This window comes from Falco biarmicus, chromosome 5 (genome assembly GCF_023638135.1).
Source record: "Falco biarmicus isolate bFalBia1 chromosome 5, bFalBia1.pri, whole genome shotgun sequence".
Lineage (NCBI taxonomy): Eukaryota > Metazoa > Chordata > Aves > Falconiformes > Falconidae > Falco > Falco biarmicus.
In genome coordinates, this window is record NC_079292.1 from 54918692 (window position 1) to 55040587 (window position 121896).

The 121896-nt window shown below is 45.3% G+C and overlaps 1 protein-coding gene across 1 annotated transcript; it reads right to left on the reverse strand.

Moving 5' to 3' along the window:
• Positions 1-16828: 16828 nt before the first annotated feature.
• Positions 16829-103174, reverse strand: LOC130150702 (glutamate receptor ionotropic, NMDA 2B-like). The gene is made up of 3 exons (XM_056341896.1): positions 103060-103174; positions 66667-67095; positions 16829-17431 (listed from the first exon to the last, which is right to left on the reverse strand). Exons 2-3 carry the CDS (start codon positions 67075-67077, stop codon positions 16829-16831), a joined length of 1014 nt encoding a protein of 337 aa, XP_056197871.1. The 5' UTR covers positions 67078-67095; positions 103060-103174.
• Between the last annotated feature and the right edge of the window lie 18722 nt (positions 103175-121896).

Genomic DNA, 121896 nt, shown 5'->3' on the forward strand with positions numbered 1-121896 from the left:
AGCAAAAGTGGTCCATTCATTTCCAAAACCAGGCTAGAGGAAAGAAACTATTTCACCGACATTAAGAAAAAAATAGTGATCTTTTTAAAAAGCTCCAGCAAGTTCTCTGCTTTCAAGGGACTTGAATTTTGAAATTCAGGTTTCAAAGGGAAGAAAAGGTTCCTTTCATGTTTGTGCTGATTTTTTGTCGTACTTGTGAAAACCTAGACAGGTCACAAGCCTCTGGAAAAACTGCAATTTACACTTCTTCAACAGAGACTTAATAGACCTTTAAAAAAAACCCTCTTTCTAAAATCCTCTCCTCACTGGGCCTTCTGTAGTTTACAGAACTTTCTCTATGCATGAGCTCAAGGAAAGCCTATCTCTGAACTGGGGAAGCAAGAGGAGGAGGACTGCACCTCTTCGGTTTGCATCTCCCGTGATCCTGCCTGCTCCCTGCACACAGGGATTGCTGGAAAAGGAGGCTGACTAACTCCAAAGCAGTGGGAAAGAGCCAGGAAGGTGATCAGGATACACTGACTTGCAACACTGGGAGAAGTATGGGACTGAAACGTTACATGGGGGAGGAAAACTGGGACATGCAACACCTGGACCATTTGGGCAAAGAGATGGGGACTTCTCGGAGCTGAGGGTAGGGGACGACAGATGGGGCAAGGAGCCAGAACATGAGATAAGTGGAAATGGATAGAAACAAGGGCTACAGAGTACAGAAGTGGAAGCTGGATTTTTCTAGATCCAGGGTCCAGAGCTTAGATGAGACATCCGTAAGGCAGATCCTAGCTTTGCTAGGTAAGAACCAGACTGGAACTAGGAGCCAGAAGGAGAGAAAAGACAAGGCAAGCTGGAGGGGACAAGACAAAAGAGGTCAGTGGTAGAGAGAAAAGCTGAAAAGTTCATGACCACTAAAACATGCACATTGGCAAGGTCTGGGCTTACTCATTACACAAAGTGAAGCACTGCAAAATGGGGAAACATCAGCATTACAGTTGTTCAGGCAACCTGAATGCAGCCTGTTTTGCATAACCACTACAAATCAGTCCTGAATGATATAATCAACAACAATTTTTCTTGTAGAACCCCTGTTTCATTCAGTGCATCAGATGGATTAAACTGGGAATCAAACTCAGCTGTTTGGAAAGTGGGCAGTAATCGGGGGGTAAAGAATGGCTGGGATAAACAAGACAATCATATGGCTAAGCCAACTGAAAGCTGTACAGCAAGGCTGGATTTGTCCCTACCTCTGCACATGGGTTGTGGTGATGCCAGTAGAATAGCATAGCATAGCATAGCATAGCGTATTTCAGTTGGAAGTAACCTACAATGACAATTTTGTGCAACTGCCTGACCTATTCAGGGCTGATCAAAAGCCTCTTAAACACTGACAGGTTTGGGACGTCAACCACCTCTCTAGGAAGCATGTTCCAGTGTTTGACCACCCTCCCAGTGAAGAAATGCTTCTTAATGCCCAGTCTAAACCTCCCTGGCTCAGCTTTGAACCATTCCTATGCATCCTACCACTGGATACCAGGGAGAAGAGGTCAGTAAAATTCTTTTAAAGCAGATTTTTTGCAAGCAGTCATTAAATCTGTGCACCTTATTTTCTGGATGCTTGACAAAAGCTGGACAAACCCTCTGGCTCTTTTTTTGGTCTGGTGGCAATTTCAAACAAAAATAAGTACTGTGTTGAGAGCCCAATTTTGGCAAATCAGTAAGTATATAGAGTCTTGACTTTGTGGAAACAAAACACAGTTCAGCCTGCCCTCTTCTGAATCTGAACATTTTCAAATATTTTTTCAAATAAAAGACACATATTGAAATTATAAACTAATTTGAATAAGAAATTAAATGTTTAATCTAAAATATATTGAAAGAAATAATTCAAATTAAAATTAGAAAAGGAAAACAGTTTGGAGACTGTTTTGTTTTTCTCCTGGGTTCAAGTTGATTTCCGCAAAGCAAACAATTAAACAGGGTACAAACAAACAGCCCATATAACTTGCATGTCACCAATTCCATTTCTACATTAATAAAAAATCACTGAAAAATGGTTCTCAGTCCTAGTCAAGATTTGGCAGGGGGCAATTTAAGGAACTTCTGAGTTGAAGCCAAAGAGAAATTTGCTTTGAACACAGAAAGCATTCTGTAATGATCAGTGCTTTGAATAACAAGATTCTAGGTGTCTCAGATGGGCCATGAAAAATTAATAGACATTTTTGACCTTAATCTTGCTGCATCTCAGTTCTCCACTATACAATGGATTTACATAAAGCAGCTTGTATCCTCTCATCTCACAGGAGTAGGATGAAAATCCATGAACTTCATGATGCACTGCGATACTGTCCTAACGGGTGCCACAGATAGCACCTTGAGACAAAGAATCGTCACTTCTCAGCAGCCTGTGAAAGCAGTCACAATGCAAAGCTTAAAGATACACATTAAACAAAGCAAAGAAACAAAATACTGAATCACTGCTCAGTTAGGAAATGTCATCCATCCTGCATACCGAAGCAGGCAGGGGTCCTGTCCTGAAAGATAGCATGCAGTCTTGAAACCACTGCTCTATAATGCAGAGACACAAGAGTGCCGTATTAAAATTGCAGACTTAATTCTGGCAACTTCTTCTGTTTGAAGTGCTTGCCTTTGCAACCTAAATAATATTCGTCTGACACAGTTGTGTGTATGTAATATATGAAAGGCTCTTGGCTCAGGGGCCTTGGACTTCACAGAACATTGCAGCAGTCCCCCTGAGTTTTCCTCCCCAGTTATTTTGCTTCCAGCTCATACCGGTTTAGCAGCACTGTATTAGAGCCTGTCTTTTCCTGTCTTCCTCCTTTACCATGTGCCCTTCCTCAGACCTGCTTTCTCACCTCCAGCCACCCACCCAGCCAACTCCCCTACATTGACTTTCATTGCTGCATTGTTAATTATTTGCTTGGGCAATGATGATTATAGAACTCCAAGCACAGACAGAGGTCTTGCTATGTTAGATATACAGCAGCAAATACAATAGTTAGAGGTTTCCTAATTTCAGGGCAGAATTGCAATAGTGCTGCCTTTCTGCAGCCTTCCCGGACCTGGTCCATGCTGCAGAGGTGCCTGCCTCCATCGCTCCTTTGCAACCTTCCACCTCATCACTGTGCTGGTGGGAGGCAAAAAGAAATCCTTGACTCATCACACCTGTCTATAATTGCAGTTCTTATGCTCCTTCTGGCCCCAGATTCCTTAACATTTTCACTGTTATATAGCTTCTGTGCTCTTATAATCTTTATCCATATCTCTTTATGTGAACAGAAGCTGAACTTCTCTGCTGAAGAAGACAAAAACTCTGTAAACTTCTGTTGGGTAAAACCCCCTTCAGAGAACTTCTGGTATGGTTTTGTTCATCCTGCAAGATGTGCCCAAAGCCTTATGTAAAGACTATGCAGGCAATGTGTTTGCATCAGGTGAAACAAAACGCACCATATTAGGGTGAGAGGAAGGGCTGATGTTTAAAAAAATTCTATGCAGAGGGAAAAATAATTTGGAAATTGCTAAAAAGGAACTACTTAAAACCCCCAACATTTAGGCCTTTTTTATTTTGAACTTCTTTTTCTATTAGGAATATGTTTCAGAAGTTGAAAATATCAAAACAATAGAAAAAGACCAATCCAGTCCAAAGCGTGGATAATCCTCCCTGGCATCATGATACCAGTTAGTGCAAGATTCCTCCTCCACTGGCATCCCTTGTCCTGTCCTGTTGTAAATTAACTGTCCTCCTCCATTTTCTTATTCCCTCTCTCTCTCCCTCTGCCCTGGCTCTCCCTGGTGAACAGTGAGTGCAAGAAGCATTCCTGGGCTAGAAATTAACATATTAATGAAGAAAGAGCCTTGAAGAAGGGTTGAGAGATGGGGAGAAAACAGAGAGACAAGGCAGGCAGAACAAAATAACAAAGGGAAGATATAACGAAGAAGGGACACAGAGCCAAAGCACAAAGGGAGAAAAAAAACCCTCCCTTCTCAGGAACTTGTGCTACTTCAAACACTTCCATGGGAGGAAAAGATGAAAGAGAAGAAAGAAAGGGGGTGGGGAAAATGGAGTGGTTCTTCTGTTTTAAACCAAGATTTAATAATTCTATAGAAAAGAATCACTTATTGCAGGAAGGATGAAAAAGATGGAGGATGAGAGCAAGGGAAGGACACAGGGGACATGACAAGAACAGTGGGTAGATGCCTGGCTGTTTGCAGATCACCATGAACATGGAGGTATGGATATGTCAGTGCAATTTTAGGGTTTTGCCTACGGGTTATTGCCTCCCCTGCAACCCTCCTGTTCTCTCCTTCCTCAAAGTACTCCCGCGAGCCTGCCCCAAAATTATGTCAAAGCAGGAGAAAATGTCAATTAGCAAAGACTACTGTTGATCTGGCAAGCTCACAAGAGTCCCACTCCCAACCCCTCTCAGCACTGTCTCAGGCAAACAGTGGGAAACCCATTAGGATCAGTGGGTTGAGGAGGAAGTAAAAAAATTGTTAGTTCAAACATCTATGTACTTGTTCAATCTTCTGTTCCTTTATTTGACTGCCCACCATTTACGTCCTTGGTTAGATGCACTGCAGAAGAACATATTCTGAAGACTGCAGAAGAATATATCCTAAATTTACACTTGCACCCACTGGCCAAAATAAGCCCATCACTCCCATGTCTACTAACAAGACCAAAGATTCCTGGTCTGAAGAAGAAACATAAAGAAACAGCATCTTTAGTGGTGAAATACACAGCAGACATTGCAAAACTAAGAGCCATAAGGACTTGACTAGGAAAATGAGCTTTTTGCCATAGGTCTACATCTATGAAGGTGCAAGTTGTTACCAGAGGGCTACTCCTGTACAACAGACCTCCCTTAGTTTATCACCATCTTTCACAGTCCCACCATCATGTGCTACCAGAAAAGAACTTGTTCAACAGCACCCTGCTGGTACCAAACTGGCCCCCTGGCACCTCACCAGAGCACTGCTGTACCGACAGCACCCGCAACACCTTGAATGCTGAGGGCTCATGGTCTTCTGCAGCACCCTGCTGGAGGTGTAACAATTAAGTAAATAGCCACAGGCACAACAGCATTTGTCTCCTTGAAGAACCCCACATCTCCTTTCTTCTGTAATGGTGAGGGAAGTGGACTGAGGACTGTTTCTCACTCAGCCATCTCCAAATGAGACCTCTAGGTGCTACCACACAGCTTTCTTTTCCGAGTCATAAAAAAACTTCCAGCATGAGCCTCTGTCACAAATGTGACAAATTTATATGGCTGCTTTCCCTTGACTTCTTAGACGACAACAGAAGGCTGTGGGAATTCACTGGTGTAGGAGTCCCTGCTGCCCAGCTTCAGCAAAATGGCCACAACCAAGGTCACAGCAACCATGCAGCTTTCCAGCTTTCAGCACTGCTGTTCTGACCTGTGACAACCGAAAAGGTAAGCTATGAACCACATGGAGAAATAAAGGTCAGTGCCACCCAAGGCCCTCCCACTTGGGGAACTGGCTGTGTGCCGAGCTCAGCAGTAGCCTGCATGCCTTTCACAGCGACTGCTGTAAAATCAAGCCCAGTGATGCTTTTTATTTCCCCAAGTGCTCCTCCTTCTGCACCGCATCCCCATGCTCCTTCGCTGCCTTTCTGTCAGTGCCGTTCTCTGGGGACCTGTTTTCACACTGCCAACTGACGGCTGTGACAAAAGTTTCAAAGCTGCCACAGCTGAGCACCAAGAGCAGGACCCCTTCTCCAGGCTTCATGAAGATCCAGAAGTGGGTGGCAAAAAAAGAAGCAACCAGCAACAGCACAAACCAGCCTGATCCCCAATGGAAAGTGGTGGATGCTTCTTACCTGAGCAGGTCTCCACTCCCCTGTGGCTAATTCTACCCCTCTGTACTGGCCTACATGTTATGTCCAGCGCCACCCACTATTGGGAGTGCCATGCTCTTCTCATTTGGCTTCTTTGCTCTGCCAAACTTTCTTGTTAAGCAATTTCATGGAACTATAATAAACTATTCCAAATCAATTTCACACCATTGCTAAGCTTGTGCCTTCATCAATTCAAACCTGAGCTTTCCATGAAAAATTGCTTGGAGAAAAAAATGCAAATCAGTAAATGGAGCAAACTTCTCACTCCAGCCAGTCAAACTGGGGCCTCTTCTAGAACTAGCATCTTTCCAGAGCCACCAGAGAAACTGTGACTTGGCACCATCTCCAAGGTACTTGTTTGATCTGACCAGTAGTCTCACACTGGCAAAAAACAAGACCTCCTCCTCCTCGTCACAACTACATTAAAACCAAAATAGATCTGCAAGTAGAGCTCTCCCAGTATCTCAACTACATGCCTGCAAGGAAAGAGAAGGAAAAGGAAACTGAGATGAGGAGAGCAGAACATGCAGAACCCTGAAAGATCGGTCCTGCTATACCTCCTGGATCTCACCAAGTCAAATGCTGAAAAGCCCAACATCCCACACTCCCTCCCAGAACAGCTATTTGACATGAATACAAATACATACTAGCCATACTGAAGAGCAACTGCTAGATGTTCAGATTTATTCAGAGGCTGCAAGCATCTGTACTTTGCACCTCAAAGTCTTCACAGTCCCTTGGTGATGCTGAAGAGCATTTTGTCATGGCCTAAGTTCCAGCTTTTCTAAGATCTCACCATGCCACACATCACCACTCAGATGCAGAAGGGCAGTGTCAGCATCTTGGAAAGCATTTCTTGCAGCAGTCTGTGTTTGAGGTACCTCATGTCACTCATAGGGCTTAATCTGCCAATAATGCATTATTTTAAAGGGGAAGAAAGCTATGAAAAACATCCTTTTAGGGGGACCATCTTTTATTGATGTCCTATTACCCGTGTGGCTGCAACCTCCCAGAGCTTCATTGTAATTAACCCTTTTGTTCCCCATCCAGTTCTGGTTTTCACTTGTCTATACCCAGTGGCGGGTATACAGCAGTCTTGTTGGACGTCTTCCCCTGCCCAGGGCTGAGTTTCCAGGGGAAATAAGCACATAATGAGTGTAAAATCTAGATACATCTGCCCAAAACATGTCATGGTCTTGTGATGAAAGAGGTCTCAGAAAGCAGGTGTCATCTGCTGGTGAAGTCTGCATGCTGGAAAAGCTGCCAACCTCCCTCCTGAAATTACTTCTGGAACTGCTGGCTGCCTGCTTCACACAAGCACATGAGAGGCATGTGTGGCACTGCCACTAATCTCTTGTGCTTGTTAAACAGCCCCAATGTCTTGGCAAAAATCCACCTCTAGCAATTTCATTCTGCCAGCTGAAATTCCTTGTGCAGCTCCAGTGAGGTGTGGCATTCATCTCTGCTTCGTACTATGTGCTGTTAAACAGTTGCTCTATTTCACCCCAGAGATGGCTGAATTTTACCGGTGAATTAAGCCATCCTTTTTTACTTTGTAAAGTGCTTTGGAATTACAGATAAAAGATACTACAGCCTGTCATAAATAAATGTAAGATGCTGACACTGCTACTGGAGGTAGCCATCTTGCTGAAAAATGATTTCATTTGTGACACTAATAATACAGGGAAGAACGCTGGGCAAGACACTGAAAACTCATTTCCATCTCGTTTTAATACAGCTTCAAACACCAGAAAAAAAGTCAGTGTCGAGTCAGCATTTGTGCGTTTTTAACCACTGTCAGGCCACAAAAATTCACAGGTTTTCAGTCGAGTGTGGCAGCTCTCTTTCACCCTGACCATACCAGCAGTGGGTGAATTCTTCATTCGATTACCTGCTGTCTCTCCAGATCCTTCACAAAGACCAACCGTAAGTTCACAAAATCTGTTTTTCAAGTATTTCTCACGGTGGGTTACTGCAGAGGGGAGCTCTAATCACTTTGCAGTCTTTACTCAATCAAGACAGGTGTGGAGACCTGTTTATACTGTGATACAGCAAGCTCGGAAATCTCTCCACAGGGGTGGAAAGGAGCTTTCTTTGTAAGAAGACAGCTGGCAGCATTGAGTCTGATTGATTATTTCGAGTGTGTGATGGTTACATTTTAATATTCATTTTATATTAAGGTGCTTGCAGGCTCGAGTAGGGACATTTTTGTTACCTAAATCAGAAGAGAATACACTGCAGGAATGATAGAGCAGGTAGTGGACTGGACAAGATGACAGCTCTCTGCCATTTCTATTTTCCTTGTTATTATTTCACTCACATTTAAGCATTTTAAACACCACATTTCTAAATTATCTATCATTCAAATACTTCAAGAAATATAGTGCCCAGTGAATATACAATAAAAATTTAAAAAGACACTAAAGTAACAGATACCACCTTCAAATGTTCGTATTCAGTTCAAAAATTCTCTAACCTTAACAAAGTAAGCATCCCTTGTCTAACACTGTAAACCAATTTTTGAAGTTTGAAGTGAAGCTAGCTTTGAGTTGTTTGACCACACCAACAGAAACCCCCCTGCTGGATAATTATTTGAAAGCAGAACAAATGCATTCATTTCACACTCTCATAACTCAAAATTGGATGAACAGGATTTTTTGCTCAGGTTTTTCCAAAATGTTCACCTTTGCTCTGAGAATGAAAATAAAGTTTGCAACATGAAACAAAATGTACTTTAAAAATCATAGTTATTTAAAAATAGGCCAGTGGAGAGGTCTGTGAGCTGCAGAGGGAGGTCTGGATTCTGCACAGGTAACAGGTTTTCAAAGCCGCAGTACGGTTTGGTCCCTTTGAGGTAAGTATTCAGCTGCCCCACAGATATGCAGATCCACATTTTCCCAAAATTTGAATGCAAGACTTGAGTACACTCTTAAAGCAATGACTTTGAGGGAATTTCATTAGCAGCATCTAATCAGGAGTGCTCTAAGCAAAGCACTTAACCATGAGCTTAGCCTGAAATGTGCACCACAGCCTCTTAGACGAAGCATATATGGAAAAGACCACTGAATGGCAGGTGCCTCTGGAGGGAAACAGACCAGCGTTTGGCAGGGCTCAGATTCATCACACGTGGGTGTAGAACAGAAAATGGAAAAGAACATCCTATCAAAAGTTAAACTACAGAAACGGCATTAAGACTGCAGAACGTAACAAAAAAGCCTCATGCTGGATGCACCAGGGTTAATGCCTCGACTCTTTGCCAAGAAAGGCCATCTGATCGTTTGGGCTTTTTTTTTTTTTTCTTTTTATTCATGAATTTCTGTCAACGGTGAAGGCTGCCGCGGTCCCCCCGCCCCCCCGGGAGGGAGCCACTAGGCGGCGAGCTGGGCTGGTGTCTTGTCAAACCGCATCGTGAACCTGAATTGCATCAAAGAGAAGAGAAAGCTGCTCCAGAGTAGCACAGGGAGCCATAGCAACGCAGCATTCCTATTTTTAAAAACTTGAAAGATAGTAAGAACGTTAAGTCTGAGGGGAGGGGGAAAAAAAAAACAAACCAAACCACATTTCTATCAGGGAAAAAAAAAAAAAATAAAGCACGTGTTCCTTACAGGCTCTAGTGATCAAATCTTATATGGCTAACCATTGATTAGCAGGTGTGCAAGTCACAAAGTATCTACAGCCCCATCAAGCCAGTCCCTGAAGGAAAGAAGCTATTTCTCACCTTCCCTCTGCTGATCTGTTAAAGCAAGTTTTGAAATTCCACAGGGCACCTTAAAACCCACAGGACCCCAACTGTATTTTGTGATCAGGGAAAGATGCCGCTGTAGCCAATGCTAAACTGTAGCCAGAGCTGGGTTTGCAATTTCACACTGCTTCCTTCAGCTCCACCACAGAAGGAGGATTTTGATTCGCTTTTCATGAAGAGTGGAGTGAGCCTGAATGCACAAGTTAAAGCATATTGTCACCAGCAATTGAAGTTGCCACAGTATTAGCACTAATTGGACTTGGCGGTGGAGCAGGAGGTGTCTCAGAGGGCTGGAAGCAGAACATGGACATTTTCCCATCTGGAAACTGATGGTGCATACCAAAATTCATTCCCAGCTGGTATATTTTGGAGGCCTTTATGAAAGGGTCTGTCCTCTAATCAGAAGATAACCCTTGCCAAAAATCCATCCTTCACTTGAACCCTCCCATCCTATTTTAATTGCAAAGAGGATGAAAAATGCAGCTGTCCACACAGAGCAGTGCCTCCTCTCCCCCTCTGACAAAGCCCTGCTCTGCAGCACCAAGGCATCCCATGGCACCTGCTGAGGAACCAAGACTTTTGCTGTCCCCCTATATATGCTCCCTTTGAGAAGCCAGGGGTCTGCAGTATCCTACCAGCGTGCTGAGCTGGTTTGCTGTTAGACCTTCACCTGCAAGACAGCGGTGCCTCCCGCTGCCCAAGCAGCACTGCTTAAGGGCTGGGCAAAGTAAGGAGGACAGCCAGGCACAGACAACGCCCTTTTGCATTAGGCACCCTTAGCAGCCCACCTGTATGGGGGAGGTTTGGGTCCAGAGCATGTTACAAAGCCGCTTTCAGCGTCCCCTTCCAGGACAGAGAAAAAAGAAGTGAGAGGAAGCCAACACTGGCCCTGAGATGTGGTGGCACACGGATAAATGCTGCCCCCCACCCCACCCCCCTCCCCATCCCCCTCCTGAGCCGTTGGTGTGACTAATCAGTAGTCCAGGGTAAGGAACCCAGCACCTTTCACCAGCAGTGAACCACCAGACAGTGAACAATGTGTGCAGGGCAAATGAAATGCAACAAGAGATGCAAGGCACACAGGTAAAAAAAAAGAAAGCAATGGCTGTATGCAAGCAGCAGAGTTAGGTGATGTACAGCAAGGGGTGCAGGAAGGCAGAGGGACCCCGACAAAGGCAGGAGGTGTGGGCCAGCCCTGACCTCCAGCTGCTGCTGGAGCGGTGACAGGAACAAGCAGATTTCAGCAGCAGGCATCTCTAATCCATCAGCAGCGCTCATGCCACGTGCTGCCAGCTAGCACCAGCCTGACAGTGGCTGGACACACCGATCAGTGGGAACATAACGAGCCGCTAACAAGACACCAGCTTAAAGCTCCAAAAGGTCAAAACTTACATATGCTCCCTTACCCTCCAAGTATCTGAAAAGGGCAATCTCTGCATCCGTGGGAACATGCCACTTACACCTTCTCCCCCCTCCTCCCTGGAGTTAAGAAGCAAGTCCCAGCACTGCACCTTCCTCGGCTGGAGCAGCGCTGGATTTAAGTGTTGGCGTAGGGCTTTCCAGCCAGCTGCCAAGCAGATAGATGCAGCCCCACTGAAGCCAGTGAGACCTCAGTGCTGACCAATGCTCCTGTCTCTTAGCACAAGATTAACTCAACCGTTGTATGAATGGAGAAAGGGCAACAGAAATGGTCCTTTCTCTGTTCCTGCTCTCAAATCCCTCGCTGCCCTGTGTGAAGGTGTGTGGCTCACTTGGCTAGGAGACAACACCGAGTGATTCCATGGCAGTACCTGGAAATGACACATGCCTGTGTCCAACATGGCAGACGATAGCTGCCATGACTGGAGATGAGAGGGAAGGAGGGTGGGTTGGGAGAGGCCCAGGAAACAAGCAAAGGTGCTGCCTGGGCACTGTCCTTGGCACTGACCTGGGGAACGAAGGTTCAGGATGCTATGGGCACAACACCCTGAAGGGGTACTGCACCTTCCCAGGGATACACATAGCACCTATGGTCTTGAACCTCAAGGGGACTGATATATTTGTACAATCCTATTGCAAGTACTTTCTATGCTCACTGACTCACTGTTCAGCCATCTAAGCCCCAGTAATTCCTAGTTCTCACTAGGGGAATGTAGCCATGTGAGAACAGAGCTTGCCCTGGGTGTTCCAGGGAAAATAGTCTCCAACCATTCATCAAGGGCTCTTTTGCATTTCTCAACTGGTTGGCAAGGAGAGCTCCAGATGAAAGTTAGTATTTCCCCCTAAGTGGAAGTATCATGTCCAAACAATGCACCAAGCTAGCTTGCCAGCTGTTTTCATATTTGAGGAATCTGAGGCACAGAATCAAGCCTACCTTTGTTCCCCTCTTAAAGTATTTATTTGTAAAGGCAGTATAATTCCACATTTGTATTTTCACTCCAAAGCAAATGCTTCACTGCACTTTTTATTAAAATGAAATCTGGTGTGTGCAGCCTGGTGTTAAATGAGAGACTATTAAAGACAATCAGTGGAGAACTCATTAGTAACCCTACAACAACAAACTAGTAGTTATGGCCCAGCATTCACAAGCAGCCATGACAACCAGTAGGAAGAACCCAGGTCCCATTGAAGGCTATAATAAAAACACAACTTATGTAGCCCAACGACTGTGAATATCTATGCAGAACAGCTGAGCTTCTATTCCTCAAATATGTGCCAGAAATCATATCCTTTTCTCATGACTCATACCTGAATTCCACTCCCAAGAATGCTCCTGTCATTTAGTTATTTCTTCCCATTTCTAAAATGTAATGAGAAGCACCAATCCCAAATTCAAGGAAATCTGTTCCATCAATTAAAATAATGAAATAAGCAGGAGGCTGTCTATAAACACATCCACCTCTGCCCACTCACTCCTTAGCAGTCATGGTGAAGGGAGAATAAATGAGCTTTGCAGAATGCCTAGAAGGTTAGCAACTCTCCTTGGAAGGGCCAAGAGAGAACTCCACATTTGAGCATCTCTCCAGAGGAAAACCCTGTTAGAAACTCCTTCCCAACCTTTGTAATCTCATCCAGTACAAGAGAGCAGAGCACACAGTGGTTTCCTGGGTGTCCAGCAGAAGACCAGCCATAGAGATAACTATAAACTTGGTAGACTGAAATACTCAAACCAGATTTCTTTCTGTGACAAAGAACGAATAAATTAGCAGGTGCTTATTACAAACCAAACAAAGAATGAAAGAGTGTAATAGAACTGGAAAACAGCATTTGGATATTTGGATCTAAGCCTATTATCAGCATAAATTGAGATAAATCCCTCACTACAGAAAAACTTCCTCAAGAATCATTCAAAAGGAAAACTAACAATTTTTTTCTTAAGGTATCATTTTTCTACTAGTTAGTGGAGTTAGCTCACCAGTGGGCTCATTTTTTGGACAGAATCTGCAATGTTCAATGGTAGTGAACTTCTGCAGTTCCAGTCTAATACAAAGGAGAAGCGGTTTCAAGACAGACAAGAAACTGTTGCTATGAGACCATTATTAATAAAAGAAGATGCAGAACAAACACCTACATTGGCAAGAAATGGCATTTAGATAACAGTCCATCTTGTTTCTCTTTATGCTTGCAGCATACTTCAAACAAAACTTTGTTTGGACAAGCTCTTGCAAAAACGAACAACTGTCAATATAAGAAGGGGGAAAGACATGGAGAAACTGAGCTTTCTTTCTAAATCTGAGCAAAATTCAGTTCATTTCCTCCTTACTCTGTTATACGCCCAGATCAACCACCAAGACCACGCTGAGCAAGACCATTTTATTTTAGCTGCATTCAGAACTACTGCACTTTCAGAAAGGGGGGCGGGGGGGGGGGGGCGGGGGGGAAGTAAGAAATGATCAGAGTTCAAAGGCAGATCTCGGGAAATGACTAATTCACAGTCTTAGTGTATAATGTGCCCCAGCTGAACTAAATTATCACATTTTTTTAGTTTGATGTGTCACTCTCCAAAGAATAAAATGGGAAAATTCCTTTATCACACTGCCTCCCAGCTATGGGTTTGAAGCAAATTGGACCACTTTGGATTAGCTTCAAGAGTTTCTGAAACACCAGCTACATGGTGATGTATTTATCTGAGGTCACATACACATTGCAATCTCCCCAGACATCAAGCCCACGTACATACATTTCTCTATTCTGTGTAGGCATGCACAGTGGGAACTGTAAGTTGCAGGTGGCTGAATATAGTATTGCTGGGTCCAGGGCAAGACTAAAATTAAGTTTTCCAGAACCTTCAGTCCAGTCCAAAGTGAGCCAGACCACATCTCAGACATGCAGATATTGTTGCTGCCTGGTGCACACTGCACAAGTGCTACAGGATCTTAGGTGGAAGGGGTTACGGAAGGTATGAAGCAGCCAGGTCTGTAGAATCTGTAATACCCCAGACAGACAAAGCACTTCAGGAGAGATGTAAAGACCTCAGATAGACAAAATATATCAGGAGAGGTTTAAAGCTTAGCACAGAATAAATTCTAACAAATTTAATGGGACTTGAAGGTACAAACACAGATTACAGCCATTAATCTCTGTGGGCTTTTGTTCAGTGAAGTGAACTCGTATCTCCACATCTGCTTCTTTCCACATCTTGTCCCTCTCCTCTACCTTTCCTCCTGCCCAGAGGTCCATGCCCAGGCCATGAGGCTGAGCTTGAAGCTATCACATTTCTATTGAACCTCTGGATTTGTTAAAGCAATGGCTTATTTTGGACACTACTAGCATTTAGACATCGAAAGATGCCTGAAATTAATTTCACTTGAACAGAAAACTAAGCACCCAACTCACTGAAGTCAAACTCTTTAACCACCTCACTTGGAAGCACAGAGAGGATGGAAACATTTGCAGGGGGCAGAACCCTCAGACTGGCAGAGCACAGGCCAGCACCGTGTGAGGCAAAGCAAATATTTGCACTGTGATCACAGAAGCAAACACGGTGTAATTATTTCTGAGCTAGCTCAGGTGCCTGCAGCAATTTAGGCAGTGGCAGAACAGAGCTTGGCATGGACTAATTGACTCAGCTTCTCAGCGAGAGTGATACCAGTACCCAAACTAAGCTGGGTATATCTACATGTATCTGCAGTCACTCCTGTGAATGTGGTGCCCAAAGCAGACAAGGGAGAAAGAACAGCATGATTTGGACCATGAAGGCAAGAAGAAAGCTAGTATCTTCAAAAATGACAGGAACTGATTTCATGTGGGGTGCCCAGGCTCCAGGGCATATCTATACTGCACAACAGTACTGTCATATGAAGATAGTCAAGACTCAAGAGTCTCTGAGCTGGTGAATTCTATGCAATGCAAAGAAGTGCTATGCAGAGAGATTATGTTGGGTATTCAAAGCAGTGTAGCTATAAGGGTATGATGTTATGCACCGGCTAATATAATGTCAACAGAACTAATTAGCAGAAGGTCTCTGCAGAGCAGAGGACAATGTTTTGTTTTCTTGAAAACTGCTGAAAAGACACAATACAGTTCCCCCCCAAAATCCCTATTCATTTGGAAAGGTAGAACAATAGCCTGCCTTGATGTTACTTCTGATGACTTTGTACATATTAAATATATTTCCCTGCTATCTCATTTCAGGGATCATTCAAAAAAGCAGCACAAAATACCTCTTACCCCTAATCCTAGCTGGGAGGGAAACTGACAAAAGCTTTGGGCACCTTTGCTGGTCTCCAAGCCTTGCAAACAGCAAAAAGCCAGTATAGGGAAGAAGCAAAGGCAGTAAGACCTGGTAATATTCCAATGGAACACAGAGACAAACAACAAATAGTAGATAACATTATGGATAATACAATGGGCCAAAGAATAGACATTTCTTTCAGTCCCCAACTTTCAGGCAAAACAAAATCTGCTTTCTTGTCCACCAGTCCCTCTATCTGCCTAGTACAGTTGACAGTGAGGGGTCACAGCATGCAAACCAATCCATCACATTTACACTGTTCCATGATTCATTGTGACAAATGAACAAAGATGTAGAGCTCTGTGTGGCCACCCCTCCTGATAGCCACTGCCTGGATTCCCCTTGTCCTACCACAAAGGTACCAACCTGCCCAAGGACTTCATATGTGAAACACTGGAGAATGACAGCTGAGCAGGTCAGGGGGCATCTGGCTAATTGCAGATCCCATGTATAATTATCTGGGTTGCTTAGCGACACACTAAAACTCCAGCTGGGACAAAAAGCAAGATCTAGTAATGAGTGCTGTTCTAGAGGTTGTTCCACCACAGGCTTCCTCTATGACCTTAAACAGGCATCTTAGCACAGTTTCTTAAGAAAATCTAAATCTGGATCAAAAGAAGATACTTATTCAGGTATTCAGATAGGGTTTTCCATATTTTTAAATGCCTTTTTCCATCTAGAAATACTTGCTGTTCTGATGGAGGTGCCTAGGCTCTCTGCATAATGTGCACAAGACAGAATAGGACCCAAAAGACCCAGCAGACAATGGCTAATAAGGTGCCAATGAGCAGGGTGATAGCACAAGTCTTTCTGTTTGAGGTAAATTCTATCCTTAAGACACCCAAATGCTTTAAAGGATTTGAGCATAAAGCAGGAGCTAAGCAGCGTTGTTGACTCTTAACTTTTTTTTTTTTTTGCAGCTCTCATTGTCCACGTCTCTCTGCACTTTCTTCTCTCCTTTATTTCAGGGCTCATGGACAGCAGGACACTTAGTCCTCCGATAACAGGTGCCATGAAACTATTCCAGGCAGGTTATACATCCATCACCTATAAAGGGCACCTGTTTGCATACTGCTGATGCCTGAAACAGAACCTGGTGCCTTCTAGATTTCGATACAAACACCACCACTGCCTGCAGCAAGAACCCACCTGGGAGTTACAGACCTATTCGTGCGAAGACACTCCAAGTGAAGTTCGGTGCTGTTATAAAAGCAAAAATTTGTGCATTGAGAGGCACACTCAGATTTTTGCCCTGTGCCTTCATTATTCCTTTTTCTTATGCTGGCTTGTCCCCTGTGTTGTGTGGAGGCTTTCTAAAGCAGTGGCAGTACTAACATTCATGACGCACAACACAGGTCTCACCATCAGCACACCTCCCCTTGTCCAGGTTCTGGACAGCACTGCCCACTGCCCCAAAGCACCACGTGCCCTAGCAGAATTATTCTGGTCTCAGAGGTCCTCTCTGACCCCCTCTTTTGTAAGGCTGGTCCACTCCCTTCCCTTACCTGTTGAGCATGTTGGACTGGTAAATCCTTTTCTCCTGGGTGTTGTAACAGCTGCTCTTGGGCTCAGGGATGAAGCTGTGTTCAGACAGCATATCAGAAGCAGCCGTGGTGATTATGGCTATTCCATCCCTCACTCTGGCAGGAAGACCATAGTCCCATTCATCATATGAGACAGAGATGAGCCCAGTGGGGAACTCGGATGGCACTGTGTCTGTATCCCCTGCCACCAGGCTGGGCACGATCCACGTGTAACCATAGCCTGTCAGACCCACAGAGTTGGCCACCTCAAAAATGTAGGTGGCCTCTTCCTTTGTGCAGTAGAGGAGGATAACAGGGCTTTGGAGCTTCTTGAGCTGGTTCTGGATCTTTGAGTCCCCATCGTCCAGGGACATGTCCAACAGGAGGACCTCCTCCAGTTCCCAACCCACAAAGCTGTGCTCAATGGTACTGCGGATCTTGTTCACAAAGTCCTGGTAACCAGGGAAGTAAGTAGTGACAATGGAGAAGATGTACCAGTCATATTCTTCCATGATGTTGAGCATGACAGAGGCTTGCTGTTCTATTGATGGGCCAAACTGGAAAAACATGGATGACTCATCCTAGAATAAAAAGTCAAAGAGAAGAAGAGAGAGAAAAAGAAAACAAGAATAGGTCAAAGGAAATAAACAGCATTTCTAGTCAACCCATTGAGCATGGAGCGGGAGGCACACAGTCAGAACCTTACTCCATGTCTTGGCCAAAGGTTAAGGATTTTTAACTTTTAAAAATTTAAAATTTAAGTGAAGCATGTGAGAAGAAAGTAAAAGCCTTCTTATGACCAGCTGTCCTTACTTAAATTTTAAAGGCAGGTTGCTGAAATTACTTAAAATTTTCAAGTGTCAGGCATGATTCTAACAGACAGGGGAACAAGTGGTACACAAGTGGGGACACAGAAAAAGAATAGGTACAAAATATTCCATGGCTGCAGAAATTAAGAGCTTTAATCCTGGGATTATCATAACCTTATATGTAGTATAAACAGGATACACAACAGCTTTGATATTGACTTAGTTTGGGACAGTCACTCTAGTTTGAGTATCCACACTGAAGTACTAGAGCAGGCAAAACCATTAGACACAAATAACTATGAGAACCTCCACTGCAAGTTCCTTTCAAATCAAGCAGTAGCAGAGTGCTACAACTGTGAAGCCTCAGTCTCAGACATACTAAAATAATATGTCTTATGACATACTAAAATGGAAAAACTAAAATTCTAAACTATTATGGGTTTTGTTTATACCATGCTTTAGAGAAATGTCAGCTCAATATGTCTCTTGGTGTTGCTTCCATATCCTTCTACCATACCAAATTCATCTTCACAGAATCAGAACTTGCACTGTTTTATAACCTCCAAGACTCCAAGGGAGTTTTGTATGGATCTCAGTTCTCCAATGGTGTAGTGCAAGCCTTTTTCATCCTGGGATTTCATAAGATACCAGGCTTTCAATTTGTGACAGAACCAGTAAAATCCAAATCCCTGCTTTTGCCCAATTCAGGATGCAAAGGAGTGGAAAAAGCATTTGCCAATATGCTCTCTTATGATCTTATATATTTTAAAATCAACTGCAAACTCCCACTGACTTGTAGAGCAGGATTAGACCGCAAACAAACAAAAAGCAGAATTAAATTATATCTCTCTGCAGAGATTCCTATTACAATAAGAAAGTTTTCCAAATCCAGTCCACTTTTAGGAATAAGATGGCAGTTCCACCTTGTTTCAACAAGCCAGAAGAACTGAACCAGAGATACAAAAGGAGGTAGCCAGGAGTTTTGGACCTGGGGAAATTTATTGTGCAAATACCTTAAGACACTACCTCAGGATACTCACATTTAGAACAGCTTTCTACCAAATTCACTCTCCTACAGCCTGGCAGGTAAAGCTGTTTTTCAGCAAGGATGCTAGTTAATCATCTATCCATCCATCCCTTCCTTAGTCATGGTTTTGATTACTTGTAGCCGTTTTCTCTATTGGCAAAATATGCCATAGCTCAGCAACTCCAGAAAAAAAAAAGCTCTGATACTGCATCCAGCCTTAAGCTGTTTGTTTGTCTTTTCTGAAGTCCCTATGGGTCACATCCTATACAAAAGAGTCCCTCCTCCCAGATCCCCATGCCTCTCCTGTGAGGTTTGGTGATTAAACTCTGTTCACTTCCTCCACACAGCTCACCACCCACTTGTGAAAGTACTCTTAGGGCTGCTCTTTGCTCACTGGAAAACTAAAGGTACACAAAAAGAAAGAGGAGAAGAAGGCAGCAACAAATTGGAGGCAAGTTAAAAAAACAGGAGCAGCAACTGAGCCTCTCAGTCTGTGGAAAACAGCTCATACTTTCTATCACTAAAATATCACTTTCACTCCCTTCTCCCAGAACTGTGGGAAAAGAACTTACTCCTCCAATAAAAAGATATTTTTTGTCTTTGAAGTTTATGGAGAAAATCATTAAAGACAGAGGAAAGATTAAACTATTGTCACAGCATTTGCCAGAGTTTGAAGAAAGCCTGAACAAGCATCTCCAATACCCTTCATTGCACTGTGCCTTTGAAAGCCACCTTATAGCAAACTGAATGCTGGAGCGCAGACTCAGCCTTAGTGTGACATGAGAAGGCAAAACAGCTACACTGATGACTAGTATTTCTTTTTATATTAATTTCAACAAAAGCTTTTCTATACTTTCACATAAGAAGATCTGAACTGACTGCAAATTTCCACAGTTTCTAGCAGAGTCTAAGATCTGAAGACTTGGCTATTACAGAAACATTTGACACACAGCATCTTGAAGACTTGTCTAAAAAAATACTGGGTCCTTTCCTCAGTGAGAAATAGGGGATGTGAGATGGTAAACCCATTAGTATTTCAAGACTGCATACACATACACAGAGAAGTTAGCAGGCCTGATAGCAAGGTACAGGAGGTACTGCCCTCCCAGTGATTTTAAACGGGGTCAGATGGTCCAGCTAAAGTGCCCACTGACAGTTCATTCCACACAAGTGCGCAGCTCAACTGTTGAAGGGAATTCAGCCCCAAAGACTCAGGGACAAAATTCAGAGCTCCTCACTAACCAGAGTGTATCAGAACATCAAAAATCAATACACCAAATAGCTTTATCATAACCCAGCTAAACAATTCCTCTCCTCTGAGAAATGTAAGCACTGATCCTTAAATCAAACAGCACAGACCACTTGGCTGTGCACGTAATAATTGCTCTTGAGCAACTGCTTGCATTTTTATTACAGAAGCAGCACGAAGAGGCAACTTCCATTCAAAATGAGAGCATTAAGCAGGTGCAAAAGCCAGTCCAGCTCTTGGCTTGCCAGGCTGTCTCTTGGCACTTGATCACCCCAATACCTGGGCTAGCCAAATGTTCTTCATTCTCTAACCGACTCAGCACTCAGGAAAGAGAGAAGTGATGGAGGAAGGACAGACAATAGCACAAAAGAATATGTCCCCCTCATAACAAATCAGGAGAATTGCTTATAGAACTGGATGGGAATCTCAGTGAGTGCCTTTTGGGAAATAAAAAGCAAAATAAGAAAACTGCCTGAGAGCCACAATTTCCTTCCTGTCCTTATTTTTGACCACACCTGATGGAATATCAGGGAAAAAAAGAGAAGGAGCTGAACTGAGAGAGACCCACAGGCTATCAGATAGAGCAGGAATTTGACCTCACTGTGGTGTTACAGTGATAGCTTTTAAATTTGGAGATAGATCTAAAGGGGTGGGTGGGTGGATGGGTGTTACCATTTTTATATACATATAACCCCATAGAATCATTATTGATTTATTACAATCTAAAACCAAAAATTAAAATTTTACCTCTCCAGACATCAGAAGTTTGTACAGAACACTACAAGTTCCTGTTTTTCTCCTGCAGAAACTTCACCCCTCTCTACATCCTTTTTTTTACTTTGTAACAGCCAAAATATGGTTTAACATTGCCACTGGGAGACAAATTTAAGTTTGGGATAGGGATAGGTTGAATTCAGAGCAGAAGTCCCTTACACTGCACATCATCCGGGTGAAATACAATCCCCTAGCTACAGGAAAAAGCTTGTCTTTCTCCTACAGCTCTTTCACCTGCAAGCTCAGCCTTCCCATACCTAACTGCTGCAAGAGACAGCAAGATGCTGCAGAGTGTCCCTTACCCAGTCTGAAAAGAGTAGAAGCTCCATTACAGGATCTCAATGCCTCCAGAGATCCTAGTACTCCCCCACCATCACCCTGCAAGGTCAAGGATCTGTAGTTTGCAGAGCTGAGCTGGAGGTGGAGCTGATCAATTGACACAGCACCACTCCCCAGCTGACAGATGGCTTCCCACAGAAAATCTGCTCTGCATTTACTGCTGCTGGGACAAGTATTGCCTCCTCCTCCTGCACGTTTAACCCCTCAGCTAAGGAGGCTGGATTGCACATGGTGAAGGCACAAAAGCACTCACCATGAAGCCTCCCCTTGGAGATTGGTGGCTGGTGAGTTTCTACATGGATGGAAGAGAGTTTGTGGAGGTGGCACAAGATTTAGAGAGCAACCAAGTATTATTGCCACTACTTCTAAGTTGCCCAGTGCCTCCTGTCCTTCAAGGGCAGGCTCATGCAGATATTGCACAAAGAGAAGGCCCAACCCACACCTTGGCCAAGATGCAGGCCCTTAGCAAGGCTGCAGGTGACTCTCCAAGGAGCCCTCCTGCAGCTGCACCATTTGAAACCAATCACTGCCATTTAATGAACCATTTACCTCAGATGTGGCAGGAGAGGTCCCTGGAGTGCTTTTCTCACAAGTTCCTTCCTAACAGCCTCTCTGGATTCCCTAGGCGAGCAAAAGTAATTACCCTTACAAACAACATCTTACTATCCAGAGCAAAACTGCTTCTCGGCATGGGACAGACTAGAGAGGAATGCAAGATCCTCAAAAACAGTTGCTCTGGGCCAGTCATCTTGAGGAACTAGAGAGCCTTCAACTAAGCCATAGTATAACTGCTGACTTGGGGAGTGAGGAGATCAGCATGCTGCATTTCCTCCATACAGCCTATTTGAATGCAACCTGGTTCTGTGCACCATAGTCTGGTGGCTGGGTCAAGAACAGATTTTTGCTACTGTAGGCAAGTTCCTTTAGCTCCAGTCCAAGTGGAGACCCCACAAGGGCCAGGTACGTCAGGTTATGGACAAGGAATTTAAGTCAAGAGCACATAATTGTTTTGTCAATTTGGAGAAATAAACCATGTTTTTGCAAAACACCCTAGGCTGCTATCTCCACATAGGTGCAGGAGAAACACAATCTGTGCTGGTCTGGGAGTAGCCCCTTTTTATTGTGCTTTTGGGAACATCAGTATATCTAACATCATTTGCTGCTTCATTAAGCTTCCTGTGCAGCCATAATTTAACTGGGGTCTGCCCTTCCCTTGCTTTCCAGTTTGCAAAGGGAATCCTAAAATATCCTAAGAACTCAGGCCACTATTACTTTCCAAAGCCCTCTTGTCATTTTCCTGATTTAGAAGAAAAGCTGTTGGTGTGTCTTTAGTACAGTCCTAATTTGCAAAATTCCTCTATAACTTGCAGATAAATCACATAGGGCTGCCTCTTGTTTAGACTTTGGCCCTGCCTACCATGCATTTTGTGGGGGCTAACAGAGGTGAGCAAGCACCAAATAACTTCTGGGAAAACACAGACCTTCATTTCCCTACCTATGTATTTCTTTTCTTCAAAATTGAGACTCTGCTGTGTACCCATTTGTCACAGTCCTGGTGGGAAACCTGATTCACTGGGAGTTTTATTGTTCATGATGGAAAATGCTGCAACAGTTCAAAGTCTTATAATTAAATTTTCTGTATCCATGAGTCCCGTTTTTTACGACAGATCTGACAGGAAATCAGGATCTTTATTGCTTAAGTGTTCATTTACTCCTGTTTACTCTTACCACAAATGCATTGCTGCCTCAGGCTAGCCTGCAGTCAGGATCTTCTGCCTGTTTGTTTTTTCTCCCCGCATTTCATTTTTTTATTTAGTTTTCAACAACTCAATACAATAAAACTTTGTTTTTAATATTGCATGATGTATCATCCAGTGTGAGTCCTTTCCTTGAGTGCTTGCAGTAGGGACTATGAGAACACAGTGATACTACAGCCCTAGCAAAATGTCCTCATGGTGGGACTAGCATCTAGAACAGCATCTCTGCATCTGTCACACATATACATGCACACATTTCCACAAATGCATATTCACAGCAAAACCTACTCAAAGTAAGGTTGGAGCACGTTGGACTGCGTCATTTCTTAATGGCTCTGCCTAATTGATACTATTTAGTAGGGTTTCAAAACTTTCCTGTCTTACTGGAACAGGTTCCCTGGGTTATTACTGATTTTGGCTTGCAGAGCAGATGGAACAGATGACCACTGCAACCCTTTCCCAGAGCTCTGATTCACTGATGAGTGGATCATTCTTGGTGAAAATCCTCTGAGCGGCCCTGGGAACGTGCTGTCGGTGGGAAGTTCAAACTCATTAGATGCAGAAATGTGGCTTATATAACTATATCATTTATAAGTTCCCTCCCTCATTCTCATGACTACTGAACACACTGGCCTTATTTGACAGAAGGATACACAGCTCAGAGATGATCACAGAGTCACAGAATTGTTTAGGTTGGAAAAGAACTTTAAGATGATGGTTACAGAGAAGTGATTACAGAAACTCGTGGATGAGTGAAAGGCAGAGGCCCAGTTCAGTGTATCCACTGATGGAAAGGCAGGCAGGACATAACTGTGATAAATTAGTGGAGGCCTTTAAGAGCCCTCTCTTACAGGAGAGAGCATTGCTGTTCTTCTGGCCCCTGCTAGGCAGAGCATGCAAGTGGCCAACAAAGAAGGCCTTTGGCAATTAGGAGAATAGCTGTTGACTCTCTGGTCTTCTCTGGAAGCCATGATCCTTGTTGGCTACAGAGAATAATTGCAATAACGAATCTAGAGTTGCTAGTGTAGCTCAGTTTTGTTACCCTGGTAAACAGCAACAAATGTACCAAGATTCACATGTATATTAGTCACATTAATTATACACATAAGTATCATCATATACACAGAGTCCAGTCATGGCTTGGACATTACTGCCTCTGTAGCAGTGGAAACATCTGCTGCAGAGCCCTATCCCAGGGGCAACTGTGTAAGTGTTCCAGCACCAAGGAGTTCTTGAGACCTGCAATAGAAAGGTCTCTGATTAAAGATGACTCAAGGGCTGAAAACAGCTAAGTGATTTCCACTTTCCACATAAAGGTCTATAGAAATCATTCGTTCATAACATTTTGTAACAGAGGAAACACAAGATACCTTAGATTCTATGATCTTGCTCTTGGGATTTTTTCATTCCATATCACATGCAGTTAATAAAAAAGATGAGAGTCAAACATACCAGGGCCATTATGTGATGTATACAACTCACAGAAAAACCTCAAAAGTTGTTTGGCTAAGGAGAGGGTGCACCATTTGTGAATTTTATACAAAATTACTAGCCAAAGCAGGCTAGCATATGATGGTATGCCATATCAGCTTCTCAGAGCACCACATATGGATGCCAATGCGTTTCCATGGAAAAAAATGGCAGGTAACAAGCTGCCAGTATAAACAGTTTTCACACTAGGCTTGTTGCATTTCCATTTTCACCTCTGTATGTGGGTGTTCCCTTGTTTGATGAGCTTGGATGGATGGATTGAACCACTGGTCACTCTGGGTACACGAGGTGCCATGCTGGCAATCTGGACAGCCCAGGCCTAGCTCCCCTGTCCCAGCTCAGACAAGCCCTCTAGGCTGGCTTAATATCCTGACATTGCCAGTCCCAAAACAGTTAGAGGAAAGTCAGGCTGCCCCATTACTCATCCATCCAATTACATCATGGTGTTTGCCTGGGGCTTCTTTTCTGGCTGTCTTACCCTCCAGACTAAGGACTGAATTTTGACTGTAAGCTGAGTGGGATGTCATTGGTATAGCCATATTAATCAATAGCAGCAATAAAACTATCCAGCGCTCTTAAAAAAGTCCAGTCACAGTATTTGGCAAGATGTCACTGAATAAATCTCTCAACTGTCCAGGGTAAAATACTATTTCTTTTTATCATTTCTAAATGAACTGCTCCTCCATTTCATCAAGTATGCCTTTGGTCTCTTATTATGAGCAAACCTAATTATGAGCTGAGCCTCCAAAGGTTCAAAGAATCTATTTAGATAAGCCCTGGAAGTTCAGCATTGCATCCAATGTCCTCTGAGCCCCTCAGGAGCTGAAGATCTCCTCCCACTGTGGCCCAGCTGTGGACAGGTCAGAGTATGTATGTGAAGGCCTCTACCTCATGAAGTATTGATACCACTTTCTCTCAAACTCTGCATTGCTTATTTAAGCATTAACCTTCTGCAGGCAAGGCTGTTAGTTGCTCTACATCGTAAGACATGGCACCTGCAGTCCTGGTGATGCCAAGGTCTACTCAGCCTGTATGGACACAGTGCGGCTGGCTGTGCCTATGCTCTGAGCTGGCCAGACCACAGCTGAAGCAAAGTAGTCGTTTTAAGATACTATTGTGCCAGGACTTAATCTTTTCTTAGATGCTGGTCTTATTAACCAGTTTAAGTAATTTTCAGCGCATTGACATAGCTTACATACCCTTTGGATCACAGCTAGCTTCCTTCAGAGTGCAAGCGAGCAAGCAGATGAAAGCAAAGCCTGTGCAGATGCCCTCCACTTTCCTTAAGGCAAGGAGCAATAAAAGGCTTCAGCCTCATCCATTCTGTCTGGCAGTAAATAGGCAATTCTCTTCCTCAAAAGAAAAAAAACTAAAAAAAGCAAAAACCCCACTTACAATGGGAGAGGTCTTGAGCAAGGGGACAAAACCAAGAGCTGAGAACTGACTAGACTGCACAGACCCCAGATTTCCTGCTGCCCCGTACCCGGCTGCCTCTCCTCTAAAACGGTTATAACTGAAGCTCGGCGGGGGGCGGCAGGAAGGGAAAAAAAGGTCCGGCCACCGCCGCTGTGGGCCCAGTTCAGCAGCGGTGTTCCCTGGCAACATGTGCACATACAGCAGCCCTGGCCGTAAGCTCCCCGCGCCCGCCGCGGGGCAGGGCCCGCCGCGCTCCCCGCCGCGCTGCGCTCCCCGGCCCGGCCCGGCGCGGCCGCGGGGCTCGGCAGGCGGGGGCCGGCCGGCACTCCCCGCGCACCAGCGGGGGCTGCAGGTGTGCTTGGGAAGAGGCGGGGGGCAGCCAGGCCATCTGCCTGGGCCTGTTGTGCCAAGTAACTAGGGGCAGGCTAGAGTAAAGTCAAGATTTCCCCTCATCCTGCCCGGCCAGGCCTGCTTCTCTAGGGCTGGTTCCTGGCTGCCTCTGTGGCCTGGCGCTGCTTTCCTCTGTGGGGTGAGAGGAAGGTGTGGACCGTTTGTGCTGCTGTCTCTGCTTCTGGCCGTTCATGCACCACTCTTACCTGGGGATTCAGTCCCACAAATACAGCCAGGTTTATTCGGTTAGCCCAGGCCACTGGCTTCCTGTTATGAGGCTGCCCCAAAGCTCATAAAGAAGTGAGCCCACCTTTCCTCCTCCTGAGCCTGGGAGCAAACATTCTGCCATTTCATACTCACAGCTTTCTGAGACCATGAGGATCCACACTACCCTGCGCTGCACCCTCTAAAAGAGAACCTACCACTCTGGAAAGGAGGTGCTGCTTGCTCAGGGTACACCTCCTCCCTGCCCCTAGCTCTCCCAGACCCGACTCCCCCCAGCTCAATCCAACCTGTATTTTACAGCATGGGCTGGGACAGCAGCAATGTCGAATCCTCACTGTGTACCAGGCAAGAAGGCAGCTCTGCATGTTGCATTTTTAAAAGGGATTTTACCACCTTCTTTATGTACCAGAATAGTATAAAATAGCCCAGACATAAAATGAAGAAACAGTACCCTGGTCGATTTGTGTTTGGACACACTGCTGGCAAGCAGCTGCCACATTAGCTCATAATGTGTGTGTCTCCACCAGGCAACAGCAGGCACAGAAACCATGAACTGGCCCTAAAGCATCCATGCATTAGCACTGTGTGGAAACTCCAGCTCGTGTCCAGTAGAGCTGCTGTGTCAGGAAAGCTCACTACTTCAAATCCTACCTGTACTGTCCAGGAGACACTCCTTCTGGTTTCAGATCTAATTGGAGCTCTCTAAGCCTGAGGAGAAGAACCAGAGATGGATTCCTGAACCATTGGACCTAAACTCTGGATTCAGCCCCTGCTTTGGAAAACAATTGTATGACCAAAGTGTGTTACAAGAGTCCTTGACTGGAACAAGCAATAAGGATTTCAATATGCACCCTTGTTTGTCATGCTTGAAAACCTGGTCCCCATCAGAGCTGGCTTTGGTCATAGCTAGTTACCTTTTGTGCTCCAGGATGGATAAAAGCATGGCAGCACCTACCTTCTCTCTACGCAGCTCTCCTTCCTAAACAAACAGTGAGCAGTGCCTCTGTTGGGAAGCTGCTGTCATGCCTGTCTTGCTCATCTAATTGATTCACAAAGTTTTAAATGATTATTGATTCTCCTCTTCCCCACAGTGGAGACTTTGAGACCAATAAAGCACATGGAGTTATTTACACAGATATTAGAAAGGAAAGAAGCTCCCTCCACAAACGTTCTTCTTGAGCTCCCATCTATTAAGTCTTAAAAACTCAATAGGAGATTTCCTACAGCTTTACAGACAAAAACACTCGCAAATATATGAAGTTCCCTGCACACACACATGCCCATCCATTGGCAGGATGTTCTGCCAAATCCACACCTGCTGAATTATTGCTCCCTATTATTTTGTATTGGGATTATAGCTCTTTAGTTCCTTTTTTTTGCCCTGCTGATTAACAGCCATTTGCCGTATCCCTTGCTGCTATGAGACTGAGGCAGAAATTGTGGCAAACTTCCTATTTAAGGAAAAGCCATTCCTGAACTTCAATGAATTGGAAATTGTTCTTGGTAAAAGACTGGACCATAGGAGACTTGCAGAGCTAAAGCTTGCAATCTTCCCTACAGTTCTTGAAATACTTCACATTCATGGTTGCTACAGTGACTGGTGCTGTAAGGACCATTATATCCATCTCCATGATCTAAGCACATGAACATTTACACTCCTCAGGGTTTGATGAAGAGGATTTGGGAGACGAAATCAGTCCATCTGACTTTGCAATAAGGATGCTATGAGTTTCAGTTCTGTACTTCTTTTTGCCTGGGCGATGAAAGTCAACAGGCTCATTTCTAGTCAGCTTAACTCTGTGCCAGAGCACACATAATTGAATTCACTTATTTTTCTATACTTACCTGCACATTAATGGAAGGTGCCATCTATATATTCAATATGCCCTTGACATAACTTAAAAGCAGCAGCATAATAAATAAGATGCTCTTTTTGTACTTGAATTCAAATTTTTCTATCTATATTAGGCTTCGTACTTTTTTAAACAAAACCTGAGGCTGGGACTGAACTGCCATATCTTTTTCAAGATAACACACATACATGAGGCATTAAGGTTTCTATCGAGGATCAGCACAGCAGAGAAAGGAATTGATGGAGCAGCAGAAGAATTCACCTCTGCTGACCATTAATAATAAGAGTAACAAAAGCATCTATGAGAATAAAAACCACAGTGAGGTGTGTAAGGTATAGAAATAGCTCTTCGACTGACTCAAAGGCAAAGCCAAAGTATCTTGTTTTCCTGCATCTCCCATTGTCTGTCCTTTTTCTTAACCACACACTCCAGCACAACAGGGGAGTGGGAGGTAGATGGAAGCATCAGCAGGAGCTACAGCAAGCTGGGGAGAAACGAGCTATTCAGTCTGAACATTGCATAGCCAGGACCCATGACACAAGATGAACAAACAACCATATGAGAGGGGAAAGAAAAAGCCACGTTCAACACTGCACCCCTGCAAGGAAAGAGCCGTTGGCTGTGATGTTTTGTCTTTTCCTTCCACTTTGTATCACTCTGTCTCATTATTTTCTGTCTTCCTGCACATAGATGCCTCCAGGTTCTTCAGTGCATGCAGGTGTGTGTATATATATATATACACATGGGCACATGTATGTGGGCTACTCTACATGCAGGATGGCTCAAAATAGGCAAATTGCCTCATGTCCAATATGCCAGTTCCATTCTAACTCAAGTTGTCAGCACCTAAAGTAGATTAGCATCTGACGATGATCCCTATGAAATGAGGTGATGGTGCTGTCCAGCCTTACTGAATATTAGTGTCTACATCACCACACATGCATTCAGAGCTAATTAAGCCTCTGGTTAGTGCTCTCGGAGAGAAGCCAAGGATTACACAGCCTGCTTCACTACACAGCCCTGGTCACAGCCCAGAGGAAGAGAGCTTGCATGCGTTCAAATTGTGGGTGAAAGCACTGGAGACATAGTTTTAATAGATTTTATTCTTCCTGACAAAGTACAGTCCTTCAGGACTCATCTTTCATGGAGGCAAGCAGTCATCTAATCAATATACACCAAGAGGATCTGGGTTAAAAAAAAACACAAACCAAAATTGTCTTTCTTTTAGGCAGGTCAGAAGAAGCAATACTTGTAGAAAGGGAATAGCCACAGAAAGGTTTTTTTCAAGGTGCAGCTAAGGAGAACTAGAGGCTGAGGCAAAAGTCATCGCTCTGGTCATCTAAGCTTCACAATACTTTCTTCTGACAGTAAGAAGTGCCTTTTCTCCTTTTTATGCAAAATTGCTGAATATCTGCCTCCTGAGAAGTACTGGGCTGAAAAAACTTTCCTTCAAGTCTGGTGGCTAGTGCAAGAAGCTTGACCTTTTCTTTATGTCAATGGATGCAGGATGTGTACATTCCCACACTATGCATCCATCTGCACTGCGTAGGAGCCTGCAGCAGTAGCTGTGCACCCTTCATCTCAGAGGATGTTCTTCTCTGTGCTAAGAGTAGAAGAAACAGAGGTTAAGAACTATGTGTGTTCATTAGCTTGGTATCAGTGCTCTTCAAGGCATGCAGCCTTGCAGAGTGGACATGCTTACTGAATGAAGCACACTGCCTGGAAGGTACCAACCCAGTGCTCTGCAGCTCATTTGGTGTCCAGCTGCTCTTGTTATGTTACCCAGTAATTTCTAAGGACTGATAGTAGACAGCTTTCTCCTTTTACTCATCAGGTTAATCCCACTAACTTTAAAGTCACACCATAGTCTTTAGGTGGAAGTGAGAATGTGGTCAGGTTCCTTGTGCATTCAGCAGTAGGCTATGGACACAACCTCTCTATTAATCAGTGGAAAACATGGCCTTTACAGATATCCCTCACTAGTCTTCCTTCCCATGGAATATCTCTTTATAATGGAGCTCTAGGATATCCAAGGAAGGAAAATTATGCAGTATTTTCACATATCTGCACGTTTTACAATGTACGTACTTCATACATACATAAAGGGCTGAGGGATCCTAAATCTCCTTTTTACAGGGAGCTTTCTGAGGGCCATGAGCTCCCCTTCAGATGTCTGCTGTGGGGAATTTTGCACAGCTCATTGATAATTTCTGAATTTCATTGCTATGCAACAAGTAAATTGTTGGGTCCCCAGATTTTCATTGTACTCCATAAGCACCAGCATGTCTGTTTCAGCAGAGATTAATCATACAAGCCCTCCCGGCCTTGGACTCAAACCTTCTCAGGGCTCCTCTAAACAGGGCAGTTTACTTCCTTATACAAGGTCAATTGTGTGTCTTGGACTTCGACAAAGGAAGCCCTCAGTCCTCTGGGCACACCAACAGCAACATTTTAACAGTGCACAGTAATGCTGCCCAGCAGTTTACAGTCTAAACTGAAGATGAACAGCATTTCAGACAGAAACGGCAGGAGGACTTTAAGCAGGCTGGTCATAATCCCTCCTGCTGGGAAGTGGACAGTAGACATAAACTGGTCTCATTCCTGGTGAGTCTTGGTAGGGGATTTTTCAGGACTGAAGTGGGCAACAGCTTCCATCCTACAGCTTGCACCAGACCTCCTCTGCAGAGTTTAACAGCATCTTGCAGTCTTTATGGACTCAAAAGGGAGATTACTGCCTCTTGAAGTGCCAAGAGCTTTTTGCTACAGTTTCTAGGTTTTCCTGAAGTGCTCCCCTCCAGGTACTGAATGAGCTAGGTATTAAAACTGAAAAGATTTTCATTTAGCAAATTTTTCTTCTCAGCTGATGCACTCAGTGCAGAGGGAATACTACAGAGATGTCTTTGTGCACCCGTATCTGCATAAGCTTGTTTTAAGCACAAGGTATATTTGCTTCAGCTTCCCAACAACAGCCTCATTACATCTCCAGGCCTCTCAAAACCATGCCTGGATTGTGTAACGCCACAGCCCATCAGAGATGCCAGAGCTCACCTGGACAACCTAGTAAGCCCACAAGGCGCAAAAACACCTTGCAGCATAATTAGTTTGGATCCCTGAAGCTGAAGAGTGGTTCCGGTACGGTCCCTGAGCTAAATCTGTGATGACACGATTGTACCACTTCTGGAGTGAGCCTGCTGGGTGCTACCTAAGGGTCTACACATCATGCAACGCAGTTATGACCTCCTCAAGACTCACTCCCTTCTGGCAGTGCCTAGGCACCCCAATATCTCAGGGTGCTTCCCATCACAGCTGCCACGAGAGACTTACTCATGCTGCCCGTTCTTTGGGATCCCTTTGTCCCAACTGCCTCAGCAGAGGTTGTTCTCTGCTCCCCAGGGCCGAGGGAACACCTTAAACCTTTTCTTTCAGGCCCACCTTGGACCCTTCTCCTGCACCCCCCAGCCCCACAGGGTCCCTCTGCATGTGCTACCCTCCCACCCACTGGGCACAGGGTGGCCACGACCGTGCTGGGACTGGGGGAGCAGGAGGTGAGGCCAAAAGGACAGCAGACGGTGGCTTCACGTCCACATACACGCGCATCCCGATTAAGGATCCAGCTTTGTTTCCATGGCAACGTGCAGAGCCGCAGCAGCACCACGGTCCCTTCCCGTGCAGCAGTGGCGACCGACTGTGTTCTGCACCGCTAAATCCTCCTGCTGCTCCCAGTGTCTGTCGGCAGTGACCCCTGATGTGCTTTACAAAGCCCAGCAGATTAGGGCTCACAGATTTCCCACTTGTGATGTGCTGCGCAGAAACAGGCAAATAAGGATGCACCAACTAATAGCAGTAACAGAAATAACACCACCCATCACAGTCGAGCTGTAAACTCCTTATAACAGCATTACAGAGAAGTGACTTTTCTTTCCTGGAAGCTGGCAATGATGATCAATGGAGTGCAGTTCACGATTTAAAAGGTGGCATTTTTTTCTTACGTGCTGGTCGCTCCTTAGCACACAGCCAAGCAGCCAGCACTCCCCTGGATCTACTGCCAAATGCTGCTTGCAACCAAAGCCAACTCCACCTTTTGGGACAGGTTGTCCCACGCAGTCCACCTTCCCATGGGACAGTACTAATACTCCTTCCAAACAAGGATGAGCCTGGGCTGTTCAGCCGCTCTGTTCAGCCCCCACAGTAGGGAGGTGAAACACAAGAAGACAGCCAAGACACTAGTTCTGGGAGGTCGTACCCTTCTCAGCCCCTTTCAAGGGAGAGGCGTGCTAGACATGGCCACATGGTTTCCTCAGGCCTTCTGCAGTCAGAAAATCTACTTGCCAGTTAGGAACTGAATCACAAGGAAGACTGAAGTGCTCATGATTTCTTGGCCATTTCTACTACATGTCTTAAGGGTTGTCTGCTGAGGAACAATTGGGAAAATTAATCCAAATTAACTAAAGTTGTGAGTTTAGCATGAATTCATTAAATCACATTAGCCTTGAATGGACACAGTTCTTCCAAATTAAAGCAACCCTTAGAAGAAAATTGAACTAAACTGAATTAAGGTCCTTTTAATTCTGAAGAACAGAGTGCCTACATGGGGTTTGATGTAATTAAGGAACAGCAGTCTGAAAGTGATGTCCCAGCCCTGGTCTCCCAGAAAACCTCTCCATATTAGTCTTCTCAGGAACCTATCATGCTCTCACTGAAGAGAGGTTAGGTTTCTTGCTTTCCATGTGGGTTTGGAAGCTGGGGCAGAACCTCACTGTACCAATGACTTTCTGCTGAAGCCCGTTCCTGGCCTAGTTGCTTTTTACCTTGAAGAGCTCTCCTATTGCTAGGGTATTTTCCCCTCACTCTTGTTTTAATGGAGGGCAGCCTTTCACATTCTCTCAGCCTGCATTTTGCCAAGTTAAATAAGCTACACTGTCTTAGTCTCCTCTTGTAAAATGTGTTCTCCCCTCTCTCTACCAGCCAGATACTTTTCTGACTCCATTTTGCTTTAATTAGCATAACTGGAACTATACACAGAATTGTACACAGAGGAAATTACAGTAGAGCCTTCTACAATGGTACTGATACTTCCCTGCCTTGGCAGGGAATATCCTGCCTGGCACCTAGGAACATAATTGCCTTTTATGCTGATGTCTCATATCAAAGGCTCAGTCATCACATCAGTAAATAATACTCCCACTTTTTCTCTTTTCCATTTGCTTTTAACTGATAATCGTATTGTTTTTAGGATCGATTAGTAGGAGTAACAAAGAACAAAGAATCTTCCCATACAAGCCAGCAGACTGTGCAAAGTCACTCAGACCAGCTAAAAGAAATAGAAATAAGTTAGTGCTGCACTCCCCAAACAATTCCTGCTGCTCAAGTCCTTCAGATTTAGTGTGGGTTCTATGATACGACTCCAAACCAGGTGCTGTTGACTTGTCTATGGACTTCACACTGGTTCAATACACCCTCTTTCTGTACTGCAGTGCTCAAGACTGTCCAGTTGTTTCTGCTTGTTCCCTACTCTACTCTGTGTTGATCACACTACTCACAAGTGTGCACAAATGTCCTCATGAACATGATCCCTCACACTCCTACACCATATACCAGAGCCAGACATTTGGAAACATTTACAGTTCTGTCATCTAAAAAGTTTCAGATTAGCCACACTACATCTCATTTCTGATGTGGGAGGAGGGAGTGAGGTAGACAGGTTAGAAATTAATCACTAGTGGAAGCGAGACAATTGGGTTTCCCATTCAGACAAGCACTACCCATTGCAGGACACAAGTATATTTGCAGCGAATGTCACATGAATACAGCCAGTTTTAAAAAAAGAAAAAAAAGTCTTCATACAATATGTATCCAAACTGGGGACTATATTACTATATGAAATCATTGTAGTGAACAGCAGAAGAAGGCGAAGAGGTAAATTATTAGGTTCTGATTCAACATACTATTATTGCCATTCAAGATGCCATTTACTGAGGACCAGGGTACTTCACTGTAAAATTAGACTTTGTCCTGGTAATTTAGACCCTTTAAAAATTTTAATTCACATTTTTAATGCAAAATCACTTAGACTTTGTCTGCTGTCAATGCACCCGTATAGAGTTCTATCGCCTATTAATGTACGGAAATGTACAAAAACTTGCAGAAGTGTACATCTTCCGTGTTCATATGCAAGTATTCAAGCCAGAAGTTCTTGTGTGCTCATTCAACAAAGGAATAGAAACAATACCAAATAGATCTCTCTGACCAACCATAATTAAGTAATGCAGCCTGTATCAATCCATAGAGTAAATATTTTCCAAGAAGTTCACTGAATAAATTCAAATAAATTTGAGGAAATTATGATCCGCACAATTGATATTCCATGAGTAGAAAAGGAAGCTAAATTCACTGAATAAATTATGTGTTGTGAATTAGTCCCCCAGCTCTAGCAATTACTATGGCTAGATTATAAAAATGGATAATTTAGCATCAATAGTACTATTTTTTGTTCTGGGTACTTGGATAATAATACTTAGGTTTTCTACAGCACTGCTCAAAATAAATTAAATGACAGTCCCTTTTTTTCTTTTTACAGAGGAGGAAAATAAAGTAGAGAAACAACCGTCTTGGTGTCAGTGTGTACCAAACTTCCTGGTATGTACCAGCTCAGCAGACCAGAGGAAACACAACCCATGTCCCTGAACAGCCAGCTAGATCCTCCCTCCAACAGCAGCACAAGACCTAGTTAGGGCACAATCCCTCATGCACAGCCCTCATCCCTCTCTATGAGGAGATGGCTGAATTCCGGATGCAGGAAGAGTAGGGATCCTATTAGCCTAAAGTAACAGGCAACAGTTATGTTTGAAAGTGTCTCACCACATTTAATGGCCTAGTGAGCACTAAATTTGCCCTTTTAGAACAGGTCCTTTGGGAAAATCCATTATTAATTGTGATGTCTTCTGTAGTGTCACTGAACTATGATGTTCAGCAAACCATACACCAGTCTGAGGGGTAAATGACATATTTGGAGAGCTAGAAATAAGGTTGAAATCAGCCTGTTACCACAAAATGATTTTGGAAGTAATCTGCAGAATCTCTGCCTAGATCCCCACCGGTCTCTGTGAAACACCTCCTTCAGCATGACATGAACAACCGCTACTCTGTTGCAGGAAGGCAAAGGGTGGAGGAGGTCTTGAGCTGCCCACTGCCTCCCAGGGGAGCTTTCCTGGAGCAGGGGTAAGAGATGCCCAAACCAGGGGAGATGGGAGGGCTGGCTATGGGGCAGCCTTCCTTTATGCTGTGCCTGAGATGGCAACTAAGAAAATAATTTTGTGCTGCAAAAATCATCAGTTTGGCACCTTGCACCAGCCTCAGAGCTATTCTGGTTAAAAGAAACAGGGCAATTTCCTGATTGTTTCACTAAAAAGAAAATCCTGAGCCCTCCCAGCCCTGATGTAAAGCCATGGGTTAGCGCTTGTCCATTCCTCCCTTCCCCAGGTGCTGTGATGCTGCCACACGCGAGATTAACAAGGAGGTTATATTTAAACTTCCAAGAGGAGCTGCTGTGCGATTATGGGTCTATTTAAAATCCTCCGGGCAGCTGCAGTACATAATAACAAGTCAGCGGGAGGGAGAGAGAGAGGGGAAGGGGGGGGGGGGGGGGGGGAATGTCAGGAACATCTCGGATTGTCTCCAAAAAATTGATTGCCAGAAGAAGGCAGGGGGTGCAGTGAAGTTAAAAATGCTCCCCGCAGGGAGTGAAAGGGAGAGGGGGGATGTGCAAGAATGGTGCCAGCACCGGAGGAGTGCACTGATGGTGGCAGGGGGATTGGAGAGGCCAGCATGGAAAGCTGCCAGACCTGAAACCTCACTGCCTCGGGCAAGGACGTCATCCCTTAAACCCACTCCGCTTTCTCCGGAGGGTTCTGTCACACGCCACTGGGTGCCTGTCCAGGCTTCCTCAGATCACAGACATTTGAATGAGTAAATAGCTATTATTAGACTGTCCTCTCCAGCCTGCCCACACACACACACCTTACCCTTAGGCCAGTACAAAACTACCCCCAAGAAAACACCCTCCCAGGGCTTTACCCAGTCCTAAGCTTCATTATATCCCTTGGGAATCTGTTCTGCTGTCTAAATTGCAACTAAAGAAGGGTTTCCTCATGAGATCAGAGCAGGGACCCAGCTATTCCTGCCTCACCATAAATCACATTTTATGGGGTTTTTGCCAACCCTTTCACCAGCTGCCTCAACCATCTTTTGTCATCAGGGAACAGACAAGATGGGCTGAGGACCCCTAGGTGCTCATCAACAAATGTTCTCAGCTCACCATGACATTAGAGTTCAGCGACATCATGTCTAGCAAAGTCCTGTGGGCAGAACTGGGGCAGGTGAGGCAATAGCAGCAGTGGCTGGGCAGATGGACAAGAGCCAGGTCCCAGTGCTGCAGGAGGCTGTGCTGGTGCTACCAGCCCTGAGCTGAGCTGAGGAAAGGGGCTCCCAGAACTCCACATCACTGAAGGATGAAGGCTAATTCATTCTTAATCGCAGGAGTGAGACCTTTCAGCCACTGGTGTGTTTTAGTTAAGTCCCACCTGATCAACCACAGACTCCCATCTAATGATTTCCCTTTGGTGGTATCTTAGCCTCCCACCTGCCTGCCCTCTCCTAACCAGTCAAATTTCCATGCCCTTTCAAAGACTCCCTGCAATCCAGCCAAGATGACTGCATTTCAGTGCTGACTGGAGCCTTTGCAATGCAGTCTATAAAACACTTTGGGAGCTTTCCAGAGGAAAGATGCGCGAGAAACATCAGTCATAGCCATCCACACACTTTCTCTGATTCCGTCCTTTGTGACCCTTTCCTAGCCTTCTTTCTTTCCCATCCTTCCATCCCTACACAACCATTTTCAGTACTGAAGCATGGTGCTACCAGGCATGGAAGGAGTGTCTCTCCAGAATGAGATTTGCCTCAATTTCCATCAGCGACAGAGGAGAAAAAAAATGTCCAAATTAAGCTGCTTGATTACTGAAATTAATCTTGTCACTTAGCATCTCTGTTCCACAAAACAGGGCCTTTGATTATCCTCCTTGTTTCAGAATATTACAAGCAGACGTTTATTAAGCAGAAGGCAATTCCTCCACAAGGGGAGAGGGGCAGCTGATTCCCAAGGGAAGGCTGCTCTCAGGATAAGAGATGGCCCCAGCTTCACCGGCATCCCTGGCAAATGAGGGGGTGCTGCTCTGACAACAGAACCAGTGGTCCCCAAGGATTCTCCAAGATCCTCCCCCCAGCATATGATTAAGGACCATCCTGTGGTTACTGTCATAGGCCTGGTATTTATAAGGCTGACAGCTCTTGTAGCAAGTAATCACTTATTATTACCATCATCCTGACATCCCTGAAAGGTTGTGAGGTGCTATGTCCCCCCTACTGGCTCTTTCTGAGCTCTAAGGAAATGCAGCTGCGTGGGGAGCACTCCCCAGTGCGACCAGCAGAGCAGTGGACCTGCACGTAGGACCTTCTGCACCTGCACTTCTTTCTCCACTTCCTCTCTGGCTCCGTGCAGCACCACAAACTGCACGGCTGTGACTTTGCATGCCCGTGCATCACAGGTGGCTATGTGCTTTTCCACTCCATAGGCCACATGCCCAGAAACCAGTGCCTCACTGTAGGTATGCACTACTATCTCTGACCCCATGTGGTGTGCCATACTTGCTGGGATGGCTGAAGGGAGAGCTTAAAGAGGGTGGTGGGATGCCTCAGGGATGCTCTTACAGCACCCAGGGAATTTCAGGGCCTACCGGGAAGGTGATGCTATCCAGGAGCTCTGGAGCCCAAAACTGCCACTGCTGGTACAGAAGTGGGGTGAGAAAGGGTAGAAGCATCCCAGGCAAATCACTGGCAAATTTTAAGTAGGCTAAATTGATTGCTGGCTTTCAAACTACACTGGTCAAAGTCAGCCAGCACTGAAAGGTTGTAGCATCAAAGATCAACCTTTATGCTGTCTTCCTTTTTGTTCCTATGCAAGGGATGTTTTTCGTCCTGCAGGCCTAATGCTCCCAATATTGCTACTGAAATTACTGTGTTCCAGTCTCTGTGCTCTGCTGCATCACAGTGCCAGTGCTCCATCCTGCAGGAGAAATACAGATCAGAGGGAACATGATGGTGAGACCTTTATAAGCTTTAAATACAATTTTCACAGGTTGTTGATCTGGAAGCTGAAAAAAGTAGTTTTCAAACCACTTTCATGAGGGGACCTCGAATTACTTTCCAAACATTAACTAAGCAAGTTTCACAGTAGCCCAAATGCTCCAAGTACTTGCTTGCACTGACTGGTGAAGTCAAACTTGCCCAGCCTATGGCGAAGTATCATTATCATCTCTGTTCTACAGATGGGGAAACTGAGGCCCAGGGAATCCAAGTGATTCAGAGAACGTCGTAAAGATGAACCATGAGCAAAAGATAGGTTTTCTAGCTTTGGGTCTTCCTTAGCCTTCTGCATCCCCACTCTTTGCAATACAACCACTCAGCTTCCAAACTGCATTCAGCAGCCCACATAGAATATCAAAGATCTTAGAGCTAGTCAAACTTGTCTGAACCTCCAAAACTGTTCTGAGGGGCCTAGATGGAGGTGCAGATACAGGTGTATAACAAACTCTAATTTTAGCTGATTTGGGCTTGTTCATCCTTTCCTCCCCTAGGGTGGCAGGCAGGGCATACCAGCTGAATGAGAAACCGTGCTCTGACGAGGCATCTACAGGTTTGGTGTGGTTTTGTTTGTGGGTTTGCTGTTTCTTGGGTACCAAGGCTGCATGAAGCATTGAAATTCCACCCCGAGCAGCAGTGAGCAGCAGAACCTGGTTTCCATAGCACTGCCATGGAAACCGTGCTCTGTGAATCTGTGCCTTCAGGCCCCTCTGCAGCTGAAATATCTCTCTGCTCCTCCCCAGCACCCACCTCCACACTACAAGCCCCCAGACCTCCTTGTATGTCTGGGATGATTAAAGGGTGCAGTACATAGGAAAAGCAGGACCCTGTTTGGCTCCTCCCTGGATAATAATGTGTAAAAGTGTCCTTTGAAGAAAAATACTAATAGCATTCTTCCTTCCCCCTCTTCCATACATAAAAGTAGAAAAACCCACATTTAAAATTCCTCAACTTGAAATTGCACAAGTAAAATTTCATCTGGTGATATATTAAGATGCCAATGCAATATTCTCATGCAATGGGTTCATCTTCCTTTGTCTACCTGGAACACCAGCTTCCAAAAGTGAAGGATTTAATTAACTCTTAGAATGTGGAATAGGCTCCGCTTAATCTTCTCCTGTGGTTTTGTGGGGGTTTTTTGCTTCCCATCCCACGGCTTATGCTAAGAAAACTCATGACAAGGGCTCCATAAAATGGAGGAAGAAGTCAGACAACAAGTGCATTCAAGGTATACCTGAAGTGCACACTACAATGCACATGGAGCTGACATTTTAGCATCTCAAAGAGATACAGCCTATGAGCATTAGCAAGCCATCTCCATCAGCTTGAAGACCACAGGTCCACCTGACATCTTGATAGGTCAGTCCATAACAGCCTTTGTCATCATGAGGAGTTTGAATTGTAGTGCTTAGACCTTTTACCCCAGGAAGAGGGCAGGAAAATGAAGGTCTAAATTTCAGACAGCACCAGAGAAGCAAGTGAGAGTCAAGACCTAACTGACAGGGAGCAAAGAGCAAAAGCTTCTTCTTATGACTCTCCACCACAGGTCTTGAGGGAAGAACCGTATCCAGAGTGAGAGAGAAACCTAGTCTCTCTGCTTTACCCACACCCTTGTCTCTGGTACACTTCTGGAAAATGATATTGTGTTGCCAGAATAGGCCAGAAAATTTTGTTCCAAGTGGGCTGGAAATCACCCACAGCCAATGATCCAGAGATGGCACTTTCATCTGACATGCACGGAGTAAAGTGAGCCCCTGAACGGGAGAAGGACCGGTTCTGACTGGCTTAGGTCAGAGTCCATCAAGGTCACAGACCCTCACATATTCCTTTCCCAAGTAAGTGTCAGAATAACAGCAATCAACAAATATCAACATAATACCAAATTTTGCATATTTATAACCTGTCCACTACCTACTCAAGCAAGCACATTGTGCTACTCTTTGAGGTGACCTGTGCTGTCATGTGAACCAGCTCTCCTCCACTTGCAGAACAGTGTTGAGTCTATCAGTTGCGTCGTGACCAGGGCCACATCTCTCACCTGCTGTGACTGTAACTCATCTGCAGCGTTGCTGAGCAAAATGACTGATTCGTTGCATTCCCTTACAGAGTGTGAAGAAGATCACCTCTCTTCCATTATATGTGTCCACCTGACCTGACAGTCTCCTACAAAAATATTTTCCTGTGTCACCAGGCCCACCCTTAGCTTTTCTTTTCCAGTATGTATGTGCATAATATCATTTCAAGAAGAAAGGAAGCTTCTCAGACCCCAAATGTTTTGAGCTTTTTGGTTTGCCTTACTAAGTTAGTTCCTTCATATAACTAACTACAAATCCCAAGTCACTTTGACCCCACTTCTGGACTCCCGTTTTCTGTTAAACAAAAAGCCTGCAGGAGACAACTCTCACTCCACTGATGCCATGCTGTGATTTAAAAGAGCTTAATACAGATCAAACTGTAACTCCTGTCCTTGCCACTCTGTTCTTTATTATTTTAATGAGGTTTTCAACCCATCTGTTAAATCATGGGTGAAGAAAACTAGCAGTTACATGTCAAAATCCACGCAAACTACTTAAAATTTATGCCTACCAAACTGGCCTGTAGTCAGATGTTACTAAGTCAGGTGTACCGTGTCTGGAAAAACAAATTTGGTATGCATGATCACCTACTTAGCCAGAGTGTCTTCTAATAAGGTTAACTCGAGAAAGTGAGAGTAATAGCTTAGGACAAGTACATACTGATTTTTTTTGTCTTTCTATTGTTTTGTTTGTGGTTTTTTTCCAGGCAGCAAGAAAAGACCAGTAGCTACTTTGCTGTAAGGGGCCAGTTTTCCTTGTACCACTAACTCCTTCACTTGAGATGGCCTACATTTTTGGTATATGTGTGAAAAGCTTTGACAGCCTCTTCAATATCACTGCTCTTCTGAGCTCAGGATAAAAACCTCTTTGGCCCCTCTCAAGTTCCTTTTAAATCCCTAAATTACCTTCATATAATCTTCAGTCTCTCATCTCATATTCACTGGAAATCTTGCACAGAAGTGCTGTCAAGACCAGGGCTGCTGAAACTAAATGAGACACTGGTATTTCTTACAAAGATTGTGGTACTTTTTCCTTGTCTGTGGGGCAGTATTGATGATACTGTGATCTACCTGCATTAACAAATCTTCAGAGTATGTCATTTACACTACACTGGTACTGGATCCTCAAAAAGCTTCTCAAATCATCTGGTAATTGCTTTATGGTGTTCTAATGCAGCTCAGAATCTCCACTATCTGAATGTTCATGCCTTCAATATCAGAATTCCTCCCCTCACAGTAGCAGAAATGGATCTATTTTTAAAAACTTATTTACTTTTTTAGATCCTTTGCATCCAGCTTTACACACTTCACTTCATCACCTGATGATTTCCAGAGGAGTAAAATCTTTGATTTACTCTAATCTCCACTTATGACCAAAAAGGAATTTTCTAGGGTCATGAATCATGGGATGACTTGGATCATACCACTGTACCCTGTAGCCAGACAGCTTCCGTCACCCCAGGAAAACATCCTTAAATGGTACCTTGAGGAGACCTCAGCTTAGCTGATTTTGAACCCGACAATTCATTACGAATCATTCCTTCTCAAGTTTGTTGGGCTTTTAGCCATATTTTTTATTCAACCACTTCCCTGCAACAGACCAACTCACCCCCATACATTCTGAATTTCCCTACTTTATCTCTTCCTTCCATTAGTTTTTCTTTCAAGGCTAATGCCATTTTTTCTGGCATCAGACTAAATATACTCCCATGCAACTTCAAGAAGTATCCCACTTGCTTTGATGCTGACAACAAAATCATCTGCTATTGCAAAACTGTCCTTTGCAGCTACAAAGAGCTGCCTGGTTTTAATGATGATGTTGGCATCTTCTTTAACTATATTGGGAATGCATTTGCAAAATAAAGCACAGCACTGCAGTTCTTACACCCTTTTCTCAAATGTCGGCACTGTGTTGGTTATTGCTGTTTGCTGCAACATCAGTAGTTCCCTGTGTCATTTTTGGTTGATGCTGACTTTGAAGCAGGAAGGTGGCCAGACCACTTTTTGCAGATTTCTCCTTTTGCAGCATATCAGATTCCTTACCAAACCCAGACTTGCTCTGGAATCAGTGATTCCTCCCCTTGGGAAATTCAGAGTACTCTTCCAGGGTTTACCATAGCAAGCTTTGTGCTCATGTTCTCTTTCTGGCGACCCTTGATGAGTTTTGCCCCCTCCTACCAGCATCCAGTCTTTTATCAGGGACTGGGTTAACCTCTAAGAATTGCCAGATGGTATCTTCATCCTTTCTGCTTTCACAAGCCCTCTCAAGTTTCTTGCCTTCTTTTTAATACTCTGGTTCAAAACCATAGGTTGAGTTTGCAGTGACTGCAGGTTCACTTCATTTACATGCTCCCATTTCAAATGAAACCTTATTTGGCTGAAATCCCCTGAGAAAAGCCCATGCTCCCAGCTACTCATGCTTTTCATTTTGTTTGTAGGTTTAGGGTCAGCTACCATACAAGTGTTCCCATGCATCACCTGCATTTCCAGAGAGATTCAGCTCTGGCAAGGCTTTTGTCTGCTCTGTTCTCTACTCAGCATGTTTTCTTAGCTCATTTTACTCCTGATGCCATGTGCTTTCCAGCAGTCACTCAGCGCCAAGGAGCCAGCTTCATTCAGCATCCATTCACAGGCTGCTCCACAGGGGTAAGGAGAACATCCCTGTAACACAACAGCTGGCTACAGCTGGCTCCTGCCAAAGCATTTTAAAGTTGCATGTCCTCACAAGCCCTGGAAAACGTGTCCTCTGTGCAAGGGCTTGCTCAGACAGCTCAGAAACATCTAGTTAAAAGCCATAAAAATTAAGCACACATTACAAATCAGCATTACTCTTATGTGTGAGATTTGCCCATACATGGCCTGTTTTAAAACACATTTCTGGTGATGGCCAAGACCTTCTTGGAAAGGCCTTGTGATTACTCCATTTTCCAAAGTCTTCTGGTCATGCAGAAACACAAGCAGATGCTATTGGTGAGCAACTGGCCATCCTTGTTACAAACTTTGGAAGCAGATTCAGTGACCCATGCACAGCTGCAGAGTGGACTCACTTTAACAGGCATCTCTGGCTCAGTTATTTTATCAGCCATGCCACTCACAGAGCTGTTATTTCTGCACTCCCATAATCCCTGAGTATTATCCATAGTAATGTAGTTTAGGCTGACATTGCTTTGCAGAATGACCAAGAAGATCTGCAAAGGTCACCCTGCTCACAGATACACAATGCGTCAAATTGCAGATAAGTCCAATTGCAGAAGGTAAAATTATAAGCACCCCAGACAATCACCATACAGAGTTCAAGCAGAGCACCTCTCCTACCCACCATGCTACTCATCAGGACTTGGAAAGAAGCACACAGACATATATGGGAAAAGGATATAACTCTTTCATAGGTGTGGTTTAGATATCCAGGCCCAGAGAGCAGCATGTCGTAGCAAAGTCAGAAAGCATCCTTTTTTTTATCTAGACTCTCCTGGACATGTATTTGCAGGCACAAGTATACAGACATGACATCTTGGACACACACAAGCTCCCACTGAATGCAGCAGAATAGTATGTTATACGTCAGCACTGAACACTGAGTGCAGCCCCTCCCTGACATACCACGAGCATGTCCTCAGAATGGAAATCTCTTGCTTCTCTGCCTGTTCTGCCCCTTTGTCCTGTCTGCCTTCTCCAGATCTCCAACAGCTTCAGCTTAATGTTTTCTCATTGCCTGTAGCAAACACAGCCTCCTTCTCCCCAATATTGCTTCACAGACTGTATCATCCTGCATTTACAGATCCCTACTGCCACCTCTCCTCCCCTCCCCCGACAAGCCCCACAGACCACCACTAGCCCTCAGAAGAAAGGATACAGGTCCTCAGCAAGGGACGTTGAAATTGATTCAGATGAGCCCCAGACCAAAGGGGGAACTTCCAACAGAGAAAGAAACACCAGGGGAATCATACATACTAATTTCCTGCCACTCCACCCTCCATGCTTTCTGTAGGTAGCGAGCTCTTCTGCTTTGTCCCATCTTACCCTATACCCTACAGGATTGGGAAGCATCGGGGGGGGGGGGAGGGGGGGGCGGCGGGGGGAAGGAGGGGGTGGAGTGAGGCCAGGAAGGCTGCAGGCTACCAGGATCGAGAGAGTTTTGATGGTGATGGACCCTGTGTGTTTGGGGGTTTTGCTGATGAGAAAGGCACCAGAGCAACTTAAGGGGCATTCTTAAGTTTTTGTCTGAAGGGGCACATGTGGGTAATTGCACTGCATTTCTTGAGCTGGCAGGAAAACAGAATTGGTAGTTTGTAGCCAGAGGGCAAAAAGTTCTCCCATCATCATGTGCAAAAAGTCAAATATTTGGCATAATTTACAAGAGAAAAACCTGACAAACTCCTTTTTAGGACATCACAAAAAAAAAAGATTATTAGGTTTTGTAGACTGTTGCCTACTCAGCTGTTAGGTGAGGGATCTGGAATAGCCACACAGCCTCTCTGCAGACCGACCAACCTGCCTCATTTCCATCCACAGCTGTGACAGGCTTGACACATTCCCAGGGGACATTTCAATACTGTGGAATCAACGTTTTCCAGCAGAAAATTGTCCCATTGGAAAACCTTTCAGGCAGTTCTACTATACATTTAGACACATTTCATATATACCAGTATTCTGAACATATATTCACACACTATATACATTCTGTCATCTTCAGATACTTTAAGTGCCCATCCCCAAAGAAAGAACAAAGTAGAACATGCCCCTTAAAAGGCCAATCACAACTCAAATGACAAATGATTAGCATGAGCTTTTGAAAGAGGAACTCATAAGTGGTCTCTAATTTTCATTCTTTCCCAGCATCTCCATCCAAAGGCTCTGGTTCCTTCCTCAGTTTTGGTTAGCAGCATTTAGCTGCTTTGGGCTCTGGTCCCACTGCTGACTGCATAGCAGTTTCTGCCGTGCCTGTGAAGAGCCTCAGTGGAGTTCATAAAGGTCTGCTGAGGAGCTGGAGACATATGCATTATATCAGCACTCAGAATCCAAGTGTGCCATCCCTTTACACTTTCAGCTGTACAGAAGTGTGTGATTATTGCACACACGTACTGGATTGCAGTCTCAGCTTCATCATTTTTTGAAAGCTCTCCTCATCCCCACAAGCTCCCTCCTGTGGGACTCCATGGCTGGGAAAATTAAAATTTTGTTTCCTTCAAATGCTACGTCTCTGTTTTTCCTAGAGGCGGCTACAATTCTTTCTCTGTGATCTGAAATTGCAGCACTAATTATATTTCCTATTTTGTTCACTGTAGTTGACTGTTTTGGCAGTCATCCTGTAGCAGTAATCCACACATAAAGAATCATCTTGCATTTTTCAATTCAATTTAAAGGGAATTGTTTCTCAAGGAAAGCAAGGGGTTGAAAATGTTCCCCTCTGGCACAAACTTGAAGTACTTGGGTATTGCATGCAAAAAATTTACCTACTTGTCCTATTCATCATTGCATTTCACAAGCACTGGTTTAAATCTTTTTGCGCATCTAGGGAGGCCTGAGAGTTTCTTCATGTTGTGTTTCCCTTAGTCCTCCCTCAGTTCTCCCAGCCACTCAGAGTGAGAACATTAGTTCGTTCTTTCCAGGTGATGCTCAGAGCACCAAGTGCTCCTGTTTTGTTCCTGTTTTTTTCTGGGGGTATTTGTTTGTTCTAGACCAGGAGAAAGGATGCAATAGAAATTAAGGCAGAGGTGCAGCAGAAGGCAAGGGAATAATTATTCATTCTTGCCATTAGCTCATTCTCTTGGACTGATTTACACAAGATGCACCAAAGTTTTGCTTCTGATTATTTTTGCTGAAATACCCAGGAGCCTTTAATAATGGCATTTACATGTATAATGTAGCATTATTAATGTTAAACAAAGCTTTTGAAATCCCCTCCATTCTGCAAGCCCCATACCCTTTCAGAACAAATTATTTTCACAGTAACCTCTCCCAGATACAAAACCACACCACGACTATTTTGTTAAGTCCAGATACATTTTCCTGTTCCCCATTCATTTTCAATCTTACTATTCTCTAAGTCATGAACATACAAGAGCAGAACAACAATTAAGATGCTGGGGCCAGAAACAGCTAAGGTCAGGGCAGAAATAAAACAAGGTGACTAGAAATTCAGCCTTCAAATCCTGCACATTCCAACTGCTGAAGCTATCTCTGCATTCCAGACAGGGCAAGCACCTGAAATAATAGCATCACAAGAAAGAAAAGTTTCAGAGTATCTCAGGTACAACTAGAAGAAAGTGTGAAAAGCTTAGGAAGCAGAACTAGTGTTTGGGAAGCATCCCACCTCCACATCCCAGCACATCTGAGTTTTCAGCCATCTTTCCAGCTTGCACCACCAAAACCTGCTCATCACCTGAGGAAGCTTCAGATACATCTGTTGCAATTATAGGAAGTCTTAGGAGTTTTGTTCTGGTTTTTCCAATTGCTGTCTTAATTGGCTTTTCCCTCTCCCAGGCATGCAATGATTCAGGCATCAGTTGTTTCTACATCTCCCCCTGTGACCCAGCCGCTGCTCTGCTCAGCAAACCAAGCTCTCTCCAAGCCATGCCCCACACCCTGCTCTCTGCTAGCGGGGCCCTACTCAAACATCCCTGTGCAGCTGGGCTGGCAGTGCTGGCATGCCACAGACAGGAGGCTGACAGTAACATCAGCTATTCAGCACGTCACAGCTTCCCAGGGATACAGGATCTGCTCCTGGGTCAGAGCGTGCTAAACACCTACCTGCTCAGCATCACAGCTCAAAAGCTTGCAGTGTGCTTGCTAGAGGAATGCAGCAAAGGGACAAGAACCTAATAGATCAATGCCAATATAAACTGAGAGCTCAGGGGAAAAAAAGGAGTCACAAAGAGTTTTTGTACCATAAAGGCAGTTCTAGAAAGTTTTTGCACCTCAGACTCACAGATCACTTCTGCAGCATCTTAATGCCACTTCATGGCATCACAGAAATGCTGGCAGGACAGGGTCTTGAAGGATCCCCTCGGAATGAGACCATCACCAACACTAAATCTAATCAGCTGTGGCTGACCCTGGGGCCCTCATTCCAGCACTGCACTACCCTCATACTGGAAAATTTTCTTCTAAAGTCCAAAGAGCTACCATGGCCTCTCATTACACTGTCTGACACTACCAAGAACAGTTTGGCTCCATCAGCTTAGTAACTGCCTTTCAAACAGTGATGGGCACTTACACCTCTTACCCAAATCTCAGAGGGCAGAGCCAAAACGATCCCTTGGGACAGCACAGGGTATGTTGTATCCGTGTCAGGGCCAGCTCAGTTAGACGCTGCAAGTAATACCTATGGTACACAGATTTTCCTTGTTTCCACTGAAGAGTGTCTGTTGAATTCCTTCCCCAAAGGGATGCAGAAAAGGCAAAAAAGGTATGAGGCTGGATGACACAACTGGAAAGGTCTTCCTGAGAACCAACTAAATAAATTGCAGTTCTCCTGCAGAAAAGTGACATCTGGGGGGAGTATGGTGAAGACTTCTAAGACTTTTGTTCCGGTAAAAGTATGAGGGGTTATCAAAAGAATGCCAGGTGGCAAATTTCCAACAAAGAAGAACTAATTCAACCCATAAGCCTTTAAATGGTGAAACTCCTTGTCTTTTGGATGCTAAAAATGTGTATAGGTTTGCAAATGCCAAGAATTTGCACATGGGTAAGTGTATGGAAGAAAAACCCCATCCAGTGGTACTAAATACAAAGATACACTGACTAGCTTATAAAGCCCTGAACCATAACTCACAGGGTGCTTGAAGAATATTTGGAGGAAGTATCAGCAACTGATCCTCTTTCAGTTGCTGTTGGATGCAGAACACTGGGCTAAATCAGCTTTTGATCTAAACCAGTTCACACATTGCAAAAAAGTTTCTAAATTAACATTTACTGGACAGCTTTAAGTCTACTGGGACAGTATAGCAAAGTCCCTACCACCATGGGTCAAACCAATTTACAAGTCCACCCACCTCTTTTTATTTAAACAGTGCATCATTAAACAGAATCAAGACTTTTGTCTTCCTGAAGAAAAGGAGTGTGCCTGATCACCCAGTCAGTCCAGCAGGACATTACTGATGTCCCACGGCAGCCAAAAGTGCAGAGCACCTGGGATTGAGCCCAAGGACTTCAGCCATGGCATATCACTCTGCTGTGCTCTTCACTTCACAGCCAACTGCCCCCAGCTCCAGAGCATCTTTTATGAAAAACAGCAATGCCAGGACAGAACAGGCTTTGAGGCCAATCATCTTCTCAAGCAAAATTTACACTTTCATCTCCACTCCAAACATTCACAATACATTATTTTTGCCCTCCCCTGATTTTCTGCCTTCTGCTATACATGAAAGTCCCAAAGTATACCACAAGGCTAAAAACTGGTCTTGGGGTAGTAGCCCGTTTGTCCAGGGGAAGAACGAGCAAGGAAACTTCATCACATCACCTTTTCATTTCTGCCCTGATGTGTAGAAAACACTGGACCATACTGCTCTGCCATGCATCGCCTCACACTGTCATGATGACACTCCTCTGGGACAGCAGATCTGCTCCCAGCCACCGACATTACTCAGCCACCCAGACCTGCCCACTATGGGCATGTCTCCATTTCTGTGAATTTTCTACTGCTTTCTATGCCAAGTCCTTTCTCTTCCTGCTCCCTTGGGTCAGAGGCATAGCCCAGGGAAGACAGTTTGGCTGGGGGCATCCCTGTGTCATACTAATCCCAGCTGCCACAGAGGCCCTGGGAGTCTGACAACAGACAGAATAAACCGAGGTGGGTCTGACTCACGCCAAATCCCAAGCCAGCAAGGGGAATATACAGGTGCAAAAGTGGTATATAGCCACTTGTCTGCTTCAGCACGCTGACACGTACCAGGCACAGCTCAGTGTATCCAGGGGACAAGGCCCAGCAGCACAACACCCCAAAGAGACAGATGACTCTTATGGTCTCACTGCAGGTGCCCGCTCCATAGAGGATGGGACCTTGGGGAACCAAGGCTGTCGGACAGATTTGTGCATGACAGCTCATTTATGTTCACCCCAGGTTTATTCCACTACCTTTTCTGGTTCTAAGATATATTTTAAGCTAAGCAGCTCTCACCCCAGCACCCAGCTCCAGACAGCCCCAGCAGCACCCAGGCAGAGATGAGGCAGTGGTGTACGGAGCAGGGTATAAACACGCCATGGTCACACACTGCTGTTGCCCGCTAACCTCACCACCTTTACACCTCTCCTAGCCCTTCCTACCCTGATCCTGCAGCAGGTTCATTGAGGAGCATAAAGTTGGTCCTTGCAGAGGCGGCACACGCCAAGCTGGCACGGGCTTCAGAGGAATTAATTCAGACGGGCAAAGTCTGATCCCTTTCAGGGAGCGAGTGAGAGAGGAGGCAGCACTCAGCACTTCAGACATCAAGGGAGAGTAAGAGAAAAAGAGATGAGAAAAAGCCTCGCATAGAAAAGGCAGCAGGAAAAATGTCCTAATTTGGAGAGACAGGCCTCATTGCCATGGCAACCCAGAATCGCCCCAGAGCGGCCAGATCTGACTGTGTATGTGGTGTTAAACGATTCAACCATTAAGGGAAAATACTAAGGGGAAAATAATAATGGGGCTGTGGAAGGGAAAGTATTTGGCAACAAAGAGTTCCTCTGGGGGTACTTGGGCAACCAAAGTGAACCTTTTGAGTCTTAAGTTGTATTTCCTTCCCCGCCCACCCCCCCCACCCCCACCCCCCCATCTTTAGGTGCAGACACATTTTTGTGCATTTGCTTCGTTTCTGGAGAATGAGTCACTCCTCATATGCTGTACTGCCTTCCCTCTCCTGCCTCACCAGCAGTGGGGCCAGATCCTGCCTCTTGGGCAACAGGGGGAGAAAAGGAGAAAAGGCAACTAGAGCCCCCATTCCTTTCTTTAAAGCCCCCTACAAAAACCTCCCAGGACAAGGCAGAAACTGGGAATGCATGGCAAACCACATGGTGACAGCGCAGGGTGGCAGCACATGTCACCAAGGAGGTGGCAACATAATACAGGGTGACAGTAGCCACCAGCAGCTCCAGCCTCTGGTGCATGGGCCTTGAGAAGGCACATACAGGATGTCTGCAAGAGAGCTGAGGGCTGCTGAGCACATCTGGCCATGGGGTAAGTGAGAGAAGTGGCAGGAGAGATACACTCACTGGAAGTTACACAATGCACATATTGCAGGCTGAGAGAGTAAGATGCATCCCTCCAGTCGTTAATTAATTATCTGATTTCACCCTGAGACCTTTCTGCCTACTTCGGTCTACGAATTACTCTGAACATCATGTCAAACCTCCTCTTCCCACACCCTCTTCTCCTTCCACTCTCACTCTTAGGGTACCCTAATTCCTTCCTCCACACTGCTGCCTCTTGTCGAACACCCACATTCAACAGGCCACCTCATCCTTTTCTTACCCTGGCACAGTTCTGCCACCTTTTCTCAGCCCCAAGGAGAAGTCCCACCCATTCTGCAGGGGCTACCCCTCAAAGGATGCAAACACATGGAGGCAGACCAGTATGAAGAATAATAAGGCCACTTAAGTGGCAAGGAAGGAATATCAGAATATGACTTTATCCTCTGGAGGTTCCCTCCTTGTTACTGAAGGAACAAATTCCAGGGGATGAGTTCCCAGAGGACCATGCCCTACAGATTCCTAAGTGCAGATGTAGATTGATTGTCACAACATGATCTTTGCCCCCTCATGTCTAACCTACTCATGTCAGCTCATTTCCCTGTCCAATTTATTCATCAAATGGCAGCAAAACATTTGGCCAAAAGGATTCCTTGATTGCAGGGATGCATGCAGTGTGGAGGAAGACAGGACATGCTTCTGCACGGGCATGTTTACAGAGACACAGCCATACATCTTCCACATGCTGTTGCCCGTTCCCATACAAAAACACTTCTCCCTGGCCACAGAAACCCAAATATGCCAAGCAAGAAAATCCTTTTCCTAGTATTGCAGTCTAGGCTAGACCAGGAGAGGGAGAAATGGAAAAACTAAGCTTACTTCTCTACTACCAAACAAAAAAGCCATCAATGTATGATTCAAGAGATTTGTGTATTTTATAGCAGCAGCATGGCAGGAGCTGCTGGCTGGCTACTGGCACTCTGGAGGCACAAAATGCTTCCCCTCAGCTTGCACTGTATATTACTGAGTATCATTACAGGCACATCTCAAGACATAGAGCAACACACTGCTTGGACCAGTACAGTAACAGGTGAGCAACACTGTCAGATAGAAATGTGGCCCTAAGCGCAGCAGGAGACAAATACCACTCTCAGCCTCCTTTTCTCCTCCTGGTGGTCAGTATCACAGCATGTTTTTGCCAGCCTATTTTGCCTCTGGCAAGAAAGCTGTCAGCCACAGCTTCAGTTTGTAAAAATTAAGCAGATGAAATCTAAAATCCGCATGTGCACGTAAAATCTTCCAAGGGAGCTCAAGCAAGGGCAGAGGGATCAGACAGAAAGAATGGCTGGGACAAGCCCTGGTGAAGATGAGCCCTGTGGCCTCACGCCAGGACATGGAGACAGCGAAGGTTAACGGCAGCATGGCTCATTGCGGGAGAATGGACCATGGGCACAAGGAATGGTGCAGCCCAGTGAGGTCTCCAGCCATTCCCTAAATGAAACTGTTCCACCATCTGCAAGCAAACACACTTTGGTATTAAACATTTTGTATGAAGGCCTAATTAATGGAGCACAAAATGACTTATTAAATCTAAATTAAGGAACCAAATGACTAGCAAAATAATCTGCATGTCTGGCCAGGTAATGACTGCATCAAATACTTGGATGTGCCCAAAGCCCAGCAAAACTCACCTGGCAGATTCCAAATAAGCAAAAGTTTACCAAAAGATAATCAGAGACTTAAAACAAAAGAGAGGTAGGCCACATGACTTTGGGGAGTCTGTCACATGACCAAAAACAGCAGAAAGAGAAGGCTGGCTCGTTCATCCTCTGTCCAGTTCCTCCCTACCTCCTTCCACCTCAGCAGTGCTGTCTCCGGCAGGCATGCGTGTACTCCAAAACTTTGTCAGTCACATCATAAATTATTTTTGTGCTCAAACTGCAACTGCAGGAGATTAGCCCATAGAACCAAGGAGAATTTGCTGCTCAGAGACATGTCGAAAGTTTGCTGTGCACTTCCCTACCCTGCATTAATTTAATAACACCTCTCAGATTTTCACATCTCTCCTCTTCCTAGGGGTTCAGCCCTTTCAGCACACCCCCTCCTCTAGAACAATGGATATTTCATTATTTTCACCTTCAGGGTGGCTCCCTCTTAGCCCACCCAAGGCACCTGCTGGTTAGAGCATGCCCTGATTTCCTTCAGTGCCACCTGAGGAACCCAAACCACTATAACTGGCTGTAGCCTTGCCACAAGTCTAGCCCATAAGGCTAGACAGAAAGATCAGCCAGCCCAAAAGCAGAAAGAAGTGGGGCAGAAAACAGAGAAAACCAAGGTGCAATTCACATTTTAAGTGCAATTTTTAAGACTCTGCATTGAAAATATAGTTAAAGTCATATGCCCTCCTCTTCCACAGAGGATACTAACGGAATAATCCAATTACTGCTACTGTCATCAGGCTAATTTCTTTTCTCAAGAGGTCTGGTTTTGGATAGAAATATTAAAATCTCCAAGCCTTGCACCATGTTCTCCTTCAAAAGCTAAGGATAGGAGTACACAACACTGAGCAAGTGCCTGTTCATGACTATGTCTCATTTGCTGCTGCAATCCAAGCCACCGTGGTGCAGTAGTGTGAGTCACAGAGCGCACACATGTGTGCTGAACACAAGCGTGAACCAAATGTCCAACCTCAAGAGACAGCACCACTTGCATTACATGCTTGTCTATGCGAATCACAGAGCAGGACTACACTGGGGTGAATCAGAGTGAGTCACTGTGGAAGCATGTGGCAGGGAGGGCGAGCACCCTACAAGCATGCTTGGGATGCACTGTGCATGGGTCACTTGTGCGGAAATCACAGCTCCTGAGACAATTCTGATGCAGGGCTTTGCTTACCTTCTGTGTGCATTTTTATCTTGTTTTCTATAGGAAATAAGACTTCTGCAAACCTGGTGTGTGTTTGTTTGTGCATGTGTCAGTCAGGCTTCCCAGTAACTCTTGAACTGGCTGGCCAGTTCCTACCTGGTTTGACAAAGGGGCAGAGGAGTCAAGGAGAATTAAATCCTTAAAGTGCTGTGCAACATACAGCCTGCAACCGCATGTGGTCCTGCATCCTTTGTCTGCCCCCACAGCAGTGCACATGATTCACCCACTCAACTCAAAGGCTCACTAGGCAATCAAACAAACTTCATCCTGACCTGGCAGCATGCCTGCAGTGGGCAGCCCCTATACCCAGAACCCCTGGGGCACCACAGTACATTGCTCTTTTGCCCAGCCAGCAGGTATAAAAGACACAGTGGAAACTGGGAGAAAAGTAACAGAAGACCTGGGGGAATGAGATTATTGTAGGGAGGAGGTGTAGACAGCTCTTGAAAAAATGAAACTGCTATGGGCACACCCACTTATTTGGACTGGACATCAATTGAAACAGGGCAGCAGGTGGAGAAATTAGATCCTTTTAATGCCCCTGGTCCTCACCATTGGGGGAAGGATGAGTTGAGCTCTTCTGAAGTCTCTTTACCCAGCTCAAGTTCTCTCCTCTGTGGACTCTCTGGTGTCTACTAAGGGCTGAGCTCACATTAGTCTTAGTATATAATTGCATTAAAGAGTCAATTAACCATGGGATGTGAATCCACTGAAAACAGGATTCATTCATTTGGGAGCTGACAAAATTACTTGTTCCATTGCCTTTCCACTCACTCTGTCTTCTCAACAAGCTGTTCCAATGTCAGGTCATAAAATTGACTTTCAAGCTTGCCAAATGCTGGGGGGGGGGGGGGGGGAGGTGGCGGGGGGGGGGGGGGGGTGGGGAAGGTGGGGTGAAAAAGCCTCTCATGTGGATTTGCAAAAGCAATGAGCAACTCTGGATGTCCATTCAGAGATACAACCTGAAAGGCCCAACTTTCAGAAGATGGAGATGCCCACTATTTTTTCACATTTGGGCTGCCTTAACCTGTCTCATGCTGGATGTCAAAAAAAAAAAAAAAAAGCACCTATAATCACTGTTCGCACTCAAAACGCTTTAACCTACTTCTTCGATTGCCATCGCTTCCTGGGAAGTGGGCAGAGCCCATTCAGATACCAGGTGTCTTGCGCCTGGCAGCTTGGCACTCCACTCTACCAGCCCCGATGCCACCTGTTCCCAACCCTCCCACCACCCACCCAGCCCTGCCATGCCGAGGAACAGGCTGAGCCTGGCCCACAGCCCAGGCCAAGAAGGAGCCCAAATGGAACCACACAGCTTGGAGACACAGAAGGCAGACACTTCTGAGAGATGCTCTCTCCATACACCATTATCTGACAAATGTGCCATTATCCAACAAGAGTCTCTCTCTCCACCTCCCAAGCGACTGACTCCTTTGTTAAGAGTCCATTGACCACTCATTTTTATCTACAGTACCTTCAGACGAGGATTGTCCTCCTTATGTTTCTCCTCAGCTCACTAGGTGGTGGTTTATGGTTTTATTTTTAACAGTCTTTAGTAGATAACTAAAAGGTATCAGTAACCATTGGCTCAGTGTGTCCCCTGAAGCAAAGTACATGCTCCCCTCTCTCAACCTCCTTCCATACTACACCAGCAACAGGAGGTTCCCTACTCCCCACAAGCCTTTGTGAACTGGAAGCAGTGGCAACACTGTATTTCTAATGGGGAGAGTCTCAGAAAGAGGTGGCCATCCCTTTCAGAGGGAAAATTCATTTATTTCAAGAGGGTGAGAGCTACATGCATCCATGTGCAAGCAAGAACATTTCTGGTGATAGTAATTTTACCTCGCACTCAGCCCCATGCAGGGTGGGTGACCTCTATGATTTGGTAGGCTTTAATGGAAGTTAAGACAATAAAACCCTCCTGGATCTCTGACCTTTGATAAATGTGAAGAGCTCATTAATGCAGCACACCAAATATTGAACCTTCAGATCAAGTAGGTTTGTGTTGGAGGCAGCCCCCATCAGCTGGCAGCCATAAACCCTCACCGCACACCACCTCACAGGCAGCTCTGCCCCAGCTGAGGTGACGCCACACAGTTGCCCCTGGCCAGGTCCTCATCCCTTAGCCCAGGGGGAGTAACCAGCAACACACAAGGCTGTCACAAACCTTTCCCAAGCTTCACCTCTCCTTACCCGCTCATCCGTGATGTGGTATAGACAATGCTAGACTGCATGTTCAGCTGCAGTGAGAGGATCACCAGCTCGTCAAGCTGGTGATGTGGAGATCGGTATTAACTGAGTAATTAAATCATTTCTGTAATTACTCTCACACAGCTATAAATAATGTAAGCCCACACGTTCTCTCTGGAAGCCACAATAGTGAGAGAAGAGAGGGTGAGGGATGCAAATGAAAAAGGAGAAATAATAATAAAACCACTTAACATTTGTACAGCACACTGCATTTTGAAAGGACAGTGCAAACAATAATTAAGAAATGGGTAGAGTGACAGGAGAGGGTGAGGGGAAGGGAAGCAAGAGAAGGGAGAGGAGGAGAAGGGTGGCAGGTGTGGAGCAGGATTTGAGACCCAGGAAGGCTGGCAGCTGGGTGGACATGCTGCACAGCCCCACGGCAGGGCTACACCATGTGGCTCTTCAACCCACACCTTTGTACTGCTGCAGCAAGCGAGGACGGGAGGGTAAGGACACAGCTCTGCTTCTGCAGAAAGCAAGCAGCAAAGCAAGCACCCAAGCAGGAGCTGGGACAAAGCACTGCACTGCACGAGCACACACCTGAAGCAGCCAGCAGCTCCATCACAGAGCATCTTCCTAATGATTCCCATCTGGCCCCTCCAGCGCAGAGGCTTGGCAGTGACTACACTGGCCCCAAACCAGGCAGCTAGAAAGGCTGCAGGGGGCCTTCCCCCTCCCCACCAGGCCTGGGGCCCCGGCACAGGGTGTGCTGGTAAGGGGAGGCACAGATGAGCCAGCCCCAGGCATGCTTTGGGAGACCCACTGGCCTTCCCCCGGGAGGAGCACTGATGCCAGTGTCCCCATCCCCCTCAAGGAACCATTTCTGATTCCCTTTGTGGCTCGGTGCAGAGCAGGGAGGGAATATTTCTGTCCAGGTGGAGGGGGAGGCAGTGCTCACAGGTGAAGCTGCCCAGTACCACTACCCTGTGCCCTGCCACAGCCCAGGCCTGCTCTCCTTACCGCATTTCCACCTGACAGGTTTCCCCTCCTGTTTCATGCCCCACATCCTGTTTGCTCAGCAGTTCTGCCACCCCCTGATCCCCAGCTCTTGCTCCCATAGCAAGCCAAGCAGCATCACCTGTGCAGGCATGTCTCCTCCTCTTTCCTCTCTGCCTTTTCCTATGCCATCCCCTGCTTCCCACCTTTTCCCAGCTCCCCACCCATGTCCTTGTTTCAGCATCTCTTCCAGATGCTCTGCCTCTGCATTGCTCCTCATCACACCCTGCATACCCTGCCCACCACCTCACCCACGTGCCAGCCCAGAGCCCCTGCTGCACAGTGCATTTATCCTGCCTAGACCCAACCAGGACCCCAGAGGAGAACTGCAGCCCCAGCATGGCCTGTGCAGCCCCCAGGTCTAGCTGCAGTTCTGAGGCACAGTTTGCAAGACAAGATCTTTTCAAGATGCATAGCAAACAGCTAAAAAGAGTCTGCTGCACATACGCAGTTTCTCATGCTCGTAACAATGCCAGCCTTGGGGCAGCCTGTGCAGTGGTAGCATAAGTACATTTCTAGTTGAAAGTCCTCCCCTGAAAGACACCCCTCCAGGCCTGTGCCTTTGCTCTGAGGACCTGTGGTGGTCAGGCAGAACCTTCGGAGGAAAACATGTCAGTACTTGCAACATGGGTAAATCACATATCTTCCCATGCCCCATTTTCAGAGAGCTGATTTATTTTCCAAATAAATAACGAAATAAATCAATCAGCTTGAGGCATACACCTGGCATAGGAAACTTTGCTCAAACAGTCATAGTCTGGCAAAGTTACAGGAAACCCCCAAGAGGATCTTATAATGGGGAATGCTGGGCAAGCTTACAATAGACAGCACTATCAGCCCTGCATACAATAAGCTCTCCTGCATGCCGCAGCTATTCAGCCACCTCTAACGGGGGTTACAGCTTCTCCTCCTGGAGTCCAGATTCTTACATGAAACATTGTATTTACTTCAGCTAGACAAATCCATTAATTGCTCCCCAGCAATTAGGTAGCCTTTGCCTTTTGTACAGCTCAAAGCACTTTACAAAAGCATTGTTATGGTCTCCTCGCAAAGGGCAAATTGCTGTAGACAGAAGTTGAGTAACTGTCTTAAAGTTATGTTTTATACCAAGCTTCAGTGAGAACTCGGGTCTGCTAGACCTGCTTGATTCTGCCGGCACCCTTTAGATCAGTCCTCCTGACTGTGTCTGCCTGCCTTTTTTGCTTTTTTCCTGCCTGCCGTTAGACTCTCCATGCTCTTCGTTCCTTCTTCCCACCTTCCTCTGAAATGTACATTTATTATTATTATCAGGCACTTCATAGATACACAGCTAGAAGCTACTGCCAAAGCACACAAGAAAAATTGCCTTGACAGAGCCTTTAGGGTATTTTTTTTCAGTCACTCTCAGAACTTACTCCTTTTTCTCTCCTTCTCCCTGCCCTCCCCCCCCAATCCTAGATTCCGAAGACGTTTTCCTGTCTGTCTCTCATCTCGTTCATCTTCTTTCTCCTCCGCTTTAGCTATATAACATTCTCCAGCATTTAGTTCAGTCCCGCTTGAAAACACCTGAAGCAACATGGTTTCTGTGCTCTTCCCTAAGGAGACCAGAGCACATCCTAATAAAATTCAGTGTCTGAACTTTTTTCTTGATACACATATAGATCATTTAATATTATCATTTAACATATCATAATATATAATTTAATATCTTTTTTCAACTTTATCCTGTCGCTCCGACTTACACTTCTGGCAGCTACACCAGACATTATTTTCTCTAATCTTAGTCTACCTCCATTCACTGCATATATAAATCATATCCTGACTCACTGTTCAGCCAATTTACAATACGCACATATAGCTGTTTCAGTCTTTCTTCATACATCAGTTCCTCCAGACCCTTAACAGAGTCACAGGCGACAATTTTATCTTTTTCTGTACCTTGTTTTTTTCCAGCCTGTGTATATGCAATTCCCTTAACTTCCTTCACAATCCACCCTCTCCAAACTTGGTTAATAAGGCAAATAAAAGGCAAAGAGAATAAGAGATTCCCTGGAAAGGATTGTTTCTCTGTGTCCCATGGTTATTGGGGGATGACATGCGGATCTAAAGCAGAAGCATCAGACAATTTCACACTCCATGTTTTCAATTTCGTTTTGAGGCCGGTTTAGGGTAGGGACAAATTTGAGTGTAATTAATTTAGATTTTGTGAGACAAGTAACCGCTTGGGGTTGTAATAAAGGACTGCCTGCTCCAGAATGAAAAAAACTAATCTCCTTGTCCAGCTGGGGATGGCACAAATTGATTTAATACTTTTGTGTTGAGTTTTTGTTTTGAAGAAAAGGGTTATAATAATGATTATAAATAACTGTGGGTCAGATCTCATCAAACTCCCAGATTTTCTCTAAATAAGTGCTCACAGATTTGGAGATCTACCCAAACATCATCACTATGAAAGTCAAGGTTAGAAAGCTAGCAAGGAAGACCTTTTCCACAAAAGCCCTGTCACTTGCCAGGTGCAAGCTGGGTGGAAATCAACCTTTTCCCCACAGATATTTCAATATTTCTATTTCTAGGCAAACAATGGCAACACTGCATTTAAACATTAGTAGGAAAGAGGCTAATTCAGCTTCTCTTTCCCTCAGGTAAGTTGCAGCGGTTACATTTGGAGCTAGGCAAGGAAAGGTCTTCTGTCACTCAAAAAAACCCCATCACTATAACAACAGAAGAAAACAAACACTCAGTACTCCTGGAAGAAGAATTCTATGACCCAAAATAAAGCAGCTTATAAATAGCTACAAGAGGCTGATGTAAAGGAACCAGACTTCAGTATTGCTTGGCATTTGTTGTCTGGGACAACTTTTTCCGAGGGAGTGCACCCGTGCTTCTGTGTAGTTGTCTTCTCCTTCAGCATCCTACCCCTGCCCCAGCACTGCCGCCGCCCGAAAGCACCTTGGCAGGGCATGAGCCTCACCAGAGTCCCTCCAGGTTTTCTTCTTCACAACTCTGTGACACTCAAGCTCAGATGGTTCCTTCAGGCTTCAGGTATCCAAGGCATTGCACTTCCAAGGCTTAGGGCAGATATGAAGTGCATCAGTAGAAATTATTAGGGGGGGAAAAAGCTATGGGGATATTTCAGGGAAAGTTATGTTTATATAACATTTTTTATATATATATATATACACACACATATATTATATATATATTTAAGATTTTTTTAATTTAAAATTCTGTAAGATTTTAAAAAAAAAATCTTGCTGGCCTTTTTTTTTTTTAAGTGACACCCTCCATCCCCACCCCCCAAAAAAATAATTACCAAACTCATGTTTTTTTCTTGTGACTCTTGAAAACTATACCCAAAAAAACCTGAAGGCCTTGAAATGGAGTTCCTCCCAAGCAAATGGGAGATAAAGTAGAGGGAAACTTGTAAAATTAAAAAAAGCAGACTGTTTAAATAGGATATTTAGTAAAAGAAACAATACATTTCTTTGAAAAGTCTTTTTTTTTCATTGAAATAATATTGGCAAGAGTACTTGAGGGTCTTGTTTAGAAAATGAGAGTTAACATTGAAGGATTTAATGGCCCTGGGGAGAGGTTAAAGCTCTTAAAAGTTCATTTCCAGGGTTCCTAATATCTAAGGGATTTTAAGTGCTGTAATTCATTTGTAAAGTAATAAAAATTGTTCTAGGGAAATTCTCAGATGCTAATTAAACTCCACAGAAATACACTACCTATATTCCCTTTCATTATATGAAAAAATGTCATTTTGTATGGATGGATTATACACAGATGTAAACATAAATTACAGAACCACCTGGCCTGTTATTACATGTGTATGCTCAAGGGAAAACCAACACTGGCATACCATACCAGCTTTTATTGTTTATAGCTCTGTGACCTACCTTTCTTCTCCCTCTCCAACTTTTGCAGCAGGCTCATAGTTTGAGGACACACAATATTTAGTTCATTATTTGTGAACTACACAGAGCTTTCGTTTGGCAGCAAGAGGAAACAGAGTACCAAAAGCAGAAGTAGTGTATTAATCATGTCCTAAATAAAATTATTAAAAGCTTGAAAGGAAACCACTGGTTATTTCATTTTATTTTTTAAGATTAAACTCATCTTTGCCACTCACTAGATTAGTCTAAGAAATATTTAAACTATTGCTATAATCAAATAGAGTTTCAGAGAAACAAAAATACTTTGTGAAATTACATGAACTGCATATAATTTTCCTTTGGAAGGAAAAAAGGGTTAGAAATCTTCTATCAACATTGAACCATACTCTTTCAATGTCTGCAGATCAAAATATGTCTTTTATCTCCCCCCCTTTCCAAGCAGCATTTTGTTCGGAATTTATTTCACTCCTGTTCATATAATCCATTCAAAGTGAACTTTTTATTTTGGTTTGGTTTTCCCTCCCCCCCCGAATTTCCTTCACACAGGCCTCTAAAATTTGCAGATGTCATCTTTAATGGAAATGAAACAGATTTACATCCAAAAAATGAGGTTTGCATTCACCACGCATCCCTAGTACTTAACCTTTGGAAACCTGAGAGTGAAAGTGCTTTGCTTTTAATTACAGATGTTCTGCTTTTAGCAGCACTGTCCCAGTGTCTTTGACTCTGTCCTGGTTTCAGTGTGTATCTAGGTGCTCAGCTTATCCAACTAGTTTTGGCTTCCCTGTACCTGCAGCATCACTTTGCTACACTCTGACCAGAAGCTTGTTTTCTTCCCTGGTGCTTTACACCTGTAGCCCAAATTTGGACTTGATCCCCTCCAAAATACCAAAGAATATTATTGCTGCAGCAGCATTACCCAGGCATGAAGTGATCACAGCAACCTTCAGCATTGAAAGGAAGAGAGCCAATGTTTTGGAAATCTTGACAATAAAAAAAAAATAATAAAATTTTTTTTAAAAAAAGGGGGGGGACAAGGATTTATGAAGTCAGGATGGAAAGTCAGAGAAAAAAATTCAGCTTTGGTGTGAATGGTGGGGAAAAAAACCAAGGTAGTAGAAAGAGTAGCAGAAAAGTCAGCTTTATGCTGTGTGAGAAAAGGAAGAATCTGTCCTAGAACAGATCACAGATTTTAGATTTCAAGTTTTTATTTCAGATATTACTACGGGCACAGCCCAATTTAACAGATCTTCTTTCCTACCCATTTATTTCCAACAGTATAGCTACCCTGCACAAGCAAGCCCTGGAAAAAATAGCAAGGGATGCAGAGAGAAAGGAGAATGATCTTCAGCTGGGAAAACATAATCATCCTGTTCTTCCAGTATTTTTCCTGGGTGCTGCCTGTGCACCATTATGCTACTATAAAGCTGCACAGTACATGAAGCTTTGGCAAAATAATGTCACTGTGGAGAACTAGCAAGGGACATTTCCACCAAAAGTGATGGTCACCAGCTGTGCTATAAGAGAACCCAAGGTATTTTCTGCTCTTACCTTCTCTGCTTTCATTATCCCCAAGTTGACTTTTTCTGTTATTTTAAAAAGTTAAGTAGTCTATCATTACAAAATGGACCAGTCAGCCAAATGGTGAGGTCGTTTTTTAGGCAAGAAGCTAAATCTTTTCCAACACTGTAAGTGTCCTAAATCTGAATAACAATTTGCTGTTCTCTTAAATTGCCTATAAATGTACATTGTTATTGTTATTTCCTTTTCTGTGACTGCTCCTTTACCTTATAGTTTTGGCCAAAAGTGATTTTAGGTAATACTGAAAATATAATGAAGAAAAGCCCAGCCCATTTCCAGTCTCAGGTCTGCAAACACAAGATACTGGCTTGTGTGCTTATCTGAACTGGAGCTTGGTTTGCAGCCTTGAATGTTTCCTTCCACCATCAGTCTCCTAAACAGAGAATCCTCATCTGTCAGCTATTTCCACACCATTATAGGATTGAATTTCTGCTTTCAAAACAACTGGGGAGAAAGGAGAAATTATTTTAAATGCTGGAATGGGAGCAGATGTGTTCACCAGACACAAGTGTATTGCAGTCCTCTGGACAAAGCAAACTAATGCTTAAGATCAGGCAACACAAAGCTATAAATGTCATTGCAGCAACTTCAGGCAAACTGAAGAGACCAGAGAGCTTCCACAAGCAAAGTTCTTGGATCACAAGCACCTAACATTGGTGGTGATGCACATTTCTCTCCTTTCCATATCACCTATTCTAGATTAATTACAGATCATCAGCGATCTGTGCTGATCCCTTTCGCGTCAGAGGTCCAGATGAGATGACGCTATCCTCCTAGTCCCTTTGCAAGGTGTCAGCACCAAAACAAGAACAGGAACTTCCTTGCAGGGCTGAAGCAGCGCAATCACTCTTCTACCCTGCCCTACAGCTGCAGGGCTTGGACCCCTCAGCCATCACTCCCAGGCCACCCAGCCCCACCAAAACAACTGCGGCAGTTCACGCTGTTTGACATCACTGCTGGCATGTTCATCTGAGACTGAAGGGACTGAACTGGCTATTACAAGACTCTTCTTCGGCAAAGTGGTCTCTCCAGAGCTGGAGTGAGGCACATCATGTGTCTATGCTTCATTTTCCTGGAACTAAACCCAGATTGCAGTGTGCCACAGATCATCTAGTTATTTTCTTCTGATGCCAAATTAGGCAGAGATTAAATGTAACACTGTGTAACAGCTAAACAGGTGGGATTAGAGACGTAAGCACCCAGGAGAGAAGCAGCAAAAACATATGCAAATACCTATATACTTATTTTTCAGAAGAGAAAGGCAAAACCCAGGGAAAACAAGTAGATATATACATTATCTACAAAACCTAGTCAAATGCAATATTAAAGAGCATGAGTTTTAACAAAACAATCAGCAGTGCCAGATGTTACACTTTCAGGAACATACCTCCACCTGCTGTGTTATACATAGGGCAGGATTCACAGCATTTTACTTGAGGCATCATGAGGAATCTGGGGTACAGCCTTCTTCAGTAATCAGTGCGGAGACATAGGCCTACCCCATGAGCATGTCACTGCACCCTGAGGTGGGTGGGGTGAGCTGTCCTCCAGTGGTGCCTCCTTCCCCACTGACTGTAATGATACCTAGACCTCCAGCTGGTAGGTAGCAAACTTCCAAATGCATGTGAACTGAGATGAAGTCAGCCTATAATGCATATTATACAATATTTCTGTCTATATATACAAGAAAAAAAAAAATCAGGTTTGAAATCCTCTCTTCTTTTCTTTCTTTTTTTTTTTTTTTGCCTGCCCTTTCATGTCTCAATTTACCAGCTTCACAGTGTATTACAAAACCCTTTTTACACATAGACACAAATTTCCTCCCAGACACACTTATTAAGCCCTCATTGAAGGTGAAACAGAATTTCACATGCTATTCCAGGGAGGGTGGTTTGACTGAGGAGTTTTTCGCATTAACCTCCAGAGAAGAGGGGCTTATCTGTCACACCAAGGCATTAGTGGTTTGTAGCATTCTTTAGGTATTATTGGTGCTACTGATCACAAATGCACATGGAGCATAACAAAGCTATAAGTGCAGGTCTGAACCTGTGAAATGCTGAGCAAGTTCAATCACAGCTGACTGCTGTGGGTGTTGAGGGGATGCTGAAAGAAGTGATCCATGCATGCTTGCAGGATCAAACTCCAGCCACACAAGTCATCTGCAAAGAAATTACTAAGAGTCACTAAAAGCAAAGCATTTGTCAAAGCCCTCAGTGGAAAATAAATCATTTGAGGACTTAGAAGGCTGACTTCAGTATTTTTAGTAGAATATCAATGTATTTACTCTCTACCATATTTTAATTCAATTCATCAAATAAATATTATCCATTAAAGATTATACACCTGTGAATCAGAAGGTGTAAAGGTCAGCCTTTCCAATTAATGTTTAAAAAGAAATCTTGCCCTTTCCTAAAACTGCAGATCTGTGTATGTAACCTGCTTCTCTTGTCTGCAAAACTACAAAAAAAGGGAGCTTGATAAAACACGAGTCTCCATTCATAAGGCTTCTGCCTTTGAGATCCCCATGGGCTTCCTGCCCACCAGAATACTCTTCAGAAGCAAGCCAGTGGGGTATACAGGGCAGTTGTGGGAGATGCTGCCTTCCCAAGGTAGAAAGAAAAATTTGCAAAGTTCAATAGGCCAGATCTCTCTTTGAATTATGGCACCGTAAATCTGGTTTAATCCTGCCAAAAGCAACGGGGCTGTGCTGGATTTACACTGCGGGAGTCTGAAATCAGAATTTGGCCTGCCATGTTCAAAGTCACAAGGACCTTTTCCCAGTGCTTAGGAGATCTGGCATCAGTTACACTTACACTTGTTCAAAGAGGATGTAAAATGTCACCATAAGTGTGAAATGCAGCACTCAAGCAATGAGGGCTTCAGAGCTCTTCTGCACAGACATCAATAACTATGCAATGCAGCAGGCAGGAGAGCATCAAGATGCAACGTTGTTGCCTGACTGTCCTCCAAGACAGAAAAGCTTTACTGTCGGTGGCATGGGGCAAAATGACATGACTTTAGCACTTGTGCAACTCTTGAAGGAAAGGGAAAAAAAAAGGCCTGTGGCTATTTTATTCCATGACTACTGCAGTCCAAAGGCTGATATGAGACAATAACACCGCATATTAACTGTATGTTATTTGGCAACTGAACGGTTGGTCAGAGTGAGAAAATAATTCGTGAGTAATTTATTCCCATCTACTCACCTACAATAACCTGCACTGGATTATTTATTTATAAGGTAAATAAAACAGAAAGTGCCTGGGTCTCTCAGCTCACTAAACCATTTTCTGAGGAAAAGCTGCCACGGTGGCCAGTTTAGTTCTTCCCTGTCATTCAATTAGACCCTATTCTGCCCGGTTAAATGTCTCAGATTCAGTTAAAAGTGACCTGTAAAAGAAAAAGGCTGTTGGCTTGTGTCCCTGTTTATTTCTTTGTGATGCACAAAGTGTGGACAAGAGGGTCTTCTCAATAAAGGGCTTGGCCCAGACTCTGGCACCGAGCCTGCAGGGAAAAGGACAGCCCACTCCTCTCAGATATTCCCACTGGCCCACAGCAGCCCAGAGGCCACTGTTAGCCACACCATCTGGCCAAATGCACATTCAGGTGTGAATTGCTGTGTGCCTTGTTTCTCCCAGAGGGGGAGACTTGTATCAGATCCAGCTGCACCCCGTAGAGGCTCCCCTAAGCTGAGAGTTTCAGCTGGCCAAAGATGCTGCTCCCTCTACATCTTGCCCTGTTCAAAACAGTAGCAGGAAGGCTTGTTTGTATAGTAATTCCCCAGAACAGTGGCTGGGGCCTGGGAAAACCGTGAAATGTCAGCGATATGAAGGAATAAAATAGCGCAGGAGGGCGGGGGTGGAAATACTTGGCTGGACTAGTTCAGACTGGTTAGTTGATTTAGCTAACACCTATTTAACTTCAAGAGCTAATGAACACTTCTGAGAGAGGATGGCTTTATTAAAGATTCAATTACTTTCCAATTAAGACGTAAGAGTCATATTAAACGTCCCTGAAAATCCCACAATGTCCTCCAGCTGCATGCAGGAAAAACCCAAGCTAGCATCCTTGACAATTCCAAGGTAAAGCACAGGCAAAAATAAAACCTTAAAAAAAAAGCACAATTATCAGGGGTCTTTACCCTTCCTAAGGAACAAGAAAAGGGCTGATTCTTTCGCAGCTCTCTTCTACGTGCTCCTTTCCCTCCTTGGTTTTTCTCTGTTGCAGATAATTCCACATGATTAATAGGCTCTTCTCAGTGGTGCTACACACAGTTAGCTCTTTTAATCTTTCTTTGAATCTCAGACTCTCTAATCCCCCAACTCTTCAGCCCCATGAGACTACACCTGAGGATCACAGAATAAGATACTACTTTCTGTTTTAAGTTTCAATCTGCGGGTCTGCGACAGAAGGAAGCTCAAATTTACCTTATCTGCCATGATCATAGAGGAGCCTCCATGGATGCCCAGGATGGGAGTGAGGGTCTGGGCAGAGATGAAGTCCAGGATCTGGGCAATGGCTTCCTGGTCGGTGTCATCAGCAAATACCACCCCTTGAATCTTCCGATCTGACATGAGGTCACAGATGCGGGTGATGATGCTTTTGGGATCTGTTTCATTCATGGCCACCAGCTCTACCCGAGGCACCACTGATAGGTGGTGGAAGTCATCTTTCTCGTGGGCATCTTTGATGGCCACTTCGTCTGAGGTCCCCACCAGGATGACTGCAATGCCAATGCTCGGGTGGCTTTTCTGGGCATGGGCCCCACTCCCTGTTGTCGCAAGGACTGCCAGCACCAGCCAAAACCTTGGAGAGTAGCACTCCACCCTGGGCCTCATCTTTGGCACTTACACTCCCTGAGTGAGGAAGAAGGAAAAGAAAAAGAAAAGAAAAAAAAAAAGAAGAAAGGGGAGAAAGTAAGAGAAAGAGAAAGCGATTAATTGACAAGTCAATCATACACTCAGCCTACAAGGCAGATCCATTGATCTTCAACCACTAGCCCTCCACCCACCAGTCCCTCTTGCCTGATACCCAGCCCTTTGGCTACGTTCAGGGCTCTGTTAAAGTGAGGTGGGGCTAGACCAGTCCAGCCTCTACTTCAGAGTTTGGAGTCACTTCAGAGAACAGCTGTCAGCAGAAGATGGGATCATGTCATCTCTCAAGTCCCATGTCACTCTGAGACCCAAGTCAAAAGTGATAGAGAATTGTCCTTTGATGGCTGATTGGCTGTCTTTGTGAAACTAGTCGCTTATGTCAAGTCTATGTCTAAGTGCTCACCCTCAACACAAAGGAATTACTGGTGCTTGTGATCAGTTTGGCCTTCTGCTAGAGGCATAGGCAGGGATGCTGAAGGGACCAGGCAGATAAGGGTTCCCTTTTACTTTTTCAGCATGGTTCCCCCAGGACAAATGGGCAAGGTCATTGGATGCCCATGTATGCTTCCTACCACCAGGACACACACAGCTCCAGTCTGTAGTACAGTCAGCCATATGCCTTTCACCTATACAAGGTTCATTTCTTTTTAAAAAGCCAGGAACACAAAATTTCCTGGCCGGTTATGGCCAAAACTGGATCAGTGCAGTGTGGGGAAGACAATCCCTCCAAGCCCATATAACAAATCCTTTTGCCCAGAAGCAGGAAGACCCACAAAGCTTACAAAGATTCACCCTCAGCTACTACAGCCAGGGATGTTACAGCAATCTTTTCCCTGACCACGTCCACTTTATTTTGTAATCATAACAGTAGAAATGGAAAAACCCAATGAGGTCATCTCTCCAGCCCCTGCCTGAGCAGGACTGTTCCCTGCAGGATTGTTCCTAGCTCTTTCTTTATTCTATCTCTTTTTAATAATAGTTCACATTTCCATAGCACTTTTCATCCTCAAAGCACTTTACAAACACTAAAAAATTAATTCTTTCAGCACCTATGCAGTGTAAATATCAGACATCCCCCCAGTCTGGAGACAACAACAGAGCAGCATCCACCCACCCCTCCCACCACCCCTGTGGGAGGCAGCACTGCTCAGTGTGCCCACCCAGGGCCATGCTGCTGTCCCAAGGAGATTTCAGGCATTTAAAATTAAAGAAGGCTCTTCCTCAGCACAAAAGGTCCTGCTCAGCTATTCATGCCCATAACTCTGTTCTTCAACAGCCAGGCATGCTTGCAATAAATACACCAGCCCTGCGATTGTTGGCACTACACCTCTGGCCTTGGGAGTCCAGGAATGAGACCCTTCAACACTGTTTACTGCTACACATGCCTCTATCAAATGAACAGAAGCCACAGCAGCAGGGAGAAAGCTAGCAAGACTTTGGGGAAGCTGGAAGTCCATGGAACAATCCTACCTGGAACCAGCCACCCACAGGGAAAGGGCACAGGAGGCCTGATCTTGCCTGGTCCAGGAGAACACGTAGGCTCAGCACTTGCTCCCTATTGTCATGCTAAAGCAGAGAGAACGTATCCTGCATTGATATTACTGGATAAATAAGCAGATAATAAAATAGATAATAAATATGCACAGGAGGAACCAAATCCGCTTAGGAGGCTGAAAGGGACCACAAGTGTGAAATACCAATCGATTCTAAACTCTCTGACAGACTCACTTTCTGAGAGATGCTCACAAGGAGAACCAAGAGACTTTGAGAGTTTGGCAAAATGAACAGCTAACTTCATTCCGGCAGGACTGTTATCTTCCAATTACGAGTCACTAAATTAGATTCCTTAACAGTGAAATGCAGTCCCTACTCCTGCAATGCTTTATTAACTTTAATGCACTCTATACGCTCTCTGTCTCTCATTCTCTTGCTCACTCACTTTAATGCTGTATTTGTTCTCTTTAAAATATGTCTCCTGCGATCCCTCTGCATAGAGGCACAGAGTATATTATGCTTGGTTAACCTGGGAGAAGTCTGTGTTTGGGCATAAAGGCAGACACCTGCCATGATCACCTGCATACCTCCTGCATCACTGCTATTTGAGCCCTGGGTTGGAAGGCTCCACAAAGTATTCCTGGTGGGAGAGGGGCTGGGAAAAACCTGCACTCTGCTCCCTGGGCATTACAGCTAGCCATGACAGCTGTCTGCCTTCACGCCCAAACACAGACTTCTCCCACAGGGAAAAACGCCAGCCAAGAAACCCATTCCTTTCTCTTCACCTGCATCAAAGCCATTTACCTCTGTGCAGCAGAAAAGAGCCCAGATCCTGAAGAGCACAGAGGTGCCAGTCTGTTGGGGCATGGGATGTGCCCCCCAGGCAGGTTTCTCCATTCAAAACAAGATGACTGAGTTCCCTGTACAGTGCCAGATCCTCAGGCTTTGGACAGATATGCAGGGAGCAGCCAGGGCTAGGAATATGCTAATGTGAAGTAGAGGTTGTCAGTGCCTCCACAGTCAACCTGATATCTTCAATTTGGATCCTCGGCCATAAGCCCCCTCTGGATCAAGCAGAGCAATGCCTACGTAGCCTCTATTGTGCCACCTGAGACAGGTCTCCCTCCATCTCTCACTCACATCCAACACTTCTGTCATACTCACAATGTTCTTCAGGTGCTCCATAGGCAGTCTGCATGCCAGAGAGCAGTGTGCTTCTGAGGGAATAACAGGTACCATGCCCAAGTTGGGCTCCCTCATGGGATGGGACCCAGGGGTGCAATAAGGCAGGGGAATGCCAATAAATCACACCCAACTCAGGGCTGAGTGGTGGTGGCCACCATTCAGTTCCCACAAGGCAGCAGCAGATTCACGGTGCAGAGCTGAACTGCTCAAGGACCACAACAGGAGTATTCATGGCGTTACAATCCCTTCCCTACCCTCCTTGGGGCTACCTTATGTTCACAAGCAGTAACCACTATCCACCTTTCTGTCCACATGCAAATGCTGGCTGTTGGAGAAAGGGACAAACGTCCTCGCACCGACCCCATCTCTCTGATCTGGCTCACTACAAGCCCCTCTTGAATGTCTGCTAGTACAGGAGAGGCAGGGGTGAACCAGCACAGACTTATTACCAGAAGAAGGTGACCCCAGAGCTATTGTGATAATGTGTTACTGCATACACAGCAGCAAGTTTTATCCATTACTTTCTACACTGTTCAAATGCAAAAGTTTAAAGCACCCAACCAAGGAAGCACTGGAGGCAGCATGCAGAGCTTCTCGAGTGGTGTTCCTGTTTCCAGTGAGGAAGAGAAACTGAGAAATTCACAAATACCTGACAAGGCTGCAGTTGTAAAACAGGGCATTTGCCCTTAGCTGTTTCAAGGAACTTTAATTTTGCTAGAGTATAAATTTACCAATCAAGAACAATTTTTAAAACATGCCAGTATATTTTATTACAAAGTATTTGCAACGCAGTGTTTGGAATCTTTTCTGTGATTTTGTCACTCTGAAACAATTTAGCAAACCCCAAACTCCAGTCTGGTAAGTTAAACCCTTTACACATTACTCCACTCTATTACATTGTCCCTTACTCCCTGTAAAATAGTATATGACAAGGCCATTAGACAAAGTGGTTTTACAGACATATCTGTATTTAGGTATAAACACGCCTGTAAAACCATTATACCTCTATAATCTCATTTTACTCACCAATAAAACATATCCACCATTGTAGAGGAATGCAGCATCTAGTTAGTGCTGCAGAGCAATGTTACACAATCACTGTTAAAATGGGAAGGGAAAGCTAACTTCTCTGACTGGAAATGCAAGAGGAATGTAGGTAGTCAGACAGTAATTATTCAGATTGGAATTTATCCAGGACCAAAGGTTAGATCGCTTAAAAATATCATGAGAACCTTATTTGACACTGCATTTTTATGTGGATCAGACCTAAGTTAAGTATTAATAGAAAATTATTAGGCTACACAGGCAAAATACAGCTCAGCATTTGGAGATATTTCTGGACAATATTTCAAAATACAGAAAGTACACAAATAGGTCACTGTGCATTCAACCAGGCTAACTGTAAATAAAGTACTACTCAGGCGGTGTACAGCAAAGCTAGGCAATCTTCAAGTCAGAGAAGAAACCAAGGCAGAATGCAGGCTGGTCCCAGGAGTTTGAGGGCAGTTCTGTCGCATGCTGGTGCTGGTACCTCCCTCTGCTGCAATTGTGCCAGCTGCGTAGCCTTGCACAATAGTCCCTTGGGAGGGTATTTGCAGGCCCCTAAAACCCTATCTCCAGGCTCAAGACAGCAAGAGGAAAGGAAGTTCTGTAACATTGCAGTCCCAGACAAAAAGCTGTCTCGAAGGCAGCTTTCCTAATTAGGAGGAATACAATACTTGGGACGGGAGGCTGAGCAGTGTGCACCAGTCACCAGCAAAAAAAAATGCAGGGGCATAGACTCTGTACTGGAGAAAGAACAGCATCACCTACCTCCAGCCTCCGCCTCTTGTACTTCCCTGGAGGACCATGGGAAAGTTCATATCCTAGTACTTCTTGGCCTCGGCTCACTGGGAGCTTTGATGGGGTCCCAGCACTGGTTAGAGTTCAAGCCACAGAATCTGAATTCAACAGCTAATTTTGCATCTGCACCAACTGCAGTGCTAATTCCCAGCCCTACTCTCATCCCTGATCACTAGCCCAATTCCAAGACTCACCACCACCCTCAGTCCCACTACTACCTAGAGGCAAATGTCCTGCTGGCCCCACTATTAGCCATCAGCATTACTGTACTGTTCGGTATTTGTTCATCTTTGACAATATCTTAATTCACACTGGCTTCATATCTCAGACAGTTTGAGCAGTATCGGCAATGAATCAAAAGGCAATCCTTGTGTTTCAGGCCCTAGTTGGGAGCAGGAAGAAATCCATCTCACCTGTGAGATACTCTACAAAGCTGGAAGGTGCTTTGTGCCTGGTTTCCAGCACTCCACCAGGGAAGAGCAAGTGCACTAGAAGAAGCTATAGGGAAGTTAACTAAATGTGATACTGGGCTGTCTGGCAAAGAAATACCAGACCAAAGAAGAACACTATTTCTTTGTTTACCAGCTGCAGAAGACTGGTGCATATTTAGTCTTTTTGTCTACTGCCTCCCTTACAGGTAAACTGCAGGAGCTAAGAAGACCCATGGCAAAGAAAGGGACAGGACTGATTGCAGCCTCATAAACTGTTACTCCTAATAGCTGGGGCTTACTATAAATCACACCATGATTTACACCTAAATTTCTCCAGCTCCCTGATTTTTGGCAGCCAAATTTCAGCTTAGAACAGCCTCCCATTCTCAAGGTTACTGCCATCTCCCCAGTCCAGACACACTGCCTATTGCATACCTCTGAAGAAGCATTCCTCACATTCTAATGCTGCTTTAACCATTGCCCTACCACACCTTCAGCCCAGGCTGTTTGTATGCTGACAAGTCTTGTGCTGCTGTTCCCCACATTACTCCTTACCAGCTAGGTGACCTAAGTGCCCATTAATCTTCTTCTGGCTCACAGCCCTGGTGTTCCAGGAATTTTGTCAACAGAGACAAAGAAGAGGGGGATGGATCTGGGGCACGATGGATGTGGCTTGGAAGTGGCTGCACACTTCAGGTGCTGATAAACAGAAGAAATGATGCTGCAGGAAAATCTCCGTACATTTAAGGAAGGAAGACAGCAGAGACTAGAGACAATGGGAAATGCCATACACAGTGATGGATGCAAAAACAACCCAGCACCTAGACCAAAATGGTTCATTATGGTGACCCTGAGTAAACAACCCACAAGAGCATTTCAGTAGTTTTAGATGAAAGCTGGTGCAGTTCAGTTTATTTTAACTACCTTTGAACATCACTTATATTATCATTCTCATATATAAATGTTGCTATACAGTGGTAAAAACATCTCCCGGAGGCCTTTTGGGCAGGTCTTCTTTCTGCTCTTCACAAACACTCCCTCCCCAACACGTACCTTTGTCCATGCCTGTAATAACCCACAGACTCATTTCTACCTAACTTACAAAATAATTCCTCTTTTCCCTTATTTCCCCCAAGTCAATCTTTTTCTTTTGAAGAATACATTACACACCCCCAACCAAAGCTTTCAAAGCCCTCGGAGCTCTCTCATTACCTTGCTGTTAGCTTTCATTCCATGGACACTGGGTGGAAAGCAGCACATATGTTTACTTCTATTCCCAATTTTTTTTTCAAGCTTTTCTTTCTTTATTAAACCAGGTACAAACTCCTCCCCGATTTGGGTAGCCTCAGATTCATCCTATATATCATATATTCAATTCCTGCCCATCTCCAACAGCTATTTTGCCTCTGTCTATCCAACAGGTGTATTCAAGGAAAAGGTGAGAAAGTGCTTCCCTTTTTTCTGCCCCATGCAAAGCAGAAGAGTAATTCTCTGCCTACACTTAAGGCAGTACAAAGAATGCTTTGATCACCAATTAGACCCATATCATTCCCAACAGATGAAGAACTATGTCTCATTATTGTAAGCTTGCCCAAGGGTAAGTTCCCAGTGTCCTTCCCACTTCCTCCCACCCACATATTTTACATATTATGGGTGATAGCTGACACAGCCACAGCCTGCGAGCTTCTGTTGAGACCAACGCCAAGTGATTCATAGAAATTACAAATTAAAATCCTCTACTTAATACTCTTGCCCTTCCCCCAGTCACTTCAGGATTGCTGTCTACAGCATATGCCTTAACACACTACCTGCTCTGAAATGACTCAAACAATTAGATTAACACTGCTAGGAGATGGCTTCAAGGCTCACATTTAGAAACATTTCCCTAAACTCAACCTAAATCTTCCCTTTGCTCAGCTATCCTGTTACTTTAATATCTTCTTGATTCAGCCTAAACAATTTCTCCCTCTCGACTCACTATTTCCACCCTGAAAATGCTTGTAGATGGTTATCTGATCACCCCTTGGGACTTCCCTCTGCTGCAGCAGAAGTTCAGCTGTGTTCATCCTTTCTTGTAAATTGAGTCCTTTTGGGTCCTCATCAGGATGAGCAAGGGAGGATGAAGGTAATGGCTGGGCGAGGGAGAGCAGGACTGAGTCTCACCTGCTTTACCCAGGCTGGCACACACATGCAGAACTGCGGGAGTCAGTGTCACACACACAAAAGCCATTAAGTGAGACAGCAGGTCAGTCTGGCATTGCTCAGTGCCAACTTCTAAATGCCAGGGCATAGAGGCTTGGCACGGCCATCACTCCCTGCAAGACTGGCTTGCAGAGCCAGGCTGGAGCCATCATTCCCTTGCCAGTGCCTCACGCCCCCGCAGCATCCCACTTGGACAAGTTTAGAGGGATGAGACAGGCCCTCCCTGCCAGAGACTGAAATATCCTCACCACCTGGAGGGTTCAGTTGGCACAGCTGTCAAATGCATGCTCCATTTGAAACAAGGGTTTCAAATCTTACGAGATGTGCACCGTTTCCCACTTCTGACTGTTGTCTGCCCCGTCTCAGAACCAGGTCCAGGCTCAGAGTGAGATCATCCAAAGCAAGGGACATGTCACTGTGTACACGGGGCCCCTCCAAAGGGATTTCAGCATGGATGAAAGTAGCTTTGCCTCCTGAGGTACAAGACTAGGCTTAAACAGGCAGCTGAACACTGCACCAGAGTAACACTGGTTTTGCCAATTAAATCAAACTGGAACAATTTGGTAATTCATGTGGCAATCCCTTCTTTCCTTTAATTCTTCACTTCCAGTTTTGATTTCCAAGCAGAAACCAACACATTAATAACATGAGGACATTAAAGACTGATTTTCAAAAGCTAGGAATTTAAACACTACTGATTCATTAATATCCACGAAAAACACACATTTAACTTCACTTGGAGAAGCACATCCTTGTCATTTCTCATTATTTGTTGTATTAATTTGAGGGTTTCTATTCAACTTCAATCAAGTCTGCATTTTGTGCATTGGCAGATTGTTATATTGAATCTCAAAATTTAAAAACTGAAGAGAATTTTCACTTCCAGTGGTGGAAGGACTTACTCATTCCCCAGACTCTCTCATGCACCTCACTCAGTTCATTCCCTGCATTGTTTCCTTAAAGGGAAAACACAGAGCAGGCAGATGGAGACTGCACTGTCTCCTGAAGGCAGCTGCTAAACGCCATGCCAGTGCTGGAATCCCATGGGTTACTCAAAGTCTCACATCAAGAGACAGTCTTAAGTTCTTTGGATGCCAGATGTAAACACTGTAAAAGCCAAATCACAAGGTTTCTTAAAACATACCGTAAGTGGGAAAGAAAATACTATTTTTCTTTCTTTAGGCAGAAATTGAGTGAACCCTTCTTTCACAATGCTGAGTATCCTCAGTAAGGGCATCTGAACCAGAGTGAGACAGCCTCAGACTGCACCTGCACTTAGGATACAGTCATCCAGTTTGCCACCAGTCTCCTCAGACATAAGTATGACATGGGATAAATCTTTCAAACATAAACCTGCCCATCCCTTAGGAAAGATCTTCATGGGTGCATGTTTCAGTCTTGCCACCCATGCAGCAAGGGCAAGCTAGGAGAAACTATTTGTACCGCCTGTGCTCCTTGTGGCACTGTTACAGCAAACCTTAAAGAGCCCTAAAGCAGAGCTCACCAGACCTGATCAGGCTCTCATAATGGTGTTACAGACAGCAGAAATGGCAGAGAAGGTGGCTCAGTGACGGAAACACCAAGATGTAAGGTGTACAAAGGAGCTGCTAAGTGGAGGCAGCAGGGTAGAGAGAGATATGAATCCTGTGAGTTGGTCCAGGACAAAGCCACAGTGCTATAGACACTGATGTGCGATGTTTCACAAACTGCCAGCATCCCCAATGAGCATCATGACCTCTTGATTTCCACCGGTATGCAACATTTTGGAAAATGGGGTTTAGTCACCATGAAACCCATGAAAATGCCAGCCTTCCTTGTGAAATGAGACAGGGAATTAATCTGGAAGTGAAAGGTAAAAAGATGTGGGTTTAGCATGGTCAAGAAGGCATGCTACAGCCATCGGAGCCAAGAGGGGTCAAAAGCTGGCTCTGATCAGGCCACTGGAAATGATGGATGAGTACCCAATAAACTTTGTTGTGAGTGACCTTCCTTGTAATTGCCCGTCCTTTGTCACTTCCCTTTTCTTCACTCCAATCCTTGGTAAAGGATTTTCATGTTCCTGTTATCACTACTTATAGAAAAACAAAACAAAATCTACCTAGATATAGTAACAAGGAAAACCTGATACACAACACCAAAAAGAGTGCCATTCAAGATACTTGGAGTTGTACACTCCCAACCTAGAAGTGTACAAATCCTGAAAAACACTTATCCTTTTAGAAAAATGTGAACCTCACAAGAAATACTAATGCTAGGATGAAGAGAGAATTGACAACTGCAAACCAGGTGGGGTTTTCTTGTGGTCTCATTTTTCTTCTCCTTTTCCCTCTTTACTCTCACCACCCAACACTCTCCCCTTTCTCTGTCTTTCTCTCCTTGAGTTCAGTGACCAGCAAGGCACCAGCCATCAAGCTGCTGGATACAATATGCTTTCACAGTACATTAGTGCTGTGCGCTGGACCATGCTGTGCCTGCAATTGTATGACAGGTCAGGGCCAATTCATCTTACTGAGACCTTCAATCAATAGTATCCAGAAAGCTTTCCCAGCTGGAGGGACCCAGCCCAGCAGCCACTGACCTCTCCCTCCACTCAGCACTCGATCATGTTTATAGAGTTTCAACGATGGAAGCATACACAGGCAAAGCCATGTCTGGACTATGGCTAGTCACTGGCTGTTGATGCTTCAGGGACAGAGATGGGAAGGCCCAGTCCAGTGCAAGCAAACAGGTTAGATTTGGCTCAGATGAATGGATGCATTTTTTCCTCTGTTCTCCATTTTCTCTGGCCTCTCAAATTTGTCCATGCTGGCTGCTTCAGCCACCTTTCCCAGTAGCTCACCTAGCTGTTCATTCTTCCATGTGCCAGCCAATGTATATGAGGCATACCAGTTCATATCTCCTCCCAGCCCAGCTCCCCCTTTGGCTTCCTCAGGATGCAGCTCAGCTCCCTTGAGCCACAACCCATTTACACAAAAGTTACTATAACTGACATTTGCAGCAGGGAAAAAAAGCATTAGTAGCAATGATTTTTGAGAGAATAATGGCCAAGACCTGACAACTGTCAGAATAAAGAATACCCTACCAGTAAATAAAAATTAATACTATGGACAAAGTGTAGCCATGAGTTAGTTATGCTTTAAGGTCAGTTTATAATTTTAAAACAGCATAAGAGGGCTTAGTATAAAAGAAAATTCAGAATTTCAATATTCCCGTGAACTTCCTTCAAACTACAACATATGCTCTAATCTACCACCCTTCTCAGATTTCTCCATTCATCACTTATCTCTAATCCACTTTTGTCCTTCATGGCTCCCACAGTCATACCATTCCTCACTTTAAGCACTGTTATATTTTTGGTCCACCCTTCATACCTCTTAGCTCACTTACATTCATGCTGTTAGGCATCTGGTTTTAAATCTTGAAAGCATGGAGGGAATGAACCACAACAAGTGAAGTCTTGTTCTAATCCCTCATACCACCATCTAAAATCAATAAGCATTTTTTGAAAGTGTAAACAGCATTGTTTTCTTCCTCACCCTTTGCCTTATTCTCCTCATCAGAAAGATGGAGATGCATCTTCTCTGCTTCATACAGTTAGAATGTTTAATTATTTATGGTATTTAAAGTACTTTTGGTTCTCAAGCGATGGAAGCTACAGGAGCTGAGATTGTTATTATTGCTTTCCAGTGCACTTCCCCAAAGGCAGCAATGTCTTCTTGTGAGATCATACCCAACGTTACTCACAGTGTCCCAGGAGAGTGTATTAAAACCTGTATGTCCAAGATCTTCAGGACAATAAATCCTAGTTTAGCTAGGAGCAGAGAGAAAGGAATTGCTGTAATACCATAAATAGTTGTTGGTTTCCAAGCAAAATCCCTGATATTCAATATCGACTTTGCCACATTGACTCAAACTGCAAAATACTGCTGATCAGTACTTTCTGATGAAACAACATGTTGTCAGCAAATGCCGGTTTGTTAAGCTTATTCTTATGAAAATATCTCAGCTCAAAACACATTTTCATCTACTCCAAAGAAGTTTCCTTGCTGGCAAGAAAGAGCAAGAACAATGGAGAGCTTTGGAGAGCAAGGCAAAGCTGCAATGGGTAGCCAGTCTCCAGGGTCTGGGCTGGAGGTGAAGGTCTTCTGAGCACCAGGACGCAGCCAGTCAGCAATTTTAATTCAGACCTAGAAATTTCCTGTTACATCAAGAGATCTGCCCTGTAGGTCTGCCATGGATCCAGGGAGTCTGGTTCCAGCAGCTCTTAGTGGAAACGTAAAGCCCAGCTCCATCTCAATTCACTTGCAGAAACTCAAAATGTTAGATCTCCTAGCCATGAGGCTCAGAAGTGGAGACTCTCAGACCCTGGATTTAAACAGATCTGGGAACGTGGCCATACCAGAGTCACCAGGCTTTTATACCACATTTAGAAAGCCCTGGGAGCTCTGGTTCCCACCTAAACAAAAATCCTGGTCTTACACCACAGAGCCTGGACACCCAAGAATCCTGGCTTGGGGCTACAGTGTCAGAGGTGCCAGAATTCAGGGATTCATTACAGAAGTCATGCCCAGACACAATTCTGAGGGCCCACGGCCTCAGGCCAGCCCATGAATGAAAGCACCTCACAGGTGCAAACCCTACAAGCCCTGTGAGCCAGAGGAGAAAACATACAACTTTGAGAGTTTCACTGCAGTTATTAGTCCCTTTTATCAGTTCCTCTGAACTTGTAGTTTCCCAATATTTGCAGGGAGAGGGAGGGAATTTTGCCATTAATTTCAGACTAAAACAAAGTTTCTACCTCTGAACATCCCCCTGCCTGGAAAACCTGCTTGCAGCCTGTTGCCCTATGATTCTGTTGGACTTGCTGCACTGTGCCTGGTGAACACCTGAGTGAGACCTGTGGAGAAACACAACTGGTTTTGAGGGGTCCTGGCAGCCACAGGGTATCTGTTGTCATTGACAAGTTCACAGAGAGCAACTGCTCTGCTTTGGGGAATTTTTTTAACCAAAGACAGACAACGAAGACTGGACTCAAGAGGAAAGATGTTGTAGTCCACCCCAACTGAGACTCTTCTTCCAGTTCCCATCATTTTCTAGGTTATGATGCCAGAAAGCAATGTTGAAAAACTAGCGCGCTCCCACCGCAGAATTAAGTATAAGGCAAAATGAGGGTGTGTATGGGGTTTTTAATAGATACACACACTGTAGATATATATTTATATATATTTGTTATTATTACTTATTTTTATTGTTTTTTCTCTATATATTATATATGTTTATGTGTATATAAGGAGTACACATGCACTCCATCTCATCTTGGACCAGCAGATGGGACTGCCTTTCTTTGAAGGAAGAAAGCAGGTGGGAGAAGCAGCTCATTTTAGGATAGCCAGTAAACCCTTTCCTGCCAGACCTCAGAAGGTACCAGATCTTAAATGCACTAAATCCCTGAAAATTTCCTGAAAACAGCCCTGGGGAAAAAAAAAAAATGAGGGAAAAAAAAAAAAGTGGGGACAACATCCCACTTCTATCCCTTTTACCGCTAGGCTGTCCTTGTAGGAAATTAGCTTCCAAGATAGAAACCCCAAACCTTACTGCCACACCAGGGGTCAGCCCCTGGCACAGGGCAACTGCTTTCCCTCCCGAGAGTTGTTTCTGGGGTGGAGGCAGAGGCACCACTCAGCCAGGAGGTGGGGGTTTAGTGGGTATGGTGTCAAGGCTGTTTTCACGGTGCCCATCTTGAAGCACTACAGTAGCGCTGTGGTGCCAGTCCTGTCTTGTGAGGGGCTTTTGTACAATGCTGAGGTTATAGTGCCATATAACCATCACGTTAAAGCATTCAGCTAACGACAGGCCACAGCCTTTAGCTAGGTCTCACCCTTGTTTGTATATGACAGTACCAATATTGACATCCTGAACAGCCAAAGATTATATGCTGCAAATATCACCCGGCCACTAAAATGAAGTGGAAAAAGCAAATCAGATTGCCTATATGAACTGCCTCTCCAAACTTTGCCTTGAGCACACCACTCATCCCCCTGGAACTTCTTGGGGCTCTGCTCACTTTGGGGTTTCCTTGTTTCTCCTTTTCATTGCAGCTTTGACACTTCTCCAGACCAGGTCTGGGCCACAGTGCTGAACTACAGCCCCATGGGGTCACCAGCTTCAATTTGGGGGAAAAAAAAAAAAAATTAATCCTTATCCCTGAGATGCCATGCTGGCTTCTGCAAAGCATCTTTGACACAGCCCCTGCTTTGGTGTCCTGTCAGGATGACTCTGTGACAGGACCTCGTTTCCAAGCCAGGAGACATTTTTCCATGCAGCTGCATTGATTGCTACATACATGAAGATACCCAAGTACAGTAAAATTTCCAGAGGCTTTTGCACTATGCATTTCCACTACCTCTGTGCGAGAGGGGTATAAAGCCCCTCTGCTCTGATGTGGCAGCATTTTAAACCCACTTTGCACAGGTGCTAGCACCTTTGTGAGGGAGTGGGTGTCACTGGAGGGGGCTCATGATCTATAAACACAGCACACATCTAGATAACAGCCTCTTGCCACTCTCCCAGTAATATGTGTCTCAGGAGAGAGGGGGAGAAGCTAGAACAAACAAGACATGTATGCATTATCACCTGACTACATTGCCCGGTGTTGCGCTGGGATTCCCTTCCTCTTGTTTGTACTTTATCTTCTGAGCCTGCAAAGCTTCAGGGACCTGACCATATTCCTAGTACAGCCCTGCCACCACCCCAACCAGAGGCCAGGGATATGTCATCGAGACTAAAAGCAATACCCATTTATCACTCCTCCTTTCCTAATTAAAGGGATCAGAGGACATATCAGATCACAGCTGAGCTCCTGGCCATGAAGCTGAGGTGAGTCGATAGGCAAGCTGTGCAGCCCCTCCAACTAATTCATTTACCCAGGCTGGCCTGGCATGCAGCTAAGGGACCATTCTCTCCAGATCCATCTGTCTTACAGCTTCCCCCACTGTTAACATTGTTATTTATTTATAAAAATCAATTGCCTAAAAGTATACACAAAAAACCAAAACTCAAACCCAAAATATCAGGTACCCTGACATTAGCAAAAGAAAAAGCACTCAGGCAGCACACAAATTACCCAAGGGAGGTGGTCAGGCTTGAGTTGCTGCCAAGATGACACCTGTAGGGAAACAAGCCACTAGATGCAGGGAAATGGACTGGAGGGTCCCAGAGCAAGGGCTGGGGGTGGGTGGAGGGGTAGGCAGGGGAGAGAAATAAAACAAGAAATTAAGCAGGCTGGTTTGCCCATCACTAGTTATTATGCTTTACAGAATTTACAAGTGTCTTTCACGCCTTATCTCTCCTGAAGCAGCTTCCCAAAAGCCCTACCTGCTTCAAACCATCTGGCCTGCCGTACCCCATCCCAGCAGATTCCCAGCCAAAAAGGCTTCAGTACCTACTGCAGCAGAGCAAAAAAAGAGCCTTATTCTCTAGCCACTCTGACCTGATGGATGCACCCTCCTCTTCCCTCTACCTAAAGGGCCCCCACTCCTCTCATAAGCAAAAATAATCTCCTACACAAGCATACACATCATAGCTTTCAAAGCAATGCCCCTTCCCAACCATTCCTTTGGCAGAGACCATGAGAAGACAGTCCCATCTCCCTCACACCCTCATGCCAACACCGGCACAACAGCAGCAGTGGTATGAACAGAGGATATATCCCATGCCAACAAAAATGTGAAATGAAGAGTTTGATGGTTCACCAGGTGGCTTTGGACTTGTCACAGCAGCGAGAGAAAGGTGCTTGAAAACCTGGCACTAATCATCATCTCCTGGCCTGGTAGTACAGGGCTGCTGGAGCAGTTGGGGCTGAGTACCAGATGCAAGGTGACAGGAGTGCGGAGTAGCAATCACACAGGGCAAACATGGAGGCAATGAGAACCACAGGCTTCCTCTGGGACTGCAAGGACATGTTCAAGCAGACAGCACATTTGGAGCAAGAGCAGAGGAAAAAATGCACATACCAAACAGTTAGGGGAGCAAGGTAATGAAGAGAAAAACCATCTGACCACAGATTATAATGAGCAGCATCAAAACATTGCAAGAAATGGGTGAAAGAAGAAAAGTAATTTCTAGAGAGGACTCTGCAGCATAAAACATAGTGCACTAGTCTGCCTACAGAGCTCACCATCCCAGACTTTACCTGCCCCAACACAGTATCAGCCAGAACCACCACTAGCGTCAGTGCTCATCCTTGTTTCACACAGTCCCTCTAAAGCAGGGGTCCTCAAACTACGGCCCGCGGGCCGGATACAGCCCCCCCAGGGTCCTCAATCCGGCCCCCAGTATTTACAGAACCCCCCGCCCCCTCCTCCCCGCCAGGGGTTGGGGGGGGAAACCAAGCAGCCGCAGATGACTGCCTGCCACTTCATCCATGCGCCGGCCCCCTGTTTAAAAAGTTTGAGGACCCCTACTCTAAAGGGCCATCTGCTTAGACATTATGCCTGAAAACTCAGATGACCACCAGACAACTGTACTCCATACAAGTGAAACCTGCTGTTGTCCAGGACACTGAAGGAAGTAGAGGAAGGTCCTTGCCTTTTCTGCACTGCTTGATGTGTCCCAAGAGACAACCTTCTGCCAGTACAGAAAATATCATCCCATACTGCAACCTTGCCTAGAGGTACCCCCTTTGGGTTTTTCCCCCCCAGCCTTCATTGGATTTTTGCCTTTCATTGGCCTTATCGCAGCACTGGGCATGGCAGCTAGTTGTGTGGGCACAGATGTCACAGAAGTCTGCTGCAAGTCTACAATTGGTGGGACACGGGGACCCCATGAAGATGGATGTGACCATGCTTCCAGCTGGATGACTGAGCCCATGCACTCTTCTCCTACAAATGTTTCAGCCAGAAAGGGACTAAAAAGAAAAAGGCTGCCTCAGTTGCAGCCACAAAGCAGCTCACACACGTGCCAAGAGCAAAGCAGATAGTGCTTGCAGATAGATGAGCTGCATCATAAAGAAAGGGACAATACAGGTGCTTTCCCCTTCCTTGGTCTCAGGGTGCTTCCCTGAGTTAAGGTGTACCCACTCCCCAAAAAGGTCATTAGCCTGCACCCTCCTCTAGTTGTACGCACTTTTCTGAGGAGACAGGAATGCTTGGTTAGACGCAGTCAGTGCCTCCACTCCTCCATCACAGGCTGACATCCATTCCAGGTGCAATGTACACAACCACACACCAGTTAACAATGATCAGAGAAAGAGGGGACAAGCTAAGGCAAAGGAAACAGCAAGGCAGAGAAAGTGAGAACAAGAATGAACGTGGAAAGTGAGAGAGATGGTGAAAAGAGGAGATAAGGATGAGAGAGAGAGCAAAGAGGGAGTTACTTTGCAAGCAGTAGCTAAAATCTACCAACGTTTACAGCAAATGATGCATGAAATACACTGTCAGGAATGTGATGCCCAGAACCTACTACTGCTAAATATTTAATCTGATTGGCAGGGAGCCATTAAAACCTCAGTGTTTGGATCTTGGGCTTCTATAGAGCAACAGGTCATTCACTGTAAGTGCCATCACCCTTTCCAACATGCAGCATTGTGCAGGAAAAAAGTTATCAATGGATATTAAAAGCAGCAGAAATGAGCTACAGGAAAGACCCAGCGTATGTACCTTGGCTCCCACTGCAAGCTAGAGACAAGTGGAAGGCAGCTATGCTGAGCATCTTTTCCAGAAATCACAACACACTGCTGCAAAGATCTCATACAATGCAATTTGTGCCTCTCAGGCACTGTAAAGTCACACAGACCTGTGGTACATTGAGGCTGGTGCTTTACTGGCCCACACTTCCCTGCCTGTAATCCCTGAAGTCAATCTGCAAGCAGACCAAAGGCTACTTCCAGCAATCAGTTTCTACCGTCGGCTGAGCATGAAGCAGGTCAGAACATCCTATATATGTGTCTCCTAATGCCAGCATATGAGAGTGCAGCGGGCCTGGTGGGGTGCATGCAGGTATGCAGCCCTTTGGGGCAGGAAACCTCATTAGCCAGTACCGCAGTGCAGTGAGGGGACAAGGGGACAGTCAGCTGCTAGCAGGAGCATATACATGTGTATGTTTGCACATCTAGTGCAGGCTCCCACTTTGCTGACCCTACCCACACAACCTTCAAAGCAGCTGCTGTCCATGTCAGCTCTGGTAGCCCTGAGCTGGCTTTTCTTCTTGGAGCCACTTCTTGGAGCTTTGCAAAGAAGAAGAATTACGTTTGGGCAAAGCTTTTGCAGTTTCAAACTACAACTCGGTTCTGACTTGGAGACAAACCTGGGCACTCAGAGATACTCTGAGTAAAGAGACAGACTTTCCTCTTAATCACTTCTAGAATGAAGGTGGTCGGTGGGCCTATTTATTTATTTACATATAACATAGCATTTTAAATTTTTCAGAGCTAACTTAAAGGTAGAAATATTCTGCTCTGCTGTAGAGAGCTCCAGCTCACATTCCTCACCATCATCCAGTACACCAGCAACAGGAGTGCAGTTCTTCCTAAGGGTTCTACAGGCCCAGGGCATGTGGTTGACTCACTGCACTGTCATTGACAAGTCACAAACTGCATGAGCCCAGCAGCTGCTTTCCAAAAATTAAGAAATAAATAGATAAATAAATGCATAAGTGAATAGTAATGACAGAAATGTAGCGAAAAGCAACATGCCCCATACTTGTTTCACAGAGGACATGGGATTTTACTGTATCCAAAACCCCATATCATGCAAGGACATCTGCAAATCAACACTGGCTGCAGAGCCTTGGAAGTCTGGGATGAGGTCTTCACCAGTAGCATAGCACTGAGATCTTCTCTAGGCATAGACCTTCCAGGACACATCATAGACTGGTATTCACAAGCATAAATCTCCCACCATATCCCTCTTTCTATATTTCTGGCTGCTTCCTTGTTGCAGCTGTTCGAGGAGCTGACTTCATCAGAATATGCTTTGTGAAGCGCTTTTCTGCTCTGTATGATGCTTTTGCTTTATTTCTTTCAGTAAGTGCCAAACCACTGAAGAATGCCAAGGATAGAGCTCTGAAAGTCAAGACCAAGTAAAGAGTAAGTATTTTTCTATGGCATCATCAGCTGAAAAAGTCTCAGGGCACCTCACAAACACAAAAGAAAGTGTGAGTTTTGAATACAGCTGTGTGGTGTGCATGTCCATCATCCCAGCTCACAGATGGAACAAGTGTGCTGAGTGACTTATTCATGGGGCTCTGACAAACCCTGCTATTGTTTAAGATTTGTCCAAGTCCAGCTTGCCATGTTCCTGAGAAGATACTGCCTATAACTGGCAAGGCAGAAGGAGATGTGTGCCTGTGTTTCAGCCATACCGGTCAACAGCCTGACATGCTATCCTCAACCAGCAATGAAGGTGGGTTTGCCAGACCACCAAACTGCTGCAGGAACAAACTGCTGGGACAGGGATGGGAAACGACTTTATCAGCCACAGCTGTTGATAAGCTGAATAAAAGCCAATGCATTGAAAAGTCAGATGAGACCCTGCTGACCTGCTTACTATCTGTACCACAAAATGAATCTTCCCTGTAGCCCAGGACAATGCAGCGCTTCAGCCTTTGCTTTAAAAGGTGCTCTTCAGAGTTTACAGCGAGAACCTGTTCCTCTAATCCTGGGCTCCTGTCACTCTTTGAACTTCCTCTTAAATTGCCCAGGAACTAGCTGTGTCACCATACAGGATACAGTCACTGTCGTGCAGGGAATGAAGCTGAGGCATTTATTTTACAAATGGTCCTCCAAACAGGTATCACAAAAGAATAAATTTAGGATGCATCAAGGTAGACAGAGCCATTCACCAAGAGAGACTGGAGCCACCAGCTGAGATACTGTACCAGTTCATGGCTCTGTTTCTTATTCTCACCTCTTCATTTCACTTGGAAATGTGCTCAGGCTTAAAAGCAGATCAGGAAATTAACATTTCCAGGTATGGAATATTACCCTAGCATCTGAAAAAGGACTTTATATGCAAAAGCTTACAGAATTTCTTAAGTACAACTGGATGACAAACACTGTGATAAGAACTCTTGCTTCATGATATTTTCCTGTGCCTGTCAAAACAAGGAGATACAGTACTGCACAGGGACTTTTTTTTTTTTTTTTTTTACTAATTAAGCTATTTCATACTTCAAAAAAGATTCACACCAAAAGGGAAAAAAACCCCAGCTAGTCCACACTCTGCTGGAACTAGTGCTTCATTGCATTTTTTATAAGCATGCATTTCATCCATAGTCCCTCCATTGCAAAAGGCAGCATTCAAACAGTTCCATAATCAAAGAAGAAAATACAATTAAACAGAAACATTAACAAACATGTCTTGAACAAATACCCTGCAAGGAAAAAGCACCACAGCACTGGCTCATTTAGAAGCACCCCAGCCTTTTAAAGGCTATGAAATCATACAAGATCTTGCTGAAACAATACTGGTTTCCTGATGCCTGTGTCACCTCCCGATAAGCAAGTCTCTAATGTCATCCCTGGGTGTCTATACCCATGGCAGTTCCCCCACCCCCTCCTAGCCACCTTGCCACCCAACACTTAGGCTTCTCCTTCATATGGAGCCCACTTTTCCCAGCTTCAGCTAAGGGCCAACATTCTTCCAGATCTGCCCTTATTGACTAAAGGGAATAACTGGCCCCTGTTCTCTGTAACAGTCCTTTACAGATTTGCAAGCAGTTAGGTTTCCACCCACAGTTGTCTTTCCTCTAGACTGAACATGTGTGGTGGTCTTAGCATTTCTTACAGGACTTAGTGTCTACTACCATCTACCCCACCCCCTTGCCTGCTCCCCCTCCAGACTGCTAACTATCTTTTTAAAAACACTACACAATCACAGCCAAGAGGCTGGGGGAGAAATGATCTACGGGTCCTGCAAATCGGAGCAGGAGGACTCGTGTGGAAACACTGCATCCTTTCCCTCCTCTCCTGGAGAATTTTGGACGCTCCTTGTAGCAAAGCTCCCAAGGCTACTTCAGTTCAGAGACCACTACTGCTTCCGTGGAAGAGGTACATTAGCCTCTGCCACACTTCACAGCAAGAACCATGCTGTCTTCTCAGTGCTTCCTTTTCTTCAGCTTGTTGCCATTGTTTGGTTATAACTACTTCTCCTTTGGTTCTGGTTAGACTCCTACACAACTCCCCTAGCAGTGCAGACTGGGCGTGTAACCAACAGCTGCTCCTACAGGACTAAACAGTCCCTCGTTTTCTTTCTCTGTCCTTGGTGTTTACATTCTTAAGCACACACTTTAAGGCAGTCATCACATCTCTCTTTTAATTGTCATTTGGCCAAGCTAAATGTAATTAGTTACTTTAATCTTCCCTCTTAGATCAATCCCTCCAGCATCTTAATCATTTTTATTGCTCCACTGAATTTGTTCTAATTTGCTGCCATTTTTGGGGCACAGAGTTCTCCGGAAATGAACTCAATAGCCTAGGTACACTTACACCAGGCACATGAAGAAAACGTGACTAGATACACGTAAAAAACCATTTCCTTGCTCCAAGACACAATAGTTCTGTTTGTGCAATCCAGAAATCACATCAACCTCTTTGCTGCCACGTAGTATTGCAAGCCCATATCTCATTTGCTAACCGGTGTAACCCCAGTGTCATTTCTGGTATTACTGCTTTCCAGGGGTGTACCTCTCATCTCTGCTTTCTTTCCGAGTGCAGTCTGATTTTAACTCCTACTATTCAATTTATTATCCACTCTGCTAATCCCCAAATCCTATTCTGAGGTATGACTGCTTAGCTAGCTATATATCTCAAATCTCTTTGATTTCCAATGGAAATACTCTCACAAACCAAAAGGCACAAGGTTTGTCATCAGAGTAAAGTCAAGGCGCACACGTAAATTCACGGCACACACGTAAATTCACAAAACAATACGGATTTTTCACATGCCTGTCCTCAGCATCGGTCCCTTACTGAAAACTGACAAAGGGTTTTCAAATACTGCAGTTCAGCTTTGGTGGCATACCAATGTTGTGCCACTGTGCAACAGCTTTGCATCAGGCCCTGCTGCTCCCAGAAGAAGCAGTGGCCCCTGGAGACCTGTGCAAGGCCCTGTGAGAACAACTGGGAGCACTGGGCAGGTGCCAATTAAGCTTCACCCGAATGTACCACTACTGGGGTACATTTCTGTACTCGGCCTTTCTCCATACACACCCTCAAAGTGGGCATGGCTTTCCCAATAGCCTGGACACTAGCTTCTTTCAAACCACGGTGTCAAAGGCTCCGCTCCTCCTCCTCCATCTCAAAGGCAGGGGAGGCTTCTTCAAAACCTTTCTGTGAGACATCACAGAGGTGCACCCCAGACACTTCCTGAGCACTGGGTAGTTACAGAAGCAGGACCTGGGTGCAAAGATTTTTTTAGGATGTAGAAGAAACCTTCCCCCTCCTCCAAATCTTGTCCCTCTGAAATCTCCTCCAAAACTCTTCCCCTGCCCCCCACCAGCTCCCCTACAGACACCAGCACCTCCAACAGCTCCCAAACTAGTCTAAAGGCACTAAAACAGGATGGCTTTGCCCCTCCCCCCCCAACCACACCCATCACCTGCAGAGCTGCCCTGACCCTGAGCTGGGGGTCATGGCATCAAAGTCCAGTTGGGCTTGTCCAGCCTGAAGAACAGAAGAGGATGGAGGAGCAAGGGGAACGTGACATGCCATAGGGTCAGTGGTGGATGAAGACCTAGCACCGGGCAGCGTTGATGCATTGCCTCTGCTGTTCTTCAGCTCTGTGGGGGAGATGCTGCTCAGCCCAGTCCTCCTTCCACTAGCCACAAGGCAGCTACAGCTTAGCAGCATCTAAATCAAACAGGTCAGTGGTCCTTGCCACTGTGCCTCTCGCTATGCCTGGTCCCATTCTGCTCTGGTCCCCAGAGGAAAGGGTGGGGCAGGGGGCACATCTAACCACACTGAGCAGGCTGTAGCATCAGTTTCCCTCTCCCCAGAAAACAGAGGAAAATAAAGCACCAGTTTTTCCCCCATACCCTCTCCCATGCACATGTACTGCTAGTGTGGATAAATTTACGAGTCAGCTCTCTCAGTCTTTCATGGTCCAGGCTTTCCCAGGACCAGAATGCAATTTACTGCCAGTGAAAGTCCAATAAGGTATATAAATCTGCCCTCCTGCCACCACCTATTTTCATGACCCATGTCAGCCCACTTCCTCCTCACTAGCAGCAAGAGAAGGTCTTCTGCTTAACTTTCCAGAAAGAAGTGAGGGAAGAGGCTTAGCACAACTCAAGTCACTTGAAAAGCCACAGTGTGTGTGAATTGGCTGGATTTATGACAGTCATTAGCGCCACCACAAAGATCCTTGCTACAAGTAACAGCATCAGTTTGAGCAGAGGGGAAAGAAAAAAAAAAAAAAAAAAAAAAAAGACTGAATAGAAGTACAGAACTACAGAGCACCCATCCTTTGGGTTCAGAAAACATGGGATGGCACAGATGTACACATACACCTCTCCCACCTCTACACTTTGCACTTACTTGAAGCCCATGAGTCCCCCTTGCAGGGGACTGGTCTACAAGATCTTGGGATGCTTTTAGCCTGAAAAGAAAGACCAGACCTATGCATACATCTACAGGAATGGAACTCCAGCCAAGCCACCTGACTGTATCTCCTGGCACAGACCAAGGATGGCCACTTTCTGCCAAATGCTGATCAGCATATACTAAACCAGCTCAGGCAGGATGGAGAAGGTCAGCTTGGCTTCAGCCAACTGAGAGCTGACTATAGCCAAGAAAAACCTTAGCATGGCTCTTACCATCTTGCTCTAGCAAGCAATGAGACAATTCTTAATTACATCTTCTCCAAGCCCTCCAGCTTTGCACCAAGGAACTCCATCCATTCAGTGCACTGCAAATGCTGCTCAAGGTTGTATGGCTGTTCCCCAGTATGTTCTTCTATTTACTGGTATGAATGTGTAATGTTCCATTTCCAGTTATATTAAGAGGCACAGCTTAACCCACTGCTTCCAAGTGAAACTTGCCTTCTCTTTACATTGCTATGCTGATCTTCCATTGAACAGACTATCTCTGGATGCTTTCATCCAAGTTCTATATTTCTTTAGCTGGTGTAGTAAGTGTGGCGTTTCAGTAAAGCCAAGGTTCAAGCTGAGCCTTTTGCATATGAAATTCCCTAAACACCCAGGCTTCACCTAAAGAACATGCAGATTTGACATATCCAGGAGGAGCACTGGACCAAACAAGGTCTTTCTGCCATCTCCTTTAAGTTCACTAAATATTTAGACATCCTATAATACGGGAAGTTAGGGGTTTAAAAGGGAATTTAGGTCTTCAACACATTGTTTTTTCCTCTCCCTCTGGATCTCTGACAGTAAAACCAAGTTCTATAGTTTTTCCATCAAGTTTTCTCCTGCAACTTTTAAACCATCTTTCAAAGTCATTCAGATTATGAGAAAACACCATTAATTTGCTTTAAAAGACTCTGATTCTGTTCAAATGGAAATTTCAGCTATGCCAAATACAGCCATTTTAAGCAGTTCTTACCAGACAGTCATTGATTTTTCTCCTCCAGGCACAGTCCATGATCCATGAGGATTTGGGGGAGGAAACTCGACACAACTTAATCTGATCCCAAAACTGAATGTCAACCAGATTCTATACTTATTTCTGTTTTATACTGCAGGAAAAGCAGTATCTTAGGTGATCAAGAAAACACCTGAAAATTTATACAGCAAAAGAAATTTTGATGAATCTGTTGGTATCCTTAAAATCATGTAATTTAATACTTCAAAACCAAGGAAATATTCAGATATGAAGACAAAAAATAACACCCATTGGATGCAGGTAACATCAAGGATTTATGCAGCATTCATTGCAGTCATCAAACAGCAGCCTAGGCAGTACCCCAATAGCTCTTTAAGATGTTTCTCAGATGACAAAAGTGAACAAATTTATAAACAATAATGCTTTGAAATGAAGTTGATTCAAAGAAATATTGCAAGCCCTTGCATCTTGTACCACAGAGCAGACCCCCTCGATCCAATCCTCACCACAATCAATGCCAAGATTCTACCTGACTTCAAAGGGACACTGGATCCAGGCTCTGGGCTGCAGCTGAACCCGTGTGTAGGTACACATCACAATTTGTGCTGCCATAGTTGCCAAACCACAGTATCACAGGAGACTGTCATGTCAAAAACACATGAATTTCTGTATTACCCTAAGCACTTAAAACAACACAGTTAGACTGCCAGGGCAAGCCTTCTCTCTAATTTTCTGGTTTATTTGATTTTTATGCTTCATCATGCTAGCAATATTTTCTTATGAAAAATCTACCTTGGTGGAGACAGGCAACACTTCTAAATGCATGCAGGCAAAGATGTACAAAGACATATAATTAAATGTCATTCTTACACCAGCTTCCTCCTGGCACACAGTGGTTATAGAACAAGAAAGCCCTAGACATCTCTCCTTAGCCTTCCTGCTGCATCCTGAGAGGCACTACTCTGTGAGGTGCCAAGGACCAGTCCTACGATACGTGGTCAAGTCAAGGGACCTCATGTGCCAGCTTGCCACTCTAGCCTGAAAAAAAGACCTGAGAAGTCCAGAGATCATGGCTGGGCTGAGCTATACAGACACTGCTGTTTCTTGCAAATTCAAATCATGTTTGGGAACTGCTTACATCGGACCCAGACTGAGGGATCTCCAGGCCTTCACATTCAAAAAGAGGTGGGCTATCAGGTAGCCAGTTTTCTTGCAATGGAAAAATACAAGACAGAGGATCAGGGATTAGAAAACGTCAGATTCCTCCTGGACCGTGACTGTTTTCCAAACTGGGTGATGAAGAGGGATAATTTAATACAACTCCTGTCTTTTTCCAGTCCCCAACCCTGTACACCCTTAACATGCATACACACAGAACAAAAAAAGAACTTTAAAAGTTCTTAGGAAACTCACCTATGTAGGCTGCTTTTGTAGTCAATAGTCATTAGCTTCTCCAAAGGGCAAGCTGGAGCATATCCACTGGGCTCCTGCTCTACACTGCCCTTCAAAGGGCCCCCGCTTTCTCTACTGACTCCCTGGAGATCCTCTGGAAAGAAGTCTCCCACAGCTAGTGTTATATTCTGGAAAAACTCCCCTCTCCATTTAAACATCAAACGTCTCACCAAGCTTCTAAAAGCAAATGTAAAATAAATAATGAGGGGGGATATACAAAGGGATACAAACTGCAGGAATGAAAATCCCAAGTATTTTAAAGATCTTGAGACAACTTTAAAGAGCTACCTGCACATTATAAAAAATTATAAAAATTTTCATTGAAGCAGTAACTCTGGTTTCCTGTCTCAGAGCCTCTGAGGTTCTCATCCCTCATCCTTTGTTCAAGAGCATTTGCGTGAGGATCAGGTCTTTGTTCCCTGGGAATTCACCTCCTCCTGTCACTTTTTCTTCCACCTGGAGTCAGCACTGGAGCTGGATGCTAAATGAAACATTTTGTTGTCACTGGGAAACACAAATGCATCCAAAGCAGAACAAGAACAAATCTACACTGCCTGATTTGGAGGGAGAATTGGGTCCAGTCTCCTGTATCTCAGAGGACTCCACAGTCTCTGGGCTATGGAGCCTACTTCTCCGTTTCTTTCCTGCTGAAGTCATTTCCCTTTGGATAAGTAATTACTTATCTATCGGGCCAAAGAAACAAACTACCTCCACAGCCCAGTCGTTAAGAGTATTCTCTCTCCAGCACAATGAATAGGCATTTATATAAATTAGAACAGCTCCAACTGGAAAAGCTCCAACTGAGAAAGCATTACTGCAGAGACCCAGTAGTCTGGGCCCTCTTGTTGGCTAGGACAACTCTGGGGACAAGTCCTCACTCCAAAGTATACAGAATAGAAATGCATTACCCAAAACCCAGTTACTTTTCTGCTTACCAGGCTGCTAGCTATTCTGGGCTTTTCTCTGCTTTTTCATGAAAACACATCAAATGTTCTAATTAATTTCAGTGCAGAACTAGCAAAATCTATGACATGGGGGGTGGGGGGCGTAAACCCTCCGTTACAAACCTCCCCTGTCAAAAACCTTGATCGCCATCTCTAATGTCAAAAGCTGAAGTTGGGGATCTCTCCAACAAACTGTGAACAGGGAACATTATTTCATCTCACTGTCCTAACAAAAAAACAAAAAACAAAAAAAAAAGTTTAAGACTATTAGGGTGAGGTATGTCATTAACCAATACTCACCTCCTACTGTGTATCTCCTGGTTTCTGAAAGTTATTACTCCCTCCAGTAAAAGAAAAACCCCAGCATTGCACAGAAAGGGTTGCTCATGTAAGATACCCGCTGTAGGTATCCAGCTTCTGCTTCAGAGAGTGACAAGGCACAGGCATTCAGCTCCTGCAAAGTTCTCAGAGCCCTGAAGTTCAGAGCGCCTTTTAGCCCCTTTGCTCCCCATTGAAATGGTACAAATTAAAAGTGGATAAAGCAGCATCTTTACAGCTCTCTCTGAATCCCTGGCTTGAAAGTTTGTGAACTTTCAAACCAGGAATTCAAAGTGAGCTTTCTGTAAGAGTCACTGTATCTTTCAAGGCAGCCATCCCACAGTTATCCTGTTTTTCTAATCTACTTAGTTTTTATCCGCTCCTGTTTAGAGCACAGGCCCCCCCATCACATAATGAAACAATTGCAATGTCTTTTCTGAGATTCCATTTATGCTTTTGTGGCATTTACTTTGTTACTACCAGATGGAGTCTTAAAAGCTTCCTCCCAGAATACTCAAATATGTGGTACCTCAGACCACATCCAAGCTGCTTTTGTATTTTGACTTTCAACATTTCAGGGCACTATCTTTACAATTTTAATTATATATAATATTCACCTTTTCAGTAATAAATTAGAGGGTGATTTCAAGTTGCATCAAAAACGTGGAGAGCTGTAGAGGAAAGACTGTGAGAACAGATTATGTCATTCTGTCGTTTTCATTAGATTCTCCCTTGGGGATTGTCAGCTGCTGATGTTTCAGCTTGCCTCCGCTGAAACACGTCTGACATGAGGGAATCTCCCCTGAGATACTTAGGCCACTGACTACAGCAGCCAGCAATAACAGAGAACTATAGAAGTGGATAGAGAGGGATGCAGGGATATGCAGAGCTCTCCCGCACGTTTGCCACACAAGCCTATGCCTACGTGCAAGTAGCTGCAAGCTAGTGCGTTGTGTGCTTCCTCTACCACAATGCACTTCAAATGCATTTCTCAGCAGAGTCCCGTGACAGAAATACCCCAGCAATCCAGTCATGTGCAATTAATTAACATCCCATTTTACCTGGCACAAAGAGATGCACAGCAGCGAGCCTTTTGCCATCCTCTTCCTGGAGCAGCTGGCAACATCCCTACACCTTTCCGTACGGCAGTGGAGCCATTCTTCTCACTGCACAGGCTTCAAAACCACCTGCCCCCAGATGCTGTGCAGATTTAGAATTGCCCTTGGAAGCAGAGCCAGTTTTAGGCTTCTAGCAGATCTTCTGCAATTCTTTTCAAGACAGTATTCATTTAGGACCTTCATCTTTCACATTGCAAACACCCGCTGTGTATCTCCAGGACCTCATTCCCAGCTGGGGATGCTGGAATAGCAAAAGTCCCTTGTGACAGAGGAAAACCACAGTCCCTCATTATGACAGACTACAACCTCTCACCTACCCGTATCCCCCTGTGTCCCATTCATAGCACACAGCCAGAGGCAATGCACCCCCACTGCTATCTTCAGCTATCATTAGGCTATTATGCCTATCACCTGAAAACAATTTTCTGTTCATTAGGCAATCAGCTGTGATGTAGGACATGGCATTTGTGCTAGTAAATTATCAGTGGGTTCATGACACCAAATATTATCTGTCTCAGCTGGCTCCTAGTAACCATCTCACCTCCCTGTCTGTTTTGAAATGGTGAACTTAATAAGTTTTACATTTGTTTCCTTTTGCAAAATCCCCCAAATTCTTCAGAGATCATACATGCTAGAAACCACATCCACATGAAAGAGTTTTGTATATTAGCTCCTCAACAGTATGTGGCAACCCTAAGAGATTAGGAAAAGAAGTTAAATAAAAATGTTAAATCCAAGTGTAATATGAAAGAGAGATTATCACGTCATTTCCTCCATTTGAATTTGAGTTTGTCTGGACATCTGTATAGAAATTTCCTGACTCTTACAAAAACCACCAGTGGTCAGGATTACATGCTTGTTGCTCTGCTAAAAAATAGTGTAATCCACCAGCAAGGTTGTACCACAGTCCCCACTTCTGCTGCTGCACAGGAGGATATAAACTGACATAGGTTTTAGGCCACACAGCACATTCCCTATGCTGGCCGAACTCACAGTCTCAAAATGGCACTTTCAGCCCCCTCAGACACCAGCAGGGGTATCTCTACAGACTCAGAGTCAATACCTGACTGGTAGGGTCAGAGTCTCTGAACCCATTAAGAGAGCAGCTCACCCAAACCCTAACAGTGCAGAAGAAGCTCCTCCAACTCAAGAGCACAGAGAGATGCAGCTGTGAAGGCTGGCTAGTGAAGCGATGATTCTCAGAAACCACAATGCTCATGGTTCCTCAAACCCCATTTTATCTTCTGGAAGCAGCAAAGGTGAGCAAACAGAAGGCACCTTTAAACTGTAGCTCGTCTTGCAAGACAAAAGAATGACATCATGAAATAGCAAGGTGCTATTTTCACATCATTCAGTATGTGACAATACACATCTGATCCCCTTGCAGTATCAGGTTTTGGCACACTAGCTATTCAGATGCTGTGATAGTGCAAAACCTTGAAAGCAGTGGCTACAGATGGGTGACGCTTCTTAATGACAGGGGCATAGAACAGCCCAACATCCCAGGATTCCAGAATGGGGCCTGCAAATGTTAAATCATCATTTGCATGGGACAGGTTTGTAAGTCTCTTCTGCACAAATTTCTATAGTGATGCTCTAGCCGTCCCCCAGGACAGGATGTGCTGTCACAACATACCAGAGGTTTTGAAAACCAGACATCTTTGGGGAGTTCCCCATACACCTAAGCTGTGCCACCAGTCAACACCATCATGTTGACTCTTACAGGTACCACATGAGATTTGGAGCACGTTGGGTGGCAGGGAGGGTTTCCTCCAGTGGGACAGTCAGTGCCTCCCTCCTGCACACACAGCAGATCAATCTCGTTATCTTTCTTCCAAAGTTGTTTGGTTAGGCATGCAAATATCATGATTACTGGAGACAGATTTTATTAGATACACAATACTGAAAGTTCAGCACCTACATCTAGCTTTAAATATCTTCAGTCACAGCCGTTCTGCCACGTTTATCAGTATCTTCTACTGTCACTAAACCATTATTGCAGTAAACATTTAATTTGACGTTCAATCTGTATTCTTTCTGCTTCATCTTAAACTAATTTATTTCCTGATCTGTCCTTGGTGACTAATGAGGATAATTGGCCCCTGTCCTCTTTCTGTAACAGTCTTTTATGTATTTGCAGACAGTTAGGTATCCACCCACAGTTGTCTTTTCTCCAGACTGAGCTTGCCTGGCTCTCCCAACCTTTCTTTGCAGGTCTTGTTTTCTCTGATCTGTGATCATTGTCTTTGTTCACTCCCCCACACTGTCCTCAGTCCTTCCCTCTTTTAGAAGTGCAGCCCCCAAACAGAATGCAGTTATCTAAGCAGGGCTTAATCACTGTAAATAGGTGTTAGATATTTCATTTCACTGTTTTGAACAAAAGAGGATTGCAGACGGAGCTCACACATGGGCTGGACAGCAGGTCCAGTGATAGCTAGAGTGATGGTGATGGTGATAGCTGGAGTGATTAATTTTTTTGATCAGTGGTTCAAATCCAGACCAGGAATGTAGTAAGCAAAAACTGTTCCCATTTCACAACTAGATAGCTACACACAGGCAAGTAGTGCAGGCTGACTGCTTTCTTGAGAAGTAATTTACGAGTCTGGCACATGAAGAGTTAACTGGACATGAGCTCCTACATGCCTCCCATGCCAGAGGTGAGAAGGGGAGTGACAGAATAAAGTCTCAAGGATTAGCCAAGTCAGATAAACTGCTGGCCCCACACCTGTTTTGGTGGATGAGCAATTAGCAGAGACAAGCCACCAAACAGACCATGAAGACCAAATTCCTGGTTTTCCCCTAGAAGTATTTGTTCCCTAGAAATGTTTCAGCACAACCATGCACACCAATATTATTGACACACTGTGTTCTCTGGGAATACAGAAACATCTTCAGTACTCAGAGATGCCTACCTAGCATTTTACCTGAAGCCACTTTCAGTGACTCTCTTTAGTTTTGAACCTTCCTTGTGGATGGGGTTAGAGGTATAGGGAGTCAGTGCTGCAGAGGTCTCAGCTTTGTATCCCTTTCACTTTGAGCCAGTAGCCAGGCTCTCGTTTGTAATTTCTGTTTTTCCCCAGATGCTTGATCAATCCATAGGTGGCCCTGAAACATGGTCTTTGATTGCGTTAGAAAGGGAAGAGAGCCACCCAGCACACTTCACAGTCTGCAAATACCCTCTGTATTAGCAAGTATCAGCTGACAGTCTCAGAACCTGTACCCTTTCCCTCTCCCCTTTTTTAATGGCCCTGAGTACAGAAAAAACAATGTTTGTTCCCTTCCCATTAAGCATATTCACTGTGTGTGTAAAAATTCAAGAAAGATAAGCCAGTCCCTCCTCCTGCCCAGAGCCAGCATTCTCTTCTGCTTCTAAGAAAACACTAAACAAAAAGCAGCCTTGCCTCAAGAGGTCCAAATTAGCCATGGTTTGAATTGATTTGATCGTAGCATGGTTTGCACACTGCCTAGTGCCACTCATTTTTTTCTAAGCGCATAGAGATATTTTTTTCTCTGCAGTTGACCTCAGGCACATGGAGGTATGCTGCCTAATTCGCACAGATCACCACTGTGCACTTGGTCGACTTTTACACACACCAGTTCACATGCCGATGCACAATCCTAGCTGAGAGCTGGTGGTTTGTGGCTTAAGGAAGCCATGAGCTCTTGAACTATAAAGGGTGGGATCATTTGGATATTTTTTTTCCAACGTGGAGGGTAGCTTTGACACTTAACCCAACTGAGTCAGTCTCCTGGTTCCCAGGCAGTTAACACCATGCCATTAATTTTGCCAGAGAAAGCACCAGTCCATACCTGCCAGGAACCTCCTCTCCTGTCTTCAGATGAACTGACAAGCAAGGTGGATAAGTCAGAGGGATGGTGGAACCCCCTTTGTGGTTGGAGAAACGGTCTTTTTAGTTTGTTATGATGCACTTAGCTGAAGCAGAAACACAACGCTCAGAAGAAGAGACAAGGCAGTGGTAGTGGAAGGGCCATGCTTAGCTTTAAATATCTTATTCTTCTCTGCTTCCCCTTCCACATATTTTAGTGCTGCAATCTTCAAACTGCCATTTCGTCTTATGCAGGGAGGCACCCAGGGCAGTAGCTAGCCCATCTGACTGCGGTGAAGCAACAAAATGAGTAAGTTGATTCACTGTGGTTTAAAGAATTCTTGTGGATGGGTGGGTGGAGGACGGATCAGGGTAATAGCAGATAATTTATCAGCCATGTTTCTCCCAACCACTCCCTGCTTTTCCATCAAGTATAAATATATCTCAAAGAAGGCTAATCACAGAATCACAAGAGAGTCAGGCAGTCCTACAGCCCCAGTGTCAGGCAAAGCGGATACTACCAGCAAGCATCCTGTTGTAGATTAGGCAATCACAATACACGGAGCCATCTCTCTCAAAAAGATCATCTAGTCCATCTCTCCTACAAACTAATCCATTTCTTTGTGATAAATTGCAGCTTAACAAAGAAAAGAAAAAAAAAATTAACAAACCCTCTGCATGTTCTCCAGCTGCAAGATAATTCTCTTTCCTCGCTGCCCACCAAGCCATGCTGATGAGTACAGGCAGAGCTGAGCTGTGGCCTTCCTAAAGGCTGAGAAGATTAAACTTCTAGGGGCCAGCCCTCTGTCTGGACTACCACACAGGCAGGTTTTGTGCATCCTAAGGAGCAAAAGATGGGAGCGGGGAATGGAGCCCATTGCAGAGACAAGCAGTGCTGTCTGTACAGCACTCCCATCCTCTGCCAGCTTGGGGGAATGAGAAAACAGCACTGGGAATCAAATCTAGACCTCCCACATGGTACTGCAGAGACACCAATTCCTGGTGCCAGCCCAGGCAATGCGAGTCCAGCGTGGGAATCCAAGCACAGCTCCATGCACTAGCGCAGAATGGCTCTGGCACCAGAGATGAGGTCCACCTGCCCTCTTCTAAAACAAGCACAAGAAACAGCCCCAGCTGAGCTTCCATAATACATGAAACACAGAATCAATGCCACCAGCTTTTCCCCCTGTAGGCAAGGGTTTGGGGATGAGGTGGTGGTTCATAGGTTGATAGAGGTTTTATACAGGGGCACTTGGTAATCCAAAGCGAGGACAAAACAAGTCAAAGCCTAAATCATTATATGGGCATGGAGAGTTGGGATTTTTGCCCATCCTCTGTATTTTCCATCTCTCCACGATTTCTTCATGCTCTTGCATGCACAGGTACAATGTAAAACTCGGCCATCAACGCAGGTATCCTGACAACCCTGCCCAGACCAGGATGGCAGGGGACTGTTACAGACACTTTCCTTTGCCTGGCTATGGTCTCACTGACAAAGGGATCACAAGAGTCACCAGGACTGGCACAGGCTGAGCTGGGCTGGTACAGCAGGTGTGTGTCACTGGATCAGAGCCCAGGGTCCACAGGAACAGGAGAAGCTTTGACCATGCTTCTTTCCTTTTCCCTGCTGAGATCTGCCCCTGTGTACCAAAGGCAGAGCCAGGAGGAAGCTGAAGTGGGTCTCACCACCCCCAGGCTGTTACCGCACTCTGCCCTCAGCCTGCTCCATCCTGTCCCAACCCTCTGAGACTCCCACCCAGGACTGGGAGACAGGCTGGTGTGGTGGGGGAACAGAGGAAAGCAGGGTATGGGGAGGCAGTAAGAGCTGCTGCTCTGGGGTGGCGTGGGTGAGCACTTGAAAACCACCCATACCCACACCTCCCATCTTAGAAAGCACTCTGCCACTCCCTCCAGAGCCGCAGCTGGGGCACACCAAGTGACCCCGCACCAGGATGCTGTGCCCCTGCTTTGCTCTCCAAGGACTTGGGCAGTGGGGAAGCACTGGGGCCCCGTGAGCTGGTGTTGTTGCATATCCAGCCCGCCCTGCCTGCCCAAGGGGCAGCCCAGGGTGGACCAGCTGCCCCCTTGCACTGCTTGCAAGACCTGAGATAGCTGTGCATGATGATGAGGGGGCAATATCAGAGGGCATTTCCTTTTGCCCATGCTGGAGCTGGCAGCGAAGTTGGGGAAAAGTCCCAGGTAAAGGTAGCAGCAAGAGAGACTGGGAGTTAAACGCTTGAGTGATGAGGATGCAGGGCCATGCTCACTGCCCTCATGGCTGAGCATCAAAACTGCAAGACCCCTCCCCAACTCCCATCCACCGTGCTCTGCCTCTGCCCAAACCTGGTGCAGGTCACAGCTGGGAAGGGCCATGGCAGGGATGCGGCACCTGCTTGGGCCTGCTGTGCTGCAGGCCAGGCTGGCAGCTGTGGCAGACACAAGGGCAGGCAGTGCTGGGCACCGCTCCCCAGGGAAGCACACAGTCCAGCCCAGCTGTCGGGGACTGCCACCCTAGCCAGACACCAGAGGTAGCTTCCCCCCTTTCCCTCCGATCTGCCTGCAAAACCCGGGGCGGGGGCAGAGGGGCAGGGCCTGAGCCAGGCTTGCCCAGCATCAGCCCTCCTTTCCCCTTGACCTGCATCCCACCCCGGACCCTGCTGGCACACCCACCACCTCCACCCCCGGGGGCTTGTGCTTTTTAGGAGCTCCCACGGGTGAACAGAGCGAGGGGGCTACAATTCCCCACTCCAAGTGGTGCTGGGGTCCCGGCTGGATCTGGGAGCAGCAGGGAGCTGCGGGGCCTAGAGAAATTCCTCCCGAAAACAAGAGAAAGGCTCCCACACGCCCTCCTCCCCGCACAGGTAAACTTTCTACTCCCACTTGCGGAGGCAGCGGGAGGGAAGGAGCACTCTGACAGGGAGGATCCAGGCGCGGATAAACCCTGGGAAGCCTGAGATATTTATAGAAGCACAGCCAGAATATGGCAGGAAAGGTGGCTCTCAACCCCTCGACGGGGAACCGCTCCTGGTTTTTAACAATAGACCGACAAAGCCCCCTCAGAAATGTGGGAAAGAGCCACTGGAAGGATGAAGGTGAGGGAGAGGGTGGGAGAGGCGCGCCCCTGCCGCAGGATGCTCCGGGGGCCTCAAGGGCCGGGGCCCCCGCCGCCGCCGCGATCCTCGGCTCGCCCGGCAGCAGGCTGGGGGCGGCGGCGCCCCCCGCCCCCCTCCTCCTGCTAAGGGGTGAGCCCCTGGCTCTGTACTGCCCTCCCCCGCCCACTGCCAGGCCTCCCGTCGGCTGTAGGGACGAGAGGAAGGGGGAGGTGGGTCGGGGGGGCTCAGGCGCGGGGATGACGGTGAGGATAAGGGTGGGGAGGGTCCGCCCCGGGGGGTGGGGTGTGCGGCAGCTCGCCCCTGCCCCTCTGCCCCCTCTCTCGGCGGGGGGGCACAGCCCCACGCGCGCCGGGCGAAGCGGCGTGGCGGGCACGGGCTGAGGCTTAAAATAACCCCGAGACGTTCAACACCTTGTGCCGGGCGCTGCCGGCGGGGCGCGGCGACCGAGGGCTCCCGCACCCCGCGGCGCTCCGCTCCCTTTGTCTTGCCACCATCTTACGGAAAGACTCACATGTCACGTTACGGTCGGGATGCACCGGTATCTCTCGCGTATCTACAGCCGAGCGGCACGATAGCCATTTTGCATCCCTCCCAAGTGGGCTGGGGAAGGGGCTGCCTGCGTGGGGACGCGGGGTGCAAGGCGCGGGGGTGGGGGGGGGTGGGCGGCGGAAAGGGGCCACGATGCCTGCTGACAGCGCCAGGGGGACGGGGATAAATTAAAACCCGTGAAGTTGCCTGAATACAGCGCCTCGTAGGTTCAGGTTAAGTCTCTTGACGTGCTTGGACTTAAAATAGCCCTTTACCTCCACGCAAGCAGGCGCACTGGCCCCGGCGCTGGGCGGGCTCCTGCCGCGGTGCCAGGGGCGGCCCCGGCCCCCCCGGGGCCCCGGCCCCCGCGTTAGGCCGCTCACGATCGAGAGGCCGGCGTGGGTTTTAAGTAATGCACCACTCTTCTCGGCAACAAGCAGGTTTCTACGTACTGCTATTCCTAATGTGCTCTATTTTCACATGAAAGCATGACAAGGAGCCGCTGGACCAGTGAAAATAAAGAGGCAATTTGTGGGTGGATGGATGGATGGATGGATGGATGGATAAGAATTTTCATTTTCATTCCTTTCAAAAGCCGTGTGCCTCCTCCTGTGTTTCCCCCAACCCCACCTCGCCTGCCCACCCCAAAAAAGAATCACAAGAGACTTTCCCCTGGTTCTCAACACAGTAGGTAACTCAAACCATCCCTCTCACATTCTCTTCATGTCCTATTTGATAAACCAAAAGGGAATCAACATGTCTGGTAAAAAATGTTTCTTTTTTTTTTTTTTTTTTTTTTTTTTTTTTTTTCGTTCTGTGTCTGCTGCTGAGAGCAGCATCCCCAAATCTTTTGTTCTACTGTGTGTGGTCTTCCCTGGGCAAACCCATGTACCAAAATGAGCTGCCAGCAAAATCACAGAAACAGGAATTTCCCTACCTTGGTTAGTAGAAGCAGAACCTCTAGACGGACAGATCAAGGGAGAGAGCATGTTGGGAATGTCCAGTCTCCTCTTCTTGCTTGCATATCCACATAAGAAGAATAAGGGTCGGGGGGCAAATGCAGGGGAATGAGTTGAAAGAAAATCCTATTTGGCTTTAAAAAAAAATTAGAGGATTCTTTGTGGCAATCTTGCGTCTTGAAGTGGTGCAAATTCAAAAGCTGGAGAGAATCACTTCAGAGGATATTCAGCGCGAGAGGTGAGGATCATCAAATGCAGGTTCCAGAGTAAGCATTCCTTTTGCCTTTTTAATGATTATTCTTATAATTATTTTTTTTCTTTTTTTTTTCCCTGGAGCCCTAGTGGAGGAGGTTGTGTTTAAAGCAACTGGAGGTCGGTGCCGTTCTTCTGTGAAGCATGATTATCCTCAAAGCGTCCCCTTCCTGAAGGGAAAAATAAGCATCAATTTTGTATTAGAGGGGTCTGAAGGGGATAAAAACCGCTCCCCAACAAAGACATTAATATATTGAGAAAAAAGGGAGGCAAAACGCATTTCCTAACAGTGCACACAAGCGGAATAATAATTAAAAAAATTAAAAAAAACCAAACAGCTGGCACGAGTCTATAAATAATTCAGATACGGGCTGACTACACCATTCCCGGGATAGGCATGCATACGAGACGGGAAAGCGGGCGCGATGTGAATCGCGGAGAGAAAGCGAGCCCCCCCCCCCCGCCGCGGCCCCCTCCCCACGCACGCACAGCATTTCGCCCACCCCCGGGCCCAGCCCCCGGAGGGCTGGCGAGGGCCGTGCCCACCCCTCTGCAGTGCTGCCGGCACCGCTGCCCGCCCCGTGCGGCTCAATGGGCAGCGTGGGGCGCGCTCCGCGCAGCCGGGCGCACACACACGCACACGCACTGACACGGGGGGGGCTCTCTCACCTGCGACGTGGCCGCTTTGCGCTCCCCTCCCCGCCCCCCATCGCCCCCGGGAACGCAACCCTTGGCTCTCTGGGGTTTGGGTTGGGCTCTTTTTTTTTCCTAGGGGTGGATTCACAGCCTGGGGTCGCCCCCCCCCCGCCCCCGCCTCCAGCACACGCGGACAGGGTTTACAGCTATGCAGGCTTTTATTTAATGAAGTCGCAGGTATTTTTTCTTTTCCCCTCCCATCTCGCACGGAGAACAATTCACACTTACAGCTGTCATAAAATATAGACCCACATACATACCAACAAATCCTGCTTCAAGCACTCGGGCTGCTCTGAGCAGCTACTGCCCCCCTCTCTCCCTGCAAGGCTGATCCACCTCAGACATGCTCAACTTCTTCAGTCTCTTCTCTGATACTGCCAGGGTAGGAGATACGGGGAGGGGGAAGCGTTCAGAGCATCACCCTAAAAACACATTAAAAAAAAATCCTCTGCATTATAAAAGCTCCGGGAATGCTTCCCGGAGGTGGAGAAAGCACGGGAAGGTGAATTAATAAAGCAGCTTAATGATTAATAATAATGAAATATAGACGCGGAAAATGGTGGGAGGGGGGAAAGCAGGGCTCGGTGGTGGTGGGGAGGGGTGTGCGAGCGAGCAGCGGGGAAAACGCGGGGAGAGGCGGAGGAGGAGGAGGAGAGACCGCGCAGGGAACGGGAGATCAACCCCTCCCCGATGCCGGAGGGGCAGGTCTCACTCAGCCTCCGACGCCCGGCGGGGGCGAAGGGGGAGCCCGTGCCCGGGCGCAGAGCCGCGGGCAGCACCGGTGCCCGCTGCCTGGCCGGCTCCGAGCCGCAGCCGCCGCCGGGGCCAGCACCGCGCAGCTCCGCGGGCAGCGCCCGGGGCTCCGGCGGTCCGGTCCCCCAGGACCGCGACCCGCGTGGTTGGAAGCGATGGAGAGAAGTAACGCTTGGAAAAAAAAATTAACAATAACCATAAAATAGTAATAATAAGAAGAAAGGAACCGGCGCCCAGCCAGCAGGCAGGCAGCAGAATTGGATCTGCAGAAAAGAAAGGAGCGAGAGCAGAGATACTGCTAATATCTAAATTGGATACTCCACAATTAAGTCCGGTGCTTTAATTGCTATTCTCAGAGCCCCCGGAAGCTAAGCAATGTGAAATCAGCCTGAACAGAAAGCGTTTGCACACTCCTCCCTGCCCACAGGCATCTGCACCCTTGCTATCCAGATTGCTCTCAGTGTTGCCCCTGGCAGTGGTCATAGATCCATCCATCCTGTGGTCACAGATCCATCCCTGTCCTCTCCCATGTCTGGGTTTAGCTCTGGGTGGCCTGAGCAGAGCAGAGCGTGCCCAACCTGCCCCCCTTCCCCCCACCTCCCCGCCCTGCAGCCCTGCAAAGCAGCCCTAAGGTAAGTCTGCCCCAAACCAAGGCAAGCCAGAGAGGATATCAAGGCAGAGCCCCTCCAAGTGAACATGCCAAGTGCACCCTTCAGGATATGTAGTCACTCAAGGGTCACAAACACCCATGCTGCCACTGGCTGGGTCTTGGTAGGTTTGGAAGGACTCAGTCAGGCCCTGGTGACCCCCATGAGACCAAAGCAATGAGGAAAGCCCTCCCCATGCTGCCCTGCCATCTACTCTTGTGCTGCAGGAAATCAGACCCCATGCCCAATGTCATGTGCTCTATTTCCGTGCTGATGAGGGCTGAATCATCCAGCCTTTGCATCCCTCTCACTGAAATCTCCCTCCAAGGAAAACACAGTAGCTTGTACCTACCCAGGAATGCTCTGTGTCCAGGAGCGGAAAGGAAGATACCCCTCAAAAGACAGGCAGGGAGGGCTGGATCCCACATGCTGAAGAGTTGTGTTCCAGTGAGCAGCCAAAGCCCTCAGTGCTGGCCCTTTGATGCAAGTATGTATCTCCAGTGCAAAACTTGGATATGGCCAAGGTTCCTGAGGGAAGAAAGCCTCCTGAAAACACCACAGTAGCTCCAGACTCTCTCGCAACCCCAAGGGTCTGCCAGTTTGTATCTCAGAATCCATCCGCATGGTACAAACAGGGTTTGCGGGTTGGTAGGGGAGGTTATGGATGGCAACGTGACTGTAGCATCACATGCATGTATCAGTATGTCATGTGAAGCCTGAATGAATTTCTGTGTCCATGTACGGTGGGTGTACAATGGTATTTCTCATGTAGCTGCAGTGACCATAAGCAGTACCAATCTGTGCTTGAGCTCCTTGCCAAAAGCAGACACCAAGATTTTAATTTCGAAAGCCAGGATCTTCCTGAGGGTGCTGGTAAGGTCTGTTCTGCTAGAAAGATTTTCCTAACATTTTTAGGCATGCTTAAAAAAGTGACTGTGATCTTTTTCATTCTAATTTCAGTAAAAATGGAAGACATATTAGCCAAAGCCTGAAGTAATCTGAAATTATCTCAGAACAGTTGGAGGAAAGAAATGTAGAGTGATACTTACATACAGAAGTTGCTAATAGCTGAAGAGATTAGTCATTTGACTTTCCCATTCCTTTCACTGATAATAGAGATACAAGAATAGCAGATAGGATTTGGCCAAGGGATGTTTCTCCTTTCTGTATGGCAAGAAGGGATAAACTACGACTATGCAGGTCCTCCTGCATTCTTCTGGATGAAACAAGTGAAGGAGCTTGAAAAAAAAGACGAAATGGTTTTCATGCAGCATATTACTTAGAAACAAAAAATGGGGAATTAAGAAGTATCTTAGGAACAATTTCTGAAAAGGGGCCTATCAATCAGAAAAGAACAGCTGCAATTATTTAAAGCAAGTCAGCAATATTTAAGGTTATCATTTGCTGTGACCTTAAGACAAAGGAATTCATCAGCCACAGGTTTTCTTTCTAAAACTATACAACTCCACAATTCCACAGTACTTGGCAACCTGTGTTATTGGCTCGCTTTTAAGGATAAGGCTAGTTGCTTTTCTACTTAAGAGATGTATATGTATACATTTTACATAAACAAATGTATATTTATAATTCTCTCTTAAATTTAAGTCATAAGGGCCAGGGCTCCTTTAGTGATAAAGGGCCTGAGTGTCCCGTTTGATACCTTTGGCAGAGAAAGGTAGTCCATTCTCTCTGACCAAAGAAATCAGGCTCAATCACAAGTTTGAAATTGGCCACACAAAAATGCCAGTTTCTTCAGAATTATCTTCTTGAGATTCTGAATAGCATCTAACCCCCAAATTACTTTTACATTAAGATGTAATATGTATTGTAAAAATGGGTGTGGAGGTAAGCTCCAAATAAAAATTGTTGCAAAATCTGCAGCAGCATAGTACTATGACAGGGTTTACTCTCACTAGCTGGGGTTGGCTTTTATTTCTCCTGCAATCAACTAAGATGAATGAACTGCATAAAATGAAACAAATAGCATCTCTGACGGGAAATTGGTTTTTCAAACATCTCTTCAATTCAAAAACACTTAAATGTTATTTGTAAGACAAATTGAGGGATTTATTTTAAATGTGTTCATGCTTACTATAAATTAAGGGCCATATTATTCTTGTCCTGCCTAAGATAAAAGAATGTGGATGAAAGTTCTTATATCAAAAGCAACCAGAGCTGGATGTGGCAGCGACAGTGTTGAAGAGGATGCAGAGCAGTAGAGCCATTCTGCCACCACAGAACACCATCTGCCAGCACTGACAGGGACTGAAGACCCTACAGTATCTTTAACCCTTAGTAAATGCCCTACTGACTTCATAGAATCAGAGCCCACTTCCAGTGCAGTATGTCCCAGGGTCTGCAGCTTAAAGGGAAAAGACTGGCAATTCATAGGTCATCTGCACAAGCACAGATGCAGTTGCATCAGTGTAAGAAAAGCCATGTCTATGAAGAGCAATTCCTTATAATCAATTAAATGGATTAATTGCTCTGGATAATTCACACCATAAAAATGTTTTTCATAACAGCATTCCTTTGGGTGTTTGCATATGGGCTGCAGAGCATAGTAACCAAGTCTCTAGTTGCTTTTGTACAGTGCTCTGTGCCCTGTTCCACTCAACCAACCTGATTATAATGTGGCCAAATACCTCTATGCCCATGTCATAGGTCTTTTCAACTATCAGAGACACTGTTGGAAGTCCTGGTGTTCAAGTACTAGGTCTATGACATTTTTAGAAGATCACTATAACATTGGCCACACAGGTCCACAAGCAAGGATGCCACGTCTTGTTGTATAAAGAACAGCATGAAGAAATCTTATCAGATAATTAAGAAGAAAGCAGAGAAATAAGCACACAAATCTGATGGTGTCACAACCACCTGGCTGAAGGGCTCAGCTGAACTTTGGCATGAAACCTTTTATCCTTTCTTTTGCATGTGGCTCAGGACAAAGATACTAAAGCACAACTGAGCCAGAAGCCACTGGAGGGGGGGTTCTAGTCAGTCTCTTGCAAAGACACCTGGACACAAGGACACCACTCACTTTGCTGTCTTGGAGGACACTCATCCTGCCAGCAGCCCTGCAGAAAAGAATCGTGAGCACTGTTGCATTTGCTTTGAAGTGAAATACACGTTCTCTCAGCTGTCATGCCAGGACACTTAGCTGAGCCCTCATCATTGTACACTGCAACAATTGCAGCATCCCCTACTGTCTCTGCTGTGGTCAGTCTGTCCCCAGAAATCTTAAACAACTAACAAACTGGGGGTTTGTCATGCAGAATAAAAAAAAGTGTGAAGTAGATTAAAGTAGAAATAGCTTTCTCCGTGTCTTTATAGACTTGCTTTATTCTTTTGAGTATGGAATGTCAGGTTCACTGAAATTGGTTTTCCTAGATGGTCATTTATATATGAAATACATACACATTAAACTAAGAAACTCTGGAGTTCTTCCTTTCAAATGGAAATGTGTTATTTTTAAACTGCAAAAGCACAGACAAGATTTCAAACTGACACTGTCACTTTTTTAAGATGATATATGGCTCCTCTACCTAAAGCACACCCAGACTGAAGAACTCCGCAGTCAAAAGCCACTGCATTTGATAATAAATAGCAATTATTATCAGATACTGTATTGTATATCAGCAAAGCATGGTACAAATGTTAGCTGTATATGCCATCCCTTCTCACATGCCATTCAGAAGCATGAAGGAAAGGTCCAGGCACTGCCTTGCACCACGCTGAGAAAGAAGCCTTTCTCCTCCACCTCTGGGGTGCAAGAGTATTCCAGTGGCTGCAGATTTTGTCCCACCTCGCTGGTCTTAACAAGGCATGGTTTCTTGACACACTTGAATGAATGGGAAACCATAGCCCTCCAGGCGGTTAACTCCTTCTTGTTCCAACCCTAATGAGACAAACAGATTATCTGGGTTTTTTTCTAAAATCAACTTTCTGCTTGATGAAAACTTTATTGGTTCTCTCCAGATTTACAGTGATGACACTCTTCTCTTTGCTGAAGGAGCTGCAAAATGGATTAGGCAGATTGCCTTCATGGTTTAAAGGAAACTGGAAACCCGTTTTCAGTAAGAGATAAGGTGTAGCTTTTGCCAGCTTATCGTGATGAAAAGCTAAAAAAGAGTCTTCAAGAAAGTGTCTGCATTCACCTATTCTCCATGCAGGGCATACAGCAGCCAGGAAAATCACCCTTATGTCTGAAAGCTGTCTTCAATGTTCTAGCAGAGGATCCATCAGACCATTCAAAACTAAATTAAAATCCCAAGGAGGAATAGGGGATTTAATTCTAGGATTAAGCTTTGAAGTTGCTCCCAGGAAATAAATTATTATTGGATGAGAACCAACACACCAATTATCTAGTTTACTGCTCATGCTACTGAGAGCTGCTACATACACCCTCAGGGATCGGATACCATAGCTCTACCTAGCCAGTCTCATCTTAAACACAATATCCACAGAAAGGTGTAAGCTCAGCTAGTTGCATTCCAAGAAACTTAGCTTCTCAGTTCCAAATATTAACAGGGAAACTGTCCACTACAAAAATATAGGGCAATAAGATACAGTAACTTACACTCCCTGCTTTTCACCTTTTATCTTGCTTTGTTGTAGATAATAGAATAGTTAATAGCATGCTGGATTTTTGCTCTGTATGTTATAGTCAGGTTGAAGTACTACAGTATCAGTGCTACCACAAATAAGCACATTTCTTTTCCTTACACAGAAGGCCTGTATTCTAGTTCAGTAGCAGGCAAACCCTACTCCATTCAAATGGCATCTAGATGAAGCAGTGGGACATACTCAGCTTTTCACTTGCTATTCCACAGATTTCTTCAGGCTACCCTTAATATCTCACCTTCACCAAATTAAGCCTCAAATCCTTAATGCTTGTTCAATGGGACATTGCCACAACGCGAACCACCTCCTGTGGAAGGAATAAGTAAAGTTAAATAGCTCCAAGAATGATAAAAGGATCTGGAGCAAAGAGGAATACAGACATCAGAGCTGATATTTCACTCAAACAAAATGCTACCAGTTAATCACTGCTATTATAAACTCGCTCAGAACATTAAGTTACTGCGGGTAAGAAAAAAATCCTTCCCTCTTAAAAATATACATGTCGCCACTGAGGCAAAATCTGGCAGCAGCAGTGTACACAAAAATTTGGTTTTCTCCCAGATAATGCATTTTTTTTGTTTAAACACCTTATGACCTAAAAATACTGCCACGAGAGCATAACTACTTTTTTCTTCCCAAGCACATGGTGGATACCTTTTCTTCATGGATTCCTTTCAGTCCTTAACACAGGGAAATGATGTACGCAAAGCAAAGATGAAATCCCACCCACCTCCCATGTCCTACTTCACCTGAAAGCTCTTTCAGAATTTTTGATACCATTTAACACACACACACATACATATGGAGTGGGGCATATCCAGCAAGTGGATTCACTTTAAGGGCAACGTGGCAAAGCAGAAGCACTGGTTAGTGTCACCAGCTGGGCTCCCTGCCGGCACAGCAGTTCTGAAAATCCATGTCGCTCACGACCTCCTAACAGACCCAGCTTTTTTCAGAAAAGTTCAGGGTCGATAACAGCACTGAGTCTCTCTCTGTTCCTCTCATTTCTCCTTCAGGTGAAGCAGATGGTATTGCAAATAACTCGCCAAGCGGGTGGGGGGGGGGGGGAGAGATGGTAGTGAAGGAAAATATTACTCGTACTGACAAGGATTCTGAACAAGGAGCTGCATGACATTAGAAAAGTGGATCACTTTTCTAACACAGAGATGTGGGTCTGAAAGCATTCTTTGAAACAGAAGAATGATTTCACCAGTGAGCCAAAAGCCTGTGAGCTGGGGATGTTTCTACAAGTTTTGTGTTAGGTGCTCACTCCAGCATTTATTGTACATTTGTATTGACCATCTAATTTAAGACAAATGTTTTCTGTAGACACATTTTAAAGTGAAAAATTATCTCAGTTAGCATGCAGCTGCGGTCCCTGAGATAGCTCCTTGCCCAGGGGCAAACAGAAGAGAGACAATAATGAGCTTAAAAGTAGCTCTGAAAACCACTGTGCCCATGGTCAGTTGAGAGCCAGCAGGATCAGGGTCACCTGCTCCTATGTCCTTTTATTTAGTACTCTCATTATTTGAAAAGATGGGAAAGCATGTGCTAAACCTGAATATCCACAACTGGGCGGGGTGGGGGGTGGAGAATACCTACCCCCAGCAGCTGAGGTTATCATGCTGCCCCATCACCACTACACCTTCCTGAAAAAAAGATACCTACCCTTGGCAAATTACTTTATGCACATCGAGATAGATTCCCTTTGCCTGAGCTGTTTCCAAGTGAGCCAGCTGACTCAATAGTTCAGCCCTGTAGCTGGAAGAAGCATTAAGATTTCTGTCAGACTGTTCTATATTCTAAAGAAAACTGCCACCTTCTTCTCTCCTTTACTTGGATATCCCCTTACTTAGACGTCTAGGAAGAGGCAATAAGAAAAATACCCCTGGTACATCTCAGCTGCCTCTTTTAATCTACCATCAAATTGAAATAGAGGACATTTACCTCAACTGCTCTGAAGCCCAGCAGCCCATTTTTGCTCTCATGTTAGGTCTAACCCAAACTCAAGCCTCAGGCACACACTACCCAATAGTGTCTCATCCTGTGACTATATTTTTGCCACACATCAGCTGTAAACCTGATCCCAAGACCAGGCCTTACTCAAATATGAGTTCTCTTTCACCTCCACAGTGATTACAGACTCAACAGAACAAGGTCTAGCTGCAGCTGACCAGCCTCCATCCTCTAGCAAGCCTGCAAGGTTGCCCTTTCCCCTATGTGTTACTGCAGGGACACAAGTGCTGATTGTGTTTCTGTGGCCTGGCAGTAGGAATATGGAAAATATGAACCCTTCTCATGCACAGGGTATGCCTTTTCCTCATCCCTTACCAAGTACTGAATTCAGAAAAGCACATGCTGTTCTGCCCATCTCTCCTCATCATCTCTAGAAAATGTCCACCTAGAGCTTTGGCCACACTCTGGCAACCTTCCCAGTCCAAGGACAGAGGCCGGGCATTAAAGCAAGGCAACATTTATTTGGAAGGACAGCTCAAAGCAGCTCACAGTGAAAATTTTGGCTTCCTCTGGCCCTAGTAAATAGGTTTGCCTGAGAAGGGGGAAATCTGTGATTATATTCTGTGCTCTTTTCATGCCATTCCCCTGTATTTATGCTGTTGTGTTGTTTGGTTTTACAAGGCCATTTGTCCTTTGTTGTGCCCTTTAAACACAAGTACATAAAGCTCCTGCGGAGCTGTGGCTTGTTCCCCTAGCAAAGAGCAGCTGGGCATCTCTGCTCCAGCCCCTATGTCGGTCAGCAGTCAGCACTATGGGCTTGCCATGCTACCAGGCTTTCTTGTGCTGACAAAGGGTGAGCTGCAGGCTGTTGTGTCCTTGCTGATCATGTCCTTATTCTAGGTCAAGGGTAGCCATGTGTTTTCATGCTACCTGAAGGAGTTGTACATTTTTTCTTGTGAACTGATCTGTATCTCTCATGACTCAACTTTCATAGACCCCCATCTTCTTGCCTTTGCCAGCTAACAGCTTTGTTGTCTGCAGAGGACACTGTCTCAGAGGCACAGATGGCACAAGGGACAGTCCATGACCTCATGAAGGAAAAGCATGGGGAAAAGGGTATATCACTAATGCCACTTTTCCCACATACTTTTGTCTTCAGAACCATCAGAGGAGGTCTGTGTCTCAGTGATATTGTTCCTTGTGGCACACCCTGGGATGGTGAGAGAGGGAGAGAGATGCTTGGAGGGAGTAATGAGAATGGTGGAAGGAAGCAGTATTTTGCAAAGCCATTAACTGTTAGTTACAACTATGAATTATGTTATCACATTCCTTTCTGCCATGGACATACGTATTATCAAGAGGGGCCTTTACCTACCAGGAGTCACCCAATGCTGGTGGCTCTGTAGGGCTCAGCAAAGACAGATTTGATTCCAGCAAATTCAGTGCTGATGGAATGGCTCCTTGTTGGCCTTGCTGTCTTGTGTTATCCACAACAGGCTACAGAAATGGCAGCAAACCTTGGGATGCTGTTTCAGTCACCAGCTGAACATACACATTACAGCAATTCAGCAGGAGCTGAAGGCCTAGTGCACTGTCTGTCATGGCCAGGCATGTTTGGAAACAAATATAAGAATTAAGGTAAGCTGCATCACTGGTAATACAGGCTGGTGATAGCGTACTAGAAAAGTTTCTGCCCACAAGCAGAACCCACCCCCTACCCCCCCGACCTGGCCATAGTAAAAAAAACAACTTCTGAAGACGTAGACATCCAACATACATTCAACATTGCCTGTGTTGATGCCTACAGAGTGGGTCAAACATCCTACTCAACCATCCATCAGTTCCTACATTATAATGGCATAGGACCCCTTTTCATTCATTTGGTGAGCCATCATCTCAGGCTGATAGTTTGTAGAGCCACAGGTCCAGCAGCTGGAGAACTCATTTTGAGTAAAACTATTGGTGCTCCCTCTGGGACACTACAAAGGTGTGCAGTGCCACAGGGCACACCATGAAGGGATAAAAAGTGTACAACATGACATTGCCTACCACTCCTATGACAACCTCAGCGATGAACTTTGCCTCAAACTAGTCTGCTACCCACTGACAGAAGCTGATAGCTGTCCCTCTGCACCCTTGGCCTTAAAGGCTGTATGCTGATGGTCTGAGATGTGTGCAAGCTCCCAGCACAGCATGTCAGAAGATCTTCATATGTAGAAAAGTCCCCTGTATGCACTGCTGCTGACCTTCCCAGAGGCAGAGAACAGCATGGTCCTATGGAATATTGGTCCCTATCTCCCAGAACTGATGCTCTACAGCAGAGGGGCAGGGATCAGCCAGTCAGTTGCAGTCAGGCAAAAATCTAAATAGCTCCCCAAAAACGATGGGGTCAGAACTGCTTTTTATCTGTTTCCAGATATACTGAGTCCCAGAGTTGAAGACAGATATGATCTGGAAAAGGCCTTGCTCCTGATTCAGGTCCTCACAAGAAGAAAAGCCAGCAACCCACATACGTAAGTTCCCTGACAAAAAACATGCAATAGAAGATGATGGGGGTCATGATGGTCATCAGATGCCTAGGTGCACGCATCCAGGCAATGCAAAGTTAGGGGATATGTTTAAGCTCTTCTCTGTTCCTCAGGTGATTTCTAGTGTCTCCTTCAACCTTTATTGCCAAAAATACAAACTGAGTGTTTTTCCTTTCCAAGCATACTAAGGAAAGACTAAGGGACTGTAACTGCCAAAGAGAAAGTTTGGCTTCAACTGCCATTGTTCCAAACACATAAGTCTCCAAAGAAAGAATGAGGAGGACTGCGCAAGCCACTGCAAGAATTCCCATCTGAAATGGCCATATTTGGTATAAGGCACTAGACCCAAGTGGACCATTCTGGTCACCAGGAGCTGGAGGCAGGCTGGTGTTGAGTAGGTCTCTGCTACACAAGATACCACCACTTTGCAACCCGGCGCTCTGAAAGGACAGCTTTCTGAGAGGAACTGGGGCACTTGAACACAATGCCGACATGGAGCAGTTAGGTATCACCTGGCTTCAGGGCTAACTGTTAAGGCAGCCATGGAAATTGTAAGCAAGGAAACTGGCTATTACCATCTGCTTCTACAGGACTTTGGGAAACAAGTCCTTAGGTACACCAGCTGTAAATAAATGAGCTTTTATACAGGATACACTGAGTTGTACAGTCTCTTTGCTTAGTGGAAACAGCATGGCAAGACCACTGATACTGGCTAACATCCAGGGCTACAGAACAGTGACACCAGTCTGGTGACAGCCTCATCCCCCCCCAAACTGTCACCAGGATCTGCATTACTGTGCAGCTACCAGCAGCTGTAGCTCAGCTGAATAGAACTGAAATAACTCATCGCACAATCTCAGGTAATAATGGTAGGCCTCAAGCTCTAAGATTGCAAGCATCTAGTGTATGTACGGATATAAATGTCCCCTGGAGCTACTGCTCAAAAGACCGATTTCAGAGTTTTCATCACAAAGCACTGGCTCCTTAAAAATCTGTTATTTCTTTTGAAGTCCAACAGAGGTCAGAACTGCTTGGTGGCTCAGTGTGCTGCAATGAAAGGAGTGTAATCTCCTTCAAGGAGGCAAAGAGAACAATTGGCTTCACTATTAACTACGTATCTGAGTGTCACTGAACATTTTTCTTTTCAAACTTCTGATGGCCGCAAAGGTTGGAAACTGCAGAGGTGCTGTATTGACCTGAAGTGCTTGGCTCTGTGGGTGTCTTACAGTGCAGTGGCAGAGGAACAGCACCACTCCTCACCATCAGGAAATCGTGGGATTATAGGATAATTCCTGAGGGACTTTAGGAGGCTCTAGTCCAACCTCCTGCTCAAAACAGGGTCAGCTGTGAGATCAGATCAGATTGCTCAGGGCTTTAACCAGCTGGGTCTTGAAAATATTTGAGGACGGCAACTGCACAGGCTATCTGGGCAACATGTCCTATTGCTTTCCTGTCCTCAGTCAACTTCTGCAGGAGTATAGAAGTATGCTCTGCAGGATTTTTGAGCCGTAATTTCTGAGAAAGTCCATGTTGGCTAGAAAGACTACAGCCCTCATGTTTACCAGTGTGCCTTCACAAGGTCATGGGGAGACATGCTCCAGGGTTCCCACACCCTCATGCCCCATATACCTTTTCAAAACCTCAGTCGTATCAAGACAGGGTACCCAGCCATCTTCCTTGTCAACTGCTCTGCTGACATCCCTGTACAGCATCAAGATGCTCACCAGCTCCCTAGCCCCTCCAAAACCATGAAGGACTACACTGACAGCCGTAACCAGACCCAGTACTTGCTCCACCACAAAGCCCTGAACAAAACACCGCAAGTGTGGGCCACTGTGGTTATTGTACTTAGCCTCCTCCCATACATAGATCCCTCTTCCCTTCCCAGTAGCCATGTCCTCCAAAGTGCCCCCTCCTCAGATATCACCCACTGAACTGGGTTGCCAAGCAACACAAATCCTCCAAGCAGCCAACCACAACCAACAAATCCTCCAAGCAACTGACCATGGCAGATTGCAGCAACCATCACAGATAAACTCAAAAGCTAGTGGGCTTGCTGCCATTTTGTCTCTCAGCAGCTCTTCCACCCAACTAGCCATAACTAGGATCTACTCGAGCCCATCCTCTTCCTTCCTCAACCAAGAGCACCAGCCCGGACACTCATGCCATTGTCAAGCAGCCAATATGCCCACAACTGATCAACACACGCTCACAGCACACACAAGCACAGAAGCCAAGGAAGTCCAAAAGGAATGGCCTTCATACAGGCACCAAGCACTTCCCTGTCTTGCATGGATCACCAGTCTTCTGTCTTACTTCTTCTCTCTTTCCCCTAGCCTTGGTTGTCACACACTGCAGGCGGTCAGGACACCGCTCCGCATCATCCACACAGAGCTACCCCATCTCTAGAGGGCATGGTGACCAGCCTGCCCTGCACACATGCAGAAGACTCATGAGGGCTACTTGGGATAGCATCCATATATGCCACCCAGGCCTTATACTTACGCCTCCACCCTTACGTCCACCTATCCCCCATTCACTCCCTGGCCTCTCCACATCCTGACAGCTGCCATAGACTGTCCTCCTGTATGTCCAGAGCCAGGGCTGGGACCCAAGGAAGCGGCTTAGCACTAGTCCAAGCCTAGCCCTGTCTCTCTTCCCTTCCCATAACCATACTACGTATCAAAGGTCAGCTCCCCCACATCAGACCAAGACACATGATCCAAGCATCCGCTACCTGTTTCATGTTTCCTTCCCCTCAACAGGGCTGTTGCAATGCATGGAGTGTTTCCTCCAGCCTCACCCTAATCTTTCAAAGAGCAGCAAAACAGGTGTTTCTGCCTTCAAAAACACCTGGTCCTTGCAGATCCTCAGCAGATGCAATGGCATGATCATCCTGTAGAGGAGAATGGTTCAACCAGACCCCTCAACCACAAGGTAGTCAGACCCCAGTTTCTCTTTGGCACTTTTGGAACAAGCTCCCCAGGGGATGTAAACCATGATGGCAGGAGACAAACACACAACAGCAAGATCCACAAGTAACTATTTGCTGCAGCGCCTCCCTGCTTTTTCTTCCATCTGTCTCTTGTGCTTTTCTTAAGGAGGCAGTCACAGCACCTCCTGGGACCAGCACCAGTGACTCCCAAACACCAAATCCCTTGTCTAACCATCACTTAGCTTCCTATACAAAAAAGCTGGAGACAGAAGGTCCTGTCTGTGCTTCACTGTCCTGGAGTTTTCAAGCAGATACTGTGAGCAAGTAGAGGCAGTAAACTCTTGGAAGGCATGCATGGCACTCAAGAGAAATTGTATGCTTGTCCCTGCTGCCTGCAATCAGTCGAGTTCAGAGGATGTGGAGATCTCAGGGTGAGTCAAGTGCTGCCTGTACTCAGCACAGCCTGAGAAAGATGCTGCCCAGGCTGCCTTGGGCAATCTCAGAAATCACTCCAGGAGAAGACAGAGATCAGGGGCTCACATGCTAGCACCATTTCTCTGGTATATGTGGTGTACAAGGGCAGCCCAGATAGATAAAGGACTTTTAAGACACACTGTTTTTACCAGGTGTATCACCATTAGGAGCTGGAAGCACCACCATGGTTTGCTCCAAGTTGACTGTCTAAGGACAGAAGACTTAAAGGAAGGTTCTATCCAGTTCAAGGCTGCAAACTCTGAGCACCAGGCACAGTTTTAAAAGGAGCTTTTCAGGAGGGCCAGGGCAGAATGGTCTTTTCTTGGAATTATTTGTCATTTACTTCCTATCACATCACAAATAGCCCAAGTCCCAAACTCCACTAGGAAGACAAAGATCTGCCTGTCTCAAGTATTAAGTGGCACCTGCACAACCAGGGAGGGCAATGAGGTTGCAAAAAGACCAGTTTCTTACCCATAGACAGGAGCAATGAAAGCAAAGGTGTTTCAACCTAATCAAGACGTTGCTTCTTTCCAATGCATATTGCATTGTGTCCTGACTGAGGGACTTAGGGAAAGGCCTTCATCCCCAGACTGAGTGCTAGGCTTTACAGGGCTTGTCTGCACTACTCCGTGATATAGTACACTGGCATTAAAGAATCTTAATTGTGACATATAATGTCATGATGCTAATGTGGCATTGCCTTGCCATTAATCAGCCCAGGTGCTGATATGAGTTCTGGATTTGGTCTGTCCAGCCAGACCTAGCTTACATATATCCACCTCCATTTCCATTGGCTGTACAGACATCCTCTTGTAAGAATACTTTTAACCAAAGCAGACTGAAAGGGTTCAGATTAAGTAAATCAATTCTTCCACATAAAGGCTCTGCATAGACTTAATTAAATTGATAACTGAACCAACCTGGATTAAACTAGTGCAAATTTGGGTATAGACAAGGCTTTCTTTTTCTTATTAAAATCATTAACTAATCCAAGTTTTGATTGCATGGTAACAAATGTGAATCCTCAGTCCAGTCTTCTAGTGTCTGTGTCTCCATCTGACCTCAAATATAACACGTGGAAGAGCTCAGCACACTCCTGATCCTACCCTCAGAATTCATATTTAGTGGGTTCTCACCTGAACCCCAAAAGACCCAGTAAGATTGCTGCTTTTTCCCTAAAAGTAATTTTATGGAAGGATCTATACAACCATTCCTCACAGAGGAATTTGAGCAAGGCTCACTTTTACAGAGAAGCTATGATTTCTGAAGAAGCAGAAGTTAACCAGATCATTGTGTTCCAGCACCTCATCTATGGGCCCTATATAGGGATGATGGTATTATCCTATTTTTCTTTCCCAGCTAGTTAATAGGAAATCCCCTTTCAAAGGCAATTTCCATTTTAAATCACCCACATTAAGAGAGACATGTTTAATACCAATAAATCCGCTTTCTTAAGAGAGACAGAGAAGCCAGGCTCATCAGCTGACTAAATCCTTTCTCCCCACCCCCGTTCCTGCCTTGCAATCTGTAGATCTTGCAGGAGGGCAACCTAAGACAGCTGTAGTTAGCTAGCTACACTTCTAAGCACTAAGCTGCTCCTTGCTTTGTATTCACTCCATGCCAAACCAAGGTCACAGGGACAGGAGGAGCTAAAAGACTTTTCTTGCTGTAATGGAGCAGGAGTCTCAGCCAGAGATACTCAAAGGCTGGGTTTCCACACATGTCCCATGGGAGCCTCTCCCTACACCAGTCTCCCACTGCAAGTCATTGTGGGGTGAGACTATCTAAAGGCTTTGCAGGTGAAATTACTTTCTCTCCTCAAAGCTTCTTTTAGCACACCTAGGAGAACAGCCACTGACTCCCAGCCCCGGGATCCCTGTGCCCAAAACACGTGCCCTGAGGGCTCCTCCCCTGCTGTGGGGACCCTACTCCATCCTCACCATCACTTTCCCTTTCCAGAGGGATTACTAGCCTCACCCCTCTTGCAGACAGTTTTACTACACCTTTGGCAGAGAAGCAGACAGCAGCCTTTCCAAGACTCTTGTGTGCCTAAAGCAGCAGCCAGCAGTGTGGGCAATGCTAAGGCAATGCTCTATCAGAAGCCAGAGGAGGGTGACCTGGAAGGACCCCTCAAGGTCGGGACTGCACCAGCATCAGTGCAGTGGCACAGGTACCTCACTTGCCTGACAGGAAGAGACACAGCTGACTAATGGGGGAGAATGAGGAGCTCTGAAACCTGAATAAACTCCCTCCTGCTTCCCACTGATGTAACAAGGATCAGGTGCAGTAACTACAAAGAGAAGGCTTCAGTTCAGCAGAAAACCTTGGCCTGGCTGCCCTTAGGGCTGACAAAAACAGACCCAAAGTCACCCATCTGATATTCCCTTGCCTCATCATGCAGCTCCAGTAGCCAGACCTTCTTTTGGCAAGTGCGATGCTGTGTCCCTGCAATGGTGTCTCCTGGGAGAGAACAACCAGCTCCCTTCATTGAGCTGAGATCATGACACAGCAGTAGGAATCCTGAAAATTACTTTGAAATCTACCTAAAGCACATGTTGGAGATGGACTATAATGCATGATATGCCTTTTCCAGTTGAAAACCTGAACACCTTTTTGGCAAAACAATTCTTGTTTGACAGCAAATGGGTCCATTTGCTCTGACACATCCCTCTTCCCCTAAGTACCTGGGTTCCAGCCCTGCAAGCACCCCTATAGGTAAGCATAGTTATACATATGCATGCCAGAAACAGCATGACCATCAGGAAGTACTTACATGTGTACATGTATAAGGTAGGGCCTGTCAGAGCAGGAGACTGAACCCAGTGTCCTAAGAGGTCCCTTCAGTGGTGTCTCAGCCCTGCAGCAGGACCCTTACAACCAGATCCTTCCCTTCCAGAAGCACTGCTCAAACAAAGCCTGTTGACAGAGGAACATTTCAAAAAGAAGCTTCTTTCTTTAAGGAGCCTAAAGGTAAGAACACAGGAATCTTATTTTGTGCTTTATTGTTTAAAGAACCTTGGCCTCATTTTGCTCCGTGGATTTGCTCCATGGCTGACTGGGCACCACTCAGCAGCAAGGACAGCTCTTCCGCTGTGGGAAACCGCCCTGCCTTTACTGGAGCAGGAAGCCATCCTCCTCCTCCTCCCTCACAGCGCTCTTTCCAGTCTAGATAGCATGGATAATTATAACTGTTTCCATGCTCTGCTTAACCAAAGTAGTATTTCTTAAACATTCCATAACCACAGACACAAGCACTTTGCTTTCAATCTTGCACTTGTTTTCCACCTGATACTGAGATCCATTTCTTGATCTGAGAGTGAATAAATCTTAAAAAAAAAAAATAAAAAAAATCCTGTAGTCAATGGTGAGAAAGGGGAAGGGAAAAAACATGAGTTTGGAGAGCTTCATGGCTTACTGCTCTGCAACTTGTCATAATAGGTCATAGTGTTTAGGTTACATTACAACACAAGACCTATGATACGTAGACCAGCATAAAGCATACAAAGATTAATATAAAATTTATAGAACAACTTGTTCTAAACACTGCTGCTAGGAAAAAACAAGTTAAGAAAAATTACAGGGAGAAGGAGAACACAGTCCTCATTTTCTGTAATTTCGAGATCATTTGAGCCTGTTCAGTGGACAAAACATCTTGCTTGATCAAAATTTTTTGCTTTTTAAAAAAAAGATTAATTAGTATCCTAAGTAACTTCAGCCATGCCCCAGGGCAGAGTTAGGTGCGCGCTAGAATGTTCCTATCTGTCTATATCTGCACTGAACTGTTAAGCAGATGCTCACTGAGGAGAAAATAGACTGCAATAAACTGGCACTGACACAGATCTGAATCACTGGAACTGCCATAGAGATAAAATTCATTTAAGAAATGTGGTTTCCATTTTCTTTTAATAAAAAGCTATCAAAACATTAAAAAATATCTACTATTTCAAA

Coding starts and splice junctions, on each gene's coding strand:
- LOC130150702 (XM_056341896.1), bottom strand. CDS start 67,077: ATGAGGCCCAGGGTGGAGTGCTACTCTCCAAGGTTTTGGCTGGTGCTG. Junction 17,432..66,666: donor CTATGATCATGGCAGATAAG/GTAAATTTGAGC, acceptor TTTTTATTCTAG/GATGAGTCATCCATGTTTTT.